Here is a 117,500-nt window from a genome sequence, read left to right as displayed (position 1 = left end):
GCTCTGCAGATCATTCCATTGAGGTCCTCCATTAACTACTTGAACTGTCCTGGAGGCCCCGGAGCATCAAGGTGCAGAGAGCTCTGCAGATCATTCCATTGAGGTCCTCCATTAACAACTTGAACTGTCCTGGAGGCCCCGGAGCATCAAGGTGCAGAGAGCTCTGCAGATCATTCCATTGAGGTCCATCCATTAACTACTGGAACTGCCCTGGAGGCCCCGGAGCATCAAGGTGCAGAGAGCTCTGCAGACACAAGTTTTCACAAGAGGGCTTTATAAACAAAACAATTGAATCAAGTCAAATCTAAGTGTAGACTACCAGCCAATGTACAGAAAAAAAAACTGCTAGATTTATATTTACCACGTCCTTGTTCAGCCACAACTGAAGTACATTTTGAAGCTAGAAAAGATCTAAGCTGTTGATTGAAGATTCTAAAATGTTCAGTTTAGAGACCAGGAGATCATTACCCAGGGGTCACCACCTTTCTAGAGAGAGAGCACGTGGGCAGCCTTCCAGAAACCTGAGAGACAAGACAGTTTAGAGACCAGGAGATCATTACCCAGGGTTCCCCACCTTTCTAGAGAGGGTGGACGTGGGCAGCCTTCCAGAAACCTGAGAGACAAGACAGTTTAGAGACCAGGAGATCATTACCCAGGGTTCCCCACCTTTCTAGAGAGGGTGGACGTGGGCAGCCTTCCAGAAACCTGAGAGACAAGACAGTTTAGAGACCAGGAGATCATTACCCAGGGGTCACCACCTTTCTAGAGAGAGAGCACGTGGGCAGCCTTCCAGAAACCTGAGAGACAAGACAGTTTAGAGACCAGGAGATCATTACCCAGGGTTCCCCACCTTTCTAGAGAGGGTGGACGTGGGCAGCCTTCCAGAAACCTGAGAGACAAGACAGTTTAGAGACCAGGAGATCATTACCCAGGGTTCCCCACATTTCTAGAGAGGGGGTGCACGTGGGCAGCCTTCCAGAAACCTGAGAGACAAGACAGTTTAGAGATGAGGAGATCATTACCCAGGGTTCCCCACCTTTCTAGAGAGGGTGCACGTGGGCAGCCTTCCAGAAACCTGAGAGACAAGACAGTTTAGAGACCAGGAGATCATTACCCAGGGTTCCCCACCTTTCTAGAGAGGGAGCACGTGGGCAGCCTTCCAGAAACCTGAGAGACAAGACAGTTTAGAGACCAGGAGATCATTACCCAGGGTTCCCCACCTTTCTAGAGAGGGTGCACGTGGGTAGCCTTCCAGAAACCTGAGAGACAAGACAGTTTAGAGACCAGGAGATCATTACCCAGGGTTCCCCACCTTTCTAGAGAGGGTGCACGTGGGCAGCCTTCCAGAAACCTGAGAGACAAGACAGTTTAGAGATCAGGAGATCATTACCCAGGGTTCCCCACCTTTCTAGAGAGGGAGCACGTGGGCAGCCTTCCAGAAACCTGAGAGACAAGACAGTTTAGAGACCAGGAGATCATTACCCAGGGTTCCCCACCTTTCTAGAGAGGGTGCACGTGGGCAGCCTTCCAGAAACCTGAGAGACAAGACAGTTTAGAGATGAGGAGATCATTACCCAGGGTTCCCCACCTTTCTAGAGAGGGTGGACGTGGGTAGCCTTCCAGAAACCTGAGAGACAAGAGAGTTTAGAGATGAGGAGATCATTACCCAGGGTTCCCCACCTTTCTAGAGAGGGTGGACGTGGGCAGCCTTCCAGAAACCTGAGAGACAAGACAGTTTAGAGATCAGGAGATCATTACCCAGGGTTCCCCACCTTTCTAGAGAGGGTGCACGTGGGTAGCCTTCCAGAAACCTGAGAGACAAGACAGTTTAGAGACCAGGAGATCATTACCCAGGGTTCCCCACCTTTCTAGAGAGGGTGCACGTGGGTAGCCTTCCAGAAACCTGAGAGACAAGACAGTTTAGAGATCAGGAGATCATTACCCAGGGTTCACCACCTTTCTAGAGAGGGTGGACGTGGGCAGCCTTCCAGAAACCTGAGAGACAAGACAGTTTAGAGACCAGGAGATCATTACCCAGGGTTCCCCACCTTTCTAGAGAGGGTGCACGTGGGTAGCCTTCCAGAAACCTGAGAGACAAGACAGTTTAGAGACCAGGAGATCATTACCCAGGGTTCCCCACCTTTCTAGAGAGGGTGCACGTGGGCAGCCTTCCAGAAACCTGAGTGGGATTTAAAAAAATCTGTGTATTTTAGTATTTTCAAATACATGCCAATACTTTTTCCAAGGGTATTTCCAAGTACATTCCAATAATCAATCACTTGTTGATTTTGTAAATGTATGTGAAAGTAATTGAGATATTTGTAATAGTATTTGATCCCAGGTCTGTTGTGGGCGCAGGGTAAACACTGTTTGATGGAGGCTGACGTGAGCTGTGTTAATAGTATTTGATCCCAGGTCTGTTGTGGTGCAGGGTAAACACTGCTTGATGGAGGCTGACGTGAGCTGTGTTAATAGTATTTGATCCCAGGTCTGTTGTGGGCGCAGGGTAAACACTGCTTGATGGAGGCTGACGTGAGCTGTGTTAATAGTATTTGATCCCAGGTCTGTTGTGGGCGCAGGGTAAACACTGCTTGATGGAGGCTGACGTGAGCTGTGTTAATAGTATTTGATCCCAGGTCTGTTGTGGGCGCAGGGTAAACACTGCTTGATGGAGGCTGACGTGAGCTGTGTTAATAGTATTTGATCCCAGGTCTGTTGTGGCGCAGGGTAAACACTGCTTGATGGAGGCTGACGTGAGCTGTGTTAATAGTATTTGATCCCAGGTCTGTTGTGGTGCAGGGTAAACACTGCTTGATGGAGGCTGACGTGAGCTGTGTTAATAGTATTTGATCCCAGGTCTGTTGTGGCGCAGGGTAAACACTGCTTGATGGAGGCTGACGTGAGCTGTGTTAATAGTATTTGATCCCAGGTCTGTTGTGGCGCAGGGTAAACACTGCTTGATGGAGGCTGACGTGAGCTGTGTTAATAGTATTTGATCCCAGGTCTGTTGTGGCGCAGGGTAAACACTGCTTGATGGAGGCTGACGTGAGCTGTGTTAATAGTATTTGATCCCAGGTCTGTTGTGGGCGCAGGGTAAACACTGCTTGATGGAGGCTGACGTGAGCTGTGTTAAAGACCTGCTGAGGAGAGAGATCTACCCAATCATCATCCACATCAAGATCTGTGACAAGAACATCAGGAAGCTAAGGTACTCTCACCTCTAACCCCATGACCTCTGTCTCCAACAGGAAGCTGCCCCTGCGTGTGGACAGTGAGGAGTGTCAGAGTGTGTCGCAGCAGAGAGAGAGCTGGAGAGCGTTCCTAACCCCTGACCTCTAACCCCTGACCTCTGTCTCCAACAGGAAGCTGCCCCTGCGTGTGGACAGTGAGGAGGTCAGAGTGTGTCGCAGCAGAGAGAGAGAGCTGGAGAGCGTCCCTAACCCCTGACCTCTAACCCCTGACCTCTGTCTCCAACAGGAAGCTGCCCCTGCGTGTGGACAGTGAGGAAGAGTTTATCAGAGTGTGTCGCAGCAGAGAGAGAGAGCTGGAGAGCGTCCCTAACCCCTGACCTCTAACCCCTGACCTCTGTCTCCAACAGGAAGCTGCCCCTGCGTGTGGACAGTGAGGAAGAGTTTATCAGAGTGTGTCGCAGCAGAGAGAGAGAGCTGGAGAGCGTCCCTAACCCCTGACCTCTAACCCCTGACCTCTGTCTCCAACAGGAAGCTGCCCCTGCGTGTGGACAGTGAGGAGGAGTTTGTCAGAGTGTGTCGCAGCAGAGAGAGAGAGCTGGAGAGCGTCCCATGCCTCTATGCGTGTCTGGAGCCTGAGGAATGGGCTGGGCCTGATGACCTCATCAGAGTGGTGAAAGACAGAATCCAGGAGGAACAGAGGAAGACTGTCTGGGTGGAGCAAGACCTGCTGTAACACACACACACACACACACACACACACACACACACACACACACACACACACACACACACACACACACACACACACACACACCTCACACACACACCTCACACACACCTCACACACACACACACACACACACACCTCACACACACACACACACACACACACACACACACACACACACACACACACACACACACACACACACACACACACACACACACACACACACACACACACACACACACCTCACACACACACACACACACACACACACCTCACACACACACACACACCTCACACACACACACACACACACACACACACACTCACACACACACACACAGACACACCCACACACCTCACACACACCTCACAAACACACACACACACACACACACACACACACACACACACACACACACACACACACACACACCTCACACACACACACACACACACACACACACACACACACACAGACACACACACACACACACACACACACACACACACACACACCTCACACACACACTCACCTCACACACACCTCACACACACACACACCTCACACACACACACACACACACCTCACACACACACACAGACCACACACACACACACACACACACACCTCACACACACACACAGACACACACACACACACACACACCTCACACACACACACAGACCACACACACACACACACACACACACCTCACACACACACACAGACACACACACACACACACACACCTCACACACACACACAGACCACACACACACACACACACACACCTCACACACACACTCACCTCACACACACCTCACACACACACACACCACACACACACACACACACACACACCTCACACACACACACAGACCACACACACACACACCTCACACACACACACACACCTCACACACACACACACACACACACACACACACCTCACACACACACACACAGACACACCCACACACCTCACACACACCTCACAAACACACACACACACACACACACACACACACACACACACACACACACACACACACACACACACTCACACACACACACACACACACACACACACACACACACACACACACACACACACACACACACCTCACACACACACTCACCTCACACACACCTCACACACACACACACCTCACACACACACACACACACACCTCACACACACACACACACACACACACACACACACACACCTCACACACACACACAACACACACACACACACACACACCTCACACACACACACAGACCACACACACACACACACACACACACCTCACACACACACACAGACACACACACACACACACACACCTCACACACACACACACACACACACACACACACACACCTCACACACACACTCACCTCACACACACCTCACACACACACACACCTCACACACACACACACACACACCTCACACACACACACAGACCACACACACACACACCTCACACACACACACACACACACACACACACACACACACACACACACACACACACACACACACACCCGGGAATGGCATGCGTTTTGCAGGCTGCCTCTCAACTTTGCTATTTAATGTGTATTTAATGTGTTTTTAAAAAGCCAATGTATATTTCTGTGTAATTCCTCACTTTGCTTGCTCTTCTAAATTGACTGTATATGTTTTATTCCATTGGGCTAATTTGTATTATCCTTAACGTATTTCCTCCTAGTCTGGGAGTCAAATAGGGGCGACGCACAATTGTCCCAGCGTCGTCCTGGTTTGGCCGGGGTAGGCCGTCGTTGTAGATAACAATTTGTCCTTTAACTGCCTAGTTAAATAAAATACAAAATTGTTGATAGGTGAAGCTGTAGTCAGCATTTCATTACTATGTCACGTTGGGTGAAGCTGTAGTCAGCATTTCATTACTATGTCACGTTGGGTGAAGCTGTAGTCAGCATTTCATTACTATGTCACGTTGGGTGAAGCTGTAGTCAGCATTTCATTACTATGTCACATTGGGTGAAGCTGTAGTCAGCATTTCATTACTATGTCACGTTGGGTGAAGCTGTAGTCAGCATTTCATTACTATGTCACGTTGGGTGAAGCTGTAGTCAGCATTTCATTACTATGTCACGTTGGGTGAAGCTGTAGTCAGCATTTCATTACTATGTCACGTTGGGTGAAGCTGTAGTCAGCATTTCATTACTATGTCACGTTGGGTGAAGCTGTAGTCAGCATTTCATTACTATGTCACGTTGGGTGAAGCTGTAGTCAGCATTTCATTACTATGGCACGTTGGGTGAAGCTGTAGTCAGCATTTCATTACTATGTCACGTTGGGTGAAGCTGTAGTCAGCATTTCATTATTATGTCACATTGGGTGAAGCTGTAGTCAGCATTTCATTACTATGTCACGTTGGGTGAAGCTGTAGTCAGCATTTCATTATTATGTCACATTGGGTGAAGCTGTAGTCAGCATTTCATTACTATGTCACGTTGGGTGAAGCTGTAGTCAGCATTTCATTACTATGTCACGTTGGGTGAAGCTGTAGTCAGCATTTCATTACTATGTCACATTGGGTGAAGCTGTAGTCAGCATTTCATTACTATGTCACGTTGGGTGAAGCTGTAGTCAGCATTTCATTATTATGTCACGTTGGGTGAAGCTGTAGTCAGCATTTCATTACTATGTCACATTGGGTGAAGCTGTAGTCAGCATTTCATTACTATGTCACATTGGGTGAAGCTGTAGTCAGCATTTCATTATTATGTCACATTGGGTGAAGCTGTAGTCAGCATTTCATTACTATGTCACGTTGGGTGAAGCTGTAGTCAGCATTTCATTATTATGTCACATTGGGTGAAGCTGTAGTCAGCATTTCATTACTATGTCACGTTGGGTGAAGCTGTAGTCAGCATTTCATTACTATGTCACGTTGGGTGAAGCTGTAGTCAGCATTTCATTACTATGTCACATTGGGTGAAGCTGTAGTCAGCATTTCATTACTATGTCACGTTGGGTGAAGCTGTAGTCAGCATTTCATTATTATGTCACGTTGGGTGAAGCTGTAGTCAGCATTTCATTACTATGTCACATTGGGTGAAGCTGTAGTCAGCATTTCATTACTATGTCACATTGGGTGAAGCTGTAGTCAGCATTTCATTACTATGTCACGTTGGGTGAAGCTGTAGTCAGCGCTCAGGTCTGTTCAACGCTGGTCCGACCAATCTGATTCCACGCTTCAAGATTGCTTCGATCACGTGGACTGGGATATGTTCCGGATAGCATCGGACGATAACATTGATGTCTACGCTGATTCGGTGAGCGAGTTTATTAGCAAGTGCATCGGTGATGTTGTACCCACGGCGTCTATTAAAACCTTCCCCCAACCAGAAACCGTGGATTGATGGCAGCATTCGCGTAAAACTGAAAGCGTGCGAACCACTGCTTTTAATCATGGCAAGGCGACCAAAAACATGACCGAATACAAACAGTGTAGCTATTCCCTCCGCAAGGCAATCAAACAAGCTAAGCGTCAGTATAGAGACAAAGTAGAGTCGCAATTCAACAGCTCAGACACGAGAGGTATGTGGCAGGGTCTACAGACAATCACGGACTACAAAAGGAAAACCAGCCCCGTCGTGGACACCGATGTCTTGCTCCCAGACAAACTAAACAACTTCTTCGCTCGCTTTGAGGACAATACAGTGCCACTGACACGGCCCGCTACCGAAACCTGCGGGCTCTCCTTCACTGCAGCCAACATGAGGAAAACATTTAAACGTGTTAACCCTCGCAAGGCTGCCGGCCCAGACGGCATCCCTAGCCACGTCCTCAGAGCATGCGCAGACCAGCTGGCTGGTGTGTTTATGGACATATTCAATCTCTCCCTATCCCAGTCTGCTGTTCCCACATGCTTCAAGATGGCCACCATTGTTCCTGTTCCCAAGAAAGCTAAGGTAACTGAACTAAACGACTAACGCTTCGTAGCACTCACTTCTGTCATCATGAAGTGCTTTGAGAGACTAGTCAAGGACCATATCACCTCCACCCTACCTGACGCCCTAGACCCACTCCAATTTGCTTACCGCCCCAATAGGTCCACGGACGACGCAATCGCAAACCCATCTGGACAAGAGGAACACCTATGTAAGAATGCTGTTCATCGATTACAGCTCAGCATTCAACACCATAGTACTCTCCAAACTCGTCATTAAGCTCGAGACCCTGGGTCTCGACCCCGCCCTGTGCAACTGGGTCCTGGACGTCCTGACAGGCCGCCCCCAGGTGGTGAGTTTAGGAAACAACATCTCCACCCCGCTGATCCTCAACACTGGGGCCCCACAAGGGTGCATTCTCAGCCCTCTCCTGTACTCTCTGTTCACCCATGACTGCGTGGCCATGCACGCCTCCAACTCAATCATCAAGTTTGCAGACGACACTACAGTGGTAGGCTTGATTACCAACAACGACGAGACGGCCTACAGAGAGGAGGTGAGGGCCCTCGGAGTGTGGTGTCAGGAAAACAACCTCTCACTCAACGTCAACAAAACATGTGAATGTATGGTCTTTAAGAATGGTTGTATTCAACCTCCAATGTCTTGACTGATTGAATGTCCCCGTTAAGAATGGTTGTATTCAACCTCCAATGTCATGACTGATTGAATGTCCCCGTTAAGAATGGTTGTATTCAACCTCCAATGTCTTGACTGATTGAATGTCCCCGTTGAGTTCTATGTCCAGGATCACCTCCGCATGATCAGATATGACTATGCTTCCTATCCTCAAGCGGATAAAACAGACTGCAGCGACGTCCTGGGCATTAAAAAATAGTCTGACATCCATGAGGTGCAGAGAGAAAAGAAACGTGAACTCTCTGTTGGAGGAGATGAAAAGCTCTCCAAACATCAGCATAACCCCCCCCCCCAGATCATCACAAATAGCTGTAAGTGACTTAGCTTTGAGGAGAGAGTGAGGCTATACCGCTGGGAAGCTTATCATTAAGGGGGATTTCAACCAAACAATTAAACATCTCCTCCAAACCACTGCTGTGTCTTGAGTTTAATTCTGAAAAGTCTAGAGATACCTTAGTGAGGAAGTCAGGGGGGGGGTGGGCAGAGTAAATATTCACTATGGAAATGTTCTGCCCTTGTAAAGTACCATTAAATTATAACAAAGCGATTTATCTTTCACGACCTGAAGTGGTAGGTTCTTTTTTGCACAAGAATTGCTACACCTCTACTTCTGGATGTAAATGATGAGAAAAACCCTTGACCAAACATCCCTTGTTGTAATTTCAGATGCTCCTTATCATTCAATTTAGTTTCTTGTAACAGGGCAATATCAATATTTACTTTTTTTTTTTCTTCAAAAAAAGGACAGTACCTTCTTCCTTTTAATGGGGTTATGGCTCTCTCTAATGTTCCATGTACACGTAGTCTGTTACCTGGCATTGCGCTTTGACCAATCAATATCCAGACTGAATCCTACTGTAAAAATGGGGTGGTACCTTTTTTCCATTGTGTTGAACTCTCCTCTATCTCACTGAGCATAAACAAGCGATATGAACCCTGAACCCTGAACTATACTAAACCCCCCAAAAATGTAACATGTAAAGATCCAAAAAGGGGTTTTCCTACTAGCTAACATGCAGGGGATTTCAACTCTCCAAATGTAGACTCTTAAGTCCGCATTGCCACTCAATAGCCTCATCCTTTATATATATATGTTGAATATTAAAAATCCATTAGAAGATGATTGAGCCTCTTCCACATAAAACCAAGCCTGGGCACCAATACAGGTCCACACATATCTCAGTCTGAGCTGCTTTAGCAAGAAAAATAATAACGATACGAATGTTACTGAACAGGAGCACGTGAGAACTCACCCCACTGTTTCATGATCAGATTCAAAATAAAATAAAGCGTTATCCAACGGAGGTGCAGCTTAAGGTTATTTACCCGAGAGAGTCGATAAACGCAGCGGCCTCTTCAGATGTGTCGAGTTTTTTTTAGGCGATCCGTTGACCATAATCTTCAATGTGGCCGGGCACAGCACTGCTGTAGTCCATCTTCATTCTCTAGAGTCGAGCTTCCACCTCATCAAACGCTTTGCGCCTTCGTACAACCGCTGTGGAATAATCGTTGAAGAATGAGACCTTTTGGACCTTGACGTCGACTACCGTCAGAACCGATGTTTCTGGCCGCATCCATGACACGCTGCTTTATAACCACTGGTCGTGGGCGCTGGTTGGGACCAGGTATCGGTGCTTTATAACCACTGGTCGTGGGCGCTGGTTGGGACCAGGTATCGGTGCTTTATAACCACTGGTCGTGGGTGCTGGTTGGGACCAGGTATCGGTGCTTTATAACCACTGGTCGTGGGCGCTGGTTGGGACCAGGTATCGGTGCTTTATAACCACTGGTCGTGGGCGCTGGTTGGGACCAGGTATCGGTGCTTTATAACCACTGGTCGTGGGTGCTGGTTGGGACCAGGTATCGGTGCTTTATAACCACTGGTCGTGGGCGCTGGTTGGGACCAGGTATCGGTGCTTTATAACCACTGGTCGTGGGCGCTGGTTGGGACCAGGTGTCGGTGCTTTATAACCACTGGTCGTGGGTTGGGACCAGGTATCGGTGCTTTATAACCACTGGTCGTGGGCGCTGGTTGGGACCAGGTATCGGTGCTTTATAACCACTGGTCGTGGGGCGCTGGTTGGGACCAGGTATCGGTGCTTTATAACCACTGGTCGTGGGCGCTGGTTGGGACCAGGTGTCGGTGCTTTATAACCACTGGTCGTGGGTTGGGACCAGGTATCGGTGCTTTATAACCACTGGTCGTGGGCGCTGGTTGGGACCAGGTATCGGTGCTTTATAACCACTGGTCGTGGGCGCTGGTTGGGACCAGGTATCGGTGCTTTATAACCACTGGTCGTGGGCGCTGGTTGGGACCAGGTATCGTTGCTTTATAACCACTGGTCGTGGGCGCTGGTTGGGACCAGGTATCGGTGCTTTATAACCACTGGCCGTGGGCGCTGGTTGGGACCAGGTATCGGTGCTTTATAACCACTGGCCGTGGGCGCTGGTTGGGACCAGGTATCAGTGCTTTATAACCACTGGTCGTGGGCGCTGGTTGGGACCAGGTATCGGTGCTTTATAACCACTGGCCGTAGGCGCTGGTTGGGACCAGGTATCGGTGCTTTATAACCACTGGTCGTGGGCGCTGGTTGGGACCAGGTATCGGTGCTTTATAACCACTGGTCGTGGGTGCTGGTTGGGACCAGGTATCGGTGCTTTATAACCACTGGTCGTGGGCGCTGGTTGGGACCAGGTATCGGTGCTTTATAACCACTGGTCGTGGGCGCTGGTTGGGACCAGGTATCGGTGCTTTATAACCACTGGTCGTGGGCGCTGGTTGGGACCAGGTATCGGTGCTTTATAACCACTGGTCGTGGGCGCTGGTTGGGACCAGGTATCGGTGCTTTATAACCACTGGTCGTGGGCGCTGGTTGGGACCAGGTGTCGGTGCTTTATAACCACTGGTCGTGGGTTGGGACCAGGTATCGGTGCTTTATAACCACTGGTCGTGGGCGCTGGTTGGGACCAGGTATCGGTGCTTTATAACCACTGGTCGTGGGCGCTGGTTGGGACCAGGTATCGGTGCTTTATAACCACTGGTCGTGGGCGCTGGTTGGGACCAGGTGTCGGTGCTTTATAACCACTGGTCGTGGGTTGGGACCAGGTATCGGTGCTTTATAACCACTGGTCGTGGGCGCTGGTTGGGACCAGGTATCGGTGCTTTATAACCACTGGTCGTGGGCGCTGGTTGGGACCAGGTATCGGTGCTTTATAACCACTGGTCGTGGGCGCTGGTTGGGACCAGGTATCGGTGCTTTATAACCACTGGTCGTGGGCGCTGGTTGGGACCAGGTATCGGTGCTTTATAACCACTGGTCGTGGGTGCTGGTTGGGACCAGGTATCGGTGCTTTATAACCACTGGTCATGGGTGCTGTTTGGGACCAGGTATCGGTGCTTTATAACCACTGGTCGTGGGTGCTGGTTGGGACCAGGTATCGGTGCTTTATAACCACTGGTCGTGGGTGCTGGTTGGGACCAGGTATCGGTGCTTTATAACCACTGGTCGTGGGCGCTGGTTGGGACCAGGTATCGGTGCTTTATAACCACTGGTCGTGGGCGCTGGTTGGGACCAGGTATCGGTGCTTTATAACCACTGGTCGTGGGCGCTGGTTGGGACCAGGTATCGGTGCTTTATAACCACTGGTCGTGGGGTTGGGACCAGGTATCGGTGCTTTATAACCACTGGTCGTGGGCGCTGGTTGGGACCAGGTATCGGTGCTTTATAACCACTGGTCGTGGGCGCTGGTTGGGACCAGGTATCGGTGCTTTATAACCACTGGTCGTGGGTGCTGGTTGGGACCAGGTATCGGTGCTTTATAACCACTGGTCGTGGGTGCTGTTTGGGACCAGGTATCGGTGCTTTATAACCACTGGTCGTGGGTGCTGGTTGGGACCAGGTATCGGTGCTTTATAACCACTGGTCGTGGGTGCTGGTTGGGACCAGGTATCGGTGCTTTATAACCACTGGTCGTGGGCGCTGGTTGGGACCAGGTATCGGTGCTTTATAACCACTGGTCGTGGGCGCTGGTTGGGACCAGGTATCGGTGCTTTATAACCACTGGTCGTGGGCGCTGGTTGGGACCAGGTATCGGTGCTTTATAACCACTGGTCGTGGGTTGGGACCAGGTATCGGTGCTTTATAACCACTGGTCGTGGGCGCTGTTTGGGACCAGGTATCGGTGCTTTATAACCACTGGTCGTGGGCGCTGGTTGGGACCAGGTATCGGTGCTTTATAACCACTGGTCGTGGGTTGGGACCAGGTATCGGTGCTTTATAACCACTGGTCGTGGGCGCTGGTTGGGACCAGGTATCGGTGCTTTATAACCACTGGTCGTGGGCGCTGGTTGGGACCAGGTATCGGTGCTTTATAACCACTGGCCGTGGGCGCTGGTTGGGACCAGGTATCGGTGCTTTATAACCACTGGCCGTGGGCGCTGGTTGGGACCAGGTATCAGTGCTTTATAACCACTGGTCGTGGGCGCTGGTTGGGACCAGGTATCGGTGCTTTATAACCACTGGTCGTGGGCGCTGGTTGGGACCAGGTATCGGTGCTTTATAACCACTGGTCGTGGGCGCTGGTTGGGACCAGGTATAGGTGCTTTATAACCACTGGTCGTGGGCGCTGGTTGGGACCAGGTATCGGTGCTTTATAACCACTGGTCGTGGGCGCTGGTTGGGACCAGGTATCGGTGCTTTATAACCACTGGTCGTGGGCGCTGGTTGGGACCAGGTGTCGGTGCTTTATAACCACTGGTCGTGGGTTGGGACCAGGTATCGGTGCTTTATAACCACTGGTCGTGGGCGCTGGTTGGGACCAGGTATCGGTGCTTTATAACCACTGGTCGTGGGCGCTGGTTGGGACCAGGTATCGGTGCTTTATAACCACTGGTCGTGGGCGCTGGTTGGGACCAGGTGTCGGTGCTTTATAACCACTGGTCGTGGGTTGGGACCAGGTATCGGTGCTTTATAACCACTGGTCGTGGGCGCTGGTTGGGACCAGGTATCGGTGCTTTATAACCACTGGTCGTGGGTGCTGGTTGGGACCAGGTATCGGTGCTTTATAACCACTGGTCGTGGGCGCTGGTTGGGACCAGGTATCGGTGCTTTATAACCACTGGTCGTGGGTGCTGGTTGGGACCAGGTATCGGTGCTTTATAACCACTGGTCGTGGGTGCTGTTTGGGACCAGGTATCGGTGCTTTATAACCACTGGTCGTGGGTGCTGTTTGGGACCAGGTATCGGTGCTTTATAACCACTGGTCGTGGGTGCTGTTTGGGACCAGGTATCGGTGCTTTATAACCACTGGTCGTGGGCGCTGGTTGGGACCAGGTATCGGTGCTTTATAACCACTGGTCGTGGGCGCTGGTTGGGACCAGGTATCGGTGCTTTATAACCACTGGTCGTGGGCGCTGGTTGGGACCAGGTATCGGTGCTTTATAACCACTGGTCGTGGGCGCTGGTTGGGACCAGGTATCGGTGCTTTATAACCACTGGTCGTGGGCGCTGGTTGGGACCAGGTGTCGGTGCTTTATAACCACTGGTCGTGGGTTGGGACCAGGTATCGGTGCTTTATAACCACTGGTCGTGGGCGCTGGTTGGGACCAGGTATCGGTGCTTTATAACCACTGGTCGTGGGTGCTGGTTGGGACCAGGTATCGGTGCTTTATAACCACTGGTCGTGGGCGCTGGTTGGGACCAGGTATCGGTGCTTTATAACCACTGGTCGTGGGTGCTGGTTGGGACCAGGTATCGGTGCTTTATAACCACTGGTCGTGGGTGCTGTTTGGGACCAGGTATCGGTGCTTTATAACCACTGGTCGTGGGTGCTGTTTGGGACCAGGTATCGGTGCTTTATAACCACTGGTCGTGGGTGCTGTTTGGGACCAGGTATCGGTGCTTTATAACCACTGGTCGTGGGCGCTGGTTGGGACCAGGTATCGGTGCTTTATAACCACTGGTCGTGGGCGCTGGTTGGGACCAGGTATCGGTGCTTTATAACCACTGGTCGTGGGCGCTGGTTGGGACCAGGTATCGGTGCTTTATAACCACTGGTCGTGGGCGCTGGTTGGGACCAGGTATCGGTGCTTTATAACCACTGGTCGTGGGTGCTGGTTGGGACCAGGTATCGGTGCTTTATAACCACTGGTCGTGGGTGCTGTTTGGGACCAGGTATCGGTGCTTTATAACCACTGGTCGTGGGTGCTGGTTGGGACCAGGTATCGGTGCTTTATAACCACTGGTCGTGGGTGCTGGTTGGGACCAGGTATCGGTGCTTTATAACCACTGGTCGTGGGCGCTGGTTGGGACCAGGTATCGGTGCTTTATAACCACTGGTCGTGGGCGCTGGTTGGGACCAGGTATCGGTGCTTTATAACCACTGGTCGTGGGCGCTGGTTGGGACCAGGTATCGGTGCTTTATAACCACTGGTCGTGGGCGCTGGTTGGGACCAGGTATCGGTGCTTTATAACCACTGGTCGTGGGCGCTGATTGGGACCAGGTATCGGTGCTTGAGAGCGATGTGCTCTGTCCAGCTTCACACGACCAGCCTTAGTGTCCATTTGTAGGTAACCAGGGATCCATTCCTCAAAACATTTTTACTGGACGTGTCCCTTCAGAATTTTCCCGGGAGTCCCACAACACGGATATTGCATCTGCGTCCTCGATTATCCAAGTCGTCAATGTGCTCCGCCATTTTCGCGCACCAGGAAAATAGCCTTTCGTGCAGGCAGCTCTGGCGACTCCTGACTGCCAGGCAGCTCAAGTGCTTTTATCTTAGTGTCCATGGATGTAGTTGAAGTTTCCACAGTAGAAATATTCTTCCTTCCGCCTCATCGACCCGTTTGACAACCCTCTGCAGTTCAGCTGAATGGCCTGCTATTGCTTCCAGGACCGTTCTTATCCTTTGAATCACCAGGTCCGTTGCGCCCGGATCCGCAGTGTTGTTAGCTTCGCTAACGTTAGCTAGCTCCTCCTGCACATCTACAAGGGATGGCGGTTTTGTTCGACTTCTTAGTAGTTCTGTTGGGCATGTCGTCGGAGATTTTTTTTTTTTTGAGAAATAGTCGCCAAGACTCATTGTAGGGTAACTTATTTTAGCCAATTCTACCACTTTTTTTTCAAGCTAGGAGATTAATGTAAGAATATAAAATGTACGAATAACGCGCGAGCTCGCTGAAAACACCGTGTTCCTCTCTACGGGCGCCATTTTGTTCCCCACAGCTCGATATTATTAATACATTGGCGATGTTCACCATAAAATAAGCTTCGTACGCTGATGATGTCCTGATATTCATTTTCGAATCCCGAGACTAATCAATCACATCTCTTTTATTAATATTATTGGGAGTTAATTCAGCGAATTCTCGGGGCTACAAGATCAACCTCACTAAATCGGAGGCTATGCCACTTGGTAACCTTCACTCTGTATCTAATACTTCTCCCCCCCCCCCTCTTCCCTTTTAAATAGTCTGAGGTTTTACATATCTGGGTATATTTGTAACTCTTAAAATCCCCCAAACAAATGTACATAAAGCACAATTTTGTTCCCTTTGTTTCGACACAATAAGACAGGAGATCTGGAGCGCTGGAACTCTCGTCCGATTTTCATGGTTGGGTAGAATATCACTCTTGGAAATGAACATTTTACCTAGGCTACTCTACCCAATCTAAAAAATGATCCCAGTATTACTCTCCGATAAGGTAATAAAGGATGTAAATGGATGGCTAAGTTCCTTTATAATGGAGTAAACGCAAGCCAAGACTTAAGATGGCAATATTGCAGTTGTCAAGTTCTATGGGCGGCTTGGATCTGCCCAATATCAGGTTCTATCAGTGGTGTGCCCACCTATGTTATATCTCAGACTGGATCACAAACGATGACTCCTCTATTTTGGTTAAACATTGAGACTTCTCTTTCAAAATACCCCTTTTACATGATCTTTTATTTTTTTCACAAGTTTCAAGTCTGTAAAATATCACTGCAACAACTTAACACACTCAAAGTATGGAGGTCAGTTCATCGTTTCCTTGGGAAGGTCCAAACTAACCTCTGCTCTTACCCCAATTCTTAACAACCCAGATTTCGCCCCCAGGATTGCTGGATGCTGGCTTTAACGTTTGGCTTAATAAGAGCATACGCAGACTAAATGACTTATTTGCTGATAAGATGTTTTATTGTCATTTGAGCAGATGGTCGAGAAATATCAACTTCCCAAAAGCAGGACTTTTTTTTCCCGTTTCCTACAAGTAAGACATTATATTCTGAAGAGCACCACCTTTACGTGGCAACCCTGATCTGTCTGTCATTGGAAAAAAATGCTTTTTTTCTTCCCCCTCAAAGGAAAACGTCTGTAAGTCTGTTTTATGATGCTTTATAAGGTCCCTTTCCCGCTGTGTGACACACAGAGGGTGAAACAAGTGTGGGAGAAAGAACTGTCTGTTGCTATTGAACGAAGAGATGTGGGAGGACAATATCTATCTGTAATCGTACGCGAGCAATTCAATTAAGAGTAATACACAGATTGCATACATCCCCAAATGGCAGACATGCATTTTAGCCCCTTCTTCCTCTTCTCCTCAGTGTCTCAAATGTAAAACTGATTCAGACACCCTGACACATTGTTTATGGTCATGTACCCCAAAAAATACAAAGATATTAGTCTGGTGGGGAAATTGAAAAGATCCTAGAGCGGGTCGATCTAGAATTGGACCCAGTTTCTCTACTGTTAGGTCTCCCTAGTAGGCATGTAACTTCTGTGGATAAGAGGAGGCTTTACAACATCCTCACCTTCGCAGGGAGGGAGGGGGGGGAAAAACACATCCTTTTACAGTGGATTAGTGATAAAGATCCTTCTATTAAAGATTGGCATGAGAGATACTGTTTGAAATGGGCGCCGCTGGAATATCTGTACATGTACATTGCATTCTAAGACAGATCAGTTCTACAGAGTATTGGGAACCTTTACTTACATTACCTAGAACCTGAAGTATCAGCTATATAACGCTGCGGGGATTCTCTCTTAGAACGGTGATCTATGTATTTATAGAATGACACTGGACGGTCCGTGTGGAGAACACGATTTCATGGTTTAAACTGAGCTTTTATTTTTTATTTATTTAATTATTTTTTTTGCAATGAGAGGGGGGGATGGGGTGAGAGAAGCGCTGAGCGGGGAGAGAAATGGTGTGTGTGTGTGTGTGTGTGTGTGTGTGTGCGTGCAAGCATACGGATATGTGTAAGTGAGGGCTGGTTTTATTTTTTGCCTTGTCGTTGTATCTCTTAATATGGGGTGAAAATTGTGAAACTCCCAATAAAAATACTGTTACAACAAACCAAGCAAGAACGGATATGGAGAGATAATGGTGAAGAACGATCCAGGTATTATGATAGAGAGGGAGGGGACTCTATACATTATGCAGAGACAGAATCTCATAAAGATGGGACTCTGAAATATGAGAATTTAGTCTTTTCCATGGATCAGATCTGTTGCATGTGGAATAGGGTCCTTCCATGGAGGGGATCTGTTGCGTGTGGAATAGGGTCCTTCCATGGAGGGGATCTGTTGCGTGTGGAATAGGGTCCTTCCATGGAGGGGCTCTGTTGCGTGTGGAATAGGGTCCTTCCATGGAGGGGCTCTGTTGCGTGTGGAATAGGGTCCTTCCATGGAGGGGCTCTGTTGCGTGTGGAATAGGGTCCTTCCATGGAGGGGATCTGTTGCGTGTGGAATAGGGTCCTTCCATGGAGGGGATCTGTTGCATGTGGAATAGGGTCCTTCCATGGAGGGGATCTGTTGCATGTGGAATAGGGTCCTTCCATGGAGGGGATCTGTTGCGTGTGGAATAGGGTCCTTCCATGGAGGGGGATCTGTTGCGTGTGGAATAGGGTCCTGGAATAGGGGAGAATGAGGGGCTGGGGTTGTACTATAGATGGTGGGTGGTGTGGAGGGAGGGAGGGGATGGAGGGGAGAATGAGGGGCTGGGGTTGTACTATAGATGGTGGGTGGTGTGGAGGGAGGGGATGGAGGGGAGAATGAGGGGCTGGGGTTGTACTATAGATGGTGGGTGGTGTGGAGGGAGGGTTTGGATGGAGGGGAGAATGAGGGGCTGGGGTTGTACTATAGATGGTGGGTGGTGTGGAGGGAGTGAGGGGATGGATGGAGGGGAGAATGAGGGGCTGGGGTTGTACTATAGATGGTGGGTGGAGGGAGGGAGGGGATGGATGGAGGGGAGAATGAGGGGCTGGGGTTATACTATAGATGGTGGGTGGTGTGGAGGGAGGGGATGGATGGAGGGGAGAATGAGGGGCTGGGGTTGTACTATAGATGGTGGGTGGTGTGGAGGGAGGGGATGGATGGAGGGGAGAATGAGGGGCTGGGGTTGTACTATAGATGGTGGGTGGTGTGGAGGGAGGGGATGGATGGAGGGGAGAATGAGGGGCTGGGGTTGTACTATAGATGGTGGGTGGTGTGGAGGGAGGGAGGGGATGGATGGAGGGGAGAATGAGAGGCTGGGGTTGTACTATAGATGGTGGGTGGTGTGGAGGGAGGGAGGGGATGGATGGAGGGGAGAATGAGGGGCTGGGGTTGTACTATAGATGGTGGGTGGTGTGGAGGGGATGGATGGAGGGGAGAATGAGGGGCTGGGGTTGTACTATAGATGGTGGGTGGTGTGGAGGGAGGGAGGGAGGGGAGAATGAGGGGCCGGGGTTGTACTATAGATGGTGGGTGGTGTGGAGGGGATGGATGGAGGGGAGAATGAGGGGCTGGGGTTGTACTATAGATGGTGGGTGGTGTGGAGGGAGGGGATGGATGGAGGGGAGAATGAGGGGCTGGGGTTGTACTATAGATGGTGGGTGGTGTGGAGGGAGGGGATGGAGGGGAGAATGAGGGGCTGGGGTTGTACTATAGATGGTGGGTGGTGTGGAGGGAGGGAGGGGATGGAGGGGAGAATAAGGGGCTGGGGTTGTACTATAGATGGTGGGTGGAGGGAGGGAGGGGATGGATGGAGGGGAGAATGAGGGGCTGGGGTTGTACTATAGATGGTGGGTGGTGTGGAGGGAGGGAGGGGATGGATGGAGGGGAGAATGAGGGGCTGGGGTTGTACTATAGATGGTGGGTGGAGGGAGGGAGGGAGGGGATGGATGGAGGGGAGAATGAGGGGCTGGGGTTGTACTATAGATGGTGGGTGGTGTGGAGGGAGGGGATGGATGGAGGGGAGAATGAGGGGCTGGGGTTGGACTATAGATGGTGGGTGGTGTGGAGGGAGGGGATGGATGGAGGGGAGAATGAGGGGCTGGGGTTGTACTATAGATGGTGGGTGGTGTGGAGGGAGGGGATGGAGGGGAGAATGAGGGGCTGGGGTTGTACTATAGATGGTGGGTGGTGTGGAGGGAGGGGATGGATGGAGGGGAGAATGAGGGGCTGGGGTTGTACTATAGATGGTGGGTGGTGTGGAGGGAGGGAGGGGATGGAGGGGAGAATGAGGGGCTGGGGTTGTACTATAGATGGTGGGTGGTGTGGAGGGAGGGGATGGATGGAGGGGAGAATGAGGGGCTGGGGTTGGACTATAGATGGTGGGTGGTGTGGAGGGAGGGGATGGATGGAGGGGAGAATGAGGGGCTGGGGTTGTACTATAGATGGTGGGTGGTGTGGAGGGAGGGGATGGAGGGGAGAATGAGGGGCTGGGGTTGTACTATAGATGGTGGGTGGTGTGGAGGAGGGGATGGATGGAGGGGAGAATGAGGGGCTGGGGTTGTACTATAGATGGTGGGTGGTGTGGAGGGAGGGGATGGATGGAGGGGAGAATGAGGGGCTGGGGTTGTACTATAGATGGTGGGTGGTGTGGAGGGAGGGAGGGGATGGATGGAGGGGAGAATGAGGGGCTGGGGTTGTACTATAGATGGTGGGTGGTGTGGAGGGGATGGATGGAGGGGAGAATGAGGGGCTGGGGTTGTACTATAGATGGTGGGTGGTGTGGAGGGAGGGAGGGGATGGATGGAGGGGAGAATGAGGGGCTGGGGTTGTACTATAGATGGTGGGTGGTGTGGAGGGAGGGAGGGGATGGAGGGGAGAATGAGGGGCTGGGGTTGTACTATAGATGGTGGGTGGTGTGGAGGGAGGGGATGGAGGGGAGAATGAGGGGCTGGGGTTGTACTATAGATGGTGGGTGGTGTGGAGGGGATGGATGGAGGGGAGAATGAGGGGCTGGGGTTGTACTATAGATGGTGGGTGGTGTGGAGGGAGGGAGGGGATGGATGGAGGGGAGAATGAGGGGCTGGGGTTGTACTATAGATGGTGGGTGGTGTGGAGGGGATGGATGGAGGGGAGAATGAGGGGCTGGGGTTGTACTATAGATGGTGGGTGGTGTGGAGGGAGGGAGGGGATGGAGGGGAGAATGAGGGGCTGGGGTTGTACTATAGATGGTGGGTGGTGTGGAGGGAGGGAGGGAGGGGATGGATGGAGGGGAGAATGAGGGGCTGGGGTTGTCCTGTTTTTGTCGTTATATCTGAAAATCTCTACATAAAGTTAAAAAACAAACCAAGATCAGAGTAACAGCAGCATATGATGAGGGTAAAAGTGTGTGTGTTGGATTAAGGGATGGACCCAATCACCACCAGTCTAACACCGAAGGATCCATATGTGGTTCTGGCTTTAACAAGTCAGGGTCAGGGGTCAGGGGTCAGGGGTCAGGGGGAGAACTCAGCAGCAGACTTGGTTCATGCCTTAGTTTATATTTCTCACATGATATCCTTATGAAACATACATCATTCTGAAATACAATAAAACTAGTGAAATCAAGACATGGACCCACATCAGAATAATGTTAGTCATTCTGTATAGAAGAGAAACATGCTGATTCTGCTCTGAGGGATTCTAGAACATGCTGATTCTGCTCTGAGGGATTCTAGAACAACATGATGATTCTGCTCTGAGGGATTCTAGAACAACATGATGATTCTGCTCTGAGGGATTCTAGAACAACATGATGATTCTGCTCTGAGGGATTCTAGAACAACATGATGATTCTGCTCTGAGGGATTCTAGAACAACATGATGATTCTGCTCTGAGGGATTCTAGAACAACATGATGATTCTGCTCTGAGGGATTCTAGAACAACATGATGATTCTGCTCTGAGGGATTCTAGAACAACATGATGATTCTGCTCTGAGGGATTCTAGAACAACATGATGATTCTGCTCTGAGGGATTCTAGAACAACATGATGATTCTGCTCTGAGGGATTCTAGAACAACATGATGATTCTGCTCTGAGGGATTCTAGAACAACATGATGATTCTGCTCTGAGGGATTCTAGAACAACATGATGATTCTGCTCTGAGGGGATTCTAGAACAACATGATGATTCTGCTCTGAGGGATTCTAGAACAACATGATGATTCTGCTCTGAGGGATTCTAGAACAACATGATGATTCTGCTCTGAGGGATTCTAGAACAACATGATGATTCTGCTCTGAGGGATTCTAGAACAACATGATGATTCTGCTCTGAGGGATTCTAGAACAACATGATGATTCTGCTCTGAGGGATTCTAGAACAACATGATGATTCTGCTCTGAGGGATTCTAGAACAACATGATGATTCTGCTCTGAGGGATTCTAGAACAACATGATGATTCTGCTCTGAGGGATTCTAGAACAACATGATGATTCTGCTCTGAGGGATTCTAGAACAACATGATGATTCTGCTCTGAGGGATTCTAGAACAACATGATGATTCTGCTCTGAGGGATTCTAGAACAACATGATGATTCTGCTCTGAGGGATTCTAGAACAACATGATGATTCTGCTCTGAGGGATTCTAGAACAACATGATGATTCTGCTCTGAGGGATTCTAGAACAACATGATGATTCTGCTCTGAGGGATTCTAGAACAACATGATGATTCTGCTCTGAGGGATTCTAGAACAACATGATGATTCTGCTCTGAGGGATTCTAGAACAACATGATGATTCTGCTCTGAGGGATTCTAGAACAACATGATGATTCTGCTCTGAGGGATTCTAGAACAACATGATGATTCTGCTCTGAGGGATTCTAGAACAACATGATGATTCTGCTCTGAGGGATTCTAGAACAACATGATGATTCTGCTCTGAGGGATTCTAGAACAACATGATGATTCTGCTCTGAGGGATTCTAGAACAACATGATGATTCTGCTCTGAGGGGATTCTAGAACAACATGATGATTCTGCTCTGAGGGATTCTAGAACAACATGATGATTCTGCTCTGAGGGATTCTAGAACAACATGATGATTCTGCTCTGAGGGATTCTAGAACAACATGATGATTCTGCTCTGAGGGATTCTAGAACAACATGATGATTCTGCTCTGAGGGATTCTAGAACAACATGATGATTCTGCTCTGAGGGATTCTAGAACAACATGATGATTCTGCTCTGAGGATTCTAGAACAACATGATGATTCTGCTCTGAGGGATTCTAGAACAACATGATGATTCTGCTCTGAGGGATTCTAGAACAACATGATGATTCTGCTCTGAGGGATTCTAGAACAACATGATGATTCTGCTCTGAGGGATTCTAGAACAACATGATGATTCTGCTCTGAGGGATTCTAGAACAACATGATGATTCTGCTCTGAGGGATTCTAGAACAACATGATGATTCTGCTCTGAGGGATTCTAGAACAACATGATGATTCTGCTCTGAGGGATTCTAGAACAACATGATGATTCTGCTCTGAGGGATTCTAGAACAACATGATGATTCTGCTCTGAGGGATTCTAGAACAACATGATGATTCTGCTCTGAGGGATTCTAGAACAACATGATGATTCTGCTCTGAGGGATTCTAGAACAACATGATGATTCTGCTCTGAGGGATTCTAGAACAACATGATGATTCTGCTCTGAGGGATTCTAGAACAACATGATGATTCTGCTCTGAGGGATTCTAGAACAACATGATGATTCTGCTCTGAGGGATTCTAGAACAACATGATGATTCTGCTCTGAGGGGATTCTAGAACAACATGATGATTCTGCTCTGAGGGATTCTAGAACAACATGATGATTCTGCTCTGAGGGATTCTAGAACAACATGATGATTCTGCTCTGAGGGATTCTAGAACAACATGATGATTCTGCTCTGAGGGATTCTAGAACAACATGATGATTCTGCTCTGAGGGATTCTAGAACAACATGATGATTCTGCTCTGAGGGGATTCTAGAACAACATGATGATTCTGCTCTGAGGGATTCTAGAACAACATGATGATTCTGCTCTGAGGGATTCTAGAACAACATGATGATTCTGCTCTGAGGGATTCTAGAACAACATGATGATTCTGCTCTGAGGGATTCTAGAACAACATGATGATTCTGCTCTGAGGGATTCTAGAACAACATGATGATTCTGCTCTGAGGGATTCTAGAACAACATGATGATTCTGCTCTGAGGGATTCTAGAACAACATGATGATTCTGCTCTGAGGGATTCTAGAACAACATGATGATTCTGCTCTGAGGGATTCTAGAACAACATGATGATTCTGCTCTGAGGGATTCTAGAACAACATGATGATTCTGCTCTGAGGGATTCTAGAACAACATGATGATTCTGCTCTGAGGGATTCTAGAACAACATGATGATTCTGCTCTGAGGGATTCTAGAACAACATGATGATTCTGCTCTGAGGATTCTAGAACAACATGATGATTCTGCTCTGAGGGATTCTAGAACAACATGATGATTCTGCTCTGAGGGATTCTAGAACAACATGATGATTCTGCTCTGAGGGATTCTAGAACAACATGATGATTCTGCTCTGAGGGATTCTAGAACAACATGATGATTCTGCTCTGAGGGATTCTAGAACAACATGATGATTCTGCTCTGAGGGATTCTAGAACAACATGATGATTCTGCTCTGAGGGATTCTAGAACAACATGATGATTCTGCTCTGAGGGATTCTAGAACAACATGATGATTCTGCTCTGAGGGATTCTAGAACAACATGATGATTCTGCTCTGAGGGATTCTAGAACAACATGATGATTCTGCTCTGAGGGATTCTAGAACAACATGATGATTCTGCTCTGAGGGATTCTAGAACAACATGATGATTCTGCTCTGAGGGATTCTAGAACAACATGATGATTCTGCTCTGAGGGATTCTAGAACAACATGATGATTCTGCTCTGAGGGATTCTAGAACAACATGATGATTCTGCTCTGAGGGATTCTAGAACAACATGATGATTCTGCTCTGAGGGATTCTAGAACATGATGATTCTGCTCTGAGGGATTCTAGAACAACATGATGATTCTGCTCTGAGGGATTCTAGAACAACATGATGATTCTGCTCTGAGGGATTCTAGAACATGATGATTCTGCTCTGAGGGATTCTAGAACAACATGATGATTCTGCTCTGAGGGATTCTAGAACAACATGATGATTCTGCTCTGAGGGATTCTAGAACAACATGATGATTCTGCTCTGAGGGATTCTAGAACAACATGCTGATTCTGCTCTGAGGGATTCTAGAACATGATGATTCTGCTCTGAGGGATTCTAGAACATGATGCTGATTCTGCTCTGAGGGATTCTAGAACAACAGGGAATTCTGTTTCCTTCCTGTTGATGTACTGTCAGATGGAAACACTCTAACCCAACATGTAGATTCTACTCTGTGAATGACGAGGTTTGTGGCACAGATCATTATCATGAAATAACAGACAACAGTTCACAGTAAACACAGACTATCATTGTGCACAACCCTATACAACCCTATTACATAGCATCAGCAAGGTACATAAAACACTGACACCATCCCTTTAAGGCCGATAGATAGGTCATCCCTTTAAGACCTACACACAGTTCACCCCGTAAAAGACAGACAATAAAGGTCAACCCTGTAAGACCGACAGACAGGTCATCCCTTTAAGACTGACGGGCAGGTCATCCCTTTAAGACCGACAGACAGGTCATCCCTTTAAGACCGACAGGCAGGTCATCCCTTTATGACCGACAGACAGGTCATCCCTTTAAGACCGACGGGCAGGTCATCCCTTTAAGACCGACAGACAGGTCATCCCTTTAAGACCGACAGACAGGTCATCCCTTTAAGACCGACAGGCAGGTCATCCCTTTAAGACCGACAGACAGGTCATCCCTTTAAGACTGACGGGCAGGTCATCCCTTTAAGACCGACAGACAGGTCATCCCTTTAAGACAGACGGGCAGGTCATCCCTTTAAGACCGACAGACAGGTCATCCCTTTAAGACCGACAGACAGGTCATCCCTTTAAGACCGACGGGCAGGTCATCCCTTTATGACCGACGGGCAGGTCATCCCTTTAAGACCGACGGGCAGGTCATCCCTTTAAGACCGACAGACAGGTCATCCCTTTTAAGACCTCAAATATACAGATGTACTGTATATTTGAAAAACGAGTTAAAAAATGATTATTTACAAAAATACTTTGCTGTGTAAACTTTTCATTTTCATTCCAACCAAAGGTTAGAGTTAGGTACTCTCTACCCCTACCCCTCTATCCCCCTGTCTACCCCTACCCCTCTATCCCCCTGTCTACCCCTACCCCTCTATCCCCCTGTCTACCCCTACCCCTCTATCCCCCTGTCTACCACTACCCCTCTATCCCCCTGTCTAACCCTAACCCTCTATCCCCCTGTCTACCCCTAACCCCCTATCCCCTGTCTACCCCTAACCCCCTATCCCCTGTCTACCCCTAACCCTCTATCCCCTGTCTACCCCTACCCCCTATCCCCTGTCTACCCCTAACCCTCTATCCCCCTGTCTACCCCTAACCCTCTATCCCCTGTCTACCCCTAACCCCCTATCCCCTGTCTACCCCTAACCCCCTATCCCCCTGTCTACCCCTAACCCTCTATCCCCCTGTCTACCCCTACCCCCTATCCCCCTGTCTACCCCTAACCCTCTATCCCCCTGTCTACCCCTAACCCTCTATCCCCTGTCTACCCCTAACCTCTATCCCCCTGTCTACCCCTAACCCCTCTATCCCCCTGTCTACCCCTAACCTCTATCCCCTGTCTACCCCTAACCCCTATCCCCTGTCTACCCCCTAACCCTCTATCCCCCTGTCTACCCCTAACCCCTATCCCCTGTCTACCCCTAACCCTCTATCCCCTCTCTACCCCTAACCCTCTATCCCCCTGTCTACCCCTAACCCTCTATCCCCTGTCTACCCCTAACCCTCTATCCCCCTGTCTAACCCCCTGTCTAACCCTCTATCCCCCTGTCTAACCCTCTATCCCCCTGTCTAACCCCCTGTCTAACCCTCTATCCCCCTGTCTAACCCTCTATCCCCCTGTCTACCCCTAACCCCCTGTCTAACCCTCTAACCCCCTGTCTAACCCTCTATCCCCCTGTCTAACCCCCTGTCTACCCCTCTATCCCCTGTCTAACCCTCTAACCCCCTGTCTAACCCTCTATCCCCTGTCTAACCCTCTATCCCCCTGTCTAACCCTCTAACCCCCTGTCTAACCCTCTATCCCCCTGTCTACCCCTAACCCTCTATCCCCCTGTCTAACCCTCTATCCCCCTGTCTAACCCTCTAACCCCCTGTCTAACCCTCTATCCCCCTGTCTAACCCTCTAACCCCCTGTCTAACCCCCTGTCTAACCCTCTATCCCCCTGTCTAACCCTCTATCCCCTGTCTAACCCTCTAACCCCCTGTCTAACCCTCTATCCCCCTGTCTACCCCTCTAACCCCTGTCTAACCCCCCTGTCTATCCCCCTGTCTACCCCTCTAACCCCCTGTCTAACCCTCTAACCCCTGTCTATCCCCCTGTCTAACCCTCTAACCCCTGTCTAACCCTCTATCCCCCTGTCTAACCCCCTGTCTAACCCTCTATCCCCCTGTCTACCCCTCTAACCCCCTGTCTAACCCTCTAACCCCCTGTCTAACCCTCTATCCCCTGTCTAACCCCCTGTCTAACCCTCTATCCCCCTGTCTAACCCTCTATCCCCCTGTCTAACCCTCTAACCCCCTGTCTAACCCTCTATCCCCCTGTCTAACCCCCTGTCTAACCCTCTAACCCCCTGTCTAACCCCCTAACCCCCTGTCTAACCCCCTGTCTAACCCTCTATCCCCCTGTCTAACCCCCTAACCCCCTGTCTAACCCTCTATCCCCCTGTCTAACCCTCTATCCCCCTGTCTAACCCTCTATCCCCCTGTCTAACCCTCTATCCCCCTGTCTAACCCCTAACCCCCTGTCTACCCCTCTAACCCCCTGTCTACCCCTAACCCAGTGACCAGGGCTCCTCATAGGACGATCAGTAGTGACCAGGACTCCTCATAGGACGATCAGTAGTGACCAGGGTTCCCATGACGACATGACAGACACCAGGGTTCCCATGACGACATGACACACACCAGGGTTCCCATGACGACATGACAGACACCAGGGTTTCCATGACGACATGACAGACACCAGGGTTCCCATGACGACATGACAGACACCAGGGTTCCCATGACGACATGACAGACACCAGGGTTCCCATGACGACATGACAGACACCAGGGTTCCCACGACGACATGACAGACACCAGGGTTCCATGATGACAGACACCAGGGTTCCCATGACGACATGACACCAGGGTTCCACCAGGGTTCCAGCAGTCAGGAGTCCAAACTCTTCTCCAAAGGAAGTGTAACCTAACTCTTAACGTTCCTCTGTTCTGGACCTGCTGAGTCCAGAACCGGAGCAGAAGGTCCAGCACTCTGGTCTGGCTGGTCTTAGAAAATAATGTACTACCCAATTTTCCCCATAGGAGAACCCACGTGACAATAGCTATTTTTGGTTCCAAGTGGAACCCTTTAATTAATACAAGGTTCTACGTGGAACCAGTTTCATCACTAAAAAGGTTCTAAGTAGAACCTTGTTCACCACCAAAAAAAGGGGTTCTCCGATGGGGACAAGAAAATACTTTTTCTCTAAAGAGCGTAGTTGGAGTCGGTCAGTCTAGCAGCGCGTCTGGTCTGGAGTAACCAAACAGTCTGAAGTCCGGTTCATACAGCCTGTAGAGATTCCTCCTGGCCACTAGGGGCACCCTGCTGAACCAGTCCTCCTGCCAGCTGCTGGTCGTCTGGTTCCTGGGAGAGGAGGGGAAGTCCACCACGTTGTCCACCTTCAAAACCCTCAGCAGCTGTTCAGCATCCTCCTCCACCGTCTCCAGCTGACCCACAAAGTCATACTGGGGGGAGAGGGGGGGGCAGAGAGGGGGGAGAGGGGAGAGGAGGGGGAGAGAGAGGGGAGAGAGGGGGAGGGGGGGGCAGTGGAGGGGGAGAGGGGAGAGGAGGGGGAGAGAGGGAGAGGAGGGGGAGAGGAGAGGGGGAGAGAGGGGGAAGGGGAGGGGGGAGGGGGGAGAGGGGGCAGGGGAGAGAGGGGAGAGGGGGGGAGGGGGAGAGAGGGGAGAGGAGGGGGACAGGGAAGAGGGGAGGGCAGGGCAGGGGAGAGAGGGGAGAGGGGAGGGCAGGGGAGAGGGGGGGAGGGCAGGGGAGAGGGGGGGCAGGGGAGAGAGGGGAGAGGGGGGGAGGGGAGAGGAGGGCAGGGAAGAGGGGAGGGCAGGGGAGAGGGGGGGCAGGGGAGAGAGGGGAGGGCAGGGGAGAGGGGGGGCAGGGAGAGGGGGGGCAGAGAGAAAGTTAACCTGTCTGTAACATATGATTTGGCTGAGACAGTTTTGCAGAGCAGCCTGACTACCAACCCAGTTATATTCTAGTCTAGTAGATGAAAAGGCTTGTCTTCCCTTATATTCTAGTCTAGTAGATGAAAAGGCTGGTCTTCCCTTATATTCTAGTAGATGAAAAGGCTTGTCTTCCCTTATATTCTAGTAGATGAAAAGGCTTGTCTTCCCTTATATTCTAGTCTAGTAGATGAAAAGGCTTGTCTTCCCTTATATTCTAGTCTAGTAGATGAAAAGGCTGGTCTTCCCTTATATTCTAGTAGATGAAAAGGCTTGTCTTCCCTTATATTCTAGTCTAGTAGATGAAAAGGCTTGTCTTCCCTTATATTCTAGTAGATGAAAAGGCTGGTCTTCCCTTATATTCTAGTCTAGTAGATGAAAAGGCTTGTCTTCCCTTATATTCTAGTCTAGTAGATGAAAAGGCTGGTCTTCCCTTATATTCTAGTCTAGTAGATGAAAAGGCTGGTCTTCCCTTATATTCTAGTCTAGTAGATGAAAAGGCTTGTCTTCCCTTATATTCTAGTAGATGAAAAGGCTTGTCTTCCCTTATATTCTAGTCTAGTAGATGAAAAGGCTGGTCTTCCCTTATATTCTAGTCTAGTAGATGAAAAGGCTGGTCTTCCCTTATATTCTAGTCTAGTAGATGAAAAGGCTGGTCTTCCCTTATATTCTAGTCTAGTAGATGAAAAGGCTGGTCTTCCCTTATATTCTAGTCTAGTAGATGAAAAGGCTTGTCTTCCCTTATATTCTAGTCTAGTAGATGAAAAGGCTTGTCTTCCCTTATATTCTAGTAGATGAAAAGGCTGGTCTTCCCTTATATTCTAGTAGATGAAAAGGCTTGTCTTCCCTTATATTCTAGTAGATGAAAAGGCTGGTCTTCCCTTATATTCTAGTAGATGAAAAGGCTTGTCTTCCCTTATATTCTAGTCTAGTAGATGAAAAGGCTGGTCTTCCCTTATATTCTAGTAGATGAAAAGGCTGGTCTTCCCTTATATTCTAGTCTAGTAGATGAAAAGGCTGGTCTTCCCTTATATTCTAGTCTAGTAGATGAAAAGGCTTGTCTTCCCTTATATTCTAGTCTAGTAGATGAAAAGGCTTGTCTTCCCTTATATTCTAGTAGATGAAAAGGCTGGTCTTCCCTTATATTCTAGTAGATGAAAAGGCTTGTCTTCCCTTATATTCTAGTAGATGAAAAGGCTTGTCTTCCCTTATATTCTAGTCTAGTAGATGAAAAGGCTTGTCTTCCCTTATATTCTAGTAGATGAAAAGGCTGGTCTTCCCTTATATTCTAGTAGATGAAAAGGCTTGTCTTCCCTTATATTCTAGTAGATGAAAAGGCTGGTCTTCCCTTATATTCTAGTAGATGAAAAGGCTTGTCTTCCCTTATATTCTAGTAGATGAAAAGGCTGGTCTTCCCTTATATTCTAGTAGATGAAAAGGCTTGTCTTCCCTTATATTCTAGTAGATGAAAAGGCTGGTCTTCCCTTATATTCTAGTAGATGAAAAGGCTTGTCTTCCCTTATATTCTAGTAGATGAAAAGGCTTGTCTTCCCTTATATTCTAGTAGATGAAAAGGCTGGTCTTCCCTTATATTCTAGTAGATGAAAAGGCTTGTCTTCCCTTATATTCTAGTAGATGAAAAGGCTTGTCTTCCCTTATATTCTAGTCTAGTAGATGAAAAGGCTGGTCTTCCCTTATATTCTAGTCTAGTAGATGAAAAGGCTGGTCTTCCCTTATATTCTAGTCTAGTAGATGAAAAGGCTTGTCTTCCCTTATATTCTAGTCTAGTAGATGAAAAGGCTGGTCTTCCCTTATATTCTAGTCTAGTAGATGAAAAGGCTTGTCTTCCCTTATATTCTAGTAGATGAAAAGGCTTGTCTTCCCTTATATTCTAGTAGATGAAAAGGCTTGTCTTCCCTTATATTCTAGTAGATGAAAAGGCTTGTCTTCCCTTATATTCTAGTCTAGTAGATGAAAAGGCTTGTCTTCCCTTATATTCTAGTCTAGTAGATGAAAAGGCTGGTCTTCCCTTATATTCTAGTAGATGAAAAGGCTTGTCTTCCCTTATATTCTAGTCTAGTAGATGAAAAGGCTGGTCTTCCCTTATATTCTAGTAGATGAAAAGGCTTGTCTTCCCTTATATTCTAGTAGATGAAAAGGCTTGTCTTCCCTTATATTCTAGTAGATGAAAAGGCTTGTCTTCCCTTATATTCTAGTAGATGAAAAGGCTTGTCTTCCCTTATAGTCTAGTAGATGAAAAGGCTTGTCTTCCCTTATATTCTAGTCTAGTAGATGAAAAGGCTTGTCTTCCCTTATATTCTAGTCTAGTAGATGAAAAGGCTGGTCTTCCCTTATATTCTAGTCTAGTAGATGAAAAGGCTTGTCTTCCCTTATATTCTAGTCTAGTAGATGAAAAGGCTTGTCTTCCCTTATATTCTAGTCTAGTAGATGAAAAGGCTGGTCTTCCCTTATATTCTAGTAGATGAAAAGGCTGGTCTTCCCTTATATTCTAGTCTAGTAGATGAAAAGGCTGGTCTTCCCTTATATTCTAGTAGATGAAAAGGCTTGTCTTCCCTTATAGTCTAGTAGATGAAAAGGCTGGTCTTCCCTTATATTCTAGTCTAGTAGATGAAAAGGCTTGTCTTCCCTTATATTCTAGTCTAGTAGATGAAAAGGCTTGTCTTCCCTTATATTCTAGTCTAGTAGATGAAAAGGCTTGTCTTCCCTTATATTCTAGTAGATGAAAAGGCTTGTCTTCCCTTATATTCTAGTCTAGTAGATGAAAAGGCTTGTCTTCCCTTATATTCTAGTAGATGAAAAGGCTGGTCTTCCCTTATATTCTAGTAGATGAAAAGGCTGGTCTTCCCTTATATTCTAGTAGATGAAAAGGCTGGTCTTCCCTTATATTCTAGTCTAGTAGATGAAAAGGCTGGTCTTCCCTTATATTCTAGTCTAGTAGATGAAAAGGCTTGTCTTCCCTTATATTCTAGTCTAGTAGATGAAAAGGCTTGTCTTCCCTTATATTCTAGTCTAGTAGATGAAAAGGCTTGTCTTCCCTTATATTCTAGTCTAGTAGATGAAAAGGCTGGTCTTCCCTTATATTCTAGTAGATGAAAAGGCTTGTCTTCCCTTATATTCTAGTAGATGAAAAGGCTTGTCTTCCCTTATATTCTAGTAGATGAAAAGGCTTGTCTTCCCTTATATTCTAGTCTAGTAGATGAAAAGGCTGGTCTTCCCTTATATTCTAGTAGATGAAAAGGCTTGTCTTCCCTTATATTCTAGTAGATGAAAAGGCTGGTCTTCCCTTATATTCTAGTAGATGAAAAGGCTGGTCTTCCCTTATATTCTAGTAGATGAAAAGGCTTGTCTTCCCTTATATTCTAGTCTAGTAGATGAAAAGGCTTGTCTTCCCTTATATTCTAGTAGATGAAAAGGCTTGTCTTCCCTTATATTCTAGTCTAGTAGATGAAAAGGCTTGTCTTCCCTTATATTCTAGTCTAGTAGATGAAAAGGCTTGTCTTCCCTTATATTCTAGTCTAGTAGATGAAAAGGCTTGTCTTCCCTTATATTCTAGTAGATGAAAAGGCTTGTCTTCCCTTATATTCTAGTAGATGAAAAGGCTTGTCTTCCCTTATATTCTAGTAGATGAAAAGGCTTGTCTTCCCTTATATTCTAGTCTAGTAGATGAAAAGGCTTGTCTTCCCTTATATTCTAGTAGATGAAAAGGCTTGTCTTCCCTTATATTCTAGTAGATGAAAAGGCTTGTCTTCCCTTATATTCTAGTCTAGTAGATGAAAAGGCTTGTCTTCCCTTATATTCTAGTCTAGTAGATGAAAAGGCTTGTCTTCCCTTATATTCTAGTCTAGTAGATGAAAAGGCTTGTCTTCCCTTATATTCTAGTAGATGAAAAGGCTTGTCTTCCCTTATATTCTAGTAGATGAAAAGGCTTGTCTTCCCTTATATTCTAGTCTAGTAGATGAAAAGGCTTGTCTTCCCTTATATTCTAGTAGATGAAAAGGCTGGTCTTCCCTTATATTCTAGTAGATGAAAAGGCTTGTCTTCCCTTATATTCTAGTCTAGTAGATGAAAAGGCTTGTCTTCCCTTTTATTCTAGTCTAGTAGATGAAAAGGCTTGTCTTCCCTTATATTCTAGTCTAGTAGATGAAAAGGCTGGTCTTCCCTTATATTCTAGTCTAGTAGATGAAAAGGCTGGTCTTCCCTTATATTCTAGTCTAGTAGATGAAAAGGCTTGTCTTCCCTTATATTCTAGTAGATGAAAAGGCTGGTCTTCCCTTATATTCTAGTCTAGTAGATGAAAAGGCTGGTCTTCCCTTATATTCTAGTCTAGTAGATGAAAAGGCTGGTCTTCCCTTATATTCTAGTCTAGTAGATGAAAAGGCTTGTCTTCCCTTATATTCTAGTAGATGAAAAGGCTTGTCTTCCCTTATATTCTAGTCTAGTAGATGAAAAGGCTGGTCTTCCCTTATATTCTAGTCTAGTAGATGAAAAGGCTTGTCTTCCCTTATATTCTAGTCTAGTAGATGAAAAGGCTTGTCTTCCCTTATATTCTAGTCTAGTAGATGAAAAGGCTTGTCTTCCCTTATATTCTAGTCTAGTAGATGAAAAGGCTGGTCTTCCCTTATATTCTAGTAGATGAAAAGGCTTGTCTTCCCTTATAGTCTAGTAGATGAAAAGGCTTGTCTTCCCTTATATTCTAGTCTAGTAGATGAAAAGGCTTGTCTTCCCTTATATTCTAGTCTAGTAGATGAAAAGGCTTGTCTTCCCTTATATTCTAGTAGATGAAAAGGCTTGTCTTCCCTTATATTCTAGTCTAGTAGATGAAAAGGCTTGTCTTCCCTTATATTCTAGTAGATGAAAAGGCTTGTCTTCCCTTATATTCTAGTCTAGTAGATGAAAAGGCTGGTCTTCCCTTATATTCTAGTCTAGTAGATGAAAAGGCTTGTCTTCCCTTATATTCTAGTAGATGAAAAGGCTTGTCTTCCCTTATATTCTAGTCTAGTAGATGAAAAGGCTGGTCTTCCCTTATATTCTAGTCTAGTAGATGAAAAGGCTGGTCTTCCCTTATATTCTAGTAGATGAAAAGGCTTGTCTTCCCTTATATTCTAGTCTAGTAGATGAAAAGGCTGGTCTTCCCTTATATTCTAGTAGATGAAAAGGCTTGTCTTCCCTTATATTCTAGTAGATGAAAAGGCTGGTCTTCCCTTATATTCTAGTAGATGAAAAGGCTTGTCTTCCCTTATATTCTAGTAGATGAAAAGGCTGGTCTTCCCTTATATTCTAGTCTAGTAGATGAAAAGGCTTGTCTTCCCTTATATTCTAGTAGATGAAAAGGCTGGTCTTCCCTTATATTCTAGTAGATGAAAAGGCTTGTCTTCCCTTATATTCTAGTAGATGAAAAGGCTGGTCTTCCCTTATATTCTAGTAGATGAAAAGGCTTGTCTTCCCTTATATTCTAGTCTAGTAGATGAAAAGGCTTGTCTTCCCTTATATTCTAGTCTAGTAGATGAAAAGGCTTGTCTTCCCTTATATTCTAGTCTAGTAGATGAAAAGGCTTGTCTTCCCTTATATTCTAGTCTAGTAGATGAAAAGGCTTGTCTTCCCTTATATTCTAGTCTAGTAGATGAAAAGGCTTGTCTTCCCTTATATTCTAGTCTAGTAGATGAAAAGGCTTGTCTTCCCTTATATTCTAGTCTAGTAGATGAAAAGGCTTGTCTTCCCTTATATTCTAGTAGATGAAAAGGCTTGTCTTCCCTTATATTCTAGTAGATGAAAAGGCTTGTCTTCCCTTATATTCTAGTAGATGAAAAGGCTTGTCTTCCCTTATATTCTAGTCTAGTAGATGAAAAGGCTTGTCTTCCCTTATATTCTAGTCTAGTAGATGAAAAGGCTTGTCTTCCCTTATATTCTACTAGATGAAAAGGCTTGTCTTCCCTTATATTCTAGTCTAGTAGATGAAAAGGCTTGTCTTCCCTTATATTCTAGTAGATGAAAAGGCTGGTCTTCCCTTATATTCTAGTAGATGAAAAGGCTTGTCTTCCCTTATATTCTAGTCTAGTAGATGAAAAGGCTGGTCTTCCCTTATATTCTAGTCTAGTAGATGAAAAGGCTTGTCTTCCCTTATATTCTAGTCTAGTAGATGAAAAGGCTGGTCTTCCCTTATATTCTAGTCTAGTAGATGAAAAGGCTTGTCTTCCCTTATATTCTAGTAGATGAAAAGGCTTGTCTTCCCTTATATTCTAGTCTAGTAGATGAAAAGGCTTGTCTTCCCTTATATTCTAGTCTAGTAGATGAAAAGGCTTGTCTTCCCTTATATTCTAGTCTAGTAGATGAAAAGGCTGGTCTTCCCTTATATTCTAGTAGATGAAAAGGCTTGTCTTCCCTTATAGTCTAGTAGATGAAAAGGCTTGTCTTCCCTTATATTCTAGTCTAGTAGATGAAAAGGCTTGTCTTCCCTTATATTATAGTCTAGTAGATGAAAAGGCTTGTCTTCCCTTATATTCTAGTAGATGAAAAGGCTTGTCTTCCCTTATATTCTAGTCTAGTAGATGAAAAGGCTTGTCTTCCCTTATATTCTAGTAGATGAAAAGGCTGGTCTTCCCTTATATTCTAGTAGATGAAAAGGCTTGTCTTCCCTTATATTCTAGTAGATGAAAAGGCTGGTCTTCCCTTATATTCTAGTCTAGTAGATGAAAAGGCTTGTCTTCCCTTATATTCTAGTAGATGAAAAGGCTTGTCTTCCCTTATATTCTAGTCTAGTAGATGAAAAGGCTGGTCTTCCCTTATATTCTAGTAGATGAAAAGGCTTGTCTTCCCTTATATTCTAGTCTAGTAGATGAAAAGGCTTGTCTTCCCTTATATTCTAGTCTAGTAGATGAAAAGGCTTGTCTTCCCTTATATTCTAGTCTAGTAGATGAAAAGGCTTGTCTTCCCTTATATTCTAGTCTAGTAGATGAAAAGGCTTGTCTTCCCTTATATTCTAGTCTAGTAGATGAAAAGGCTGGTCTTCCCTTATATTCTAGTAGATGAAAAGGCTTGTCTTCCCTTATATTCTAGTCTAGTAGATGAAAAGGCTTGTCCTCCCTTATATTCTAGTCTAGTAGATGAAAAGGCTTGTCTTCCCTTATATTCTAGTAGATGAAAAGGCTGGTCTTCCCTTATATTCTAGTCTAGTAGATGAAAAGGCTGGTCTTCCCTTATATTCTAGTAGATGAAAAGGCTGGTCTTCCCTTATATTCTAGTAGATGAAAAGGCTTGTCTTCCCTTATATTCTAGTAGATGAAAAGGCTTGTCTTCCCTTATATTCTAGTCTAGTAGATGAAAAGGCTGGTCTTCCCTTATATTCTAGTCTAGTAGATGAAAAGGCTGGTCTTCCCTTATATTCTAGTAGATGAAAAGGCTTGTCTTCCCTTATATTCTAGTCTAGTAGATGAAAAGGCTTGTCTTCCCTTATATTCTAGTCTAGTAGATGAAAAGGCTGGTCTTCCCTTATATTCTAGTAGATGAAAAGGCTTGTCTTCCCTTATATTCTAGTCTAGTAGATGAAAAGGCTTGTCTTCCCTTATATTCTAGTCTAGTAGATGAAAAGGCTGGTCTTCCCTTATATTCTAGTCTAGTAGATGAAAAGGCTGGTCTTCCCTTATATTCTAGTCTAGTAGATGAAAAGGCTTGTCTTCCCTTATATTCTAGTAGATGAAAAGGCTGGTCTTCCCTTATATTCTAGTAGATGAAAAGGCTGGTCTTCCCTTATATTCTAGTCTAGTAGATGAAAAGGCTGGTCTTCCCTTATATTCTAGTAGATGAAAAGGCTTGTCTTCCCTTATATTCTAGTCTAGTAGATGAAAAGGCTGGTCTTCCCTTATATTCTAGTAGATGAAAAGGCTTGTCTTCCCTTATAGTCTAGTAGATGAAAAGGCTTGTCTTCCCTTATATTCTAGTCTAGTAGATGAAAAGGCTTGTCTTCCCTTATATTATAGTCTAGTAGATGAAAAGGCTTGTCTTCCCTTATATTCTAGTAGATGAAAAGGCTTGTCTTCCCTTATATTCTAGTCTAGTAGATGAAAAGGCTTGTCTTCCCTTATATTCTAGTAGATGAAAAGGCTTGTCTTCCCTTATATTCTAGTCTAGTAGATGAAAAGGCTTGTCTTCCCTTATATTCTAGTAGATGAAAAGGCTTGTCTTCCCTTATATTCTAGTCTAGTAGATGAAAAGGCTGGTCTTCCCTTATATTCTAGTCTAGTAGATGAAAAGGCTTGTCTTCCCTTATATTCTAGTAGATGAAAAGGCTTGTCTTCCCTTATATTCTAGTCTAGTAGATGAAAAGGCTGGTCTTCCCTTATATTCTAGTCTAGTAGATGAAAAGGCTTGTCTTCCCTTATATTCTAGTAGATGAAAAGGCTGGTCTTCCCTTATATTCTAGTAGATGAAAAGGCTTGTCTTCCCTTATATTCTAGTAGATGAAAAGGCTGGTCTTCCCTTATATTCTAGTCTAGTAGATGAAAAGGCTTGTCTTCCCTTATATTCTAGTAGATGAAAAGGCTTGTCTTCCCTTATATTCTAGTCTAGTAGATGAAAAGGCTGGTCTTCCCTTATATTCTAGTAGATGAAAAGGCTTGTCTTCCCTTATATTCTAGTCTAGTAGATGAAAAGGCTTGTCTTCCCTTATATTCTAGTCTAGTAGATGAAAAGGCTTGTCTTCCCTTATATTCTAGTCTAGTAGATGAAAAGGCTTGTCTTCCCTTATATTCTAGTCTAGTAGATGAAAAGGCTGGTCTTCCCTTATATTCTAGTCTAGTAGATGAAAAGGCTTGTCTTCCCTTATATTCTAGTCTAGTAGATGAAAAGGCTTGTCTTCCCTTATATTCTAGTCTAGTAGATGAAAAGGCTGGTCTTCCCTTATATTCTAGTAGATGAAAAGGCTTGTCTTCCCTTATATTCTAGTAGATGAAAAGGCTTGTCTTCCCTTATATTCTAGTCTAGTAGATGAAAAGGCTTGTCTTCCCTTATATTCTAGTAGATGAAAAGGCTGGTCTTCCCTTATATTCTAGTAGATGAAAAGGCTGGTCTTCCCTTATATTCTAGTCTAGTAGATGAAAAGGCTTGTCTTCCCTTATATTCTAGTCTAGTAGATGAAAAGGCTTGTCTTCCCTTATATTCTAGTAGATGAAAAGGCTGGTCTTCCCTTATATTCTAGTCTAGTAGATGAAAAGGCTTGTCTTCCCTTATATTCTAGTCTAGTAGATGAAAAGGCTTGTCTTCCCTTATATTCTAGTCTAGTAGATGAAAAGGCTTGTCTTCCCTTATATTCTAGTCTAGTAGATGAAAAGGCTTGTCTTCCCTTATATTCTAGTAGATGAAAAGGCTTGTCTTCCCTTATATTCTAGTAGATGAAAAGGCTTGTCTTCCCTTATATTCTAGTCTAGTAGATGAAAAGGCTTGTCTTCCCTTATATTCTAGTAGATGAAAAGGCTTGTCTTCCCTTATATTCTAGTAGATGAAAAGGCTGGTCTTCCCTTATATTCTAGTCTAGTAGATGAAAAGGCTGGTCTTCCCTTATATTCTAGTCTAGTAGATGAAAAGGCTGGTCTTCCCTTATATTCTAGTCTAGTAGATGAAAAGGCTTGTCTTCCCTTATATTCTAGTAGATGAAAAGGCTTGTCTTCCCTTATATTCTAGTAGATGAAAAGGCTTGTCTTCCCTTATATTCTAGTAGATGAAAAGGCTGGTCTTCCCTTATATTCTAGTCTAGTAGATGAAAAGGCTTGTCTTCCCTTATATTCTAGTCTAGTAGATGAAAAGGCTGGTCTTCCCTTATATTCTAGTCTAGTAGATGAAAAGGCTTGTCTTCCCTTATATTCTAGTAGATGAAAAGGCTTGTCTTCCCTTATATTCTAGTCTAGTAGATGAAAAGGCTGGTCTTCCCTTATATTCTAGTAGATGAAAAGGCTTGTCTTCCCTTATATTCTAGTCTAGTAGATGAAAAGGCTTGTCTTCCCTTATATTCTATTCTAGTAGATGAAAAGGCTTGTCTTCCCTTATATTCTAGTAGATGAAAAGGCTTGTCTTCCCTTATATTCTAGTCTAGTAGATGAAAAGGCTTGTCTTCCCTTATATTCTAGTAGATGAAAAGGCTTGTCTTCCCTTATATTCTAGTAGATGAAAAGGCTTGTCTTCCCTTATATTCTAGTAGATGAAAAGGCTTGTCTTCCCTTATATTCTAGTAGATGAAAAGGCTGGTCGTCCCTTATATTCTAGTAGATGAAAAGGCTGGTCTTCCCTTATATTCTAGTAGATGAAAAGGCTTGTCTTCCCTTATATTCTAGTAGATGAAAAGGCTTGTCTTCCCTTATATTCTAGTAGATGAAAAGGCTTGTCTTCCCTTATATTCTAGTAGATGAAAAGGCTTGTCTTCCCTTATATTCTAGTAGATGAAAAGGCTTGTCTTCCCTTATATTCTAGTCTAGTAGATGAAAAGGCTTGTCTTCCCTTATATTCTAGTAGATGAAAAGGCTTGTCTTCCCTTATATTCTAGTCTAGTAGATGAAAAGGCTTGTCTTCCCTTATATTCTAGTAGATGAAAAGGCTTGTCTTCCCTTATATTCTAGTAGATGAAAAGGCTGGTCTTCCCTTATATTCTAGTAGATGAAAAGGCTTGTCTTCCCTTATATTCTAGTCTAGTAGATGAAAAGGCTTGTCTTCCCTTATATTCTAGTCTAGTAGATGAAAAGGCTTGTCTTCCCTTATATTCTAGTAGATGAAAAGGCTTGTCTTCCCTTATATTCTAGTAGATGAAAAGGCTTGTCTTCCCTTACAGTCTAGTAGATGAAAAGGCTTGTCTTCCCTTATATTCTAGTCTAGTAGATGAAAAGGCTTGTCTTCCCTTATATTCTAGTCTAGTAGATGAAAAGGCTGGTCTTCCCTTATATTCTAGTAGATGAAAAGGCTTGTCTTCCCTTATATTCTAGTAGATGAAAAGGCTTGTCTTCCCTTATATTCTAGTCTAGTAGATGAAAAGGCTTGTCTTCCCTTATATTCTAGTCTAGTAGATGAAAAGGCTTGTCTTCCCTTATATTCTAGTAGATGAAAAGGCTTGTCTTCCCTTATATTCTAGTCTAGTAGATGAAAAGGCTGGTCTTCCCTTATATTCTAGTAGATGAAAAGGCTGGTCTTCCCTTATATTCTAGTCTAGTAGATGAAAAGGCTGGTCTTCCCTTATATTCTAGTAGATGAAAAGGCTTGTCTTCCCTTATATTCTAGTCTAGTAGATGAAAAGGCTTGTCTTCCCTTATATTCTAGTAGATGAAAAGGCTTGTCTTCCCTTATATTCTAGTCTAGTAGATGAAAAGGCTGGTCTTCCCTTATATTCTAGTAGATGAAAAGGCTTGTCTTCCCTTATATTCTAGTAGATGAAAAGGCTTGTCTTCCCTTATATTCTAGTAGATGAAAAGGCTTGTCTTCCCTTATATTCTAGTCTAGTAGATGAAAAGGCTTGTCTTCCCTTATATTCTAGTAGATGAAAAGGCTTGTCGTCCCTTATATTCTAGTAGATGAAAAGGCTTGTCTTCCCTTATATTCTAGTCTAGTAGATGAAAAGGCTTGTCTTCCCTTATATTCTAGTCTAGTAGATGAAAAGGCTTGTCTTCCCTTATATTCTAGTCTAGTAGATGAAAAGGCTTGTCTTCCCTTATATTCTAGTAGATGAAAAGGCTTGTCTTCCCTTATATTCTAGTCTAGTAGATGAAAAGGCTGGTCTTCCCTTATATTCTAGTAGATGAAAAGGCTTGTCTTCCCTTATATTCTAGTAGATGAAAAGGCTTGTCTTCCCTTATATTCTAGTAGATGAAAAGGCTTGTCTTCCCTTATATTCTAGTAGATGAAAAGGCTGGTCTTCCCTTATATTCTAGTAGATGAAAAGGCTTGTCTTCCCTTATATTCTAGTAGATGAAAAGGCTTGTCTTCCCTTATATTCTAGTAGATGAAAAGGCTTGTCTTCCCTTATATTCTAGTCTAGTAGATGAAAAGGCTTGTCTTCCCTTATATTCTAGTAGATGAAAAGGCTGGTCTTCCCTTATATTCTAGTCTAGTAGATGAAAAGGCTGGTCTTCCCTTATATTCTAGTAGATGAAAAGGCTTGTCTTCCCTTATATTCTAGTCTAGTAGATGAAAAGGCTGGTCTTCCCTTATATTCTAGTCTAGTAGATGAAAAGGCTTGTCTTCCCTTATATTCTAGTAGATGAAAAGGCTGGTCTTCCCTTATATTCTAGTCTAGTAGATGAAAAGGCTTGTCTTCCCTTATATTCTAGTAGATGAAAAGGCTTGTCTTCCCTTATATTCTAGTCTAGTAGATGAAAAGGCTTGTCTTCCCTTATATTCTAGTAGATGAAAAGGCTTGTCTTCCCTTATATTCTAGTAGATGAAAAGGCTTGTCTTCCCTTATATTCTAGTCTAGTAGATGAAAAGGCTTGTCTTCCCTTATATTCTAGTAGATGAAAAGGCTTGTCTTCCCTTATATTCTAGTCTAGTAGATGAAAAGGCTTGTCGTCCCTTATATTCTAGTCTAGTAGATGAAAAGGCTGGTCTTCCCTTATATTCTAGTCTAGTAGATGAAAAGGCTTGTCTTCCCTTATATTCTAGTAGATGAAAAGGCTGGTCTTCCCTTATATTCTAGTAGATGAAAAGGCTTGTCTTCCCTTATATTCTAGTCTAGTAGATGAAAAGGCTTGTCTTCCCTTATATTCTAGTAGATGAAAAGGCTTGTCTTCCCTTATATTCTAGTCTAGTAGATGAAAAGGCTGGTCTTCCCTTATATTCTAGTCTAGTAGATGAAAAGGCTGGTCTTCCCTTATATTCTAGTCTAGTAGATGAAAAGGCTTGTCTTCCCTTATATTCTAGTCTAGTAGATGAAAAGGCTGGTCGTCCCTTATATTCTAGTCTAGTAGATGAAAAGGCTTGTCTTCCCTTATATTCTAGTCTAGTAGATGAAAAGGCTTGTCTTCCCTTATATTCTAGTAGATGAAAAGGCTTGTCTTCCCTTATATTCTAGTCTAGTAGATGAAAAGGCTTGTCTTCCCTTATATTCTAGTAGATGAAAAGGCTTGTCTTCCCTTATATTCTAGTCTAGTAGATGAAAAGGCTTGTCTTCCCTTATATTCTAGTCTAGTAGATGAAAAGGCTGGTCGTCCCTTATATTCTAGTCTAGTAGATGAAAAGGCTTGTCTTCCCTTATATTCTAGTCTAGTAGATGAAAAGGCTTGTCTTCCCTTATATTCTAGTAGATGAAAAGGCTTGTCTTCCCTTATATTCTAGTCTAGTAGATGAAAAGGCTTGTCTTCCCTTATATTCTAGTAGATGAAAAGGCTTGTCTTCCCTTATATTCTAGTCTAGTAGATGAAAAGGCTTGTCTTCCCTTATATTCTAGTCTAGTAGATGAAAAGGCTGGTCTTCCCTTATATTCTAGTCTAGTAGATGAAAAGGCTTGTCTTCCCTTATATTCTAGTAGATGAAAAGGCTTGTCTTCCCTTATATTCTAGTAGATGAAAAGGCTGGTCTTCCCTTATATTCTAGTAGATGAAAAGGCTTGTCTTCCCTTATATTCTAGTAGATGAAAAGGCTTGTCTTCCCTTATAGTCTAGTAGATGAAAAGGCTTGTCTTCCCTTATATTCTATTCTAGTAGATGAAAAGGCTTGTCTTCCCTTATATTCTAGTAGATGAAAAGGCTTGTCTTCCCTTATATTCTAGTCTAGTAGATGAAAAGGCTTGTCTTCCCTTATATTCTAGTAGATGAAAAGGCTTGTCTTCCCTTATATTCTAGTAGATGAAAAGGCTTGTCTTCCCTTATATTCTAGTCTAGTAGATGAAAAGGCTTGTCTTCCCTTATATTCTAGTCTAGTAGATGAAAAGGCTGGTCTTCCCTTATATTCTAGTAGATGAAAAGGCTTGTCTTCCCTTATATTCTAGTCTAGTAGATGAAAAGGCTGGTCTTCCCTTATATTCTAGTAGATGAAAAGGCTTGTCTTCCCTTATATTCTAGTCTAGTAGATGAAAAGGCTTGTCTTCCCTTATATTCTAGTCTAGTAGATGAAAAGGCTCGTCTTCCCTTATATTCTAGTAGATGAAAAGGCTTGTCTTCCCTTATATTCTAGTAGATGAAAAGGCTTGTCTTCCCTTATATTCTAGTCTAGTAGATGAAAAGGCTTGTCTTCCCTTATATTCTAGTAGATGAAAAGGCTTGTCTTCCCTTATATTCTAGTAGATGAAAAGGCTTGTCTTCCCTTATATTCTAGTAGATGAAAAGGCTTGTCTTCCCTTATATTCTAGTCTAGTAGATGAAAAGGCTTGTCTTCCCTTATATTCTAGTCTAGTAGATGAAAAGGCTTGTCTTCCCTTATATTCTAGTAGATGAAAAGGCTTGTCTTCCCTTATATTCTAGTCTAGTAGATGAAAAGGCTGGTCTTCCCTTATATTCTAGTAGATGAAAAGGCTTGTCTTCCCTTATATTCTAGTAGATGAAAAGGCTTGTCTTCCCTTATATTCTAGTAGATGAAAAGGCTTGTCTTCCCTTATATTCTAGTAGATGAAAAGGCTTGTCTTCCCTTATATTCTAGTCTAGTAGATGAAAAGGCTTGTCTTCCCTTATATTCTAGTAGATGAAAAGGCTTGTCTTCCCTTATATTCTAGTCTAGTAGATGAAAAGGCTGGTCTTCCCTTATATTCTAGTAGATGAAAAGGCTTGTCTTCCCTTATATTCTAGTAGATGAAAAGGCTTGTCTTCCCTTATATTCTAGTCTAGTAGATGAAAAGGCTGGTCTTCCCTTATATTCTAGTAGATGAAAAGGCTTGTCTTCCCTTATATTCTAGTAGATGAAAAGGCTTGTCTTCCCTTATATTCTAGTAGATGAAAAGGCTTGTCTTCCCTTATATTCTAGTCTAGTAGATGAAAAGGCTTGTCTTCCCTTATATTCTAGTCTAGTAGATGAAAAGGCTGGTCTTCCCTTATATTCTAGTAGATGAAAAGGCTTGTCTTCCCTTATATTCTAGTAGATGAAAAGGCTTGTCTTCCCTTATAGTCTAGTAGATGAAAAGGCTGGTCTTCCCTTATATTCTAGTAGATGAAAAGGCTTGTCTTCCCTGTTATTGAGGACCAATCAGTCCTGTCTTATGGACCTGTCCCCCTATTCCAGACTGGTAGAATAGTATAATCCATGTTATTGAGGACCAGGACCAATCAGTCCTGTCTTATGGACCTGTCCCCCTATTCCAGACTGGTAGAATAGTATAATCCATGTTATTGAGGACCAATCAGTCCTGTTTTATGGACCTGTCCCCCTATTGCAGACTGGTAGAATAGTATAATCCATGTTATTGAGGACCAATCAGTCCTGTCTTATGGACCTGTCCCCCTATTCCAGACTGGTAGAATAGTATAATCCATGTTATTGAGGACCAGGACCAATCAGTCCTGTTTTATGGACCTATCCCTCTATTCCAGACTGGTAGAATAGTATAATCCATGTTATTGAGGACCAATCAGTCCTGTCTTATGGACCTGTCCCCCTATTGCAGACTGGTAGAATAGTATAATCCATGTTATTGAGGACCAATCAGTCCTGTCTTATGGACCTGTCCCCCTATTCCAGACTGGTAGAATAGTATAATCCATGTTATTGAGGACCAGGACCAATCAGTCCTGTTTTATGGACCTGTCCCCCTATTGCAGACTGGTAGAATAGTATAATCCATGTTATTGAGGACCAGGACCAATCAGTCCTGTCTTATGGACCTGTCCCCCTATTGCAGACTGGTAGAATAGTATAATCCATGTTATTGAGGACCAATCAGTCCTGTTTTATGGACCTGTCCCCCTATTCCAGACTGGTAGAATAGTATAATCCATGTTATTGAGGACCAATCAGTCCTGTCTTATGGACCTGTCCCCCTATTCCAGACTGGTAGAATAGTATAATCCATGTTATTGAGGACCAGGACCAATCAGTCCTGTTTTATGGACCTGTCCCCCTATTCCAGACTGGTAGAATAGTATAATCCATGTTATTGAGGACCAATCAGTCCTGTCTTATGGACCTGTCCCCCTATTGCAGACTGGTAGAATAGTATAATCCATGTTATTGAGGACCAATCAGTCCTGTTTTATGGACCTGTCCCCCTATTCCAGACTGGTAGAATAGTATAATCCATGTTATTGAGGACCAATCAGTCCTGTTTTATGGACCTGTCCCCCTATTGCAGACTGGTAGAATAGTATAATCCATGTTATTGAGGACCAATCAGTCCTGTCTTATGGACCTGTCCCCTATTGCAGACTGGTAGAATAGTATAATCCATGTTATTGAGGACCAATCAGTCCTGTCTTATGGACCTGTCCCCCTATTCCAGACTGGTAGAATAGTATAATCCATGTTATTGAGGACCAGGACCAATCAGTCCTGTCTTATGGACCTGTCCCCCTATTCCAGACTGGTAGAATAGTATAATCCATGTTATTGAGGACCAATCAGTCCTGTTTTATGGACCTGTCCCCCTATTGCAGACTGGTAGAATAGTATAATCCATGTTATTGAGGACCAATCAGTCCTGTCTTATGGACCTGTCCCCCTATTGCAGACTGGTAGAATAGTATAATCCATGTTATTGAGGACCAATCAGTCCTGTTTTATGGACCTGTCCCCCTATTGCAGACTGGTAGAATAGTATAATCCATGTTATTGAGGACCAATCAGTCCTGTTTTATGGACCTGTCCCCCTATTCCAGACTGGTAGAATAGTATAATCCATGTTATTTGTAAAGTAGTGGGGACTGATGTTTGCTGGTCTAATAAATGCAGAACGTTGGGCTCCACATTAGTTAGATGACAAGAGTTCACTCTTCTTCCACCAGAAGGTGGATCTTGGTTGTTTACTTCTGCCAAAACACTTCTTCTTCTTAGACATTGGATAAATAAATGTAGTATTGTTGTTATATATTACCTGTATTTGACAGGGGTGGCAGAGCCGGTAGACCTGTCTCCAGTGCTCGTTGAAAGGGGCTTCGCTCTCCGTCTGGGGGTCCAGTAGGTATTGGACAAACTCTGAGAAGGAAGGGGGCGGATTCCCGCAGGAAACGCATCGCCCGCTGCCGCGGGAGGTTCAGAGTGGTTACCGTAGCGACGGAGCATGGGCAGAGCGAATCGGCGGTAGAACTCCTCGTTGGGCTGCTCGAACTTGTTCCGATACGCCGAGATGAGGCGGACGAACGGATCTCTGACAAACAGGAACTTGGTGTACTTCTGGAGCTTCACCTTGACAAACAAACAAACCACCTTTATTAAACCTAACCCTAACCCTAACCTCTTCTTACTAACCTAACCCTAACCCAACCTAACCTCTTCTTCACCTAACCCAACCTCCCACTTCTTCTCTACTCCTGCCCTACCTGCTTCCACACCTCTCTCCCGCCTAGCCTTTTCTTCATTTCTTTGGCCTACCCTGTCCCTACTTCTTTTTTTCTTCTTCCTTTTGCACCTAACCTAGCCCTCTTTGCCTCTGCCCGCCCTGCCTGCTCTACCCCTATTTCCTACTGACCCTGCCTGCCTGCCTACCTCTCTCTACCTGCCTGGCCTTGCTCCTTGTTCTTGCTGGCCCTGGCCACCCCCTAAGCCTGGCCCTGGCCTCCCCTCTTCCCTGCCTGTCTTTTGCTGTTTTTTCTCTTTCTTCTTCCCTGCCTGGCCTTTTTTTCCTCTGTTCCTCCTGTTCTTCTTCTCTCCTCCTTTCCTGCCTCCTTTTTGCCTGGCCTGGCCCTTCCCCGGCCCTTTTTTTTCCTTCCCTTCTTTGCCTGCCCCCCAACCTCTCTTTTCTTTTTCTTTTCCCCTCCTTTCTACTCCTAACTTCTTCTTTCTTCTTACTAATCTGCCTAACTGCCTAACCTAACCTCCCTTAACCTAACCTAACCCTAACCTATCTCTCCTAACACTTCTTCACCCTAACCCTAACCCTAACCTAACCCTAACCTCCTAACCCACCCAACCCTAACCTAACCCCTCAACCCTAACCCCTAACCAACCTAACTCTAACCTCCTAACCTAACCCTACCCTAACCCTAACCCAACCTCAACCTAACCTAACTCCAACCCTAACTTCTTCTCAACTCTTCTTCCTCTACCCTACACTTCTTCTTTAACCCTAACCCCCCACCTAACCCCCTAACCCCAACCCTAACCTAACCTAACCCCTAACAGGAACTTGGTGTACTTCTGGAGCTTCACCTTGACAACAAACAAACCACCTTTATTAAACCTAACCTCAACCTAACCTTCCTAACTTCCTACCTTAACTCCAACCCTAACCCCTACTAACCTAACCTAACTCCAACCCCTAACCTAACCCTAACCTAACCAACCCCTAACCTAACCCTTAACCCTAACTTCATCGTAACCCTAACCTTACTACCTAACCCTAACCTAACCTAACCCTAACCCTAACCCCTAACCCTACCTAACCTAACCCTAACCCAACCTAACCCTAACCCCTAACCCTAACCTAGCCTAACCCTAACCTAACCTAACCCTGACACTACCACAAACCCTAACCAACCACTGCCTAACCTAACCCCTATCCCTACTTTTAATCCCTAACCTGGCCTAACCCTAACTACCCTAAACCTAACCTCCCTCCTCCTAACCCTAACCCTTCAACCCTAACCCCTAACCTCTCTCTCTTACCCTAATTTCTTCTAACCCTAACCCCTAACCCCTAACCCTAACTTCTTCAACTTAACTCTCAACCCCTAACCTAACCCTACACCCTAACCCTAACACCCCAACCTAACCCTAACCTCAACCTAACCTAACCTACTCCTAACCTATCTAAGCCTAACCCTCAACTTCCTAACTCCACACCCTAACCCTAACCTAACTCTAACCAGGAACTTGGTGTACTTCTGGAGCTTCACCTTGACAACAAACAAACCACCTTTATTAAACCTAACCCCTAACCCCAACCCTAACCCTAACCCTAACCCTCAACCCCTAACTTAACCCCAACCCTAACCCTAACTCCAACCCCTAACCCCACCCTAACCCTTAACCCTAACCCTAACCGTAACCCCTAACCCCAACCCCTAACCCTAACCCTTAACCCTAACCCTAACCCCTAACCCTAACCCTTAACCCTAACCCCTAACCGTAACCCCTAACCCTAACCCTAACCCTAACCCTAACCCCTAACCCTAACCCTACCCCAACCCTAACCCTAACCCTAACCCTACCGCCTAACCCCAACCCCAACCCCTAACCCTACCCCTAACCCCTGACCCCAACCCTTAACCTAACCCTAACCCTTAACCCTAACCCTAACCCCTAACCCTAACCCCAAAACCTAACCCTAACCCCTAACCCCAACCCTAACCCCAACCTCTAACCCCTAACCCTAACCCTAACCCCAACCCTTAACCCCAACCCCAACCCCTAACCCTTAACCCCTAACCCCAACCCCAACCCCAACCCCAACCCCTAACCCCAACCCCTAACCCCTAATCCTAACCCTAACCCAACCCCAACCCCTAACCCTAACCCTAACCATAACCCCTAACCCTAACCCCCTAACCCCTAACCCTAACCCCTAACCCAAATACACAGTGCATTCAGAAAGTATTCACATTTTGTTACGTAACAGCCTTATTTTAAGATTGATCAAATATTTTTTTTCCTCCCATCAATCTACACACAATACCCCATAATGACAAAGGTACCAGTTGATAGAGGTTTTTAGAAATGTTTTAAAATGTATTACAAATAAAAAACAGTAAAACCTTATTTACATAAGTATTCAGACCCTTGCTATGAGACTCGAAATGGAGCTCAGGTGCATCCTGTTTCCATTAACCTCTCTAGGGTAGGTGGCACCAAATCGTCCCACCTACTCAACAGCCAGTGGAATCCCGTGGCGCGATATTCAAAAACCTCAAAAATGCAAAAACGTCAATTTTTCAAACATATGACTATTTTACACCATTTTAAAGACAAGACTCTCGTTAATCTAACCACACTGTCCGATTTCAAAAAGGCTTTACAAAGAAAGCAAAACATTAGATTATGTCAGCAGAGTACCCAGCCAGAAATAATCAGACACCCATTTTTCAAGATAGCATATAATGTCACATAAACCCAAACCACAGCTAAATGCAGCACTAACCTTTGATGATCTTCATCAGATGACAACCCTAGGACATTATGTTATACAATACATGCATGTTTTGTTCAATGAAGTTCATATTTATATCAAAAACCAGCTTTTTACATTAGCATGTGACTAGCATGTGACTAGCATTCCCACCGAACACTGCCGGTGAATTTACTAAATTACTCACGATAAACGTTCACAAAAAGCATAACAATTATTTTAAGAATTATAGATACAGACCTCCTCTATGCACTCGATATGTCCGATTTTAAAATAGCTTTTCGGTGAAAGCACATTTTGCAATATTCTCAGTAGATAGCCCAGCCATCACGGGCTAGCTATTTAGACACCCGGCAAGTTTAGCCTTCACCAAAATCAGATTTACTATAACAAAAATGTTATTACCTTTGTTGTCTTCGTCAGAATGCACTCCCAGGACTGCTACTTCAATAACAAATTTTGGTTTGGTCCAAAATAATCCATCGTTATATCCGAATAGCGGCGTTTTGTTCGTGCGTCCCAGACACTATCTGAAATGGTAAATCAGGGTCACGCGCATGGCGCAATTTGTGACAAAAAAATTCTAAATATTCCATTACCGTACTTCGAAGCATGTCAACCGCTGTTTAAAATCAATTTTTATGCCATTTTTCTCATAAAAAAGCGATAATATTCCGACCGGGAATCTGCGTTTAGGTAAACAGACGAAAGAAAATAAAGCATGGGGTCGACTCGGGCACGCGCCTAAGCCCATAGTACCCTGATCGGCCACTTGCCAAACGCAATAATGTGTTTCAGCCAGAGGCTGCCTCGATATCGTTCAGCTTTTTCCCGGGCTCTGAGAGCCTATGGGAGCCGTAGGAAGTGTCACGTTATAGCAAAGATCCTCAGTCTTCAATAAAAAGAGCCAAGATGAAACACTACTTCTCAGACAGGCCACTTCCTGCTTGGAATCTTCTCAGGTTTTTGCCTGCCATTTGAGTTCTGTTATACTCACAGACACCATTCAAACAGTTTTAGAAACTTTATGGTGTTTTCTATCCAAAGCCAATAATTATATGCATATTCTAGTTACTGGGCAGGAGTAGTAATCAGATTAAATCGGGTACGTTTTTTATCCGGCCGTGTCAATACTGCCCCCTAGCCCTAACAGGTTAATCATCCTTGAGCTGTTTCTACAACTTGATTGGAGTCCACCTGTGGTAAATTCAATTGATTGGACATGATTTGGAAAGGCACACACCTGTTTATATAAGGTCACACAGTTGACAGTGCATGTCAGAGCAAAAAACCAAGCCATGAGGTCGAAGGAATTGTCCGTAGAGCTCAGAGACAGGATTGTGTCGAGGCACAGATCTGGGGAAAGGTAACAAAACATTTCTGCAGCATTGATGGTCCCCAAGAACACAGTGGCCTCCATCATTCTTAAATGGAAGAAGATTGTAACCACCAAGACTCTTCCTAGAGCTGGCCGCCCGGCCAAACTGAGCAATCGGGGGAGAAGGGCCTTGGTCAGGGAGGTGACCAAGAACCCGATGGTCACTCTAACAGAGCTCCAGAGTTCCTCTGTGGAGATGGGAGAACCTTCCAGAAGGACAACCATCTCTGCAGCAATCCACCAATCAGGCCCTTATGGTAGAATGTCCAGACAGAAGCCACTCCTCAGTAAAAGGTACATGACAGCCCGCTTGGAGTTTGCCAAAAGGCACCTAAAGACTCTCAGACCATGAGAAACAAGATTCTCTGGTCTGATGAAACCAAGATTAAAATATTTTGGCTGAATGCCAAGCTTCATATCTGGAGGAAACCTGGCACCATCCCTACGGTGAAGCATGGTGGTGGCAGCATCATGCTGTGGGGATGTTTTTCAGCGACAGGGACTGGGAGACTAGTCAGGATCGAGGGAAAGATGAACGGAGCAAAGTACCGAGAAATCCTTGCTGAAAACCTGATCCAGGACCTCAGACTGGGGCGAAGGTTCACCTTCCAACAGGACAACGACCCTAAGCACACAGCCAAGACAACGCAGGAGTGGCTTCGGGACAAGTCTCTAAATGTCCTTGAGTGGCCCAGCCAGAGCCCGGACTTGAACCTGATCGAACATCTCTGGAGAGACCTGAAAATAGCTGTGCAGCAATGCTCCCCATCCAACCTGACAGAGCTTGAGAGGATCTGCAGAGCAGAATGGGAGAAACTCCCCAAATACAGGTGTGCCAAGCTTGTAGCGTCACACCCAAGAAGACTCGAGGCTGTAATCTCTGCCAAAGGTGCTTCAACAAAGTACAGAGTAAAGGGTCTGAATACTTATTTAAATGTGACATTGACATTTTTTAATTTTTAATATATTTGCACGAATTTCTAAAAAACTGTTTTTGCTTTGTCATTATGTGGTATTGATGAGGAGGGGAAAAAAACGATTTAATAAATTTTAGAATAAGGTTGTAACGTAACAAAACGTGGAAAAAGGTGTCTGAATACTTTCCGAATGCGCTGAATACATCACTTACACATTTATATAATAGATTCATATTTTTTTTATTGTTCAGTAATGTGGTGGGTCGTCTCTTCGTTCGCTGGACTTTATCCTGCTAACTGTTCCAAATGTCCGAACTGAATTTGGGTATAAAGGGCTTTTATGTACCCTGCGCCATCGTCTTGGAAACGCCTTACAAAATACTGTTAAACTGGAAGAACTTGGTCCCGATTGGTGTTTTTAAATCACTGATGAAGGATCTGGAGACTGATTGGTTAAATAAAGGTTAAATAAATAAATAAAAATAAACCAAATGAGTCAGCTGTTAACTGACCACCACCAGGGCTAACTGACCACCATCAGGGCTAACTGACCACCATCAGGGCTAACTGACCACCATCAGGGCTAACTGACCACCATCAGGGCTAACTGACCACCATCAGGGCTAACTGACCACCATCAGGGCTAACTGGCCACCATCAGGGCTAACTGACCACCATCAGGGCTATCTGACCCCCATCAGGGTTAACTGACCACCACCAGGGCTAACTGACCCCCATCAGGGTTAACTGACCACCATCAGGGCTAACTGACCACCATCAGGGTTAACTGACCCCCATCAGGGCTAACTGACCACCATCAGGGTTAACTGACCACCATCAGGGCTAACTGACCACCATCAGGGTTAACTGACCACCATCAGCTGCTAACTGACCCCCATCAGGGCTAACTGGCCACCATCAGGGTTAACTGGCCACCATCAGGGCTAACTGGCCACCATCAGGGTTAACTGACCACCATCAGGGCTAACTGACCACCATCAGGGCTAACTGACCCCCATCAGGGTTAACTTGCCACCATCAGGGTTAACTGACCACCATCAGGGCTAACTGACCACCATCAGGGTTAACTGACCCCCATCAGGGCTAACTGACCCCCATCAGGGCTAACTGACCACCATCAGGGCTAACTGACCACCATCAGGGCTAACTGACCACCATCAGGGCTAACTGACCACCACCATCAGGGCTAACTGACCACCATCAGGGCTAACTGACCCCCATCAGGGCTAACTGACCACCATCAGGGCTAACTGACCACCACCATCAGGGCTAACTGACCACCATCAGGGCTAACTGACCACCATCAGGGCTAACTGACCACCATCAGGGTTAACTGACCACCATCAGGGCTAATTGACCACCACCATCAGGGCTAACTGACCACCATCAGGGCTAACTGACCACCATCAGGGCTAACTGACCACCATCAGGGCTAACTGGCCACCATCAGGGCTAACTGACCCCCATCAGGGCTAACTGACCACCATCAGGGTTAACTGGCCACCATCAGGGTTAACTGACCACCATCAGGGTTAACTGACCACCATCAGGGCTAACTGACCACCATCAGGGCTAACTGACCCCCATCAGGGCTAACTGACCACCATCAGGGCTAACTGACCACCATCAGGGCTAACTGACCCCCATCAGGGCTAACTGACCACCATCAGGGCTAACTGACCACCACCATCAGGGCTAACTGACCACCATCAGGGTTAACTGACCACCATCAGGGCTAACTGACCCCCATCAGGGCTAACTGACCACCATCAGGGCTAACTGACACCCATCAGGGCTAACTGACCACCATCAGGGCTAACTGACCACCATCAGCTGCTAACTGACCACCATCAGGGTTAACTGACCACCATCAGGGCTAACTGACCCCCATCAGGGCTACCTGACCACCATCAGGGCTAACTGACTACCATCAGGGCTAACTGACCCCCATCAGGGCTAACTGACCACCATCAGGGCTAACTGACCACCATCAGGGCTAACTGACCACCATCAGGGTTAACTGACCCCCATCACGGCTACCTGACCCCCATCAGGGCTAACTGACCCCCATCAGGGCTAACTGACCACCATCAGGGTTAACTGACCCCCATCAGGGCTACCTGAACCCCATCAGGGCTAACTGACCCCCATCAGGGTTAACTGACCCCCATCAGGGCTAACTGACCCCCATCAGGGCTAACTGACCACCATCAGGGCTAACTGACCACCACCATCAGGGCTAACTGACCACCATCAGGGTTAACTGACCACCATCAGGGCTAACTGACCACCATCAGGGCTAACTGACCACCATCAGGGCTAACTGACCCCCATCAGGGTTAACTGACCCCCATCAGGGCTAACTGACCCCCATCAGGGCTACCTGACCCCCATCAGGGCTAACTGACCACCATCAGGGCTACCTGACCACCATCAGGGCTAACTGACCCCCATCAGGGCTAACTGACCCCCATCAGGGCTAACTGACCCCCATCAGGGCTAACTGACCACCATCAGGGCTAACTGACCACCATCAGGGTTAACTGACCCCCATCAGGGCTACCTGACCCCCATCAGGGCTAACTGACCCCCATCAGGGCTAACTGACCACCATCAGGGTTAACTGACCCCCATCAGGGCTACCTGACCCCCATCAGGGCTAACTGACCCCCATCAGGGTTAACTGACCCCCATCAGGGCTAACTGACCCCCATCAGGGCTAACTGACCCCCATCAGGGCTAACTGACCACCATCAGGGCTAACTGACCACCACCATCAGGGCTAACTGACCACCATCAGGGCTAACTGACCACCATCAGGGCTAACTGACCACCATCAGGGCTAACTGACCCCCATCAGGGCTAACTGACCACCACCATCAGGGCTAACTGACCACCATCAGGGCTAACTGACCCCCATCAGGGCTAACTGACCCCCATCAGGGCTAACTGACCCCCATCAGGGCTAACTGACCACCATCAGGGCTAACTGACCACCATCAGGGCTAACTGACCACCATCAGGGCTAACTGACCCCCATCAGGGCTAACTGGCCACCATCAGGGCTAACTGACCACCATCAGGGCTAACTGACCACCATCAGGGTTAACTGACCACCATCAGGGTTAACTGACCACCATCAGGGCTAACTGACCCCCATCAGGGCTAACTGACCCCCATCAGGGCTAACTGACCACCATCAGGGTTAACTGACCACCATCAGGGTTAACTGACCACCATCAGGGCTAACTGACCACCACCAGGGCTAACTGGCCCCCATCAGGGCTAACTGACCACCATCAGGGCTAACTGACCACCATCAGGGCTAACTGACCCCCATCAGGGCTAACTGACCCCCATCAGGGTTTAGCGTCGGAGGTAAGAGAGATTAGCAGTGAACTGACCTTCATCAGATGTCGTGAGAACTTCCCGTAGCGTTTCCAGAATTTGTTGAAGGTGAAGTGGAGGCTGCTGTTGTGGACCATCTCCTGAGGAACAGCCAGTGGATCCCTGTAGGGACCTCCGTCCTGGAGCAGCCTCTCACTGAGCACAATCATCACCCTCTTCCAGTTAGTACAGGCCACCTACAGTCAATATAAATATATATACAATATATACAGGTTATATTAGCCTCTCACTGAGCACGATCACCACCCTCTTCCAGTTAGTACAGGCCACCTACAGTCAATATAAATATATATACAATATATACAGGTTATATTAGCCTCTCACTGAGCACGATCACCACCCTCTACCAGTTAGTACAGGCCACCTACAGTCAATATAAATATATATACAATATATACAGGTTATATTAGCCTCTCACTGAGCACGATCACCACCCTCTACCAGTTAGTACAGGCCACCTACAGTCAATATAAATATATATACAATATATACAGGTTATATTAGCCTCTCACTGAGCACAATCATCACCCTCTTCCAGTTAGTACAGGCCACCTACAGTCAATATAAATATATATACAATATATACAGGTTATATTAGCCTCTCACTGAGCACGATCACAACCCTCTTCCAGTTAGTACAGGCCACCTACAGTCAATATAAATATATATACAATATATACAGGTTATATTAGCCTCTCACTGAGCACAATCACCACCCTCTACCAGTTAGTACAGGCCACCTACAGTCAATATAAATATATATACAATATATACAGGTTATATTAGCCTCTCACTGAGCACGATCACCACCCTCTACCAGTTAGTACAGGCCACCTACAGTCAATATAAATATATATACAATATATACAGGTTATATTAGCCTCTCACTGAGCACGATCACAACCCTCTACCAGTTAGTACAGGCCACCTACAGTCAATATAAATATATATACAATATATACAGGTTATATTAGCCTCTCACTGAGCACGATCACCACCCTCTACCAGTTAGTACAGGCCACCTACAGTCAATATAAATATATATACAATATATACAGGTTATATTAGCCTCTCACTGAGCACGATCACCACCCTCTACCAGTTAGTACAGGCCACCTACAGTCAATATAAATATATATACAATATATACAGGTTATATTAGCCTCTCACTGAGCACAATCACCACCCTCTACCAGTTAGTACAGGCCACCTACAGTCAATATAAATATATATACAATATATACAGGTTATATTAGCCTCTCACTGAGCACAATCATCACCCTCTACCAGTTAGTACAGGCCACCTACAGTCAATATAAATATATATACAATATATACAGGTTATATTAGCCTCTCACTGAGCACGATCACCACCCTCTACCAGTTAGTACAGGCCACCTACAGTCAATATAAATATATATACAATATATACAGGTTATATTAGCCTCTCACTGAGCACGATCACCACCCTCTACCAGTTAGTACAGGCCACCTACAGTCAATATAAATATATATACAATATATACAGGTTATATTAGCCTCTCACTGAGCACGATCACAACCCTCTACCAGTTAGTACAGGCCACCTACAGTCAATATAAATATATATACAATATATACAGGTTATATTAGCCTCTCACTGAGCACGATCACCACCCTCTACCAGTTAGTACAGGCCACCTACAGTCAATATAAATATATATACAATATATACAGGTTATATTAGCCTCTCACTGAGCACGATCACCACCCTCTACCAGTTAGTACAGGCCACCTACAGTCAATATAAATATATATACAATATATACAGGTTATATTAGCCTCTCACTGAGCACGATCACCACCCTCTACCAGTTAGTACAGGCCACCTACAGTCAATATAAATATATATACAATATATACAGGTTATATTAGCCTCTCACTGAGCACAATCACCACCCTCTACCAGTTAGTACAGGCCACCTACAGTCAATATAAATATATATACAATATATACAGGTTATATTAGCCTCTCACTGAGCACGATCACCACCCTCTACCAGTTAGTACAGGCCACCTACAGTCAATATAAATATATATACAATATATACAGGTTATATTAGCCTCTCACTGAGCACGATCACCACCCTCTACCAGTTAGTACAGGCCACCTACAGTCAATATAAATATATATACAATATATACAGGTTATATTAGCCTCTCACTGAGCACGATCACCACCCTCTACCAGTTAGTACAGGCCACCTACAGTCAATATAAATATATATACAATATATACAGGTTATATTAGCCTCTCACTGAGCACGATCACCACCCTCTACCAGTTAGTACAGGCCACCTACAGTCAATATAAATATATATACAATATATACAGGTTATATTAGCCTCTCACTGAGCACGATCACCACCCTCTACCAGTTAGTACAGGCCACCTACAGTCAATATAAATATATATACAATATATACAGGTTATATTAGCCTCTCACTGAGCACGATCACCACCCTCTACCAGTTAGTACAGGCCACCTACAGTCAATATAAATATATATACAATATATACAGGTTATATTAGCCTCTCACTGAGCACGATCACCACCCTCTACCAGTTAGTACAGGCCACCTACAGTCAATATAAATATATATACAATATATACAGGTTATATTAGCCTCTCACTGAGCACGATCACCACCCTCTACCAGTTAGTACAGGCCACCTACAGTCAATATAAATATATATACAATATATACAGGTTATATTAGCCTCTCACTGAGCACGATCACCACCCTCTACCAGTTAGTACAGGCCACCTACAGTCAATATAAATATATATACAATATATACAGGTTATATTAGCCTCTCACTGAGCACGATCACCACCCTCTACCAGTTAGTACAGGCCACCTACAGTCAATATAAATATATATACAATATATACAGGTTATATTAGCCTCTCACTGAGCACGATCACCACCCTCTACCAGTTAGTACAGGCCACCTACAGTCAATATAAATATATATACAATATATACAGGTTATATTAGCCTCTCACTGAGCACGATCACCACCCTCTACCAGTTAGTACAGGCCACCTACAGTCAATATAAATATATATACAATATATACAGGTTATATTAGCCTCTCACTGAGCACGATCACCACCCTCTACCAGTTAGTACAGGCCACCTACAGTCAATATAAATATATATACAATATATACAGGTTATATTAGCCTCTCACTGAGCACGATCACCACCCTCTACCAGTTAGTACAGGCCACCTACAGTCAATATAAATATATATACAATATATACAGGTTATATTAGCCTCTCACTGAGCACGATCACCACCCTCTACCAGTTAGTACAGGCCACCTACAGTCAATATAAATATATATACAATATATACAGGTTATATTAGCCTCTCACTGAGCACGATCACCACCCTCTACCAGTTAGTACAGGCCACCTACAGTCAATATAAATATATATACAATATATACAGGTTATATTAGCCTCTCACTGAGCACAATCACCACCCTCTACCAGTTAGTACAGGCCACCTACAGTCAATATAAATATATATACAATATATACAGGTTATATTAGCCTCTCACTGAGCACGATCACCACCCTCTACCAGTTAGTACAGGCCACCTACAGTCAATATAAATATATATACAATATATACAGGTTATATTAGCCTCTCACTGAGCACGATCACCACCCTCTACCAGTTAGTACAGGCCACCTACAGTCAATATAAATATATATACAATATATACAGGTTATATTAGCCTCTCACTGAGCACGATCACCACCCTCTACCAGTTAGTACAGGCCACCTACAGTCAATATAAATATATATACAATATATACAGGTTATATTAGCCTCTCACTGAGCACGATCACCACCCTCTACCAGTTAGTACAGGCCACCTACAGTCAATATAAATATATATACAATATATACAGGTTATATTAGCCTCTCACTGAGCACGATCACCACCCTCTACCAGTTAGTACAGGCCACCTACAGTCAATATAAATATATATACAATATATACAGGTTATATTAGCCTCTCACTGAGCACGATCACCACCCTCTACCAGTTAGTACAGGCCACCTACAGTCAATATAAATATATATACAATATATACAGGTTATATTAGCCTCTCACTGAGCACGATCACCACCCTCTACCAGTTAGTACAGGCCACCTACAGTCAATATAAATATATATACAATATATACAGGTTATATTAGCCTCTCACTGAGCACGATCACCACCCTCTACCAGTTAGTACAGGCCACCTACAGTCAATATAAATATATATACAATATATACAGGTTATATTAGCCTCTCACTGAGCACGATCACCACCCTCTACCAGTTAGTACAGGCCACCTACAGTCAATATAAATATATATACAATATATACAGGTTATATTAGCCTCTCACTGAGCACGATCACCACCCTCTACCAGTTAGTACAGGCCACCTACAGTCAATATAAATATATATACAATATATACAGGTTATATTAGCCTCTCACTGAGCACGATCACCACCCTCTACCAGTTAGTACAGGCCACCTACAGTCAATATAAATATATATACAATATATACAGGTTATATTAGCCTCTCACTGAGCACGATCACCACCCTCTACCAGTTAGTACAGGCCACCTACAGTCAATATAAATATATATACAATATATACAGGTTATATTAGCCTCTCACTGAGCACGATCACCACCCTCTACCAGTTAGTACAGGCCACCTACAGTCAATATAAATATATATACAATATATACAGGTTATATTAGCCTCTCACTGAGCACGATCACCACCCTCTACCAGTTAGTACAGGCCACCTACAGTCAATATAAATATATATACAATATATACAGGTTATATTAGCCTCTCACTGAGCACGATCACCACCCTCTACCAGTTAGTACAGGCCACCTACAGTCAATATAAATATATATACAATATATACAGGTTATATTAGCCTCTCACTGAGCACGATCACCACCCTCTACCAGTTAGTACAGGCCACCTACAGTCAATATAAATATATATACAATATATACAGGTTATATTAGCCTCTCACTGAGCACGATCACCACCCTCTACCAGTTAGTACAGGCCACCTACAGTCAATATAAATATATATACAATATATACAGGTTATATTAGCCTCTCACTGAGCACGATCACCACCCTCTACCAGTTAGTACAGGCCACCTACAGTCAATATAAATATATATACAATATATACAGGTTATATTAGCCTCTCACTGAGCACGATCACCACCCTCTACCAGTTAGTACAGGCCACCTACAGTCAATATAAATATATATACAATATATACAGGTTATATTAGCCTCTCACTGAGCACGATCACCACCCTCTACCAGTTAGTACAGGCCACCTACAGTCAATATAAATATATATACAATATATACAGGTTATATTAGCCTCTCACTGAGCACGATCACCACCCTCTACCAGTTAGTACAGGCCACCTACAGTCAATATAAATATATATACAATATATACAGGTTATATTAGCCTCTCACTGAGCACGATCACCACCCTCTACCAGTTAGTACAGGCCACCTACAGTCAATATAAATATATATACAATATATACAGGTTATATTAGCCTCTCACTGAGCACGATCACCACCCTCTACCAGTTAGTACAGGCCACCTACAGTCAATATAAATATATATACAATATATACAGGTTATATTAGCCTCTCACTGAGCACGATCACCACCCTCTACCAGTTAGTACAGGCCACCTACAGTCAATATAAATATATATACAATATATACAGGTTATATTAGCCTCTCACTGAGCACGATCACCACCCTCTACCAGTTAGTACAGGCCACCTACAGTCAATATAAATATATATACAATATATACAGGTTATATTAGCCTCTCACTGAGCACGATCACCACCCTCTACCAGTTAGTACAGGCCACCTACAGTCAATATAAATATATATACAATATATACAGGTTATATTAGCCTCTCACTGAGCACGATCACCACCCTCTACCAGTTAGTACAGGCCACCTACAGTCAATATAAATATATATACAATATATACAGGTTATATTAGCCTCTCACTGAGCACGATCACCACCCTCTACCAGTTAGTACAGGCCACCTACAGTCAATATAAATATATATACAATATATACAGGTTATATTAGCCTCTCACTGAGCACGATCACCACCCTCTACCAGTTAGTACAGGCCACCTACAGTCAATATAAATATATATACAATATATACAGGTTATATTAGCCTCTCACTGAGCACGATCACCACCCTCTACCAGTTAGTACAGGCCACCTACAGTCAATATAAATATATATACAATATATACAGGTTATATTAGCCTCTCACTGAGCACGATCACCACCCTCTACCAGTTAGTACAGGCCACCTACAGTCAATATAAATATATATACAATATATACAGGTTATATTAGCCTCTCACTGAGCACGATCACCACCCTCTACCAGTTAGTACAGGCCACCTACAGTCAATATAAATATATATACAATATATACAGGTTATATTAGCCTCTCACTGAGCACGATCACCACCCTCTACCAGTTAGTACAGGCCACCTACAGTCAATATAAATATATATACAATATATACAGGTTATATTAGCCTCTCACTGAGCACGATCACCACCCTCTACCAGTTAGTACAGGCCACCTACAGTCAATATAAATATATATACAATATATACAGGTTATATTAGCCTCTCACTGAGCACGATCACCACCCTCTACCAGTTAGTACAGGCCACCTACAGTCAATATAAATATATATACAATATATACAGGTTATATTAGCCTCTCACTGAGCACGATCACCACCCTCTACCAGTTAGTACAGGCCACCTACAGTCAATATAAATATATATACAATATATACAGGTTATATTAGCCTCTCACTGAGCACGATCACCACCCTCTACCAGTTAGTACAGGCCACCTACAGTCAATATAAATATATATACAATATATACAGGTTATATTAGCCTCTCACTGAGCACGATCACCACCCTCTACCAGTTAGTACAGGCCACCTACAGTCAATATAAATATATATACAATATATACAGGTTATATTAGCCTCTCACTGAGCACGATCACCACCCTCTACCAGTTAGTACAGGCCACCTACAGTCAATATAAATATATATACAATATATACAGGTTATATTAGCCTCTCACTGAGCACGATCACCACCCTCTACCAGTTAGTACAGGCCACCTACAGTCAATATAAATATATATACAATATATACAGGTTATATTAGCCTCTCACTGAGCACGATCACCACCCTCTACCAGTTAGTACAGGCCACCTACAGTCAATATAAATATATATACAATATATACAGGTTATATTAGCCTCTCACTGAGCACGATCACCACCCTCTACCAGTTAGTACAGGCCACCTACAGTCAATATAAATATATATACAATATATACAGGTTATATTAGCCTCTCACTGAGCACGATCACCACCCTCTACCAGTTAGTACAGGCCACCTACAGTCAATATAAATATATATACAATATATACAGGTTATATTAGCCTCTCACTGAGCACGATCACCACCCTCTACCAGTTAGTACAGGCCACCTACAGTCAATATAAATATATATACAATATATACAGGTTATATTAGCCTCTCACTGAGCACGATCACCACCCTCTACCAGTTAGTACAGGCCACCTACAGTCAATATAAATATATATACAATATATACAGGTTATATTAGCCTCTCACTGAGCACGATCACCACCCTCTACCAGTTAGTACAGGCCACCTACAGTCAATATAAATATATATACAATATATACAGGTTATATTAGCCTCTCACTGAGCACGATCACCACCCTCTACCAGTTAGTACAGGCCACCTACAGTCAATATAAATATATATACAATATATACAGGTTATATTAGCCTCTCACTGAGCACGATCACCACCCTCTACCAGTTAGTACAGGCCACCTACAGTCAATATAAATATATATACAATATATACAGGTTATATTAGCCTCTCACTGAGCACAATCACCACCCTCTACCAGTTAGTACAGGCCACCTACAGTCAATATAAATATATATACAATATATACAGGTTATATTAGCCTCTCACTGAGCACGATCACCACCCTCTACCAGTTAGTACAGGCCACCTACAGTCAATATAAATATATATACAATATATACAGGTTATATTAGCCTCTCACTGAGCACGATCACCACCCTCTACCAGTTAGTACAGGCCACCTACAGTCAATATAAATATATATACAATATATACAGGTTATATTAGCCTCTCACTGAGCACGATCACCACCCTCTACCAGTTAGTACAGGCCACCTACAGTCAATATAAATATATATACAATATATACAGGTTATATTAGCCTCTCACTGAGCACGATCACCACCCTCTACCAGTTAGTACAGGCCACCTACAGTCAATATAAATATATATACAATATATACAGGTTATATTAGCCTCTCACTGAGCACGATCACCACCCTCTACCAGTTAGTACAGGCCACCTACAGTCAATATAAATATATATACAATATATACAGGTTATATTAGCCTCTCACTGAGCACGATCACCACCCTCTACCAGTTAGTACAGGCCACCTACAGTCAATATAAATATATATACAATATATACAGGTTATATTAGCCTCTCACTGAGCACGATCACCACCCTCTACCAGTTAGTACAGGCCACCTACAGTCAATATAAATATATATACAATATATACAGGTTATATTAGCCTCTCACTGAGCACGATCACCACCCTCTACCAGTTAGTACAGGCCACCTACAGTCAATATAAATATATATACAATATATACAGGTTATATTAGCCTCTCACTGAGCACGATCACAACCCTCTACCAGTTAGTACAGGCCACCTACAGTCAATATAAATATATATACAATATATACAGGTTATATTAGCCTCTCACTGAGCACAATCACCACCCTCTTCCAGTTAGTACAGGCCACCTACAGTCAATATAAATATATATACAATATATACAGGTTATATTAGCCTCTCACTGAGCACGATCACCACCCTCTACCAGTTAGTACAGGCCACCTACAGTCAATATAAATATATATACAATATATACAGGTTATATTAGCCTCTCACTGAGCACGATCACCACCCTCTACCAGTTAGTACAGGCCACCTACAGTCAATATAAATATATATACAATATATACAGGTTATATTAGCCTCTCACTGAGCACGATCACCACCCTCTACCAGTTAGTACAGGCCACCTACAGTCAATATAAATATATATACAATATATACAGGTTATATTAGCCTCTCACTGAGCACGATCACCACCCTCTACCAGTTAGTACAGGCCACCTACAGTCAATATAAATATATATACAATATATACAGGTTATATTAGCCTCTCACTGAGCACGATCACCACCCTCTACCAGTTAGTACAGGCCACCTACAGTCAATATAAATATATATACAATATATACAGGTTATATTAGCCTCTCACTGAGCACGATCACAACCCTCTACCAGTTAGTACAGGCCACCTACAGTCAATATAAATATATATACAATATATACAGGTTATATTAGCCTCTCGCTGAGCACGATCACCACCCTCTACCAGTTAGTACAGGCCACCTACAGTCAATATAAATATATATACAATATATACAGGTTATATTAGCCTCTCACTGAGCACGATCATCACCCTCTACCAGTTAGTACAGGCCACCTACAGTCAATATAAATATATATACAATATATACAGGTTATATTAGCCTCTCACTGAGCACGATCACCACCCTCTTCCAGTTAGTACAGGCCACCTACAGTCAATATAAATATATATACAATATATACAGGTTATATTAGCCTCTCACTGAGCACAATCATCACCCTCTTCCAGTTAGTACAGGCCACCTACAGTCAATATAAATATATATACAATATATACAGGTTATATTAGCCTCTCACTGAGCACGATCACCACCCTCTACCAGTTAGTACAGGCCACCTACAGTCAATATAAATATATATACAATATATACAGGTTATATTAGCCTCTCACTGAGCACGATCATCACCCTCTTCCAGTTAGTACAGGCCACCTACAGTCAATATAAATATATATACAATATATACAGGTTATATTAGCCTCTCACTGAGCACGATCACCACCCTCTACCAGTTAGTACAGGCCACCTACAGTCAATATAAATATATATACAATATATACAGGTTATATTAGCCTCTCACTGAGCACGATCACCACCCTCTACCAGTTAGTACAGGCCACCTACAGTCAATATAAATATATATACAATATATACAGGTTATATTAGCCTCTCACTGAGCACGATCACCACCCTCTACCAGTTAGTACAGGCCACCTACAGTCAATATAAATATATATACAATATATACAGGTTATATTAGCCTCTCACTGAGCACGATCATCACCCTCTACCAGTTAGTACAGGCCACCTACAGTCAATATAAATATATATACAATATATACAGGTTATATTAGCCTCTCACTGAGCACGATCACCACCCTCTACCAGTTAGTACAGGCCACCTACAGTCAATATAAATATATATACAATATATACAGGTTATATTAGCCTCTCACTGAGCACGATCACCACCCTCTTCCAGTTAGTACAGGCCACCTACAGTCAATATAAATATATATACAATATATACAGGTTATATTAGCCTCTCACTGAGCACGATCACCACCCTCTACCAGTTAGTACAGGCCACCTACAGTCAATATAAATATATATACAATATATACAGGTTATATTAGCCTCTCACTGAGCACGATCACCACCCTCTACCAGTTAGTACAGGCCACCTACAGTCAATATAAATATATATACAATATATACAGGTTATATTAGCCTCTCACTGAGCACGATCACCACCCTCTACCAGTTAGTACAGGCCACCTACAGTCAATATAAATATATATACAATATATACAGGTTATATTAGCCTCTCACTGAGCACGATCATCACCCTCTACCAGTTAGTACAGGCCACCTACAGTCAATATAAATATATATACAATATATACAGGTTATATTAGCCTCTCACTGAGCACGATCACAACCCTCTACCAGTTAGTACAGGCCACCTACAGTCAATATAAATATATATACAATATATACAGGTTATATTAGCCTCTCACTGAGCACGATCACCACCCTCTACCAGTTAGTACAGGCCACCTACAGTCAATATAAATATATATACAATATATACAGGTTATATTAGCCTCTCACTGAGCACGATCATCACCCTCTACCAGTTAGTACAGGCCACCTACAGTCAATATAAATATATATACAATATATACAGGTTATATTAGCCTCTCACTGAGCACGATCACAACCCTCTACCAGTTAGTACAGGCCACCTACAGTCAATATAAATATATATACAATATATACAGGTTATATTAGCCTCTCACTGAGCACGATCACCACCCTCTACCAGTTAGTACAGGCCACCTACAGTCAATATAAATATATATACAATATATACAGGTTATATTAGCCTCTCACTGAGCACGATCACCACCCTCTACCAGTTAGTACAGGCCACCTACAGTCAATATAAATATATATACAATATATACAGGTTATATTAGCCTCTCACTGAGCACAATCATCACCCTCTTCCAGTTAGTACAGGCCACCTACAGTCAATATAAATATATATACAATATATACAGGTTATATTAGCCTCTCACTGAGCACGATCACCACCCTCTACCAGTTAGTACAGGCCACCTACAGTCAATATAAATATATATACAATATATACAGGTTATATTAGCCTCTCACTGAGCACGATCACAACCCTCTACCAGTTAGTACAGGCCACCTACAGTCAATATAAAGTTAGCAGTGTGTGTGTGTGTGTGTGTGTGTGTGTGTGTGTGTGTGTGTGTGTGTACCTTGGGGACGTAGCAGTATATGACCCCATGTCGGTCGTCGACGATCAGGTGATCCAGCTCCCTGTTGGGGATGTCGTCAAATGAACGGTTCTTCCCCGGAAAAGCTAGGTCATCACCATGGTGACAGAGGTCATGGACACGCTGCCGCCGCCTCTCCTGGAGAGAGAGGAGGGGGGAGAGAGAGGGGGAGAGAGAGAGGAGGGGGAGAGAGAGAGGAGGGGGAGAGAGAGAGAGGGGTGGAGAGGGAGGGGGAGAGAGAGAGGAGGGGGAGAGGGAGGGGTGGGAGAGAGAGGGGGAGAGGGAGGGGGAGAGAGAGAGGAGGGGGAGAGGGAGGGGTGGGGAGAGAGAGAGGAGGGGGAGAGAGAGGAGGGGGAGAGAGAGGAGGGGGGAGAGGGAGGGGTGGGAAAGGGAGGGGAGAGAGAGGAGGGGGAGAGAGGGGGAGAGAGCGGAGGGGGAGAGAGAGGAGGGGGGAGAGGGAGGGGTGGGGAGAGAGAGGAGGGGGAGAGAGAGGAGGGGAGAGAGAGAGGAGGGGGAGAGGGAGGGGTGGGAGAGAGAGGGGGAGAGGGAGGGGGAGAGAGAGAGGAGGGGGAGAGAGAGGAGGGGGAGAGAGAGGAGGGGGAGAGAGAGGAGGGGGGATAGAGAGGAGGGGGAGAGGGAGGGGTGGGGAGAGAGAGGAGGGGGAGAGAGAGGAGGGGGAGAGAGAGGAGGGGGAGAGGGAGGGGTGGGAAAGGGAGGGGGAGAGAGAGGAGGGGGAGAGAGGGGGAGAGAGCGGAGGGGGAGAGAGAGGAGGGGGAGAGGGAGGGGTGGGAGAGAGAGGGGGAGAGGGAGGGGGAGAGAGAGAGGAGGGGGAGAGAGAGGAGGGGGAGAGAGAGGAGGGGGGGAGAGGGAGGGGTGGGGAGAGAGAGGAGGGGGAGAGAGAGGAGGGGGAGAGGGAGGGGTGGGAAAGGGAGGGGGAGAGAGAGGAGGGGGGAGAGAGGGGGAGAGAGCGGAGGGGGAGAGAGAGGAGGGGGAGAGGGAGGGGTGGGGAGAGAGAGGAGGGGGAGAGAGAGGAGGGGAGAGAGAGCGGAGGGGGAGAGAGAGGAGGGGGAGAGGGAGGGGTGGGGAGAGAGAGGAGGGGGAGAGAGAGGAGGGGGAGAGAGAGGAGGGGAGAGACAGAGGAGGGGGAGAGAGGGGGAGAGAGCGGAGGGGAGAGAGAGAGGAGGGGGAGAGAGAGGGGAGAGAGAGAGGGGGAGAGAGAGGAGGGGGAGAGAGCGGAGGGGGAGAGAGAGGAGGGGGAGAGAGAGGAGGGAGAGAGAGGAGGGGGAGAGAGGAGGGGGAGAGAGCGGAGGGGGAGAGAGAGGAGGGGAGAGAGAGGAGGGGGAGAGAGAGGAGGGGAGAGAGAGGAGGGGGAGAGAGAGGAGGGGAGAGAGAGGAGGGGGGAGAGAGAGGAGGGGGGAAAGAGCGGAGGGGAGAGAGAGAGGAGAGAGAGCGGAGGGGGGTTAGAGTTCCCTGTCCTAGTCGTTTCTAGAGGTTAGAGTTCCCTGTCCTAGTCGTGTTCTAGAGGTTAGAGTTACCTGTCCTAGTCGTGTTCTAGAGGTTAGAGTTACCTGTCCTAGTCGTTTCTAGAGGTTAGAGTTACCTGTCCTAGTCGTTTCTAGAGGTTAGAGTTACCTGTCCTAGTCGTGTTCTAGAGGGAGGTTAGAGTTACCTGTCCTAGTCGTTTCTAGAGGTTAGAGTTACCTGTCCTAGTCGTTTCTAGAGGTTAGAGTTACCTATCCTAGTCGTTTCTAGAGGTTAGAGTTACCTGTCCTAGTCGTGTTGTAGAGGGAGGTTAGAGTTACCTGTCCTAGTCGTTTCTAGAGGTTAGAGTTACCTGTCCTAGTCGTTTCTAGAGGTTAGAGTTACCTGTCCTAGTCGTTTCTAGAGGTTAGAGTTACCTGTCCTAGTCGTGTTCTAGAGGGAGGTTAGAGTTACCTGTCCTAGTCGTTTCTAGAGGTTAGAGTTACCTGTCCTAGTCGTTTCTAGAGGTTAGAGTTACCTGTCCTAGTCGTTTCTAGAGGTTAGAGTTACCTGTCCTAGTCGTGTTCTAGAGGGAGGTTAGAGTTACCTGTCCTAGTCGTTTCTAGAGGTTAGAGTTACCTGTCCTAGTCGTTTCTAGAGGGAGGTTAGAGTTACCTGTCCTAGTCGTTTCTAGAGGGAGGTTAGAGTTACCTGTCCTAGTCGTTTCTAGAGGTTAGAGTTACCTGTCCTAGTCGTTTCTAGAGGTTAGAGTTACCTGTCCTAGTCGTTTCTAGAGGGAGGTTAGAGTTACCTGTCCTAGTCGTTTCTAGAGGTTAGAGTTACCTGTCCTAGTCGTTTCTAGAGGTTAGAGTTACCTGTCCTAGTCGTTTCTAGAGGTTAGAGTTACCTGTCCTAGTCGTGTTGTAGAGGGAGGTTAGAGTTACCTGTCCTAGTCGTGTTCTAGAGGTTAGAGTTACCTGTCCTAGTCGTTTCTAGAGGGAGGTTAGAGTTACCTGTCCTAGTCGTGTTCTAGAGGTTAGAGTTACCTGTCCTAGTCGTTTCTAGAGGGAGGTAAGAGTTACCTGTCCTAGTCGTTTCTAGAGGTTAGAGTTACCTGTCCTAGTCGTTTCTAGAGGGAGGTTAGAGTTACCTGTCCTAGTCGTTTCTAGAGGTTATAGTTACCTGTCCTAGTCGTTTCTAGAGGTTAGAGTTACCTGTCCTAGTCGTTTCTAGAGGGGGGTTAGAGTTACCTGTCCTAGTCGTTTCTAGAGGTTAGAGTTACCTGTCCTAGTCGTTTCTAGAGGTAAGAGTTACCTGTCCTAGTCGTTTCTAGAGGTTAGAGTTACCTGTCCTAGTCGTTTCTAGAGGTAAGAGTTACCTGTCCTAGTCGTTTCTCGAGGGAGGTTAGAGTTACCTGTCCTAGTCGTTTCTAGAGGGAGGTAAGAGTTACCTGTCCTAGTCGTTTCTAGAGGTTAGAGTTACCTGTCCTAGTCGTTTCTAGAGGTAAGAGTTACCTGTCCTAGTCGTTTCTCGGGGTCGATGGGCGTCAGATGGACCTTCCACTCCCTCCGGGGCACGTACCGCTCCTCGGCGCGCTCTGATTGGTTGGCAGAGTCTGGGGGGGCGGAATCTGTAGGATCATTGGTCCCCTCCAGGAACTGGTTTACGAAGGCGTTGATGTCGGAGAGGAAGGAGGGGTGCGTGGCGGGGTGGTGAGGGGCGGGCCGGGGGGAGAGGGCGGGCAGGTAAAGGTGAGAGGCGCCAACGTCGTCCCAGTAGAGAATCATCAACAGGATCATAAAGACTGAACCCAGAACCACAGAGACGCTGAACAACCTCCACTTCCCCATGGTGACGCCCTGAACACACACACAGATACACACACTGTTACACACACACACACACACACACACACACACACACACACACACACACACACACACACACACACACACACACACACACACACACACACACACACACACACACACACACACAGATACACACACTGTAACACACACACACACACACACACACACACACACTGTTACACACACACACACACACACACACACACACACACACACACACACACACACTGAAACACACACACACACACACACACACACACACACACACACACACACACACACACACATACACACACACACACACACACACACCTGATACACACACACACACACACACACACACTGATACACACACACACACACACACACACACACACACACACACACTGTAACACACACACTGATACACACACACACACTGATACACACACACACACACACACACACACACACACACACACACACACACACACACACACACACACACACTGTTACACACACACACACACACACACACACACACACACTGTTACACACACACACACACACACACACACACACACACACACACACACACACACACACACACACACACACACACACACACACACACACTGTTATACATGGGCTAGGTGGGACGTCCCACCTACTCAACAGCCAGTGGAATCGAGTGGCGCGTTATTCAAATACCTTAGAAATGCAAAACCTTCCATTTTTCAAACATATGACTATTTTACACCATTTTAAAGACAAGACTCTCGTTAATCTAACCACACTGTCCGATTTCAAAAAGGCTTTACAACGAAAGCAAAACATTAGATTATGTCAGCAGAGTACCCAGCCAGAAATAATCAGACACCCATTTTTCAAGCTAGCATATAATGTCACATAAACCCAAACCACAGCTAAATGTAGCACTAACAAATGGTATAGAGAGAAATAGTCCTATATTTCCTATAATAACTACAACCTAAAACTTCTTACCTGGGAATATTGAAGACTCATGTTAAAAGGAACCACCAGCTTTCATATGTTCTCATGTTCTGAGCGAGGAACTTAAACGTTAGCTTTCTTACATGGCACATATTGCACTTTTACTTTCTTCTCCAACACTTTGTTTTTTGCATTATTTAAGTCTAAATATTCCTGTTACACTGTACAACCTTCAATGTTATGTCATAATTATGTACAATTCTGGCAAATTAATTACTGCCTTTGTTAGGAATAAATGGTCTTTGCACAGTTCTCAGCGAGCCAGGCGGCCCAAACTGCTGCATTTACCCCGACTCTGCTGCACTGAACGCAAGAGAAGTGACACAATTTCCCCAGTTAAAATAAATTAATGTTAGCAGGCAATATTAACTAAATATGCAGGTTTAAAAATATATACTTGTGTATTGATTTTAAAGAAAGACATTGATGTTTATGGTTAGGTACATATTGGTACAACGACACTGCTTTTTTTCGCCAATGCGCTTGTTAAATCATCACCCGTTTGTCGAAGTAGGCTGTGATTCGATGAGAAATTAACAGGCACCGCATCGATTATATGCAACGCAGGACAAGCTAGTTAACCTGGTAATATCATCAACCATGTGTAGTTAACTAGTGATTATGTTAAGATCGATAGTTTTTTATAAGATAAGTTTAATGCTAGCTAGCAACTTACCTTGGCTTCTTGCTGCACTCGCGTAACAGGTGGTCAGCCTGCCACGCAGTTTCCTCGTGGAGTGGAATGTAATCGACCATAATCAGCGTCCAAAAATGCAGATTACCGATTATTATGAAAGCTTGAAATCGGCCCTAATTAATCGCCATAATCGGCCGACCTCTAAAACACACACACTGATACACAAACACACACACACTGATACACAAACACACACACTGATACACAAACACACACACTGATACACAAACACACACACTGATACACAAACACACACACTGATACACAAACACACACACACACTGATACACAAACACACACTGATACACAAACACACACACACACACTGATACACAAACTTGAAATCGGCCTAATTAATCGGCCATAATCGGCCGACCTCTAAAACACACACACTGATACACAAACACACACACTGATACACAAACACACACACTGATACACAAACACACACACTGATACACAAACACACACTGATACACACACACACACACTGATACACAAACACACACACTGATACACACACACACACACACTGATACACAAACACACACACTGATACACAAACACACACTGATACACACACACTGATACACACTGATACACAAACACACACACTGATACACAAACACACACACTGATACACAAACACACACACACACTGATACACAAACACACACTGATACACAAACACACACTGATACACAAACACACACTGATACACAAACACACACACTGATACACAAACACACACACTGATACACACACACACACACACTGATACACAAACACACACACTGATACACAAACACACACACACACTGATACACAAACACTGATACACAAACACACACACTGATACACAAACACACACACTGATACACAAACACTGATACACACACACTGATACACAAACACTGATACACAAACACTGATACACAAACACTGATACACAAACACACACACTGATACACAAACACACACACTGATACACAAACACACACTGATACACACACACACACTGATACACAAACACTGATACACAAACACTGATACACAAACACACACACTGATACACACACACACACACTGATACACAAACACACACACTGATACACAAACACACACTGATACACAAACACACACTGATACACAAACACTGATACACACTGATACACAAACACACACTGATACACAAACACACACACTGATACACAAACACACACTGATACACAAACACACACTGATACACAAACACACACTGATACACAAACACACACACTGATACACAAACACACACACTGATACACACAAACACACACACTGATACACAAACACACACACACACTGATACACAAACACTGATACACAAACACACACACTGATACACAAACACACACACTGATACACAAACACACACTGATACACAAACACTGATACACAAACACTGATACACAAACACTGATACACAAACACACACACTGATACACAAACACACACACTGATACACAAACACACACTGATACACACACACACACTGATACACAAACACTGATACACAAACACTGATACACAAACACACACACTGATACACACACACACACACTGATACACAAACACACACTGATACACACACACACACTGATACACACACACACACACTGATACACAAACACACACACTGATACACAAACACACACTGATACACAAACACACACACTGATACACAAACACACACACTGATACACACACACACACACACTGATACACAAACACACACACTGATACACAAACACACACACTGATACACAAACACTGATACACACACACTGATACACAAACACCGATACACAAACACTGATACACAAACACTGATACACAAACACACACACTGATACACAAACACACACACTGATACACAAACACACACTGATACACACACACACACTGATACACAAACACTGATACACAAACACTGATACACAAACACACACCTGATACACACACACACACACCGATACACAAACACACACACTGATACACAAACACACACTGATACACAAACACACACACTGATACACAAACACTGATACACACTGATACACAAACACACACTGATACACAAACACACACACTGATACACAAACACACACTGATACACAAACACACACTGATACACAAACACACACACTGATACACAAACACACACACTGATACACAAACACACAGACTGATACACAAACACACACACTGATACACAAACACACACACTGATACACAAACACACACACACACTGATACACAAACACTGATACACAAACACACACACTGATACACAAACACACACTGATACACAAACACTGATACACAAACACTGATACACAAACACTGATACACAAACACACACACTGATACACAAACACACACACTGATACACAAACACACACTGATACACACACACACACTGATACACAAACACTGATACACAAACACTGATACACAAACACACACACCGATACACACACACACACACTGATACACAAACACACACACTGATACACAAACACACACTGATACACAAACACACACACTGATACACAAACACACACACTGATACACAAACACACACACTGATACACAAACACACACTGATACACACACACACACACACCGATACACAAACACACACACTGATACACAAACACACACTGATACACACACACACACACTGATACACAAACACACACTGATACACAAACACACACACACACACTGATACACAAACACTGATACACAAACACACACACTGATACACAAACACACACTGATACACAAACACACACTGATACACAAACACTGATACACACACACACTGATACACAAACACTGATACACAAACACACACTGATACACACACACACACACACTGATACACAAACACTGATACACAAACACACACACTGATACACAAACACACACTGATACACAAACACACACTGATACACACAAACACACACTGATACACAAACACACACACTGATACACACACACACACTGATACACACACACACACACACTGATACACAAACACACACACACTGATACACAAACACACACACTGATACACACACACACACTGATACACAAACACACACTGATACACACACACACACACCGGATACACACACACACACACTGATACACAAACACACACACTGATACACAAACACACACACTGATACACAAACACACACTGATACACACACACACCTGATACACAAACACACACACTGATACACAAACACACACACTGATACACAAACACACACACACTGATACACAAACACACACACACTGATACACAAACACACACACTGATACACACACACACACTGATACACACACACAGATACACACACACACACTGATACACAAACACACACACTGATACACAAACACACACTGATACACACAAACACACACTGATACACAAACACACACTGATACACACACACTGATACACAAACACACACACACACTGATACACAAACACACACTGATACACAAACACACACACTGATACACAAACACACACTGATACACACAAACACACACTGATACACAAACACACACTCGATACACACACACTGATACACAAACACACACACTGATACACAAACACACACTGATACACAAACACACACTGATACACACACACACACTGATACACAAACACACACACTGATACACAAACACACACACTGATACACAAACACACACACTGATACACAAACACACACACTGATACACACACACACACACCGATACACACACACACACACTGATACACACACACACACTGATACACAAACACACACTCGATACACAAACACACACTGATACACACACACACACACTGATACACAAACACACACTGATACACACAAACACACACTGATACACAAACACACACTGATACACACACACACACACTGATACACAAACACACACACACACTGATACACAAACACACACTGATACACAAACACACACACTGATACACAAACACACACTGATACACACAAACACACACTGATACACAAACACACACTGATACACACACACTGATACACAAACACACACACTGATACACAAACACACACTGATACACAAACACACACACTGATACACAAACACACACTGATACACACACACACACACTGATACACAAACACACACACTGATACACAAACACACACACACACTGATACACAAACACACACTGATACACAAACACACACACACACACTGATACACAAACTTGAAATCGGCCCTAATTAATCGGCCATAATCGGCCGACCTCTAAAACACACACACTGATACACAAACACACACACTGATACACAAACACACACACTGATACACAAACACACACACTGATACACAAACACACACTGATACACACACACACACACTGATACACAAACACACACACTGATACACACACACACACACACTGATACACAAACACACACACTGATACACAAACACACACTGATACACACACACTGATACACACTGATACACAAACACACACACTGATACACAAACACACACACTGATACACAAACACACACACACACTGATACACAAACACACACACTGATACACAAACACACACTGATACACACACACTGATACACACTGATACACAAACACACACTGATACACAAACACACACTGATACACAAACACACACTGATACACAAACACACACACTGATACACAAACACACACACTGATACACACACACACACACACTGATACACAAACACACACACTGATACACAAACACACACACACACTGATACACAAACACTGATACACAAACACACACACTGATACACAAACACACACACTGATACACAAACACTGATACACACACACTGATACACAAACACTGATACACAAACACTGATACACAAACACTGATACACAAACACACACACTGATACACAAACACACACACTGATACACAAACACACACTGATACACACACACACACTGATACACAAACACTGATACACAAACACTGATACACAAACACACACACTGATACACACACACACACACTGATACACAAACACACACACTGATACACAAACACACACTGATACACAAACACACACTGATACACAAACACTGATACACACTGATACACAAACACACACTGATACACAAACACACACACTGATACACAAACACACACTGATACACAAACACACACTGATACACAAACACACACTGATACACAAACACACACACTGATACACAAACACACACACTGATACACACAAACACACACACTGATACACAAACACACACACACACTGATACACAAACACTGATACACAAACACACACACTGATACACAAACACACACACTGATACACAAACACACACTGATACACAAACACTGATACACAAACACTGATACACAAACACTGATACACAAACACACACACTGATACACAAACACACACACTGATACACAAACACACACTGATACACACACACACACTGATACACAAACACTGATACACAAACACTGATACACAAACACACACACTGATACACACACACACACACTGATACACAAACACACACTGATACACACACACACACTGATACACACACACACACACTGATACACAAACACACACACTGATACACAAACACACACTGATACACAAACACACACACTGATACACAAACACACACACTGATACACAAACACACACTGATACACACACACACACACACTGATACACAAACACACACACTGATACACAAACACACACACTGATACACAAACACTGATACACACACACTGATACACAAACACTGATACACAAACACTGATACACAAACACTGATACACAAACACACACACTGATACACAAACACACACACTGATACACAAACACACACTGATACACACACACACACTGATACACAAACACTGATACACAAACACTGATACACAAACACACACACTGATACACACACACACACACTGATACACAAACACACACACTGATACACAAACACACACTGATACACAAACACACACACTGATACACAAACACTGATACACACTGATACACAAACACACACTGATACACAAACACACACACTGATACACAAACACACACTGATACACAAACACACACTGATACACAAACACACACTGATACACAAACACACACACTGATACACAAACACACACACTGATACACAAACACACAGACTGATACACAAACACACACACTGATACACAAACACACACACTGATACACAAACACACACACACACTGATACACAAACACTGATACACAAACACACACACTGATACACAAACACACACACTGATACACAAACACACACACTGATACACAAACACACACTGATACACACACACTGATACACAAACACTGATACACAAACACTGATACACAAACACACACACTGATACACAAACACACACACTGATACACAAACACACACTGATACACACACACACACTGATACACAAACACTGATACACAAACACTGATACACAAACACACACACTGATACACACACACACACACTGATACACAAACACACACACTGATACACAAACACACACTGATACACAAACACACACACTGATACACAAACACACACACTGATACACAAACACACACACTGATACACAAACACACACTGATACACACACACACACACACTGATACACAAACACACACACTGATACACAAACACACACTGATACACACACACACACACTGATACACAAACACACACTGATACACAAACACACACACACACACTGATACACAAACACTGATACACAAACACACACACTGATACACAAACACACACTGATACACAAACACTGATACACAAACACTGATACACAAACACTGATACACAAACACACACACTGATACACAAACACACACACTGATACACAAACACACACTGATACACACACACACACTGATACACAAACACTGATACACAAACACTGATACACAAACACACACACTGATACACACACACACACACTGATACACAAACACACACTGATACACACACACACACTGATACACACACACACACACTGATACACAAACACACACACTGATACACAAACACACACTGATACACAAACACACACACTGATACACAAACACACACACTGATACACAAACACACACTGATACACACACACACACACACTGATACACAACACACACACTGATACACAAACACACACACTGATACACAAACACTGATACACACACACTGATACACAAACACTGATACACAAACACTGATACACAAACACTGATACACAAACACACACACTGATACACAAACACACACACTGATACACACACACACACTGAGACACACACACACACTGATACACAAACACTGATACACAAACACTGATACACAAACACACACACTGATACACACACACACACACTGGATACACAAACACACACACTGATACACAAACACACACTGATACACAAACACACACACTGATACACAAACACTGATACACACTGATACACAAACACACACTGATACACAAACACACACACTGATACACAAACACACACTGATACACAAACACACACAGATACACACACACACACTGATACACAAACACACACACTGATACACAAACACACACACTGATACACAAACACACAGACTGATACACAAACACACACACTGATACACAAACACACACACTGATACACAAACACACACACACACTGATACACAAACACTGATACACAAACACACACACTGATACACAAACACACACACTGATACACAAACACACACACTGATACACAAACACACACTGATACACACACACTGATACACAAACACTGATACACAAACACTGATACACAAACACACACACTGATACACAAACACACACACTGATACACAAACACACACTGATACACACACACACCTGATACACAAACACTGATACACAAACACTGATACACAAACACACACACTGATACACACACACACACACTGATACACAAACACACACACTGATACACAAACACACACTGATACACAAACACACACACTGATACACAAACACACACACTGATACACAAACACACACACTGATACACAAACACACACTGATACACACACACACACACACTGATACACAAACACACACACTGATACACAAACACACACTGATACACACACACACACACTGATACACAAACACACACTGATACACAAACACACACACACACACTGATACACAAACACTGATACACAAACACACACACTGATACACAAACACACACTGATACACAAACACACACTGATACACACAAACACACACTGATACACAAACACACACACTGATACACACACACACACTGATACACACACACACACACACTGATACACAAACACACACACACTGATACACAAACACACACACTGATACACACACACACACTGATACACAAACACACACTGATACACACACACACACACTGATACACACACACACACACTGATACACAAACACACACACTGATACACAAACACACACACTGATACACAAACACACACTGATACACACACACACACTGATACACAAACACACACACTGATACACAAACACACACACTGATACACAAACACACACACACTGATACACAAACACACACACACTGATACACAAACACACACACTGATACACACACACACACTGATACACACACACAGATACACACACACACACTGATACACAAACACACACACTGATACACAAACACACACTGATACACACAAACACACACTGATACACACACACACACTGATACACAAACACACACACTGATACACACACACACACACTGATACACAAACACACACACTGATACACACACACACACACTGATACACACACACTGATACACAAACACACACACACACACTGATACACAAACACACACTGATACACAAACACACACACTGATACACAAACACACACTGATACACACAAACACACACTGATACACAAACACACACTGATACACACACACTGATACACAAACACACACACTGATACACAAACACACACTGATACACAAACACACACTGATACACACACACACACTGATACACAAACACACACACTGATACACAAACACACACACTGATACACAAACACACACACTGATACACAAACACACACACTGATACACACACACACACACTGATACACACACACACACACACTGATACACACACACACACACTGATACACAAACACACACTGATACACAAACACACACTGATACACACACACACACACTGATACACAAACACACACTGATACACACAAACACACACTGATACACAAACACACACTGATACACACACACACACACTGATACACAAACACACACACACACTGATACACAAACACACACTGATACACAAACACACACACTGATACACAAACACACACTGATACACACAAACACACACTGATACACAAACACACACTGATACACACACACTGATACACAAACACACACACTGATACACAAACACACACTGATACACAAACACACACACTGATACACAAACACACACTGATACACACACACACACTGATACACAAACACACACACTGATACACACACACACACTGATACACACACACACACACTGATACACACACACACACTGATACACAAACACACACTGATACACACACACACACTGATACACAAACACACACTGATACACAAACACACACTGATACACAAACACACACACTGATACACAAACACACACACTGATACACAAACACACACTGATACACACACACACACACACACTGATACACAAACACACACTGATACACACACACACACTGATACACACACACACACACTGATACACACACACACACTGATACACAAACACACACACTGATACACACACACACACTGATACACACACACACACACTGATACACAAACACACACTGATACACAAACACACACACTGATACACAAACACACACACACACTGATACACAAACACACACACACACTGATACACACACACACACTGATACACAAACACACACACTGATACACAAACACACACACACACACTGATACACAAACACACACACTGATACACACACACACACACACTGATACACACACACACACTGATACACAAACACACACTGATACACAAACACACACACTGATACACAAACACACACACACACTGATACACAAACACACACACTGATACACAAACACACACACTGATACACAAACACACACACTGATACACAAACACACACTGATACACAAACACACACACTGATACACAAACACACACACTGATACACAAACACACACTGATACACAAACACACACACTGATACACACACACACACACACTGATACACAAACACACACACTGATACACAAACACACACACTGATACACAAACACACACTGATACACAAACACACACACTGATACACACACACACACACACTGATACACACACACACACACTGATACACAAACACACACTGATACACAAACACACACACTGATACACAAACACACACACTGATACACAAACACACAAACACACACACTGATACACAAACACACACTGATACACAAACACACACACTGATACACAAACACACACTGATACACAAACACACACACTGATACACAAACACACACACACACTGATACACAAACACACACACTGATACACAAACACACACTGATACACAAACACACACACTGATACACAAACACACACACACACTGATACACAAACACACACACTGATACACACACACACACACTGATACACAAACACACACACTGATACACAAACACACACTGATACACAAACACACACTGATACACAAACACTGATACACAAACACACACACTGATACACAAACACACACTGATACACAAACACACACACTGATACACAAACACACACACTGATACACACACACACACACTGATACACACACACACACACTGATACACACACACACACACTGATACACAAACACACACTGATACACAAACACACACACTGATACACAAACACACACACTGATACACAAACACACACACTGATACACACACACACACACTGATACACAAACACACACTGATACACACACACACACTGATACACAAACACACACTGATACACAAACACACACTGATACACAAACACACACACTGATACACAAACACACACTGATACACACACACTGATACACAAACACACACTGATACACAAACACACAGACTGATACACAAACACACACACTGATACACAAACACACACACTGATACACACACACACACACTGATACACACACACACACTGATACACAAACACACACTGATACACAAACACACACACTGATACACAAACACACACTGATACACAAACACACACACTGATACACAAACACACACACTGATACACAAACACACACTGATACACAAACACACACTGATACACAAACACACACACTGATACACAAACACACACACTGATACACAAACACACACACTGATACACAAACACACACTGATACACACACACACACTGATACACAAACACACACTGATACACACACACACACTGATACACAAACACACACTGATACACAAACACACACACTGATACACACACACACACACTGATACACAAACACACACACTGATACACAAACACACACACTGATACACAAACACACACACTGATACACAAACACACACTGATACACACACACACACTGATACACAAACACACACTGATACACAAACACACACTGATACACACACACACACACTGATACACAAACACACACTGATACACAAACACACACACTGATACACAAACACACACTGATACACAAACACACACTGATACACAAACACACTGATACACAAACACACACTGATACACAAACACACACACTGATACACAAACACACACTGATACACACACACACACACTGATACACAAACACACACACACACTGATACACAAACACACACTGATACACAAACACACACACTGATACACACACACTGATACACAAACACACACTGATACACAAACACACACTGATACACAAACACACACACACACTGATACACACACACACACACTGATACACAAACACACACACACACTGATACACACACACACACACTGATACACACACACACACACTGATACACAAACACACACACACACTGATACACACACACACACACTGATACACACACACACACACACTGATACACACACACACACACTGATACACAAACACACACTGATACACAAACACACACACTGATACACAAACATCGTTACAAAACCAGAACTGATCCAGAACTGATCCAAATGATTGTCTAATCAGGGCTTTAGGCAGTTATTTCGGCATTAAAAATGATTTCAAAAGAAAAATAACTGCATTTTACAGCCTGGACAATAATTGTGTTACTCACTTGACGACAATAATACATTTCTTCATTGCATTGTGTGGTTGTAGCCGAGGTAGAATAGTTTTCTTGTCTAAAAACACAGGGTTAGGTTTAGCTAATTAGTTAGTTAGTTAGTTAGTTAGTTAGTTAGTTAGTTAGTTAGTTAGTTAGTTAGTTAGTTAGTTAGTTAGTTAGTTAACCCTAACCCTAACATGGGCCTAATCAATAATACAGTTTTAAGGGTGCGGGGCTTGGTTATTGATCCAACCATTGAATTTAGGGCTGGACGATGTGGCCTAAAAATCATTTCTCAATGTAGTTTTTCAACAGTCAGCAATAATCTAATGAATTCAAGAGTTGTGAAATTATACTTCCACAACCATAAGACCCACTAATCATTTTATTAATTTAATACAAATACTTTAACCTGCTTATTTGCATGGTCTGGCTTTCAAGTTTGTCTATGGAAATTAATGCACATAATAATGACTCACTTCTTGTAGCAGGCATTATAGAAAATTACCAACGGTCTCATTAACAACCTAGGTGCTAGTGCAGTGGTGGGTAATTCCAGTCCCAGGGGCCTGATTGGTATCACAGTTTGCCCCAGCTAACACGCCCGACTCCAGTAATTACCTAATCATGAGAAAAAGTCGCTAACTATAGTGACAAAGTTACTAAATATAAGGTAAAAGTTTCTTCGAAGGGTCTGACATGTAACTAACTATAGGGACAAAGTCTCTGGAGGGGTCTGAAAAGTCGCTAAATATAGGAGGGACAAAGTCTCTGGAGGGGTCTGAAAAGTCGCTAAATATAGAGACAAAGTCACTGGAAGGGTCTGAAAAGTCGCTAAATATAGAGACAAAGTTACTGGAGGGGTCTGAAAAGTCGCTAAATATAGAGACAAAGTCACTGGAGGGGTCTGAAAAGTCACTAACTATAGGAGGGACAAAGTCACTGGAAGGGTCTGAAAAGTCGCTAAATATAGAGACAAAGTTACTGGAGGGGTCTGAAAAGTCGCTAAATATAGAGACAAAGTCACTGGAGGGGTCTGAAAAGTCCCTAAATATAGAGACAGAGTCACTGCAGGGGTCTGAAAAGTCGCTAAATATAGAGACAGAGTCACTGGAAGGGTCTGAAAAGTCGCTAAATATAGGGACAAAGTCACTGGAGGGGTCTGAAAAGTCGCTAAATATAGGGACAAAGTCACTGGAGGGGTCTGAAAAGTCCCTAAATATAGAGACAGAGTCACTGGAGGGGTCTGAAAAGTCCCTAAATATAGAGACAAAGTCACTGGAGGGGTCTGAAAAGTCCCTAAATATAGAGACAAAGTCACTGGAGGGGTCTGAAAAGTCGCTAAATATAGAGACAAAGTCACTAAATATAGAGACAGAGTCACTGGAGGGGTCTGAAAAGTCACTAAATATAGAGACAAAGTCGCTAAATATAGAGACAGAGTCACTGGAGGGGTCTGAAAAGTCGCTAAATATAGAGACAGAGTCACTGGAGGGGTCTGAAAAGTCGCTAAATATAGGGTCAAAGTCACTGGAGGGGTCTGAAAAGTCGCTAAATATAGGGACAGAGTCACTGGAGGGGTCTGAGAAGTCGCTAAATATAGGGACAAAGTCACTGGAGGGGTCTGAAAAGTCGCTAAATATAGGGACAGAGTCTCTGGAGGGGTCTGAAAAGTCGCTAAATATAGGGACAAAGTCACTGGAAGGGTCTGAAAAGTCGCTAAATATAGAGACAGAGTCACTGGAGGGGTCTGAGAAGTCGCTAAATATAGAGACAGAGTCACTGGAAGGGTCTGAAAAGTCGCTAAATATAGGAGGGACAAAGTCACTGGAGGGGTCTGAAAAGTCGCTAAATATAGGGACAGAGACACTGGAGGGGTCTGAAAAGTCGCTAAATATAGGGACAAAGTCACTAAATATAGAGACAAAGTCACTGGAGGGGTCTGAAAAGTCGCTAAATATAGGAGGGACAAAGTCACTGGAGGGGTCTGAAAAGTCGCTAAATATAGGGACAGAGACACTGGAGGGGTCTGAAAAGTCGCTAAATATAGGGACAAAGTCACTAAATATAGAGACAAAGTCACTGGAGGGGTCTGAAAAGTCGCTAAATATAGGGACAAAGTCACTAAATATAGGGACAAAGTCACTGGAGGGGTCTGAAAAGTCCCTAAATATAGGGACAAAGTCTCTGGAGGGGTCTGAAAAGTCCCTAAATATAGGGACAAAGTCACTGGAGGGGTCTGAAAAGTCCCTAAATATAGGGACAAAGTCTCTGGAGGGGTCTGAAAAGTCACTAAATATAGAGACAAAGTCACTGGAGGGGTCTGAAAAGTCGCTAAATATAGAGACAAAGTCACTGGAGGGGTCTGAAAAGTCGCTAAATATAGGGACAAAGTTACTGGAGGGGTCTGAAAAGTCGCTAAATATAGAGACAAAGTCACTGGAGGGGTCTGAAAAGTCGCTAAATATAGGGACAAAGTCACTGGAGGGGTCTGAAAAGTCGCTAAATATAGGGACAAAGTCACTGGAGGGGTCTGAAAAGTCGCTAAATATAGGGACAAAGTTACTGGAGGGGTCTGAAAAGTCGCTAAATATAGAGACAGAGTCACTGGAGAGGTCTGAAAGTCGCTAACTATAGGGACAAAGTCACTGGAGAAGTCTGAAAAGTCGCTAACTATAGGGACAAAGTCACTAAATATAGAGACAAAGTAACTAAATATAGGGACAAAGTCATTACATTAGCAGCACTGGTAAGAATTGTTAGTGCCAGTTGCTATCAAACGGAGCACTGCCATTGGTTCCCCCAAAATTCTGGGCAGTGCTTAGCGAAAGGTCAATCGCTGAACGTAAAATAGGCCTACAGTATCAGGTCGAATGAACTGTCTGGGAAAGTTGAGGAGATGGTGTGATCACTTTGGCCGCACATGATAACCTTGTTGCACTGATGCATTGCAAATAGTTGCACAGGACATAAACAAGAGAGATGAGCACAGTTAAAATGAAGACCAAAAGAATTGACAACATTAGAAAAAAATGGAAATCACTCGCAAACCACTGGAGCAACGAGGCTGCAATGACATGCTGTAAAAGATACGCAGGATAAACAGCATTAAATCTACTAGAGCAGTCTTTATCAAACCCAGGACTGTAGACCACTAGAGCAGTCTTTATCAAACCCAGGACTGTAGACCACTAGAGCAGTCTTTATCAAACCCAGGACTGTAGACCACTAGAGCAGTCTTTATCAAACCCAGGACTGTAGACCACTAGAGCAGTCTTTATCAAACCCAGGACTGTAGACCACTAGAGCAGTCTTTATCAAACCCAGGACTGTAGACCACTAGAGCAGTCTTTATCAAACCCAGGACTGTAGACCACTAGAGCAGTCTTTATCAAACCCAGGACTGTAGACCACTAGAGCAGTCTTTATCAAACCCAGGACTGTAGACTACTAGAGCAGTCTTTATCAAACCCAGGACTGTAGACCACTAGAGCAGTCTTTATCAAACCCAGGACTGTAGACCACTAGAGCAGTCTTTATCAAACCCAGGACTGTAGACCATTAGAGCAGTCTTTATCAAACCCAGGACTGTAGACCACTAGAGCAGTCTTTATCAAACCCAGGACTGTGGACCGGCGCCGGTCCATGGACGAATGATTGTCGGTCTCGCGGAATATTTGTCTTGAATATGATTGGGGGGTTATTTGGTCCGTGGCATATTTGACTCTAATAAATACTTGCCCTAAGACTACTTGTGAAGTATAGCAACACCAAATATACACACAGACACACACACAAGCTAGCCCTGCTGCACAGCCTGCACGCTCTCTCTGGCCGTGAGCCCTGCTCCACAGCCTGCACGCTCTCTCTGGCCGTGAGCCCTGCTGCACAGCCTGCACGCTCTCTCTGGCCGTGAGCCCTGTAGCTCAGCCTGCACGCTCTCTCTGGCCGCTAGCCCTGCTGCACAGCCTGCACGCTCTCTCTGGCCGTGAGCCCTGCTGCACAGCCTGCACGCTCTCTCTGGCCGTGAGCCCTGCTGCACAGCCTGCACGCTCTCTCTGGCCGTGAGCCCTGCTCCACAGCCTGCACGCTCTCTCTGGCCGTGAGCCCTGCTGCACAGCCTGCACGCTCTCTCTGGCCGTGAGCCCTGCTGCACAGCCTGCACGCTCTCTCTGGCCGTGAGCCCTGCTGCACAGCCTGCACGCTCTCTCTGGCCGTGAGCCCTGCTCCACAGCCTGCACGCTCTCTCTGGCCGCTAGCCCTGCTCCACAGCCTGCACGCTCTCTCTGGCCGTGAGCCCTGCTCCACAGCCTGCACGCTCTCTCTGGCCGCTAGCCCTGCTCCACTGCCTGCACGCTCTCTCTGGCCGTGAGCCCTGCTGCACAGCCTGCACGCTCTCTCTGGCCGTGAGCCCTGCTGCTCAGCCTGCACGCTCTCTCTGGCCGTGAGCCCTGCTGCACAGCCTGCACGCTCTCTCTGGCCGCTAGCCCTGCTGCACAGCCTGCACGCTCTCTCTGGCCGTGAGCCCTGCTGCACAGCCTGCACGCTCTCTCTGGCCGTGAGCCCTGCTCCACAGCCTGCACGCTCTCTCTGGCCGTGAGCCCTGCTGCACAGCCTGCACGCTCTCTCTGGCCGCTAGCCCTGCTCCACAGCCTGCACGCTCTCTCTGGCCGTGAGCCCTGCTCCACAGCCTGCACGCTCTCTCTGGCCGATAGCCCTGCTCCACAGCCTGCACGCTCTCTCTGGCCATGAGCCCTGCTCCACAGCCTGCACGCTCTCTCTGGCCGTGAGCCCTGCTGCACAGCCTGCACGCTCTCTCTGGCCGCTAGCCCTGCTGCACAGCCTGCACGCTCTCTCTGGCCGTGAGCCCTGCTCCACAGCCTGCACGCTCTCTCTGGCCGTGAGCCCTGTAGCTCAGCCTGCACGCTCTCTCTGGCCGCTAGCCCAGCTGCACAGCCTGCACGCTCTCTCTGGCCGTGCGCCCTGTAGCTCAGCCTGCACGCTCTCTCTGGCCGCTAGCCCTGCTCCACAGCCTGCACGCTCTCTCTGGTCGTGAGCCCTGTAGCTCAGTTGGCAGAGCATGGTGTTTGCAACGCCAGGGGTTGTGGGTTCGATTCCCACGGGGGGCCAGCACAGGAAAATAATTCTATGAAATGTATGCGTTCACTACTGTAAGTCGCTCTGGATATAGAGCATCTGCTAAATGACTAAAATGTAAAAATAAATTCTAGACATGACGGTTCATGCAGCTTTTGTATTCTGATCATTGAATTCCGAACATGTCATACACCTACATTTAAATGTGTCCACTTTGTCCACATTGTGTCCAGATTCCCTCGACTGAAATGCCAGTACGCATTCTGCAAACGGTGGAACAGGATAAATCTGATAACAACACGACAACTTAACAGCAGTTTCCGACTACGTCAGCTAACTATCCAGCTAACGTATGTAGCTATACAGCCAGCTAGCAAAGCTAAAGTGACTGGCCCACTACTTCAGCTAACTATCCAGCTAACGTATGTAGCTAGACAGCCAGCTAGCAAAGCTAAAGTGACTGGCCCACTACTTCAGCTAACTATCCAGCTAACTTATGTAGCTAGACAGCCAGCTAGCAAAGCTAAAGTGATTGCCCACTACTTCAGCTAACTATCCAGCTAACGTATGTAGCTAGACAGCCAGCTAGCAAAGCTAAAGTGACTGGCCCACTACTTCAGCTAACTATCCAGCTAACGTATGTAGCTATACAGCCAGCTAGCAAAGCTAAAGTGACTGGCCCACTACTTCAGCTAACTATCCAGCTAACGTATGTAGCTAGACAGCCAGCTAGCAAAGCTAAAGTGAGTTGATGATAATCCTAGTCATATTAGCATCCCATGCTAGTTGATGATAATCCTAGTCATATTAGCAACCCATGCTAGTTGATGATAATCCTAGTCATATTAGCATCCCATGCTAGTTGATGATAATCCTAGTCATATTAGCATCCCATGCTAGTTGATGATAATCCTAGTCATATTATCAACCCATGCTAGTTGATGATAATCCTAGTCATATTAGCAGCCCATGCTAGTTGATGATAATCCTAGTCATATTAGCAACCCATGCTAGTTGATGATAATCCTAGTCATATTAGCAACCCATGCTAGTTGATGATAATCCTAGTCATATTAGCATCCCAAGCTAGTTGTTGATAATCCTAGTCATATTAGCATCCCAAGCTAGTTGTTGATAATCCTAGTCATATTAGCAACCCATGCTAGTTGATGATAATCCTAGTCATATTAGCATCCCATGCTAGTTGTTGATAATCCTAGTCATATTAGCAACCCATGCTAGTTGATGATAATCCTAGTCATATTAGCATCCCATGCTAGCTGATGATAATCCTAGTCATATTAGCAACCCATGCTAGTTGTTGCATCTTTAGATCTCCCCTCTTTGTAAGTTTCTAACAGATTTTTTTAAGTCCCATGAAACCGCTCGTATGTGCAGTGCGATTTTGACCAGGTGTTTCCCACCAATTGCATTATGGAACGAACATTCGCGCGTAGCCTACTGCTGTGTGCGCATTGCTGCGCAGCTGTAATGTGAAGAAATAATTGCATCAGCCTCATTACTTTTAAATATGTTTTTTGGGGTGTAGCCTAGGCTTACTGGTGTGAATTCGGGATATACTCCCAGAGTTGGTTTGGAATAGGAGATTTATTTCCTCACAGAATGACAAGCTGACCAATAGAATAGGTCCACTTTTGGACTATTGGGGGATAGTATTGTCGACAGACTAGTGATTTTGCTGTTCGTTACTTGAGGAAAAGTAAATTCTAACTTCTTCAAAGTGCTCATCGGAATTCGGTAAGAAGGACATCATTGCTTCCTGGAGTTGCATGTTCTGCTAAGATGAATTACCATAATGTAAATGTGATTCTGAGCACTGTGGATGAATTACCATAATGTAAATGTTATTCTGTCATTCTGAGCACTGTGGATGAATTACCATAATGTAAATGTGATTCTGTCATTCTGAGCACTGTGGATGAATTACCATAATGTAAATGTGATTCTGTCATTCTGAGCACTGTGGATGAATTACCATAATGTAAATGTGATTCTGTCATTCTGAGCACTGTGGATGAATTACCATAATGTAAATGTGATTCTGTCATTCAGAGCACTGTGGATGAATTACCATAATGTAAATGTGATTCTGTCATTCTGAGCACTGTGGATGAATTACCATGATGTAAATGTGATTCTGTCATTCTGATCACTGTGGATGAATTACCATAATGTAAATGTGATTCTGTCATTCTGAGCACTGTGGATGAATTACCATAATGTAAATGGATTTCTGTCATTCTGATCACTGTGGATGAATTACCATAATGTAAATGTGATTCTGTCATTCTGAGCACTGTGGATGAATTACCATAATGTAAATGTGATTCTGTCATTCTGAGCACTGTGGATGAATTACCATAATGTAAATGTGATTCTGTCATTCAGATCACTGTGGATGAATTACCATAATGTAAATGTGATTCTGTCATTCTGAGCACTGTGGATGAATTACCATAATGTAAATGTGATTATGTTATTCTGAGCACTGTGGATGAATTACCATAATGTAAATGGTATTCTGTCATTCTGAGCACTGTGGATGAATTACCATAATGTAAATGTGATTCTGTCATTCTGAGCACTGTGGATGAATTACCATAATGTAAATGTGATTCTGAGCACTGTGGATGAATTACCATAATGTAAATGTGATTCTGTCATTCTGAGCACTGTGGATGAATTACCAATGTAAATGTAATTCTGTCATTCTGAGCACTGTGGATGAATTACCATAATGTAAATGTGATTCTGTCATTCAGATCACTGTAGATGAATTACCATAATGTAAATGTGATTCTGTTCAGCACTGTGGATGAATTACCATAATGTAAATGTGATTCTGTCATTCTGAGCACTGTAGATGAATTACCATAATGTAAATGTGATTCTGTCATTCTGAGCACTGTGGATGAATTACCATAATGTAAATGTGATTCTGTGGGTAGATGCCATAATCAGGTTACCGACCAATGCATATGGGTCCGGTAAATGTCTCAAATGTCCAGAGACACATTTTCCTAACAGAAACCCTGGTACGCACGCACGTACACACGCACGCACGCACGCGCCACTAAGGACCTATAACCTATTACTACTACTAATAATAAAGGTTATGTAGCTAAGGACCTATAACCTATTACTACTACTACTAATAAAGGCTATGTAGCTAAGGACCTATAACCTATTACTACTACTAATAATAAAGGTTATGTGGCTAAGGACCTATAACCTATTACTACTACTAATAATAAAGGTTATGTCGCTAAGGACCTATAACCTATTACTACTACTAATAATAAAGGCTATGTCACTAAGGACCTATAACCTATTACTACTACTAATAATAAAGGCTATGTCACTAAGGACCTATAACCTATTACTACTACTAATAATAAAGGTTATGTAGCTAAGGACCTATAACCTATTACTACTACTAATAATAAAGGTTATGTGGCTAAGGACCTATAACCTATTACTACTACTACTAATAAAGGCTATGTCACTAAGGACCTATAACCTATTACTACTACTACTAATAAAGGTTATGTCACTAAGGACCTATAACCTATTACTACTACTAATAATAAAGGTTATGTCACTAAGGACCTATAACCTATTACTACTACTAATAATAAAGGTTATGTCACTAAGGCCCTATAACCTATTACTACTACTAATAATAAAGGTTATGTCACTAAGGACCTATAACCTATTACTACTACTAATAATAAAGGTTATGTAGCTAAGGACCTATAACCTATTACTACTACTAATAATAAAGGTTATGTCACTAAGGACCTATAACCTATTACTAGTACTACTAATAAAGGTTATGTAGCTAAGGACCTATAACCTATTACTACTACTAATAATAAAGGTTATGTCACTAAGGACCTATAACCTATTACTACTACTAATAATAAAGGTTATGTGGCTAAGGACCTATAACCTATTACTACTACTAATAATAAAGGTTATGTAGCTAAGGACCTATAACCTATTACTACTACTAATAATAAAGGCTATGTCACTAAGGACCTATAACCTATTACTACTACTAATAATAAAGGTTATGTAGCTAAGGACCTATAACCTATTACTACTACTACTAATAAAGGCTATGTAGCTAAGGACCTATAACCTATTACTACTACTAATAATAAAGGCTATGTCACTAAGGACCTATAACCTATTACTACTACTACTAATAAAGGTTATGTCACTAAGGACCTATAACCTATTACTACTACTAATAATAAAGGTTATGTGGCTAAGGACCTATAACCTATTACTACTACTACTAATAAAGGCTATGTCACTAAGGACCTATAACCTATTACTACTACTACTAATAAAGGCTATGTCACTAAGGACCTATAACCTACTACTACTACTACTAATAATAAAGGTTATGTGGCTAAGGACCTTTAACCTATTACTACTACTAATAATAAAGGTTATGTCACTAAGGACCTATAACCTATTACTACTACTAATAATAAAGGTTATGTCACTAAGGACCTATAACCTATTACTACTACTAATAATAAAGGTTATGTGGCTAAGGACCTTTAACCTATTACTACTACTAATAATAATAAAGGTTATGTGGCTAAGGACCTATAACCTATTACTACTACTACTAATAAAGGTTATGTAGCTAAGGACCTATAACCTATTACTACTAATAATAATAAAGGTTATGTGGCTAAGGACCTATAACCTATTACTACTACTAATAATAAAGGTTATGTGGCTGTCATTCCAACTATTAGTATTATTGTTTTATAGATGTTTTATTAGGGATATTTTTTCTACTGTTCTTACTATTGCAGTTGTTGTTGTATCTGCCCCGCTCAGATAAAAAGATAGTAATTATTATTCCATCTCTTCTGAAGTGGTGTCTGGGTTAAAACACTGAGCTTCACAGTTCTGTTCCAACCATCCTAAATATGGAACCCTTCACTTCCTCTTCCTGTAGAGGAGAGGGAGGAGAGGAGAGGGAGGGGAGAGGGGAGGAGAGAGGGGAGGAGAGAGGGAGAAGGGAGAGAGGGGAGAGGGAGGAGAGAGGGGAGAAGGGGAGGAGAGAGGGAGAAGGGGAGGAGAGAGGGGAGAAGGGGAGAAGGGGAGGGAGAAGGGGAGGGGAGAAGGGGAGGAGAGGAGAGGGAGGAGAGAGGGGAGAAGGGGAGGAGAGAGGGGAGAAGGGGAGGAGAGAGGGAGAAGGGGAGGAGAGGGGGAGAGAGGGGAGAAGGGGAGGAGAGAGGGGAGAAGGGGAGGAGAGAGGGGAGAAGGGGAGGAGAGAGGGGAGAAGGGGAGGAGAGAGGGGAGAAGGGGAGGAGAGAGGGGAGAAGGGGAGGAGAGGAGAGGGAGGAGAGAGGGGAGAAGGGCAGGAGAGAGGGGAGAAGGGGAGGAGAGAGGGGAGAAGGGGAGGAGAGAGGGGAGAAGGGGAGGAGAGAAGGGGAGGAGAGAGGGGAGAAGGGGAGGAGAGGAGAGGGAGGAGAGAGGGGAGAAGGGGAGGAGAGAGGGGAGAAGGGGAGGAGAGAGGGGAGAAGGGGAGGAGAGGGGGGAGAGAGGGGAGAAGGGGAGGAGAGAGGGGAGAAGGGGAGGAGAGAGGGGAGAAGGGGAGGAGAGAGGGGAGGAGGGGAAGTGTTGAACTCTGCAGCTATAGTGTGTCCCTTCTAGAATGGCCGATTAATTAGGGCCGATTTCAAGTTTATAACAATCGGTCATCGGTATTTTTGGACACCGATTTGGCCGATTATTATTTTTTTTTATATATATATATATATATTTTTATTATTTATTTTATTATTATTTTTATTATTATTAGATTATTATTATTATTATTTTTAATTTTTTTACACCTTTATTTAATTAGGCAAGTCAGTTAATTAAGAACACATTCTTATTTTCAATGACGGCCTTGGAACGGGTGGGTTAACTGCCTTGTTCAGGGGGCAGAACGACAGATTTTTACCTCGTCAGCCGCCTGGCTCGTAGCGAACTGTGTGAAGACTATTTCATCCTAACAAAGGACAGCCGACTTCGCCAAACGGGGGATGATTTAACAAAAGCGCATTTGCTAAAAAGCACAATCGTTGCACGACTGTACCTAACCATAAACATCAACGCCTTTCTTCAAATCAATACACAGAAGTATATATTTTTAAACCTGCATATTTAACTAAAAGAAATCCAGGTTAGCAGGCGATATTAACCAGGTGAAATTGTGTCAGTTCTCTTGCGTTCATTGCACGCAGAGTCAGGGTATATGCAGCAGTTTGGGCCGCCTGGCTCGTTGCAAACTAATTTGCCAGAATTGTACGTAATTATAACATAACATTGAAGGTTGTTTAATGTAACAGGAATATTTAGACTTATGGATGCCACCCGTTAGATAAAATACAGAACGGTTCCGTATTTCACTGAAAATAATAAACGTTTTGTTTTCGAGATGATAGTTTCCGGATTCGACCATATTAAATGACCTAAGGCTCGTGTTTCTGTGTGTTTATTATATTATAATTAAGTCTATGATTTGATATTTGATAGAGCAGTATGACTGAGCGGTGGTAGGCAGCAGCAGGCTACTAAGCGTTCATTCAAACAGCACTTTCCTGCGTTTTGCCAGCAACTCTTCGCTGTGCTTCAAGCATTGCGCTGTTTATGACTTCAAGCCTGTCAACTCCCGAGATTAGGCTGGCAAATACTAAAGTGCCTATAAGAACATCCAATAGTCAAAGGTATATGAAATACAAAATGGTATAGAGAGAAATAGTCCTATATTTCCTATAATAACTACAACCTAAAACTTCTTACCTGGGAATATTGAAGACTCATGTTAAAAGGAACCACCAGCTTTCATATGTTCTCATGTTCTGAGCGAGGAACTTATTAAACGTTAGCTTTCTCACATGGCACATATTGCACTTTTACTTTCTTCTCCAACACTTTGTTTTTTGCATTATTTAAACCAAATTGAACATGTTTCATTATTTATTTGAGACTAAATTGATTTTATTGATGTATTATATTAAGTTAAAATAAAAGTGTTCATTCAGTATTGTTGTAATTGTCATTATTACAAATAAAATACAATTAAAAATGAATAAATAAATAAAATAAAAATCGGTGGATTAATCGGTATCGGCTTTTTTGGTCCTCCAATAATCGGTATCGGCGTTGAAAAATCATAATCGGTCGACCTCTAGTCACTTCCTCTTCCTGTAGAGATGTACACACACACATTATTCTGTAGTTAGAAGCAGAGGAGAGAAGAGGGAGGAGAGGAAGAGAGTGGAGAGATGAGATGGGAGGAGGAGGGAGAGGAGGACAGGAGAGATGAGAGGAGGAGGGAGAGGAGGACAGGAGAGATGAGATGAGGACAGGAGAGAGGAGGACAGGAGAGAGGAGGGGAGGAGAGATGAGAGGAGGAGGGAGAGGAGGAGGGAGAGGACAGGAGAGATGAGAGGAGGAGAGATGAGAGGAGGAGGGGAGGAGAGAGGAGAGGAGGACAGGAGAGGAGGAGAGATGAGAGGAGGAGGGAGAGGAGGACAGGAGAGATGAGAGGAGGGGGGGAGAGGAGTACAGGAGAGATGAGAGGAGGAGGGAGAGGAGGACAGGAGAGATGAGATGAGGACAGGAGAGAGGAGGACAGGAGAGAGGAGGGGAGGAGAGATGAGAGGAGGAGGGAGAGGAGGAGGGAGAGGACAGGAAAGATGAGAGGAGGAGAGATGAGAGGAGGAGGGGAGGAGAGAGGAGAGGAGGACAGGAGAGAGGAGAGGAGGAGAGATGAGGACAGGAGAGATGAGAGGAGGAGAGATGAGAGGAGGAGGGGAGGAGAGATGAGAAGAGGACAGGAGAGAGGAGAGGAAGAGAGGAGGAGAGAAGGGGGAGGAGGAGGGAGGGGAGGAAAGGAGGAGGGGAGGAGAGATGGGAGGAGGGGAGGAGAGGACGACAGGGGAGGAGAGATGAGATGGGAGGAGTCTGTATGCTCCAGGAAGAATAATAATATGAAATAAGACTATTAGTCGGATTCCTTTACTCACTGTTCCACACCACTCACATAGGAAACATGGGACTGACAGTCTCATCTTCAGCCGGATGATATAAGAGCAGATGGGTTAGATTATGGTTGGGTTACGGGTTCAGATACACCGATATTACAGCGGGGTTTAGTCACGTGCAGCAGCAGCAGCAGCAGCCCGGTTGGGTCTCGCGAATACAATGTCGCCTTTCACCGCGCGAGGCGAGGAGCGAACAGAATCGGGCTTTTATTTTACATCAGGAGCTGAACCGGATCGACTGATGAATACACATCCTTCTAAAGGTGTTGGGGGTTAGATGCAATACACACGTTAAGGGAAAGGAGGCTCGGGCTGGGATGGAGAGAGGAACGACAATTCTCCGTGACTTAGTTGCAGACCTGCGGTGTCTTCTCCTCACCCCGCCCTGTCACACACTCTGTTTCCCAGCGGAGCTGTAACTCTCTGTACCCTGGACTCTAACCCGATCTATCACCACGTTACAAACTCTATTACCGGAGACACAACTCACCTCCGCCGGGGATCTCGAGCTCTTTCTTCCCCGTTCCCGCCGCGTCAGCTGAGATGCGCAAGCAGCTTATTTACGTCCAGACCGACAAGGCTGTTCACGAAGCACGGAAACCTCGCGAGAGTTTGTGCTCCGTTTCTGCAGAGCGAGATGAATCAAAACTATGCCATATGTATTTATTTTAAAATAAAATAAATCATAAACATGTAAAATAAAGTTGAAAATGTAAACATTATATATTTTCAAGGAAGGGTGAAATAATGGATGTTGAAATGATAATTTGTTGTATTCTGTGGAGGAAGATGCTGTACTCCTCATTCTGTGGAGGAAGATGCTGTACTCCTCACCTCGTTCTGTGGAGGAAGATGCTGTACTCCTCATTCTGTGGAGGAAGATGCTGTACTCCTCATTCTGTGGAGGAAGATGCTGTACTCCTCATTCTGTGGAGGAAGATGAGTTGATGAAGTTGAGGGGATGGGATGCGTCCTACTGGCATCATAGCAAACAAGATCATAGCAAACAAGATCACAGCAAACAAGATCACAGCAAACAAGATCATAGCAAACAAGATCATAGCAAACAAGATCATAGCAAACAAGATCACAGCAAACAAGATCACAGCAAACAAGATCACAGCAAACAAGATCACAGCAAACAAGATCACAGCAAACAAGATCATAGCAAACAAGATCATAGCAAACAAGATCATAGCAAACAAGATCACAGCAAACAAGATCACAGCAAACAAGATCACAGCAAACAAGATCATTGCAAACAAGAACATAGCAAACAAGATCATAGCAAACAAGATCATAGCAAACAAGATCATAGCAAACAAGATCATAGCAAACAAGAACATAGCAAACAAGATCATAGCAAACAAGATCATAGCAAACAAGAACATAGCAAACAAGATCATAGCAAACAAGATCATAGCAAACAAGATCATAGCAAATAAGATCATAGCAAACAAGATCATAGCAAACAAGAACATAGCAAACAAGATCATAGCAAACAAGATCATAGCAAACAAGATCATAGCAAACAAGATCATAGCAAACAAGATCATAGCAAATAAGATCATAGCAAACAAGATCACAGCAAACAAGATCACAGCAAACAAGATCACAGCAAACAAGATCACAGCAAACAAGATCATAGCAAACAAGATCACAGCAAACAAGATCATAGCAAACAAGATCATAGCAAATAAGATCATAGCAAACAAGATCACAGCAAACAAGATCACAGCAAACAAGATCACAGCAAACAAGATCACAGCAAACAAGATCACAGCAAACAAGATCATAGCAAACAAGATCACAGCAAACAAGATCATAGCAAACAAGAACATAGCAAACAAGATCATAGCAAACAAGATCATAGCAAACAAGATCACAGCAAACAAGATCATAGCAAACAAGATCATAGCAAACAAGATCACAGCAAACAAGATCATAGCAAACAAGATCATAGCAAACAAGATCATAGCAAACAAGATCATAGCAAATAAGATCATAGCAAACAAGATCATAGCAAACAAGATCATAGCAAACAAGATCATAGCAAATAAGATCATAGCAAACAAGATCATAGCAAACAAGATCATAGCAAACAAGATCATAGAAAACAAGATCATAGCAAACAAGAACACAGCAAACAAGATCATAGCAAACAAGATCATAGCAAACAAGATCATAGCAAACAAGATCATAGCAAACAAGATCATAGCAAATAAGATCATAGCAAACAAGATCATAGCAAACAAGATCATAGCAAATAAGATCATAGCAAACAAGATCATAGCAAACAAGATCATAGCAAACAAGATCACAGCAAACAAGATCACAGCAAACAAGATCATAGCAAATAAGATCACAGCAAACAAGATCATAGCAAACAAGAACATAGCAAACAAGATCATAGCAAACAAGATCATAGCAAACAAGATCATAGCAAACAAGATCATAGCAAACAAGATCATAGCAAACAAGATCACAGCAAACAAGATCACAGCAAACAAGATCACAGCAAACAAGATCACAGCAAACAAGCCATCTATTTTTTGCTGACCAAATTCGACACTAATTGTCTGGCGTCGTGAGTAACTGGCGTCGTGAGGGAGCTTGTTCCACCATTGGGGTGCCAGAGCAGCGAACAGTTTTGACTGGGCTGAGCGGGAACTGTGCTTCCTCAGAGGTAGGGAGGCGAGCAGGCCAGAGGTGGATGAACGGAGTGCCCTAATTGACCTCCGTGTAAAAACTCCTTGCTTGGTGAGCGAAACTACACCACCTGCTGGAGGCAGATCTTCCACCAGGTCGGTACGCTCTTCCTCTCTGATTTATTTATCTAGACAATGAAGTTAAAGAACAAATACTTATTTACAATGACGGCCTACCGGGGAACAGTCTGACCCTTGTTCAGAACGACAGATTTGAACCTTGTCAGCTTAGGGATTCGATCCAGCAACCTTTCAGTTCCCGGCCCAACACTAACCACCTGCCACCCCAATCTGACCCAGGAATGGGAACGTTTTCTATGGGGACAATTTCACGCCGTATGTATTGAATTTTAAATATAATATATCGTAAACACGAAAAAAATAAAGTTGAAAATGTAAACATTATATTTTCGAAGAAAGAGGGAAATAATGGATGCTGAAATCAAAAAACCGAACAGTTGAAAACAAAATGTATAGAATCGTAAACAAAAATAATGATATCAAAAGTGTAGTAACCTGGTATATATGTATGTTAAGTATTATGTTTACCAATAGATGGCAGTATTGATTCAATACGGGGTTTACTCAGCCAGCGGCGCGATTCATTTGCAGTCTGGACGCGGAGGGGTGAACTTCTCCTGCTCTGACTGCAGCGCGAGGACTGGGCCACCTGTGAGTGCTTTGGGACGGGGCTGGGGCCCATGGCGGGGCTGGGGGGGGCCCATGGCGGGGCTGGGGACCATGGCGGGGCTGGGGGGCCCATGACGGGGCTGGGGGGCCCATGGCGGGGCTGGGGCCCATGGCGGGGCTGGGGCCCATGGCGGGGCTGGGGGGCCCATGGCGGGGCTAGGGGGGCCCATGGCGGGGCCGGGGGGCCCATGGCGGGGCTGGGGGGCCCATGGCGGGGCTGGGGCCCATGGCGGGGCTGTGGGGGCCCATGGCGGGGCTGGGGCCCATGGCGGGGCTGGGGGGCCCATGGCGGGGCTGGGGCCCATGGCGGGGCTGGGGGGCCCATGACGGGGCTGGGGGGCCCATGGCGGGGCTGGGGGGGCCCATGACGGGGCTGGGGGGGCCCATGGCGGGGCTGGGGCCCATGACAGCACCCGCTGCTCGTTGAGAAGAGTAAGAACGATCCGTGCTTTCACGTCAGAGTCTCCAAAGTCGCTTTTTTGAAAATGTGTCGCTAGAGTGGTCCTCGCTAAATATAGCGACAAAGTCGCTAAGTTGGCAACAGTGCCTTGAAGTAGTTGTTTCCCTTTGCTCTGCAAAGGGCCGCGGCTTTTGTGGGAGTGATGGGTAACGATGCTTCGAGGGTGTCAGTTGTTGATGTGTGCAGACGGGTCCCAGGTATGGGTGAGGAGGTGGGACGGAAGCAAAACTCTTACACAGCATGAGAAAACCTAGGGAATCGGTGGGGGGGAACAAACGTGGCTGAGTTGAGAAAACCTAGGGAATCGGTGGAGGGGAACAAACGTGGCTGAGTTGAGAAAACCTAGGGAATCGGTGGGGGGGAACAAACGTGGCTGAGTTGAGAAAACCTAGGGAATCGGTGGGGGGAACAGCGTGGCTGAGTTGAGAAAACCTAAGGAATCGGTGGGGGAACAAACGTGGCTGAGTTGAGAAAACCTAGGGAATCGGTGGAGGGAACAAACGTGGCTGAGTTGAGAAAACCTAGGGAATCGGTGGGGGGAACAAACGTGGCTGAGTTGAGAAAACCTAGGGAATCGGTGGGGGGAACAAACGTGGCTGAGTTGAGAAAACCTAGGGAATCGGTGGAGGGAACAACGTGGCTGAGTTGAGAAAACCTAGGGAATCGGTGGAGGGGAACAGCGTGGCTGAGTTGAGAAAACCTAGGGAATCGGTGGGGGGGAACAAACGTGGCTGAGTTGAGAAAACCTAGGGAATCGGTGGGGGGAACAAACGTGGCTGAGTTGAGAAAACCTAGGGAATCGGTGGGGGGAACAAACGTGGCTGAGTTGAGAAAACCTAGGGAATCGGTGGGGGGGAACAAACGTGGCTGAGTTGAGAAAACCTAGGGAATCGGTGGGGGGAACAAACGTGGCTGAGTTGAGAAAACCTAGGGAATCGGTGGGGGGGAACAAACGTGGCTGAGTTGAGAAAACCTAGGGAATCGGTGGGGGGAACAGCGTGGCTGAGTTGAGAAAACCTAGGGAATCGGTGGGGGGAACAGCGTGGCTGAGTTGAGAAAACCTAGGGAATCGGTGGAGGGGGAACAAACGTGGCTGAGTTGAGAAAACCTAGGGAATCGGTGGAGGGAACAAACGTGGCTGAGTTGAGAAAACCTAGGGAATCGGTGGGGGGGAACAAACGTGGCTGAGTTGAGAAAACCTAGGGAATCGGTGGGGGGGGAACAAACGTGGCTGAGTTGAGAAAACCTAGGGAATCGGTGGGGGGAACAAACGTGGCTGAGTTGAGAAAACCTAGGGAATCGGTGGGGGGAACAAACGTGGCTGAGTTGAGAAAACCTAGGGAATCGGTGGAGGGGGAACAAACGTGGCTGAGTTGAGAAAACCTAGGGAATCGGTGGGGGGGGAACAAACGTGGCTGAGTTGAGAAAACCTAGGGAATCGGTGGGGGGGAACAAACGTGGCTGAGTTGAGAAAACCTAGGGAATCGGTGGGGGGAACAGCGTGGCTGAGTTGAGAAAACCTAGGGAATCGGTGGGGGGGAACAAACGTGGCTGAGTTGAGAAAACCTAGGGAATCGGTGGGGGGAACAAACGTGGCTGAGTTGAGAAAACCTAGGGAATCGGTGGGGGGGAACAAACGTGGCTGAGTTGAGAAAACCTAGGGAATCGGTGGGGGGAACAGCGTGGCTGAGTTGAGAAAACTAGCACTGGACTGTAACTATGGGAATACATTATCGCAAAATGCTACGCGATCGGCTGGTGTGTGGGATTAATGATGACAGGATACAAATACGCTTGTTGTTATTAAGAGCCTAATCTCACGTTCAATAAGAATGCAACCCTACTGTCCCCTGGCCATGGAGTCCGCACATAGAAATGCTCTGGATCAGCAGGCAAGGGGTGCAACTGTGTGTCATACAGTGAAACAGAGCGGCTCTGAGCGCTCGCCGAGTTTGGAAGAAAAGGGAAAGCCGCGTGGAAGCAGTCAACAGAGCCTGTTGTCGTTGCGAAGGGGAAAAAAAAACACGGTCTCAGTTCTGACTGTGAAAATTCAAACATGAAAAGTGTTATGCGCGTGTGGGATAATAGGAAAACACACCCATTAGACTCAACAGGTACACAGCGTGAGAAGATCACTTGGGATTGGAGTCGCTGATGTTCAAGTGGAATATCAAAGGACAAAAGAGAGGTCTGTCTCTCTCAGCCCCCAGTTTACGAGGGAGAGGAGGGGGGCGGTTGGAGGAAATACAATTTAACTGGGATGAAATCAGACATGTCATTTACACTGCAGCAGGTGCTTTCAAAGCGTGAGTGTGTTTTCAAAGAAGAGCTAGGGAGAATGAAAGGGTTGTCCAAGCTACCATTCATGTTGCTGCAGATGCTACTCCCAGATTCAATGGGCCAAGGTCAGTTCCGTGTCCCATGAAGCCCTAAAGTGGAAGTGGAAATATACAAACGCTCGACGGGAATATCCTCTGCTAATGTCTGAGTGGGCAGCACCAGTTGTTCCCATACTCAGACCAGATGGATCCATCAGATTCACCAGTTGTTCCCATACTCAAACCAGATCCATCAGATTCACCAGTTGTTCCCATACTCAAACCAGATCATCATATTCACCTGTTGTTCCCATACTCAAACCAGATCCATCAGATCCACCAGTTGTTCACATACTCAGACCAGATCCATCAGATTCACCAGTTGTTCCCATACTCAAACCAGATCATCAGATTCACCAGTTGTTCCCATACTCAAACCAGATCCATCAGATTCACCAGTTGTTCCCATACTCAAACCAGATCATCATATTCACCAGTTGTTCCCATACTCAAACCAGATCATCAGATTCACCAGTTGTTCCCATACTCAGACCAGATCCATCAGATTCACCAGTTGTTCCCATACTCAAACCAGATCATCAGATTCACCAGTTGTTCCCATACTCAAACCAGATCATCATATTCACCAGTTGTTCCCATACTCAGACCAGATCATCAGATTCACCAGTTGTTCCCATACTCAAACCAGATCATCAGATTCACCAGTTGTTCCCATACTCAAAGCAGATCCATCAGATTCACCAGTTGTTCCCATACTCAAACCAGATCATCATATTCACCAGTTGTTCCCATACTCAAACCAGATCATCAGATTCACCAGTTGTTCCCATACTCAAACCAGATCATCAGATTCACCAGTTGTTCCCATACTCAAACCAGATCCATCAGATTCTGGGGTGACTACCAGTTGTTCCCATACTCAAACCAGATCATCATATTCACCAGTTGTTCCCATACTCAAACCAGATCATCAGATTCACCAGTTGTTCCCATACTCAAACCAGATCATCAGATTCACCAGTTGTTCCCATACTCAAACCAGATCATCAGATTCACCAGTTGTTCCCATACTCAAACCAGATCATCAGATTCACCAGTTGTTCCCATACTCAAACCAGATCATCATATTCACCAGTTGCTCCCATACTCAAACCAGATCATCATATTCACCAGTTGTTCCCATACTCAAACCAGATCATCAGATTCACCAGTTGCTCCCATACTCAAACCAGATCCATCAGATTCACCAGTTGTTCCCATACTCAAACCAGATCATCATATTCACCTGTTGTTCCCATACTCAAACCAGATCATCATATTCACCAGTTGTTCCCATACTCAAACCAGATCATCAGATTCACCAGTTGCTCCCATACTCAAACCAGATCATCAGATTCACCAGTTGTTCCCATACTCAAACCAGATCATCATATTCACCAGTTGTTCCCATACTCAAACCAGATCATCAGATTCACCAGTTGCTCCCATACTCAAACCAGATCATCAGATTCACCAGTTGCTCCCATACTCAAACCAGATCATCAGATTCACCAGTTGTTCCCATACTCAAACCAGATCATCAGATTCACCAGTTGTTCCCATACTCAAACCAGATCATCATATTCACCAGTTGTTCCCATACTCAAACCAGATCATCAGATTCACCAGTTGCTCCCATACTCAAACCAGATCATCAGATTCACCAGTTGTTCCCATACTCAAACCAGATCCATCAGATTCTGCGGTGACTACCAGTTGTTCCCATACTCAAACCAGATCATCATATTCACCAGTTGCTCCCATACTCAAACCAGATCCATCAGATTCTGCGGTGACTACCAGTTGACTGTAAATAGAGTTATCACCCCATAACCCAAAGTGGCAACAGTTTCACAAAATTGGACATGAGTCACGCATATCAGCAAGTGCTAATGGTTAAAGCTTCAGAGAAGTACCTGACCATAACCATCCACATAGGGATGTTTACCTATAAAACACTTACCTTTCAGGGTTAAGGGTTCAGGGTTAGGTTTAATAATGACAGACGAATCTGATGTGCACTGGCAAAACTTTTTAAAATAAATGGTAACACTTTTGTATAAAAAATACTTTAATGACAAAAAAAAAAGGGTGGGGGGGTGGGGGGGATAAAAGAGAACCAGGATCATAATTGAAAAATAAAACCTGGGTTAAGAACCAGGGATACAATCCTAAGGATTAGGGGCCAAGGTCAGAGCGATAGTCCAGAAGTTAGGGTTGGGTATGAGGGTCTAGGGGTTAGAGTTAGGTATATGAGCTCCAAGGGTTAAGGTTAGATAAGGGGGTATAAGGGTTAAGGTTAGGATGGGGAATTAGGAACTGGGGGTTAGGGTTAAGGTTAGGGTTAGATAAGGGGATGTAGGGGTTGAGGTTAGGGTTAGATAAGGGGGTGTAGGGGTTGAGGTTAGGGTTAGATAAGGGGGTGTAGGGGTTAGGGTGGGAAATTAGGGTTAGGATTTGGGAACTTGGGGTTAGAGTTAGGGTTAACGTCAGGGTTGGGTCAAATTAGGATTAGGTATGGGGTTAGGGTTAGGCATGAGGATCTAGGGATTGGGGTAGGGGATTAGGATTTTAGGAACTGGGGGTTAGGGTTAGGTATAAGGGTCTAGGGGTTAGGATAGGGCATCAGGATTGGAGAACTGAGAGTTAAGTATTCAGATCTAGGGGTTAAAGTAGGGTATAGGGACTGTGATTTAGGGACTAGGGGTTAGGGTTGAGTATTGAGGTCTAGGGGTTAGGTTTAGGTATAGGAACTGGGATTGGGAATTAGGAACTAGGAACTAGGGGTTAGATTCGGGATCCAAGGAAAAAATAAAGGGAAAAGGAGAGGACCAAATAGGGGAACCGCCCAACAGACAAATAAAAATAACAATAATAATATTAAACCAAACACAAATCCACAGTAGACGAATCAACGCTGACTGTAAAAATAAGTGCTTTCAACTCAAAATAAGGGCTATAAAAGTATACAAGAAATGAGGTAAAACCATAAAGCCACACTAACGAATAAAAAAAAAAATAATATCAATAAAATAAGTGCCATCATTTACATTTACATTTAACATTTAAGTCATTTAGCGGACGCTCTTATCCAGAGCGACTTACAAATTGGTGCGTCCACCTTATGATATCCAGTGGAACAACCATTTTACAATAGTGCATCTATATCTTTTAAGGGGGGGGGGGGGTTAGAAGGATTACTTTATCCTATCCCAGGTATTCCTTGAAGAGGTGGGGTTTCAGGTGTCTCCGGAAGGTGGTGATTGACTCCGCTGTCCTGGCGTCGTGAGGGAGCTTGTTCCACCATTGGGGTGCCAGAGCAGCGAACAGTTTTGACTGGGCTGAGCGGGAACTGTGCTTCCTCAGAGGTAGGGAGGCGAGCAGGCCAGAGGTGGATGAACGGGAAGTGCTTGAAAAACATAAGAATGAATTCATAAATAATTAAATAAATAAACATTTATCATGAGCGGCTCTCCCACGGCCCTACCCACCCGTTCCTAGCACCCTAAAAAAACGATACTCATCTAACCTCACCCGAGATGGCGCCTCCCATCAGGTAAATAAACAAAAGTAAGTTTAATATTTTTCATTCAAGCCCTTAGGCATCTATCGTTTGGAGGCGCCCAATCCAAGTTCTGTCCATCCCCTGTCGTTGGCGTCCTGGACCAGCTCCTATTTGTCTCCAGACCAAAAATACTCAAATTGTCCACTGCATGTAGGCCAAAATGCAAATACAATACAGTACTCTTATTACCTTTGGCCATATGGTATACAGTGGGGGGAGGGGGGAAGTATTTGAGCAGCCCCTGCTGATTTTGTACGTTTGCCCACTGACAAAGAAAGGATCAGTCTATAATTTTAATGGTTTATTTGAACAGTGAGAGACAGAATAACAACTAAAATATCCAGAAAAACACATGCCAGAAATGTTATAAATTGATTTGCATTTTAATGAGGGAAATAAGTATTTCACCCCCTCTCAATCTGAAAGATTTCTGGCTCCCAGGTGTCTTTTATACAGGTAACGAGCTGAGATTAGGAGCACACTCTTAAAGGGAGTGCTCCTTAACCGCAGCTTGTTACCTGTAAAAAAAGACACCTGTCCACAGAAGCAATCAATCAATCAGATTCCAAACTCTCCACCATGGCCAAGACCAAAGAGCTCTCCGAGGATGTCAGGGACAAGATTGTAGACCTACACAAGGCTGGAATGGGCTACAAGACCATCGGCAAGCAGCTTGGTGAGAAGGTGACAACATTTGGTGCGATTATTCGCAAATGGAAGAAACACAAAAGAACTGTCAATATCCCTCGGCCTGGTGCTCCATGCAAGATCTCACATCGTGGGGTTGCAATGATCATGAGAACGGTGAGGAATCAGCCCAGAACTACACGGGAGGATCTTGTCAATGATCTCAAGGCAGCTGGGACCATAGTCACCAAGAAAACAATTGGTAACACACTACGCCGTGAAGGACTGAAATCCTGCAGCGCCCGCAAGGTCCCCTTGCTCAATAATACACATATACATGCCCGTCTGAAGTTTGCCAATGAACATCTGAATGATTCAGAGGACAACTGGGTGAAAGTGTTATGGTCAGATGAGACCAAAATGGATCTCTTTGGCATCGACTCAACTCGCCGTGTTTGGAGGAGGAGGAATGCTGCCTATGACCCCAAGAACACCATCCCCACCGTCAAACATGGAGGTGGAAACATTATTGGGGGTGTTTTTCACCGCATCAAAGGGACGATGGACGGGGCCATGTACCGTCAAATCTTGGGTGAGAACATCCTTCCCTCAGCCAGGGCATTGAAAATGGGTCGTGGATGGGTATTCCAGCATGACAATGACCCAAAACACACGGCCAAGGCAACAAAGGAGTGGCTCAAGAAGAAGCACATTGAGGTCCTGGAGTGGCCTAGCCAGTCTCCAGACCTTAATCCCATAGAAAATCTGTGGAGGGAGCTGAAGGTTCGAGTTGCCAAACGTCAGCCTCGAAACCTTAATGACTTGGAGAAGATCTGCACAGAGGAGTGGGACAAAATCCCTCCTGAGATGTGTGCAAACCTGGTGGCCAACTACAAGAAACATCTGACCTCTTTGATTGCCAACAAGGGTTTTGCCACCAAGTACTAAGTCATGTTTTGCAGAGGGGGTCAAATACTTATTTCCCTCATTAAAATGCAAATCATTTTATAACATTTTTGACATGCGTTTTTCTGGATTTTTGTTGTTGTTATTCTGTCTCTCACTGTTCAAATAAACCTACCATTAAAATTATAGACTGATCATTTCTTTGTCAGTGGGCAAACGTACAAAATCAGCAGGGGCTCAAATACTTTTTTCCCCCCACTGTACATTTGGCTACATACGGAGACCGTTAGTGGAATTCCCGCAAGAGTGTAACGGTTAATGTGATTGGATGTTAATTATTTGACTACCTGTATTTGACATTGTGTTTTTATTTAGCTGAACACTAGATGGTTTAATTTTATTTTTGGCAGTGAAAAGAGGCCGACTCAGACGAGAAAAAAACCTTGCCCAAATATATAGCCCCGTTGGAAAATATAAATGTACTGTCTGAATTTTTTTTCATTTTTTTTTTTTATGTGAATCACATTTTTATTTGGCGTACCCCCAACGGCATTGTGCGTACCCCCAACGGCATTGTGCGTACCCCCAACGGCATTGTGCGTACCCCCAGTACCACCGGTACCACAGTCTGGCAATACCTGCTCTACATTAATCAGAGTTTTCAGAAGCTATTTTTATCAAATAGGTTGCCCTCTTAGGCAAAGTGGTTATTAAAAACACCACAAATGTCCAGCTTATCTGTTATGGGACCAGAAGTTGTCATAACCTGCTGGGGGTAACGAGAGGGTGGAGTGTTGTTTTAGAGATGCTACTACCTTCCCAGAACGCAGCTGGATTCCCACCATTCTCAGACACATGGTTCAACAAGTATGTTGATTTTGCTTTTCTAGCCAGGGAAAAAACATCTATTTCTCAGTCAGACGTAGCATCAGTAAGCCTTAGCACAAGCTACATTTCTCTCCTGAAGTTTCTCTGATAATCCCTGGTTCACGTATTATTAACTGTCATTTACCCTTAGTTTGTAGAACACAATGGGCCAAGGTCAGTCCTAGGTCCTCTTTGAGAACATATTAAGACACCATGGTTCCTCAATGCATTAGTATAACATTGTAGTTTAATTTCATTTTGTTAGATTGAGGTTAGTTTTCATAAGCAGCAGAGAACAGAAGTACATAAGACCCTCCTCCATAGCTCTAAACTCCTCCTCTATAGCTCTAAACTCCTCCTCCATAGCTCTAAACTCCTCCTCTATAGCTCTAAACTCCTCCTCTATGGCTCTAAACTCCTCCTCCATAGCTCTAAACTCCTCCTCCATAGCTCTAAACTCCTCCTCTATAGCCATTAAGACCCTCCTCCATAGCTCTAAACTCCTCCTCTATAGCTCTAAACTCCTCCTCCATAGCTCTAAACCCCTCCTCTATAGCTCTAAACTCCTCCTCCATAGCTCTAAACTCCTCCTCCATAGCTCTAAACTCCTCCTCTATGGCTCTAAACTCCTCCTCTATAGCTCTAAACTCCTCCTCTATGGCTCTAAACTCCTCCTCCATAGCTCTAAACTCCTCCTCCATAGCTCTAAACTCCTCCTCTATAGCTCTAAACTCCTCCTCTATAGCCATTAAGACCCTCCTCCATAGCTCTAAACTCCTCCTCTATAGCTCTAAACTCCTCCTCTATAGCTCTAAACTCCTCCTCTATAGCTCTAAACTCCTCCTCTATGGCTCTAAACTCCTCCTCTATAGCTCTAAACTCCTCCTCTATAGCTCTAAACTCCTCCTCTATAGCTCTAAACTCCTCCTCTATAGCTCTAAACTCCTCCTCCATAGCTCTAAACTCCTCCTCCATAGCTCTAAACTCCTCCTCTATAGCTCTAAACTCCTCCTCTATAGCTCTAAACTCCTCCTCCATAGCTCTAAACTCCTCCTCTATAGCTCTAAACTCCTCCTCTATAGCTCTAAACTCCTCCTCTATAGCCATTAAGACCCTCCTCCATAGCTCTAAACTCCTCCTCCATAGCTCTAAACTCCTCCTCCATAGCTCTAAACTCCTCCTCTATGGCCATTAAGACCCTCCTCCATAGCTCTAAACTCCTCCTCTATAGCTCTAAACTCCTCCTCTATGGCTCTAAACTCCTCCTCTATAGCTCTAAACTCCTCCTCTATGGCTCTAAACTCCTCCTCTATAGCTCTAAACTCCTCCTCTATAGCCATTAAGACCCTCCTCCATAGCTCTAAACTCCTCCTCTATAGCTCTAAACTCCTCCTCTATGGCTCTAAACTCCTCCTCTATAGCTCTAAACTCCTCCTCTATAGCCCTCCCTATAGCTCTAAGACCCTCCTCCATAGCTCTAAACTCCTCCTCTATAGCTCTAAACTCCTCCTCTATGGCTCTAAACCCCTCCTCTATAGCTCTAAACTCCTCCTCTATAGCTCTAAACTCCTCCTCTATAGCCATTAAGACCCTCCTCCATAGCTCTAAACTCCTCCTCTATAGCTCTAAACTCCTCCTCTATGGCTCTAAACCCATCCTCTATAGCTCTAAACTCCTCCTCTATGGCTCTAAACTCCTCCTCTATAGCTCTAAACTCATTCCTCTATGGCTCTAAACTCCTCCTCTATGGCTCTAAACTCCTCCTCTATGGCTCTAAACTCCTCCTCTATAGCTCTAAACTCCTCCTCTATGGCTCTAAACTCCTCCTCTATAGCTCTAAACTCCTCCTCTATGGCTCTAAACTCCTCCTCTATAGCTCTAAACTCCTCCTCTATGGCTCTAAACTCCTCCTCTATAGCTCTAAACTCCTCCTCTATAGCTCTAAACTCCTCCTCTATGGCTCTAAACTCCTCCTCTATGGCTCTAAACTCCTCCTCTATGGCTCTAAACTCCTCCTCCATAGCTCTAAACTCCTCCTCTATAGCTCTAAACTCCTCCTCTATAGCTCTAAACTCCTCCTCTATAGCTCTAAACTCCTCCTCTATGGCTCTAAACTCCTCCTCTATGGCTCTAAACTCCTCCTCTATGGCTCTAAACTCCTCCTCTATAGCTCTAAACTCCTCCTCTATAGCTCTAAACTCCTCCTCTATAGCTCTAAACTCCTCCTCTATAGCTCTAAACTCCTCCTCTATAGCTCTAAACTCCTCCTCTATGGCTCTAAACTCCTCCTCTATAGCTCTAAACTCCTCCTCTATAGCTCTAAACTCCTCCTCTATAGCCATTAAGACCCTCCTCCATAGCTCTAAACTCCTCCTCTATAGCTCTAAACTCCTCCTCTATGGCTCTAAACTCCTCCTCTATAGCTCTAAACTCCTCCTCTATAGCTCTAAACTCCTCCTCTATAGCTCTAAACTCCTCCTCTATAGCTCTAAACTCCTCCTCTATAGCTCTAAACTCCTCCTCTATAGCTCTAAACTCCTCCTCTATAGCTCTAAACTCCTCCTCTATGGCTCTAAACTCCTCCTCTATAGCTCTAAACTCCTCCTCTATAGCTCTAAACTCCTCCTCTATAGCCATTAAGACCCTCCTCCATAGCTCTAAACTCCTCCTCTATAGCTCTAAACTCCTCCTCTATGGCTCTAAACTCCTCCTCTATAGCTCTAAACTCCTCCTCTATAGCTCTAAACTCCTCCTCTATAGCTCTAAACTCCTCCTCTATAGCTCTAAACTCCTCCTCTATAGCCATTAAGACCCTCCTCCATAGCTCTAAACTCCTCCTCTATAGCTCTAAACTCCTCCTCTATGGCTCTAAACTCCTCCTCTATAGCTCTAAACTCCTCCTCTATAGCTCTAAACTCCTCCTCTATAGCCATTAAGACCCTCCTCCATAGCTCTAAACTCCTCCTCTATAGCTCTAAACTCCTCCTCTATGGCTCTAAACTCCTCCTCTATAGCTCTAAACTCCTCCTCTATGGCTCTAAACTCCTCCTCTATAGCTCTAAACTCCTCCTCTATGGCTCTAAACTCCTCCTCTATGGCTCTAAACTCCTCCTCTATGGCTCTAAACTCCTCCTCTATAGCTCTAAACTCCTCCTCTATGGCTCTAAACTCCTCCTCTATAGCTCTAAACTCCTCCTCTATGGCTCTAAACTCCTCCTCTATAGCTCTAAACTCCTCCTCTATGGCTCTAAACTCCTCCTCTATGGCTCTAAACTCCTCCTCTATAGCTCTAAACTCCTCCTCTATAGCTCTAAACTCCTCCTCTATGGCTCTAAACTCCTCCTCCATAGCTCTAAACTCCTCCTCTATAGCTCTAAACTCCTCCTCCATAGCTCTAAACTCCTCCTCTATAGCCATTAAGACCCTCCTCCATAGCTCTAAACTCCTCCTCTATAGCTCTAAACTCCTCCTCTATGGCTCTAAACCCCTCCTCTATAGCTCTAAACTCCTCCTCTATGGCTCTAAACTCCTCCTCTATAGCCATTAAGACCCTCCTCCATAGCTCTAAACTCCTCCTCTATAGCTCTAAACTCCTCCTCTATGGCTCTAAACTCCTCCTCTATGGCTCTAAACTCCTCCTCTATGGCTCTAAACTCCTCCTCTATAGCTCTAAACTCCTCCTCTATGGCTCTAAACTCCTCCTCTATAGCTCTAAACTCCTCCTCTATGGCTCTAAACTCCTCCTCTATAGCTCTAAACTCCTCCTCTATAGCTCTAAACTCCTCCTCTATAGCTCTAAACTCCTCCTCTATGGCTCTAAACTCCTCCTCTATAGCTCTAAACTCCTCCTCTATGGCTCTAAACTCCTCCTCTATAGCTCTAAACTCCTCCTCTATAGCTCTAAACTCCTCCTCTATGGCTCTAAACTCCTCCTCTATGGCTCTAAACTCCTCCTCTATAGCTCTAAACTCCTCCTCTATAGCTCTAAACTCCTCCTCTATGGCTCTAAACTCCTCCTCTATGGCTCTAAACTCCTCCTCTATAGCTCTAAACTCCTCCTCTATGGCTCTAAACTCCTCCTCTATAGCTCTAAACTCCTCCTCTATGGCTCTAAACTCCTCCTCTATAGCTCTAAACTCCTCCTCTATGGCTCTAAACTCCTCCTCTATAGCTCTAAACTCCTCCTCTATGGCTCTAAACTCCTCCTCTATAGCTCTAAACTCCTCCTCTATGGCTCTAAACTCCTCCTCTATGGCTCTAAACTCCTCCTCTATAGCTCTAAACTCCTCCTCTATAGAAATTAAGACCCTCCTCCATAGCTCTAAACTCCTCCTCTATGGCTCTAAACTCCTCCTCTATGGCTCTAAACTCCTCCTCTATAGCTCTAAACTCCTCCTCTATGGCTCTAAACTCCTCCTCTATAGCTCTAAACTCCTCCTCTATAGCTCTAAACTCCTCCTCTATAGCTCTAAACTCCTCCTCTATGGCTCTAAACTCCTCCTCTATAGCTCTAAACTCCTCCTCTATGGCTCTAAACTCCTCCTCTATAGCTCTAAACTCCTCCTCTATAGCTCTAAACTCCTCCTCTATGGCTCTAAACTCCTCCTCTATAGCTCTAAACTCCTCCTCTATGGCTCTAAACTCCTCCTCTATGGCTCTAAACTCCTCCTCTATGGCTCTAAACTCCTCCTCTATGGCTCTAAACTCCTCCTCTATGGCTCTAAACTCCTCCTCTATGGCTCTAAACTCCTCCTCTATGGCTCTAAACTCCTCCTCTATAGCTCTAAACTCCTCCTCTATAGCTCTAAACTCCTCCTCTATAGCCATTAAGACCCTCCTCCATAGCTCTAAACTCCTCCTCTATGGCTCTAAACTCCTCCTCTATGGCTCTAAACTCCTCCTCTATGGCTCTAAACTCCTCCTCTATAGCTCTAAACTCCTCCTCTATAGCTCTAAACTCCTCCTCTATGGCTCTAAACTCCTCCTCTATAGCTCTAAACTCCTCCTCTATGGCTCTAAACTCCTCCTCTATAGCCACTAAGACCCTCCTCCATGGCTCTAAACTCCTCCTCTATAGCTCTAAACTCCTCCTCTATGGCTCTAAACTCCTCCTCCATAGCTCTAAACTCCTCCTCTATGGCTCTAAACTCCTCCTCTATAGCTCTAAACTCCTCCTCTATAGCTCTAAACTCCTCCTCTATGGCTCTAAACTCCTCCTCTATAGCTCTAAACTCCTCCTCTATAGCAATTAAGACCCTCCTCCATAGCTCTAAACTCCTCCTCTATGGCTCTAAACTCCTCCTCTATGGCTCTAAACTCCTCCTCTATAGCTCTAAACTCCTCCTCTATGGCTCTAAACTCCTCCTCCATAGCTCTAAACTCCTCCTCTATAGCTCTAAACTCCTCCTCTATGGCTCTAAACTCCTCCTCTATGGCTCTAAACTCCTCCTCTATAGCTCTAAACTCCTCCTCTATGGCTCTAAACTCCTCCTCTATAGCTCTAAACTCCTCCTCTATAGCTCTAAACTCCTCCCTCTATGGCTCTAAACTCCTCCTCTATGGCTCTAAACTCCTCCTCTATGGCTCTAAACTCCTCCTCTATAGCTCTAAACTCCTCCTCTATGGCTCTAAACTCCTCCTCTATAGCTCTAAACTCCTCCTCTATAGCTCTAAACTCCTCCTCTATGGCTCTAAACTCCTCCTCTATGGCTCTAAACTCCTCCTCTATGGCTCTAAACTCCTCCTCTATGGCTCTAAACTCCTCCTCTATGGCTCTAAACTCCTCCTCTATGGCTCTAAACTCCTCCTCTATAGCCATTAAACCCTCCTCCATAGCTCTAAACTCCTCCTCTATGGCTCTAAACTCCTCCTCCATAGCTCTAAACTCCTCCTCCATAGCTCTAAACTCCTCCTCTATGGCTCTAAACTCCTCCTCCATAGCTCTAAACCCCTCCTCTATAGCTCTAAACTCCTCCTCTATGGCTCTAAACTCCTCCTCTATAGCCATTAAGACCCTCCTCCATAGCTCTAAACTCCTCCTCTATGGCCATTAAGACCCTCCTCCATAGCTCTAAACTCCTCCTCTATGGCTCTAAACTCCTCCTCTATGGCCATTAAGACCCTCCTCCATAGCTCTAAACTCCTCCTCTATGGCCATTAAGACCCTCCTCCATAGCTCTAAACTCCTCCTCTATAGCTCTAAACTCCTCCTCTATAGCTCTAAACTCCTCCTCTATGGCTCTAAACTCCTCCTCTATAGCTCTAAACTCCTCCTCTATGGCTCTAAACTCCTCCTCTATAGCTCTAAACTCCTCCTCTATAGCCATTAAGACCCTCCTCCATAGCTCTAAACTCCTCCTCTATAGCCATTAAGACCCTCCTCCATAGCTCTAAACTCCTCCGATATGGCTCTAAACTCCTCCTCTATGGCTCTAAACTCCTCCTCTATGGCTCTAAACTCCTCCTCTATGGCTCTAAACTCCTCCTCTATAGCTCTAAACTCCTCCTCTATGGCTCTAAACTCCTCCTCTATGGCCATTAAGACCCTCCTCCATAGCTCTAAACCCCTCCTCTATAGCTCTAAACTCCTCCTCTATAGCCATTAAGACCCTCCTCCATAGCTCTAAACTCCTCCTCTATGGCTCTAAACTCCTCCTCTATGGCCATTAAGACCCTCCTCCATAGCTCTAAACTCCTCCTCTATAGCTCTAAACTCCTCCTCTATAGCTCTAAACTCCTCCTCTATGGCTCTAAACTCCTCCTCTATAGCTCTAAACTCCTCCTCTATAGCTCTAAACTCCTCCTCTATGGCTCTAAACTCCTCCTCTATGGCTCTAAACTCCTCCTCTATAGCCATTAAGACCCTCCTCCATAGCTCTAAACTCCTCCTCTATGGCTCTAAACTCCTCCTATATGGCTCTAAACTCCTCCTCTATAGCTCTAAACTCCTCCTCTATGGCTCTAAACTCCTCCTCTATGGCTCTAAACTCCTCCTCTATGGCTCTAAACTCCTCCTCCATAGCTCTAAACTCCTCCTCTATGGCTCTAAACTCCTCCTCTATGGCTCTAAACTCCTCCTCCATAGCTCTAAACCCCTCCTCTATAGCTC

General features: G+C 44.5%; 2 protein-coding genes across 3 annotated transcripts in view; one reads left to right on the top strand and one right to left on the bottom strand.

The window, feature by feature from the left end:
* LOC123733228 (caspase recruitment domain-containing protein 11) overlaps nucleotides 1–3,943 on the top strand; it is an 11,176-nt gene extending 7,233 nt beyond the window's left edge. Inside the window, exons 5-6 of one of the 2 annotated variants that reach the window (XM_045712668.1) lie at nucleotides 3,093–3,208; nucleotides 3,720–3,943. In XM_045712668.1, the coding sequence (XP_045568624.1) occupies nucleotides 3,093–3,208; nucleotides 3,720–3,924 (321 nt within the window). In that variant the 3' untranslated portion in view covers nucleotides 3,925–3,943. Of the gene's footprint in view, nucleotides 1–3,092; nucleotides 3,209–3,477; nucleotides 3,697–3,719 lie in introns of those variants that run through there. The other variant, XM_045712669.1, reaches the window with a different exon arrangement.
* A 23,881-nt stretch (nucleotides 3,944–27,824) lies between these two features.
* On the bottom strand, nucleotides 27,825–98,771 carry chst12a (carbohydrate (chondroitin 4) sulfotransferase 12a). The gene is given in 7 exon segments (XM_045712667.1): nucleotides 27,825–28,805; nucleotides 46,297–46,410; nucleotides 46,413–46,607; nucleotides 55,206–55,385; nucleotides 67,303–67,458; nucleotides 70,296–70,640; nucleotides 98,682–98,771. Coding segments are annotated over 6 exon segments (1,218 nt in total). The 5' UTR covers nucleotides 70,632–70,640; nucleotides 98,682–98,771; the 3' UTR covers nucleotides 27,825–28,568.
* Nucleotides 98,772–117,500: the final 18,729 nt, after the last annotated feature.

Source organism: Salmo salar, unplaced genomic scaffold (assembly GCF_905237065.1).
Source record: "Salmo salar unplaced genomic scaffold, Ssal_v3.1, whole genome shotgun sequence".
Lineage (NCBI taxonomy): Eukaryota > Metazoa > Chordata > Actinopteri > Salmoniformes > Salmonidae > Salmo > Salmo salar.
This window is presented reverse-complemented; position numbering and strand designations above follow the sequence as displayed.